General features: G+C 40.2%; 9 protein-coding genes and 1 pseudogene across 9 annotated transcripts; 3 read left to right on the top strand and 7 right to left on the bottom strand.

Moving 5' to 3' along the window:
- Positions 1-11,989: 11,989 nt before the first annotated feature.
- On the bottom strand, positions 11,990-18,881 carry LOC128398832 (vomeronasal type-2 receptor 26-like). Its single transcript, XM_053360089.1, has 6 exons — positions 18,739-18,881; positions 17,901-18,192; positions 16,286-17,152; positions 15,486-15,713; positions 13,722-13,848; positions 11,990-12,882 (listed from the first exon to the last, which is right to left on the bottom strand). The coding sequence occupies exons 1-6, from the start codon at positions 18,879-18,881 to the stop codon at positions 11,990-11,992; spliced, it is 2,550 nt and encodes an 849-aa protein (XP_053216064.1).
- Positions 18,882-24,952: 6,071 nt separating this feature from the next.
- Positions 24,953-30,191, top strand: LOC128398831 (vomeronasal type-2 receptor 26-like). Its single transcript, XM_053360088.1, has 5 exons — positions 24,953-25,096; positions 25,835-26,695; positions 27,245-27,472; positions 28,866-28,992; positions 29,287-30,191. Exons 1-5 carry the CDS (start codon positions 24,953-24,955, stop codon positions 30,189-30,191), a joined length of 2,265 nt encoding a protein of 754 aa, XP_053216063.1.
- Positions 30,192-34,109: 3,918 nt separating this feature from the next.
- LOC128398830 (vomeronasal type-2 receptor 26-like) lies at positions 34,110-36,317 on the bottom strand (annotated as a pseudogene).
- Positions 36,318-57,700: 21,383 nt separating this feature from the next.
- LOC128398829 (vomeronasal type-2 receptor 26-like) lies at positions 57,701-61,819 on the top strand. Its single transcript, XM_053360086.1, has 4 exons — positions 57,701-58,417; positions 58,590-58,817; positions 59,671-59,797; positions 60,918-61,819. Exons 1-4 carry the CDS (start codon positions 57,701-57,703, stop codon positions 61,817-61,819), a joined length of 1,974 nt encoding a protein of 657 aa, XP_053216061.1.
- Positions 61,820-65,280: 3,461 nt separating this feature from the next.
- LOC128398828 (vomeronasal type-2 receptor 26-like) lies at positions 65,281-78,248 on the top strand. Its single transcript, XM_053360085.1, has 6 exons — positions 65,281-65,345; positions 67,939-68,230; positions 69,302-70,153; positions 71,943-72,170; positions 73,045-73,171; positions 77,344-78,248. Exons 1-6 carry the CDS (start codon positions 65,281-65,283, stop codon positions 78,246-78,248), a joined length of 2,469 nt encoding a protein of 822 aa, XP_053216060.1.
- A 2,740-nt stretch (positions 78,249-80,988) lies between these two features.
- LOC128398827 (vomeronasal type-2 receptor 26-like) lies at positions 80,989-88,577 on the bottom strand. The gene is made up of 5 exons (XM_053360084.1): positions 88,498-88,577; positions 87,601-87,892; positions 84,639-84,866; positions 83,426-83,552; positions 80,989-81,887 (listed from the first exon to the last, which is right to left on the bottom strand). Exons 1-5 carry the CDS (start codon positions 88,575-88,577, stop codon positions 80,989-80,991), a joined length of 1,626 nt encoding a protein of 541 aa, XP_053216059.1.
- A 3,106-nt stretch (positions 88,578-91,683) lies between these two features.
- LOC128398826 (vomeronasal type-2 receptor 26-like) lies at positions 91,684-99,368 on the bottom strand. The gene is made up of 5 exons (XM_053360083.1): positions 99,207-99,368; positions 97,105-97,986; positions 96,432-96,659; positions 93,326-93,452; positions 91,684-92,582 (listed from the first exon to the last, which is right to left on the bottom strand). Exons 1-5 carry the CDS (start codon positions 99,366-99,368, stop codon positions 91,684-91,686), a joined length of 2,298 nt encoding a protein of 765 aa, XP_053216058.1.
- Positions 99,369-102,889: 3,521 nt separating this feature from the next.
- Positions 102,890-115,239, bottom strand: LOC128398825 (vomeronasal type-2 receptor 26-like). Its single transcript, XM_053360082.1, has 6 exons — positions 115,097-115,239; positions 112,150-112,441; positions 109,822-110,688; positions 107,249-107,476; positions 105,575-105,701; positions 102,890-103,791 (listed from the first exon to the last, which is right to left on the bottom strand). The coding sequence occupies exons 1-6, from the start codon at positions 115,237-115,239 to the stop codon at positions 102,890-102,892; spliced, it is 2,559 nt and encodes an 852-aa protein (XP_053216057.1).
- A 2,781-nt stretch (positions 115,240-118,020) lies between these two features.
- LOC128398824 (vomeronasal type-2 receptor 26-like) lies at positions 118,021-125,377 on the bottom strand. Its single transcript, XM_053360081.1, has 5 exons — positions 125,141-125,377; positions 122,882-123,751; positions 121,667-121,891; positions 119,582-119,708; positions 118,021-118,922 (listed from the first exon to the last, which is right to left on the bottom strand). The coding sequence occupies exons 1-5, from the start codon at positions 125,375-125,377 to the stop codon at positions 118,021-118,023; spliced, it is 2,361 nt and encodes a 786-aa protein (XP_053216056.1).
- A 3,642-nt stretch (positions 125,378-129,019) lies between these two features.
- LOC128398823 (vomeronasal type-2 receptor 26-like) lies at positions 129,020-141,210 on the bottom strand. Its single transcript, XM_053360080.1, has 5 exons — positions 141,062-141,210; positions 138,440-138,731; positions 131,974-132,201; positions 131,241-131,367; positions 129,020-129,921 (listed from the first exon to the last, which is right to left on the bottom strand). The coding sequence occupies exons 1-5, from the start codon at positions 141,208-141,210 to the stop codon at positions 129,020-129,022; spliced, it is 1,698 nt and encodes a 565-aa protein (XP_053216055.1).
- Between the last annotated feature and the right edge of the window lie 2,969 nt (positions 141,211-144,179).

Here is a 144,179-nt window from a genome sequence, read left to right as displayed (position 1 = left end):
TTTTTGGGGGGGCGGTCTCTTTATTTATTATTCCACCCTTCCTTCAAAAGATCCCATATATATATGCAAAATTTCCAGGAAAACCTGTACATATGGCAAAGGGACTAATTTTTTAAAAAATCTCCCAAAAAAGCTCAGCTACTTAAACAAACACACATCTTAAAAAATGTTGCAACACAATTTTTCAGCCAGATATTTAGAGTTGCACCATCCTTCTTGATATCCCAAATTATGACAAGTTGCCAGCTCACATGACTGGCGGAATGTGCTTAGGATCCAATTTAGCCCTCCCCCCCAATCCTGCCTCCACAACACCCCATTTTTAGGGCTTACACACATTTAAGTTCAAAGAGCTGAATCCCAGTGAGATGGGAGAGGGGATATATATTTGTGTATCTCTGACTGAGCCATGGATGCAGAGTTTCAACAGCGTAGCCTGACTGTACTGGGAACCTACCAGTTCTGCTTGAGATCTTTTGGATTCCTACCCAACTCATGCTGGTGGATCTTGCTATAGGATTTTTCCCTTATAGATGAAAATATACAGATTGAGACAGCAGAAGGGGAAGAGAGATTGAAAGAATCTGTACATGTGAGGGGCTAGGAGAATTTTGTATTTGCAGATATTGAATGAAATGCTGTAAAAAAAAAAAGCTGAAATTGAGTCTTATATAAAAAAATTGCTTACAGTTAATAATTTTAATGTTTTCACTTAATTAGTCGTTCCCTTTTGTTCAAATCAGGCCTCCAAACAATAATGTAACATTTTGGTAAAAAAATGAAAGCCAGTAAACCAGCACCAGAGGCTAAAATGGAGAAGACCTCCACAGCCACCATGTATTTTCCCTTGGTACTCAGGTAGGTTGGAACAAAGGTCAACCAAACACTGCAGAAGACCAACATGCTGAAAGTGATAAACTTGGCTTCATTGAAGCTGTCAGGTAACTTCCTGGCAAGGAAAGCTATGCAGAAGCAGACAATGGAAAGAAACCCCATATAGCCAAGAAGACAGAAAAACATAATCTCAGACCCCTCATTACATCCCAGTATAATTTCTTCAGTCTCTGAGTGCATGTCAGCATCTGGGAATGGCGGAAAGGTTGCCAACCATATGACACCAATTGATGCTTGGATAAGAGAGCATGAAAGGACAATGGATATGGCCAGTGGTTTGCCCACCCACTTCCTCATCATGCTTCCTGGTTTGGTAGCCATGAAAGCCAGAACCACTGTCATGGTTTTGGCCAATATGCAAGAAACAGCAACACAGAAAACTATGCCAAAAGTAATTTGTTGGAGAAGGCATGTTACGTTCAGAGGTGGGCCAATGAAAAGCAAAGCACAAAGGAAGCAGAACAAGAGGGCAATGAGGAGAGTATATGAAAGGCTTCGGTTGTTGGCTTTGACAATGGGAGTGTCATGTTGCTTGATAAATATTCCTAGAACCAAAGCTGTGAAGAACGAAAAGAAAATTGAAAAAATGGCTAAGATGATCCCAAGTGGTTCTTTATAAGACAAGAAGGTTACTGTCTTGCGAACACACAGATCCTGGTCCTTGTTGGGATACTGATCTTCTGCACATTCAGAACAGTCATCCATGTCTGAAAATTGGAAGAGAATAAAGGTTTATTCTCGTTTCTCAAATCTAATTGTATTTGTTTTGTTCTAATACTCCAACAATGTAATAGGCTTGTGACAGTGTTATTTGGCATGAGAGCTTATCATAGAGTATGAATTGGATTTTGTTGATTTTTTTAAAGCCTCAGAGAAACCTTTCTGGAGATTCTGATTAAGCCAATGAAAAACAACATCAGCATCAGCAGCACAACCAGAATTGCCACTACAATATTTCCACCCACCTTTTAATGAAAACTAGTATTTTTACTCCTTCAAGTGGAAACTGAAGTCTGCTGTCAGGGGATGGGAAAGGTGGGGAAAATCTGTGTGCTCTGTCCTCAACTGTCACTTGTCCATGGATCTTTCATATAAGTTCTTCAGGAATGTATGATAACCCTGTACACTGAAGGTCTTACCGTCAAGGCTTGAAATCTTCCCATTTGGACAGGGGATGCAATCATAGCAGCAAAATGGTGCCCCTTCCTTCATTTTCTTGCTATAACCTGGATGGCACTTGTCTGAACATACAGAAATAGGCTGGGCCTTTGCATAAATGAGAGAAAATGACGAAAACCTTGTCATTACATACCAGTGATACAAATAATCGGTAACCCAGAAATTTCAATACAACAAACAAAAATTATTCAGCAAATATATTTGGGCAACTACATAGATATTTTACACAAACTCAATTACCTCTATATCTCTGTATGTATCTCAGGGCTCAGAATTATAGCTTTCTCTTTCCCCTTTTTCTTTTTTTTTACTTCTCCATCTTCTTCCATTAATTTTCAACATAAAATGGTAGAAAGACAGAAAACTGACTACATGACTTGATTTCAGCAAAGCAATGATTTACTGATTTCAGTGGGTCTACTGATTTCGGTGGGTGTATACTGAACATAATTTTTTGTGCATATCAGCCTCTGTTCTATCTTAAACTTTAGAATGTTTTCCTAGTCAATATTTAGGATCTAGCATTGTTTAAAGTTATCATTTTGATATTTGCCCTTTTGTTCAAATATATTTGAACTTTTACTCTACTTTGCAACCATGGACACAGACAGGGGGGCAGGGGGTAGCTGCCCTAAAAATAAAAAAAGATCAATAAAAATACTTAACTAACTGAGGTTCTGCACCCCGCCAACATAAATCCTGGCTACACCATGTTTGCAACCCCTTGCAACTGTACACAAATGGAAAGAATCAGGAACTCAATGTTTTCAAATGACTTCACATTGCCAAAAAGGGCAATATCCATCATTACAGTTTGTTGAGGATTTCTGGGACAGAGGAATAGTAGTTAGGCTGTCTCTCTGTTGGCTTTTGCTGACAGAAGATAATTATGTGGTGATTGATTAGTCAGGCAGATTGTCTGACTATTAGTATGGAGATAAGGGTGATCTAGGAAGTTAACTTCAAAAGCTTTGATTGAGGCCATTTTGAAGTTACCATCAAATTGCTTTGATTGTGTTAGAGCAAGCTGGCAAGCTGAGAAGTTGTTAACATGCCCAAACACTGCACAATCACTTTTATTGGTAAAGAAGACTCTTTTTAAAATACTTCTGGGACAGGGAAAATTGTAACTGTTAAGAGGAGGAAATCCTCTTGTGGAGGAACTCTGCAATCTGGAAATTTGCAATTACCTTCTTCTCTCACTTAAGAAAAAGTGAAAGGAAAACTGATTGTTAAATGTCTAAAGCTGAGTGAAAAGCTTGATTTATGGTTGACCAGAATGATTAAACAGATGAGGTGAATCCCTGTGTGAAAATCTATTTCTTTTTCTGTTTCCTGTACTAAAAAACTAAGAAAATGAAAGTGAAGTGCTATTGCTAGCCATGAAAAATGATTTTTTTTAATGAATTAATACATTGCAGCTATAATTCTGAGATGGAAATTACTTCGTAAACCAAAAAATTTGTAATAAAAATTATTAAAAAGAAATGGAAATGTTAAGGTAAACTGAGTTGCTAATATTAAACAGAACATCAAAAGCATCCAGGGTAGTAAAAATACTTTTGGATCTCCCAGTTACTGCTGGTATTGTTCAACAATTGATGGCTGAACAATTAAAAATGATCAGATCAATGTGGGATCTGCTCCTTTTCTCTGCTGTAACTCTAACTGTACTGTATTTTAAAGTCTTGTTTTCCCTCTGCTGAGCTGAAACCAAATCAGCCAATGATAGCCCTGCTCCTGCATGGAATTTTGATCCTATGTACTGTATGTTTGCTTAATTTAAGATGGCATAATTTGTGGTGGGTTGCCATCCTTAGGAATATTCCCTTACTGTTTGGTCTTAACTGGCAAGATGTCAAAATTACTTGAAACTACCTGCTTGAAACCACTGTGCCATGTGATGTCACCTTCATTAATGGTGAATGCTTTTGCTCTGGCTTGCAACCTCCCAACTTTCACTCTTCGAAAGGACTGATTTAGGAAAGTCACCCAGTTGATAATATCAAATCCAGCTTCCAGTTCTCCATTCTGGTCAAAAGAAATCTCATCACCAGCACTGTTGTTAAATGAGACTCTCTTCACAAAGTGGTGGAGCTAAGATGAGAAAGAAAATATATATTCTTCAAAGATTTCAATGGCCTACATATGAAACTGTCTTCTAATAATATCAGTACTGTCTACTCCACTTGACACAAATTCTACAAGATCTACTGAGCCTAGAAAAGCTCGTGATTCAAAACATCTTTGATTTAAGAACACCATTCTATTAATGCATAGGAGACTTTTGAATAATTGGGAGACCTGTAAGCCAAATAACATATCCAGACTATTTTAAGTTTTGCTTTCCCTAATCAAAGGCCTGTGGTATAAAAAGAAGGCCAAAAGAAGAAATGTGAGGAAATACAGCACAAAAGGATATCTCTCATGTTGTTCTAGAACATTCCACATACATCCCATATAGGCTGCTTTTCAGCAATAGATATTGTTTCACTATGGAAAAAACAATGGTTGGAGCTGCATTTTATCCCATTCCTAACGTTGGACTCTTCACCACTCATCATTCACAATATTACTTTCACAAATTGGTGTTATATTGGACTAACGGCTGTCACTTTATAAAATAATTCATTCCTGATTCCCTGATCAGAAAAGAATGATGTAGATGAAGGAGAAGGGAATGGAGGGTGCATGAGAATTCATTCCCCTTCCTTTGGATTGTTTTAGAAATATCAGAATGAAATATTTGATGGCGCTGGGAGAAAAGAACACTTTTCTGGAGCCAATAGATAACTGGAGGACTACAATGTGTGTAGTGCTCCTAAAACGCAACAGTTTCCATATAAAAAGGTATTAGTGAATATATATCTGCAGTATTTATCATCTCTCTCTCTCTCTCTCTCTCTCTCTCTCTCTCCATTTAACATTTAAATATGGTGATGAGATGAAAGTGGTAAAGAAGATAATTTCATGAAAACGCTGCATATGGAGGAATTGTTAAAAACACACACAAACATGGTGCTAACTCATATTTCCATGCTTGGGCCATTACCTGCCATGGCTGCGGATCCTGAAAATTAATCGTTCTTTCGTGCTTGAATAATTGCATGGCATGCAAGCCATGGGCCACAGCATAGACAGCATTGTAGATATTGTAGCTGTGGCCAACCATCTTCATTTCAAAAAAATCCCCAGAGAGACTGTCCAGCTTCTCATTTCCAGTGCAGGATTTCTCACCCTCTGTGCTAACAAAAATATGTGGTAAAAGACACTTGAATGCCTGTACCCAGAAATCGCTGATAAAACCATCTTCTTCGGTCCCCAGATGGTTTCTGGTCTGTAGGAAATCATGGAATCCTAATACTTCATTGGACTGAATGGTGAAGCCCAAAGCACCTTGGATGACTTGTAAATCCCAGCCCTTTTGATAAGGGTATGAACTGAGTTCCTGCTGGACTGTTAGAATCCACACTTTACATTTGGGCGGCATTATATCATATTCAATTTCTGGAATGTATAACAGCCACCTGAAATTTATTATGTTTTCTGCATAAACAACAACTGCATTGGCATTACTCTCCATGGAAACATTATATATTCTCACCATTGAACCAATAGCTCCATACAGATCATTGACATAAATTACTTCAATTCTTTCTATGAAGGAAAAACAGATTCCCCGTTGGGGAAACATTGCTGTTATTGTCCACACAAATCTATCTCCATTCTCATCATTTGTGGCAATGACCCCAACCCATGTCCATTGGAAGTGCAAAAGCAACAGGAGAATCCCTTTATGCTCATAGGTTTCATTTGGGACCATCTGGTAGAATGAACAAGTTTCAGCTTTATCAAGTGTCAGTGGAACAGAGCCATATGTGAACTGTGGAAAGATATAAGGGGGATAGGATGGAATGGGATACGTTAAGAGAAATAAATAAGCCCGAGTGTGCATTTTGATTCCCTGAAGTAATAACATAATAACAACTAACCATTACTATATTTCAGTATAATTTTAATCCACATTACAATGTGTTTCTATGTTGCACGAATAATAAATATTCATTTTAAATGTCAACACAGTTATAATTATTATTTATAAGTTAATTATTAGTTTTTATAATCTGTAAATATAATTTTATATATGTATACTTAATTTATTATTATTTTATTTATGTTTAAAATGTATTTATATAACATTTATATAGGGGTGTGCACAGTGATGGCCAAATACATTTTGCCACTTAGAAACATAGAATTGTGGAGTTGGAAGGGACAACAAGGGCCATTTGGTCAAACCCCCTTTTACAAGTGGCCTTACTGGATACATCCTTGCAATGCAGGAATCTTTCACCCAACATGGGGCTCAAAACCGCAAGCCAAAATCAAGTGACTTTGTCATTTAGCTTTGCTGTATGTCTTATGTGCAGATCTGAAAGCTTATCTCAAACATGATGTATCCACAGCACAAAGTCATATGTGACTGGCCATGATATATCCTACCTGTGGAACTTTGTACATGCCCAATAGTGTTGCCATGTGGAGGGAGGTTTCAGAATAAAGAGCCCCAATGACAGCCATCAGTTGGTTCTGAACACCACACTTATAGTTTGGGAAAAATCTGTTCTCTGCTGAGAGAAGTTGCAATATGCCAATGTAGGTCCAATGTGCAATGGAATAACATTCATAGATATGGAAGCCCAAGGTAACATTTGGTAAGATATAGTGGTTTTCATTTATCTCCTTCACAGCATACACCAATGCTAGGGTGTGCAGATAGTTCTTAGTCAGTATACTATAATGAGATTTGGACGGAACATAAAAGTAAGACTTTGTTCTTAGTAAAACTTTTACAGTGTTGCTCTTCACCAAAAGCATATACTGCAGCAGATGTAACTCAACTTTTCAGTTAATTATTTCACCCAGCTCACCCAACTTTTCAGTTAATTATTTCAGAGATTATTTTCAGTAGCAAAATATTTGGTTTCCAATATAGTTCACGGCTCAATCTTTTAAAAGCTTGAATTTAAGATAGAAATTGTCCTGTCAGAAAACTGAAATGAAAAATATTTTTTCTTCCTTTAATGGACAATTTTCTATAACTATGGCATAATTGGTATTCACACCACAAAGGCTTAAAAATTAAATGCCAGACACGAGTGTGTGTTTGTGTAGGGGATATCATTTGGGAAGGGAAGCTTTAAGCTCTCCTTTCTCAGTCATGATTTCGGGATATATTCCCACATAATAGCACAGGGCAATTTTTACTAAGGTCACAGCAAAGAAGGAGAGGCTTCAGCCTCCTCTGCCCACACTCTGGGCTCATCCACACATCCTTTTTGGCTGCATTTCTGGGCACAGGACCGGGGTTTCTGGGTCCAGCTCTCAGTTGGTTGGTGTTTTTTTTTTTTAATGTCCTGTTGCTTTCCCCAGTTAAACCCGTGTTTTACCGCTCGATCGCAGCAGATTTTCCATCGATTGCAATTTGTTCTGATTCAACAGTAAGAAACGGGTTTTCCAGGACAAAAACAAAAACACACACTCAGATCTGGACCTGGAAAGTGCAGAGCAAACCTAATCAGGGATGAGCCTTTTGTGGTGCCCATGGCAATCCCACTAATACAAGCTATTTTTTACTGATAGCAGTCCATGCATATACTCTACGCAAAGAAAACAGTTCACATATTATTGTTGCTAATTTCAATGCAGCTGGTCGTTGTGAATATATGACCCGGAAAGCTTTACTTAATAGAAGGGAGGGAGGACAGACAGGAAGGCAGGCTTACAGAGTTTCTTGAATCAATTCATCATGAGGGTCTTTATCAAAGCTATGCAGTTGATCAGGCAGCAAGAACTGATAAATAATTCCACCAATTATGAGATCACCAGACTGTAGATACCTGTGACGAACAGTGATGGGATCACTAATAATGCAATGATTACATTTGTGTGCCATGTGAGCCATCATAATATGCAACAAGACCAGTAATATCGCAAATGCAAATCTTTCCTCAGATCTTCCCTCAAAACACCGAATTCCTTCTTTCCCCATCCTCCTTAGAACGTCTAGGAGTATGCCAGTAGGATTCCACTTTACTGATACTCTACTCTACAGCCAGCAATACAAACCTTAAGGCCTCAGATATTGGAGCCCCAGGCAGAAGCAGTGTAGGGGGTATTTAAACCACTCACTGTGCTCTTGATTTTTTGTTTTGCTAGTGCCTGCACAACTTGGCAGTGTATTCTAAAGGGAGCAAAACTGACCACACTCCAATTAATGATCTAGGGAGGTGGATGAAAATTACCTGTTTTCTGAAAGTGCCTCTGTGGTATTGCTTCAGCAAACATGTTTGTCTCTATGAAACACAATTCTTTAGGGGAATACTTATTTTGAAGTTGCATCTCAAGAAATTTGAGATAGATAAAAATGAAAATTATGCTTCCAATGCAAAAATGCTTGTACCTGGGTGGGTCTTTCTCAGTTTCTCATTTTTCGATTGTTAAACTTAGTTCCTTTAAAAAATATCATGAAAATTCTAGTGTGCCTTTCTCTTTATATGAACATTTTGTACACAGTTTTGCCTAATATACACATTTTTTAATTATTTTTTCTTTCCAAGTAGAATGCACTGTAATTTTACTTTCACTACTACATATATTTTATTCCAATTTACCATAATACAGTATACTGTCTGCCATAGGTCAAAAATAAATAATTAATTTAGTTGTGTTGATCTTTAAGAAAGAAAGCGAAATGATTTTTTGCAGGGCTATTTATTTATTCATTAATCCACCCTTCCTTCAAAGGATACCATATGTGTGTGTGTGTGTGTGTGTGTGTGCGCACGCAAAATGTCTGGAAAAACCTGGGCATATGACAAGGGGGATAATTAAGGGGGGGACCCAATAAAAATCCCCAATAGCCCCTGAACTTTTTCTTTTTTGGGTGGTGGATGTTCACCAAAAAAAGCTCAGCAACTTTGACACACACACACACACACACACACACACACACACATGGTAACCCTACATTCTGTAAAATAAATGCCCAGAACATTACATGATATATTCAATCAATCTTAAGGTTTATTGAAAAAGTTAATCAAGAAACTATCTTTTCAATTCCATACAAAGTGTGGCTTACGACACTTCTAAGTATGCATGTTTGTGTGTAATAGGAAGCTCATTGGCAACACATACAAGAAGACATGAGACAAGAAAGATGGATAACAGGTTATATTTATTAAAATGTAGCAACTAAAGGATCTGCCAATCAAAATAATTCATCCCAAAGGAGGATCTCATGTCCCCCATCTCCTGAGCCAGCTGTCAGAGGCATGCTGTGATCACTAAGCATGTTCGTGAGAGAACTCTTCCCCTTATACTGTGCCTTCTCTCCCTGGCCTTATACCACGTGAGGTGCGATGGTACAAACTCAAGCAGACAACTATCTGGATAAAAATGGCCACAACTTTATTGATTACAGGTATAGGTGGAACTTTGGCTCAGGCATTGCGTGTGTATCCATTTCAGCTTTCTGCTGGAGTGCTGGAACTATTTCAGGGTTGTGCCATGGACTATGGCCTCCCCATGGCATTGATTTACTGAGCTGGCTATCCTAAGCTGGAAACCCGATGGCCCGTCTGTCCTAAACTTAGCTTCTAGATAGGGACTTCCACCAAGGCCCTTCTAATGGGGTATCCTGAATACACCTCTGATACCATGGTGGGTGATGCACCACTTCACCCTGTGTTTGAAGACTTGGGTTCCTCTAATGCTTTCACAGTTTTGCTATGGAGAAGGCAAAACCTCCCGAGCTGCTGATTTGCCTACAGGGAGATGCCTTCCTAGTTCTGAATACAGCAACCATAGCAAGATCAGGAGGTACAAGAAAACCATTGAGTAAGATCTAGGGGGAAAGTAATGTTAAACAGAACCTGAAAAAGAAAATACATTTTAGAAGCATGATAAGTAATTGCCCTGAAGTGTAAACGGAATAATGTAAAGGGGGTGGGGAGGTTTTGCTCTTCAGCTGACTGCGTTGTGGAAGCCTCACACAGCCAGCCTTTTAAACTTCGCTGCAAGGCTGGATGGCGTAGCAGCCCAATGGCCAACCAGCCAGCGAGGCACTGCCGTCCACCTGGAACCTCTGATTGGCCCATTCAAAGTTGCCCTATTTGGAGGGAAAACCACCCCTCAGTACTGCGAGTGGTGGGCGAGCATGCTTTGGCTGCCCGGGACAAAGGCAGAATGTGAGGGGGCTGCATCCATTGATCTCCTTGGAAGTGGTGAGGGGCCACTCTGTGCTCCTTGGATGTATGAAAGACCTACGTTTCCCAGCACAATTCAAAGTGTTGGTGCTGATCTTTAAAGCCCTAAACGGCCTCGGCCCAGTATACCTGAAGGAGCATCTCCACTCCCATCGTTCAGCCTGGACACTGAGGTCCAGCGCCAAAAGCCTTCTGGCGGTTCCCTCACTGTGAGAAGTTAGGTTACAGGGAACCAGGCAGAGGGCCTTCTCGGTAGTGGCTCCCATCCTGTGGAACACCCTCCCAAAAGATGTCAAGGAGATAAACAACTATCTGACTTTTAGAAGACACCTGAAGGCAGCCCTGTTTAGGGAAATTTTTAATGTTTGAAGTTTCATTTTGTTTTTAATATTCTGTTGAAAGCCGCCCAGAGTGGCTGGGGAAACACAGCCAGATGAGCGGGGTAGGAATATTATTATTATTATTATTATTATTATTATTATTATTGGCATTTTGTCTCATTCATGCTCATGCACACTGCACCAAAGCAATGGAGACAGGGCTGACATTGGTCCATTTAAGCCCACCCTAGCTTCCTTTTTGGGGTTTTATGGCACCCACCCTCCAAACCTTTATTAAGTGTAGACATTTGCTGGCTGATTTCTGGGATTCTGAGTAGGAATGCTTTGCCTATCATCATACTAGGATACTACATCTGACCCTTGGCATGGTTGGTTTGTCCATCTTGTCATGTGCCATTAGTATTTCACACCTTGTATCCTTTCTTGACTAAACTGCGGGAGGCAGTGGAAGACAGAGTGCCTGGCGTGCTCTGGTCCATGGGGTCATGAAGAGTCGGACATGACTAAATGACTAAACAACAACAACAATCCTTTCTGCAGATCTCTTGTGTTAAATTAATAAATATGGCCTAGTTCCCTCAACCTTTGTCTCTGGAATACTTATTTTCCTATGTGGTTGCAACTCCCCTGTGTTAGTTATTCAACATCGTAAGATGCCTCAAATTCAGAATCTGCATTTTCTTTTTGCAGAATAAGGAAAAAGAAAGGGGGAGGGAGGCATAAAAAGATGTTTATGTAATGGAATTCTCTACAGTAGGGTTTCCCAAACTTAAGTCTCCAGCTGCTGTTGGACTACAACTCCCATCATCCCTAGCTAACGGGATCAGTGGTCAGGGATGATGAGAATTGTAGTCCAAAAATAGCTGGCAACCCAAGTTTGGGAACCCCTGCTTTATAGCAAATTCTAGATACACATCATATCTAGAAATATTTACCATATTTCCAATATCAAATTTAGCATTTCTTATGATTCTCTTCAAATTTTGATATATCTATACTGTGCTTTAAGTTCAAACATTCAATCAGGACATATTATACGGAATCAGACCATTTGATCCCACCGTGTCTATATTGACTGTCAGAGTCACTCCCAACCCTACCTAGAGAAGCAGGGAATTGAGCTGGGACCTGCAAAGCCATAGTGCTACCACTCAGCTACCCCTTTTCTACCAACATTTCTAACTACAGGTCACCCATCATGAGTCATCACCCTGGCCCTTTATTAATTGTGAGCATAAGCATAATATTTCACATGATTCTTAGGACCAGAAGCTTAACTCCTGCCAGACCAAATTCCTGCATATTTCACCTTATTAACTTGTTCTTGGTGTTCAGGTCTGGTCTCAGGATAATTATATAGCATTTGGGAGCAAAGATACAACCCAGTAACCCAGCACTGGAGGCCAAGATGGAGAAAATCTCTGCTGCCACCATGTATTTTCCCTTTGTGCTCAAGTAAGAGGGAACAAAGGACAACCAAACACTGCAGAAGACCAACATGCTGAAAGTGATGAATTTGGCTTCATTAAAAGTGTCTGGCAATCTCCTGGCCTGGAAAGCCACGGTGAAGCTGATAATGGCTAGAAATCCCAAGTATCCCAGAACACAATAAAACATTGTGTTTGACCCTTCACTGCATCCTACTATGATTTTTTCAGCCAATGAGTTCATGTCTAAATTTGGGAATGGAGGAGCTGTACAAAACCATATACCACAAATAATGACTTGAATAAGAGAGCAACCAATAAGAATCAAATTAGTGAGTCTTTTCCCAACCCACTTTCTCATGTTAGACCCTGGCTTGGTAGCCATGAATGCAATAACCACAGTGATAGTTTTTGCCAATACACAAGAAACAGCTACTGAAAAGATTATGCCAAAAGCAGTTTGCCGTAAACAGCAGGTCACTGACTGGGGCTTGCCAATGAATAGGAAGGAACAAAGGAAACATAGAAATAGAGAGATCAGGAGTGAGAAAGAGAGGCTCTGATTGTTGGCTTTAATGATGGGAGTGTCTTTGTACTTGATGAAAATGCCTAGCACCAAAGCTGTAATTAGTGAAAATGTCAAACTAAAAACAGATAAAGTGATGCCCAATGGTTCTGAGAAAGAGAGGAAATCTATGACCTTAGGAAGGCATCTGTCTCTGTTTTTGTTTGCAAATTTATCTTCTGGGCATTGTACACAATCATCCATGTCTGAAAAATTAGAACAAATCAGGTGTCAGTATCAATTCCTCATTCACTACTGTCAGCAAGCTCCGCTCTGTTCAATATAAACACGGCCCTTCAATTATGAGTATTTAAAAGAAGTTTCTAAAAATGGTATTGTTCTCCTCAAGATAGCTCTATACAGTGGTACCTTGGCTTAAGAACTTATTACGTTCTGGAGGTCCATTCTTAACCTGAACCTGTTCTTAACCTGAGGTACCACTTTAGCTAATGGGGCCTCCCACTGCTGCCATGCGATTTCTGTTCTCATCCTGAAGCAAAGTTCTTAACCTGAGGTAATATTTCTGGGTTAGTGGAGTCTGTAACCTGAAGCGTCTGTAACCTGAGGTACCACTGTATTTATTTCGCACATCTATTATGCAAATTTAATTTAAACAGAACTCAGCAAGCACTCCAATAGGATTTTTAAGAAACCATAGACTGGAAGACTAAGAATAGGTGAAAAAAAATCCTCTCTGTGTCACTTCAGCATAACCTTATCACATAAGTACTATTATGTCCTGTTTTCACATTAATTTGAGAGTACAAAACTAAAATCTGCAGAACAACTCATATGTAGACTGCTTTAAGCATGAAAATAGTTTTTAGTTATTTCATGGTTCTGCTTTAACAATAGACCATATACAACATTTCAAACAGCATCACCTTATAAGGCCTATCAGAGACTAGTAGAAGACTATTCAAGTGGGAAAGCTGAGAAATTACTACTGGTTACTCTTAATGAGTGGAAATGAGAAACAAATTTAGTGTATCGCCAAATGCACTCGGTTTATTAGGCTGTATATTCACAACACTGTATTTCCTACCCTTTTGGTGTGAAATCTTTCCATCTGGACATGGAACACAATCGTAGCAGCAAAATGGCTCACCCTCTTTCTTTTTTCTTCTGTAGCCTGGGTGGCACTTTTCATTACACATGGCAACAGGCAGCATCTATCCATAAACAGAGGAGGAAAATGAATTGCTCTTGTACTTGCTTAATAACAAGAAACAAAGTTTTAAAGAAAGACACCGAGATATCCAAGACTGTAAGTCTTTAAATCAGGTGTGGGGAACCTTTGGCCCTCCATATCTTGCTGGACTGCAACTCTCATCAGCCCTAGCAGGCATGGCCATTGGCCAAAGATAAAAGGAGCTATTGTTCAACATCTGGAGGATTAAAAGTTCCCCACACTTGCATTATACACTTATCTGGGCAAGTGAAGATTTTGGTAATCTTTCGTAATATGGTGTCCTGTGCAAGACCAAAATTTGGTGCCCTCAAATCGATCTACTCATTTATCGATCTTCTAAATTTTGTTCCCCCTTGACTCAGCACCATATGCATGGAACCACCCACACCACCCTAAATCTGGCACTGATCTGAGATTGAGAGTAAAGAAGCAGTGGAGAATGTCTCGCTCATGTGCCTAGTTAGGCCCACCAGCCATCGATTTTTGGCCCATGAGGGAATTTTGGCCAAGCAATACCCACTTGCCTTATATCATCTTTGGCATGTAAAACATGATTCAGCTAAAAAGGTGTTGAAGCACCACACTGACCAGCTGATTGACGGTGCCTGTCAAGTCCTATGCAAAGTGCAATGCACTTTGTCAGATCTTCAGAAGCCCCTTGCAAATGGCTGGTTTTTGCTCTTCAGAAACACTTTTCAAAGCACTACATAAAATAGCTTCTTTGGAAGAAGCTTCTGTAAGATCCCTTTAGGGCAGGCCAAAAAAAAAAAGGTCACCAGACAGGTGACTGTCAAAATTTGCTTGATGGGGTGAGAAAAATTATGATCTCTGCATTGGCCAGAATGATTTCCTTACCTCTGGCTTAAGCAATTAACAAGCAGTGAATATAGTCCAAGATCAGTTCAAAATGATATCATGAGGTGGCTCCAGCCCCGTGTGAAAGCCATATTTTGAACCTATTTGAAGCTTCTGAACGCTCTTCAAGGGCAGCCCTATGATGAATGCATGATACCAATCTAACCTGGAGGCAACTTTCAGGAAACCCTACACTATCTGTCCTAATTTCCTTGTCAGCAGCGGTGTAGTTAGCTGCTTGGGTGCCCGGGGCAGCGCAAATGCCCTACATCCAGGGGCAGGGCAAGCCGGGGCAGAGCATGCTGTGCGGAACCTCCACGGAGTCCACAAGCCCCACATTGCTGTTTTGGGCAGCATGGAGCTTGCAGGTGACCAAGTCTCTGCATCACTCCCCAGGAGAGACGTGTGGCTTGGGTGCTCTGCAGGCCAGGCCCCACGGTCACCCCCCTCAGTGATAACACCTGGGGTGACCCGCACCCACATACCCCCCTTCCTATGCCACTGCTTGTCACAATTAAATAGGAATGCTGCATTAATACAGACACAGTACAAAACTGATCACACTGTCTTTAATCAATCAATTAAATAGGAATGCTGCATTAATACAGACACAGTACAAAACTGATCACACTGTCTTTAATCAATAGCTTTGTGAAATTTTGATATAGCCCCCCTGCATGGCAGTCTGGGAGGGCTTATCAAAGTTCAATATTGAAACACTTCTTGTTAAACATTTTCTCTTATACTATACTTAGAACCTACCTTGTTGAACATGTAGTGCCATGTGATAGCCTCCTCAACAATGACAAACTCTTTATCCATTATAGGTTGTGGTTCCATCCTTCCAATTTTCACTCTTACAAAAGATTGGTTTGGGAAAGTAACCCAGTTTATTATATCATATCCAGCTGCTAATTCACTATTCTCATTAAAGGATACTGTGTCTCCAGCAGTGTTGTTAAATGAGATGCTCCTTAGGAAAGAGTGAAGCTAGAATGAAAAGAGACAAAGAATGCTTATTTCTTCATTTGTTGAATTTGTACCCTGCCCTTCATCATATAGTGATCCTATAATGGGTTATAAGAAAATTAAAACATATAATAATTGCTAAATAATACCAACAAATTTTTAAAGCCTCATACATTAAAATTCATAATACCACAAACAGAGAAGAGAGAAGTTTTTTACTGGTCCCAAAAACTATACAGATTTGGCACCAGTTGTCTTTCAAGGCATGAGAGTGAAGAGATATATTCTGGCAACAGAATGTGTGTGAGAGAGAGACAGAAACAGTGCTTTGATCATTCATTGTAACATTAATGAGTTTCAGATTCTTTAAGAATTGTCTTTTCTAATTGCAGAAGGGAAAAAAGTTACTGTATACTATAAACTTGACTAATCCAATATCACCCCCATTGAAGAGAAATCAATTGCATGGGAGAAATAAATATGTTCAAGGAAAATTAAATTATGTATGTGTACATTTGGTGTCTAGTTAATTGAGTGCAATCAGATACCAAAATAGATTTTACAATATAGGTGCTTTTGATGTGAAACATTACCTGCCAATGTTGTAGATTTGGAAGATTAAATCTGGTTCTGTCCAGCATTGCTCTGTGTTTTGACCTGAACACATACATATTATGTAAACCATGTGCTATGGCATAGATTGCGTTGTAGATGCTATAACTTTGGCCAGTCATACTAATTTCAAAGAGTGTTCCAGAGAGCTGCTCCAACCTCTCTTCACCCGTGCAAATATTAGCATTTTCCTTCCCTGCGTTAGAATCAGGAAATAAGCAATTGAATACCTGTTCCCAGAATATTCTCATAAAACCATCTCCTTTTGGTGAGTTTGGATTTAGGGTCTGAAGGTATTTTCTGAACCCTGGCACTTCATCTGAATGCATTGCAAAAGACAGTGCACCATCAAAGACTCGTATATCTGAAGCTCTGTGCATTGTATCTGATGAAAAATCCCATTGGACTGTAATAATCCATACTTTCCTTATGGAAGTCTCTACAATACCTTTCAGCATTGCGTATAAATATATTGTCCATGTCAAAGATGTTATTGTGGGATTTTCTGCATTTACAATCAATACTGTGATTTTAGAATCGGATAGATAACTGGCCTTATCTAGGATAGATTCAAATGAACTCAACATATCTATAGCATGAGTTATAGCTGGTATTTTGCTATTGAGGGCTATACAGATTCCATTCTTCAAAAGCATTGGCATTAAAGTCTGTACAAATGTGTCTCCATTATCATTCTCCATTGTAAGGATCCCAACCCATTTCCACTCGAAATGAAGAAGAAGACAGACAATCCCTGCGTATTGATATTCTTCATTCGGTACCATCCGGTAAAATGGAGGGAGCTGGCTTTTACTGTCCACCACTGGAGCATTCACACAGTAGGCAATCTAAAGGAAAACAATACATTTGTCATGAAATAATCATACATTGACAAAATGCAATGGGGTTTATGGTGTGCAAGAGAAGGTGTAGTACTTCTGGTTGGGGGGGACATACCTTTCTTCTTCTGGGCTAGTATGTCCACCTTTGGTTCCCACCCTGAACTCAGCTCTCACCTGTGGCTCCTAGAAGCTGTCAGCATGTCACAGTGGCCACACACCAGGAACATCTTTGACTGGCCAGCTAAACTAGGTGAGAGTAGCCAATGGGTCTTTGTTGGGTGTCTGCAAAATGTTCCTTATTCCTCTACTGATCTTAGGAATGAAATGCAATAAATCACCTATTTTACCAGTAGAGAATGGTAAGAAATTGACAATTGCTATTATCTTGAGCATGATACTTTGGCCACCTCATGAGAAGAGAAGACTCCCTGGAAAAGACCCTGATGTTGGGAAAGATTGAGGGCACAAGGAGAAGAGGACGACAGAGGGCGAGATGGTTGGACAGTGTTCATGAGTTTGACCAAGCTGTGGGAGGCAGTGGAATACTGGAGTGCCTGGCGTGCTCTGGTCCATGGGGTCATGAAGAGTTGGACATGACTAAACGACTAAACAACAACAACACTTCTCTCCCTTATTCGCTCTGTCTTTCTTAAAGAAGAGAACAAAGTAAAAGAAAATGGATATAGTAGAACAACGCATAAATAAAAGTTGAAAAGAATCATGTCCGTCCATCCCCCACACACACATATTCTACCTGTGGAATCTTGTAGATGCCTAAGAGTGTAGCCATGTAAAGGGAGATTTCACAATCAAGTCCCCCAATGACAGCTATCAGATTCTTTTGCTTATCACATTTAAAATTTGGAACAATTCTTTTGTAGCTGGAAAGAAGTTTCAATGTGTTCTGATGAGTCATCCTTGCATTTAGATAACTATCATAAATGTGGAAGCCAAGGCTGCCATTTGGTAAGGTCTTGGAGTTCATATTGACCTCATTCACTGCAAATACCAATGACAAAACATGCTGATAGTATTTTGTCCTTGCCCTAAAGGAAAAGTTACATTATGTGTAAGACAGATATTGAGCCCTTCATCAACGATCTGTTTCATAACATCTATTTGACAGCATGCCAGTTGTCAAAGTTGTCATGGCTGCAAATATTATCAGAATTCTTAAGATTGTATTATCTCTACTGACTCATCAAAAATAAGAAACCAATAGAAAACAAGCCTTTATTAGTAGTGTTTGAGTTATACCACTTCCCCACCCCCGGCTTAGTTTATGCTGGGTTGCCTGATCAAGTGTCCATGGATGTCAGGCACTACTCAATTATAAAACACCCAGAAGAAAAGTTGGGCTGTGGGCATATCCAAGAATGGGACCAATCCTATCACTATTGAACACAACTTCTCACTCCCCTTCCCAGCTGGTTCCTTCAGAATTTGCCTTGCAAAAGCAATTGCAATGCTGCTTTCTGATCATGCCAATGCTTGGCTCACACACATTTATCAGTTATGACCTGGTTTAGTGCACGTAGAAGGTAAAACAAAAGACAAAGCAAAGCAAAACAAAACAAAACAAAAAGCCTTACAAAAGTCCATCTACAAACTTGGTTGTTGGATGTTCACTGAATGATATGTCATCAAATATGCAGCCATACAAAGCTGCAATTGCTCCAATGGTAATGTCTCCTGCTTTGTAATACTGGTATGGGAGCTGGAAGGGATTTGCCATGTCACACATAACAGTGGGTGCCTTGCACTCAGTCTGAGGCAGCTGCAGTGACAGGATGAGCAACAGGAAAAGAAACACCCCTGTCATCTTTGCCTATGTCTTGATGCAGAATGTCTTATTATCCAGTTTCAAACTGGTTGAAAAAGTGGCATTAGATCCTTTACATTAAAAAAAGATTTCCCAATGAACAGACTGCAGCAGATAATTCATCATTGTAGCACCAAATGACACTGACATATTATATAACAGCTTTTAGATTGTTATTGACTTTGCCTGATATCTCATTTAAAACATACACAGAGAGACACACTTGGGATTTGGCAATGTGAGTGAGGATGCCTAATAATTTGTCATAATTAAATGTCTGAAAAGCTCTCCCAGGAGTATTGCATTGTGCAAGACACTACAGTAGAAACAAACATGTTTGATAGAACTCAGTATACCGTATTTTTCGCTCCATGAGACACACCTGACCATAAGACACGCCTAGTTTTTAGAGGAGGAAAACAAGAAAAATAATATTCTGAACGAAACTGGATGTATGATTTTTGTGGTTCATGCTGTGGTCACAGACATGTGATTTGATGGTGAGTTTGGGGTAGCCCAATGCAAAAATCCTGAGAATCCATGTAGATCCATGCTTTGTAACCATGTTTTTGCACCCTTGCGGCCCCATGCAACAGTGGGTGCGTGATTTTTTTGGTGCAGGCTGTAGCCATGGACATGCTATGTGATCTGATGGTGAATTTGGGGTGAATTTGGGGTGACCAGATGTAAAAATCCTGAGGATCCATGGACTTTTACCTCCCCCCTCCCAAGCAGACTCTTTTATCACGTCCCTTATCTCTCTCCTGATCCTACCAATCAGCTGCTTCCTTTCAACACGCCCTTCCCTCTTGTTTGCCTTAGTGTCTTTTCCTTAGCTGGAGCAGTTTTTTGCTCCTCCTTTTCTTCTAATTTCGCTCCTCATTGATTTAGTCTTCCTGTCTCCTCTCCTTGCAAGTTTGCTGTCTTTACCTCCTCCCCCCCCCCCAGGCAGCCTCCTTTATCTCTAGCTTCCCTTATCTCCCTCCCCGATCGCTTGCCGATTAGCAGCTTTGTTTCAACACCCACTTCCCTCTTTCAAAAGAAAAAAGAGAAAAAAAGAATCATAGAATAGAATTATAGAGTTGGAAGAGACCACAAGGGCCATCGAGACCAACCCCCTGCCAAGCAGGAAACACCATCAGAGCACTCCTGACATGATCTGCTTTTCGCCCCTGGGCAATTCGGCTCCAGGACCATGCATTCGCTCCATAAGACACACAGACATATCCTCTTACTTTTAGGAAGAAAAAAGTATGTCTTATGGAGCGAAAAATACAGTAGATTACAATCAGTCCTGAGTCACCATTACAGTGGTAAACAGTGAGGCCTAGAATGGTTCCCAAGACCTATGCTCTGGCGAAGTTTCAAGCATCATCTAGATTCTATGCTAATGTATCGTCAAATATGCTCTGCTGTAATATTATGGCAGCATTATCTGAATGCCAGAGAATTAGTAAGGGGATTGTCAAAAATAGTGGAGGTTTTTTGAGGTCATATCATATATTTATAATGCTATGACATCATTACCTGACTGCCAGATAATTAAGCTCTGGAAAAGTAAAAAAAAAATGGTCTTATTTAGGCTCAGGTTGAGAAGTAAGTAGTTATATGTTTGTTGAGATTCACAACAAATTAGTAAGACACACCTGTTATCTTAAAAAGAACTGACTAATTGGTATCAGAACCAATTAGTGTGGTCACAGTGTGACCCAAAGTGACTTACATTGAAAACTATGAAGAACAACTCAGAAAACTAAAAATACAGCTATACAATAAAAAGACAGGACTAAAAGGTGACAGGAACATAGAGGTTTTGAGCAGGGGTTGCTGGAAGGAATAAGGAGGAAGAAGGACTGGGATTCATCTTTGCGAGAAGCTGGCTGCAGAGCTGGCTGGGACAGATGCCTTGGGCTCCAGGGCTGCACTACTGTGGGGTACAAGCCCCTCTTGAAATGACCTTGCTGGACTCCCTCCATGCAGACTAAAGGTGCAAATAGGTGAATAAACCATATTTCTTAAAGCTACAACATTATCTGCCATGCCTCAATTCTCCGAAGGTCACTGACTTTTTTACAATATTCAAATATTTCAGTTCCTATATATACCTTCTTTTTAGGTGCTCCCTGTTGTTCAAGGATGGTCTCAGGATAATAACCTAACATTTAGGGGCAAAAATACAATGTAACACGCCAAAACTAGAAGCCAAGCTGGAGAAAATTTCCACGGCCACCATGAACTTTCCCTTGGTGCTCAGGTAAGAGCGAATAAAAGACAACCATACACTACAGAAGACCAACATGCTGAATGTAATGAAATTTGCTTCATTGAAACTGTCTGACAACTTCCTAGCTAGGAAGGCCACAATGAAACTGAAAATGGCTTGGAATCCCATGTAACCCAGGACACAATAAAAAATAGTGAGAATGTTGCTGTTTGTGTCACCCTTCTTCTCTTTGCCACTTCTGAGTAGAGTGTGGATTGCTACATCCTAGTGTTATTTTGCACTGTGTTCTGCTCAAAACATTGGGGTTTATAAAGCTTTCAGGGGTCTATATCCTTTGTTGCACACTCATATCAGTCATTAGGATTCCTGCAGATGCTAAAACCTTCCTGGGCAAAAGGAGATGGTTTTATCCAAGACTTCTGGGAACAGGCATTCAGCTGTTCATTAGAATTGTCTATGGACTAAGAGAAGAAGCAGAATAAAACTTTCAATGGGGAAGAGAACCTGGAGAGTCTTTCCAGAAGTGTGTTTGAAATGAGCATGACTGGATGCAGCTACAATGTCTGCAATGCAGTCTATGCAGTGGCACATTCTTTGCATGCCATATACAAATTCAGCCATAAAGATAGAAGGTTGATAGAAGGAGAAAAATTATTCCACCGCCCCCTAGAATGTCCAACCATGTTAGATCACTACAACTCATTAAAAAAGAAAGATGAGGTAGTTTTTGATTAAAAATAAATTAATTAAAGGGATTATTAATCTGCACAATATAATCCCTTACACCTCTCCATACTACTACTACCTCCTCTCACTAAGGAGTGCCCTTGAGTATTTCAACCCACATAAGAGGCTCTGCATAAACCAAAACAAAATTTGAAAGTGGGCACCCTCATCTCAATCCTGAGACTGTCCAATCAGCATGGCTGGTTTTGTAGTTTGCTGGCTGGCTGGCAGACAATGATCAGGAATAGCTGTTTCCACTCACTCGCTCCACAGTTCCACAGTTTTGACCCAATAAGATGACAAGCAGGGTTGGTAAAGCTGACAAGGAGTGAAAACAGGTCAGTGTCTCCCCAATATAATTTATCTGCTTTTGTTTTGCTTTGTGTTGTTGTTTTGTTATAGGGCAGATTAGGAGTGATCTAGTTATTGGGTGTGTATGCTTGACTGTCTCCCCATTGTTATGGAAAGATTACTCCCTAGTGATATTTGGACTGACTGTGATTGCTTCTTCTTGCAGGGGCTAGGGTACCATTAAGGTAGTCTGCCCCAGAAGACTTTTGGAATCAGAAGGATTCTAGACTTCACTTGGCAAATTTCTAGTTCTTACGGCTGGTGCTCCCACTGATGTCCTGTATTTGTTATGGGACAGTGGGATGAACTCTTCTGAGCCCTTCTCCAGTATGATGGAGCTTGGAATGGTCCACTGTTTCCCAAGGACCTTGGGTCTATGGAGTGAACTAGACATCAGAGTGCAGGTGACACAAATCCCAAAGCAAACATGACAAAACACAGCTTGAGGCACATAACAGCACCTGGTAGCAGTGATGGCTGTGAAGAGAGTTTACTTTTGTGCCACCATTATGTCCAGAAGATCTGTTCTGAGTGGCAAATGGGCTTCTTATGTCCTGCCCAGATAGAGGAATGTGTGACAAATTTGCTAACCACTTTGATGGCGAAATTGTTCATGTTTTCTCTGAACTTGATACTGCAGTTGAATCAAACCTTGGTAATATCTTAGTTTCATCTGGATCTGTTTGAGTTGCTACAGCCTGGGCAGGAAAACTGCATGGATTTGGCTGACCACATGCCCCCTCAAACTTTCCCATTTGTGCTTGTGCAGTCAAGTCATGAGGCACTGATGGGGTGCATTCTGAGAGTGGCTAATATTTTCTTGTGGGAAGTAATGGTACCTTCTGCCTCAAACGAAGTGAAGGTTTGGCCCTCCTGAAGAAACTTTCTGAGCAATGTTCTCAAGAAAGTAGGGGTTGGGCAACTGAAGGCACTGGCAGAGGAAGGGGGTGCAGTAGGTGCTGTCCGCCCTGGGTATCTTCCATGGGAGGGGTGAGCCCTGCCCGCAGGGCATGGCATGTGCACTGCTCCAGGTGCCAGAACAGCTAGCTCCGCTTCTGACTGAAGGCACACTTACATCATGTGGATTAGGCATGTATCCCACATCAGGCAGCCCACCTTCTACCTGATAGGAATCTGGTAGTTGACCTTGTGTTGGGGAGTTGCCCCCAACATGGATTGGGGGCCACATCCTCACACAGGCCAGCGTTGAGTGAAGTGTATTGGCTCATTGGTCTCCCTGTTGGTGATGGGAGTTGTAGCTCAGCAACATCAGGAAATTGGCCAGCATTGTTTTAACATTCTTTTGAGGCCCACAGCCATGTGCTTAGTTCTGGTCCCTGAATGAGAAAATCATACTTTTGCTGAGCTGTGACAAACATGTTTTCTTCACCAGTTTGAAGCAGAATGCACAACCATAATTATCCAAGGAAGTTTGATGAACAATTATCTTTATTCAAAAAGTCTCTATGGAATTTCACTGGCTCTGAGCAAAACTGTTAGCCAATATTGTAAAGGATGCATAAACCACATCAAATTCAAGACTAGGAATGATGGATAGACAGGTTTGTGCTGATTCACATTTTCCAGTTCAGGCATCAAATCACCTCATTTGTAATCATGACAGTTGAGAAACTAGGACAACTGTGTGTAAAGGGAAAAATCGTATTCTGGATGAGACTGTTGGCGATCTTGGCACTGCTGCTCTTGCTGTTGCCTCACACAATGTGCCATTTTGATGTTTTTAAATGCGTCAACAGTGACCCCTATGCTATTATCCACAAGTATTGTCAGCCAGGTGACATCCTCATTGGTGGCCTCACTTCTGTGATTTTCATCACTTCAGACACAATAGCCTTCACAAACCACCCACACCAGTCAGTGGTTGAGGAGCCTGCGTAAGGAGTCATTTTTATGCTTCAATTCCCAAACAAGCAATATTAATTTATCCAGATAGTCCCATGCGTGCGCTCTCTCTCTCTCTCTCTCTCTCTCTCTCTCTCTCTACTTAAATTTATTTCCTGCCTTCCTTCCATCATAGAATCAAAAGCAACATCATGGTTCCTAAGTGGTCTTTCATCTAGGCACTGATCAGACCCAGACCTGCTTAGCTTTAACAAGCTCCTATGCCTTCATACTGGAACTGGATATTGCATAGTTATGGGATGGAAATAAACTTGCCATTCCTCACCCTGAATACCACCAAGCCCAGTAATGATGTTCTTTTACTGAACATGAAGGAGCAGGGGATGGCCAGTTGCATTGGGTCTTACTGCTTTCCCAGTGCTGTGCCCCTCAGCCTCTCTCTCTCCTTTTGTGACACACTGAGTCACTTTCTTACATCACCTTAATCTTAGTGCCATTGATACACTTACTGTATCAGACCCAGCATTTCCACACCCATGCACAATATGTTTAGCAATTTGAGGTGATGTAAGATTCTGAAGGTTCTCTGTTCTGAGGAGAAAACAAGACAGTAATGATTATTGTATTAACTTCAGAATATCCCTCTGATGCAGTATGTCACTCTCTTTGTAGCTTACTGACTAAAAACTACCAGCACATCCTGGCCTTGGCATTTGCGGTAAAGGAGATAAATGAAAACCCACATATATTGCCCAATACCACATTGGGTTTTCACATCTATGACAGCTATTTCAATGCAAGATGGACCTTCCATGCCACCATGAATCTCATCTATGCACAGGAAAGGTTTAGACCCAACTTCATGTGTAATGCTCAGAGCAATCTGATAGCAGTCATTGGGGGACTGGACTCTCAAACTTCCATGAACTTGGCAGCCCTGTTAAGCATCTACAAAATCCCACAGGTAGGCAGTGTGGCGAGTAGTACGCAGAAATTTAACAAGTCATTAACAATGTGATTGGAAACATTAGAAGTAATCTAGATGTTGTTGGACCATCTTTCATCATCTGCAGCCAGAATGGCCAGTGATCAGGGATGACAGAAGTGATATTCTAACAACATATGTAAGACCACAGTTTAGCCACATCAGATGGAAAGAAGACCCACTGAGTTCAAAGGGACTTACTACCAAGAAACTGGGTGAAAGATTGAAGCCTAAAATGTCTATTGTCTTCCAAGCTAAGTTTTATATCTGTGAAAACTGAGTGGCAGAATTTAGCTACTGTTTGAAAATCAGATTTAAGTGTTGTAAATTGCCCTGTGATATTTGGATGTAGGGTAGTATATATATTTAATAAATAAATCAAACAATATTTGTATGGTTTATTCAAAAAAATGTTTTAATTGTGCCATAGTAAAGAGAAGGGGAGTGCCCTTTTAGATTAGTGTGATCTCCTGAACCAATATAATCATAGCCTTTGTATTTATACCATTTTCAAAACAAGAGGTCTATTTCCTGTTCCTTAATTTCTCATTCATGACCAATATTTACTTGTTGATATTTGGGAACAAGGCTGACTATTGAGCAATAGTATCATCACTCTTCTTCTTCTTCTTCTTCTTCTTCTTCTTCTTCTTCTTCTTCTTCTTCCTCCTCCTCTTCTTCTTTTTCTTCTTCCTCTTGTTCCACACTTCCCTTTAGCTCATCTATGGCTGTGCCCCAACAATGAATGATGAAAGTGAAGCATTTCCCTTTTATAAAATGGTCCCAAATGCATCTCATCAGTACATGGGGATTCTCAAGTTGCTGCTGCATTTCAACTGGACATGGATTGGGGTCCTTGTTTTAGATGATGAAAATGGAGAACGAATTGTTCAGGCTGTGCTTCCAATGTTTTCCCAGAATGGCATTTGTTTTGCTTTTGTAGAAAAGCAAATGAAAATATCTTTCATTGATAGTATGCTGGACATGTTGAAGCAGGGGTTGAAAATATATCAAATGATTATGGAAAGCAAGGCTAATGCATTTGTTTTCTTTGGAGAAACGCAGTCCACAACAGCAATAAGATGGTGGCTGTCTTTACCAAAATTCAATTACACGGAAAATATATCAAAAGGTATTGTCTGGATTATGACAGCCCAAATGGACTTGGGATCATTTTCATATCAAAGGAACTGGGATGTTCAAGCCATCCATGGTTCACTGTCCTTCACTATTCACTCCAGTGAAGTGTCAGGATTCTCCAAATTTCTTCAGAGCGTAAACCCTACAAAGATAAAAGGTGATGGCTTTATAAGAGAATTCTGGAAGCAATCTTTCAACTGTGCATGGTCAAATTCGGTTGCAGACAAAGAGGATGAGAATATTTGTACCGGGGAAGAGAAGCTAGAGAGCCTTCCAGGGGCTTTTTTTGAAAGAAGCATGACTGGCCACAGCTATAGCATTTACAATGGAGTTTATGCTTCAGCTCATGCCTTGCACACTCTGCAATCATCCACATCCAAATTTAAAGCAATGGTGCATGGAAATTATGTTAACCTTCAGAATAAGCAGTCATGGCAGGTAAAGCCCTCAGCAGACTATGCATAATATATATTTGGCTGCAGCAATACTCCACACAGACCTCTCCCTCCTCCATCTGTCCAATTCTCACCAAAAATGTATCCTTCAGAGGAGTTGCTCCAGACCATTGATTTTGTTTCCAATTTCTGAACTCTTTACAAGCAACTAAAACTCTGCAGATTATTCCAACTGTAGTTACACCATTGATTTGTGTAATGACACTTTATAATCAATTTCCTAATGATTCCTAACATTTTGCCTTTTTCACAGCTGCTGTAAACTAATTGTAAACATGCATAAGGATTGTGAAATAACCCTGATGTGCATATGTTTGCAGGTCAAAAAGGACATACCTTATTTACAAGTTTATCTTATTTACAATCTCACAAGTGATTCTTCATTTCTTTTTAAAAAATAACAAACCCATCACACTGATAAATTATATGTATACTAGACTCCCAGTGGTCACTCACTAGGTCTCTATTTGCTTAGCAGTATCAATTGTTTCCATACGTTTCACTGGGTACTTCTGTCTTATTTTCAATTTAGCTTCATCATCTTCTGAGACGTATTTCATTTAACAACAGCTCTGGGGACAAAGTTTCCTTTGACCATAATGGGGAACAAATAGCTGGATTTGATATTATAAACTGGGTCACTTTCCCAAACCAATCCTTCATTCGACTGAAAGTTGGAAAAATGGATCCTTTGGCTCCTGAACACCAAGTATTTACCATTAATGATGATGCTATCATGTGGCACAGCAAATTTAATCAGGTAGGATCCGAATGCAGGCATTTATGGAAGTCTTCAAATTCTAAATAAATGGTGAGGCCAAGGTCTCGGATATTGTTTATGAGATAGTAAAGTATGTGTATGGACTGGACTGTTCTACTGCAGATTGCAGGTGGAACCTCACATGACTGAAGTCTTGACATTGAGAACAAATTAAATCACTGCATGTTGAAAACTAGATGTCAGGAATAAGTGTGATCTGGCCTGAAGTGGTACAGTTCAGAAACTGGTTTGCCACATCATCAGTCTGATCATTGAACAAAGTCAGATTCATATTACTGAACTGCAAAGTCAGTTCATTTAGGCATTATTGAGCCCCTTTTAATTATTGACCTTGTTTGGAAATGGCATACTGCTAATTTATTGCTCTAGAAAGTAGAGGGTCTAAAGGGTCCTGACATATTGCACTTAAGTCTACTTGGAAAATGTAATTGAAAGAACACTTCTGGAAAATGATGAAGTGGTATAAGTAGATAAGGGGGGGGGGGAAATGTTTGAATGTGGTCTTGTAGCTGCATACACTTCCTTAATAGTGCCTATCATACTAGAAGGCAGCAATGCATTTTTGACGATGGTAATCAGTGCTACAAAGAAATGTATTCAGAGTGAGAAGAACAAACCCTGCCCTCTGCCCCAGCATTCTACGTGGTACAAGATTAGTTAGTTCTTACTGAGCTCTAAAGTAGGATTTTTTGCATTCATCCATGATTGGACATTTGGCTCATCCTTTTTCACCTGCTCCTTACTGGTCCATCTGGGTGTGCTCCTCATTCTGGGTGTGGTGGTTGATTAGTTTGTTTGGCATTTTCTTCTGTCAGAATCACCAAGTAATGTGAACAGGGAGGGACTTTAGGACAGCATTCCTTGGTGAGCACTTCCATACATCTTTTGGATTAAGGGCAATAGCCAGCCTACTTCTCATTGCCACTCAGCTTGTAGGACTAGGGTTGGTGGGATCTTCTTTGTACCTGGAGGTTCATCCTTCTGAACACTGACCAGCTTATGGAGAGTGGAGAACATGGATGCTTCCTGCATGAATCATCTTTATCATCCTTGAGCCAAAGTGTTGTTGCCCTAGTAAAGTAACAACATGAGTCTAGCTCAGTAGTCTTCTCAATAGAGGGATGCTGGCTTGAAAGAAAAATAACTTATAGTTGCACCAACTGTAGGTCCCTAACATGCTACATAAATAAAGTTATGACTATATACCCCTTGTATTGCGTCTTCATTCTGGGGTGTAGGGAAGAAGGAACAGACTAAAATGTAATGCGGAACAATATTACATTGTGTTAACAGCCAATGGATCAACCAGTCAGAAAATTGTGATCTGCATATTTCTGAGTATTATACATTCTTCTCTTTCATTTATGCAAAGGCACTGCCCTTTTCTCTGTGTAATGAAAATTGCCACCCCGGTTACAATAAGAGGGGAAAGGAAGGGGAGCCCTTTTGTTGTTATGATTGCATCCCATGTCCAAAAGGAAAAGTTTCAAACCAAACAGGTAAGAGATATGACATTTTGTGATAAGGGTATAAGGAATCAAGTTCTGTATTTCAGCTTTACATGAATTTTCTAGATTTCCGTGAAAACATTTTCTGGAAGATGAAATTTTAAGAAAATATGTGTGCCTGTGGGCAGGATGTAAACATGAACCAGTTAGAAATCTATAGCCATTAAAAGTCTGCTAGACTGTCAACAAAATAACAGCAGCAGCAGCAACAACAACAGTAATGAATAAAGGTATTATTATAATGCATTTGAGAAATCAAAACCACATTTATTTTTTATTTTTCAGATATGGATCATTGTTTTACATGCCCAGAAGTTTATTATCCAAATAAGGACCAGGAGTTTTGCATTCCTAAAGTCATAACATTCTTATCTTATGAAGAACCTCTGGGGCTAAGTTTATCCATTTCTACTCTTTCCTTTTTTATCATCACAGGTTTGGTGCTAGGAACATTTGTGAAATACCAACACACTCCTATAGTCAAAGCAAATAACCAAAATCTCACATACACTCAGCTTGTCTCCCTCTTGCTCTGTTTTCTTTGTGCTTTGCTATTCATTGGCCGACCTGAGAAAGTGAAATGTCTCTTGCAACAAACTGCTTTTGGCATAATCTTCTCCGTGGCAGTTTCTAGCATGTTGGCAAAAACCACTACAGTGATTCTTGCTTTCATGGCCACAAAGCCAGGAAGCAGGATGAGGGTATGGATGGGAAAGAAATTCACCAACTCCATTCTTCTGTTTTGCTCCCTTATTCAAATAGGCATTTGTACTCTTTGGCTAGCAGTATCTCCTCCATTCCCAGATACTGACATGGATTCAATGACTGATGAAATTATATTGGAATGCAATGAGGGGTCAGCTGCCATGTTTTACTGTGTCCTGGGGTACATTGGTTTCCTGGCCATTCTTAGCTTCACTGTGGCTTTCAAAGCCAGGAAATTGCCGGACAGTTTCAATGAAGCCAAATTCATCACTTTCAGCATGTTGGTCTTTTGCTGTATTTGGTTATCTTTTATTCCAGCCTATCTGAGTACTAAGGGAAAATACATGGTAGCAGTGGAAACCTTTTCTATCATAGCCTCCAGTGCTGCGTTACTGGTCTGCATATTTTTCCCTAAATGGTACATTATTCTTTTGAGGCCTGAACTGAACATTAAGGAGCACTTGATGAGCAGAGGGAAAATGTGATATGTTAAGCCTCTAGGTCTTCTGATATTAGCTTTTATCGAGCAGTGAAATCATGCCCTGGGGAGAAGATGTGCTTTTAAAAATCCTCCCAGCATGAGAAACAATTTGGGGCTAACAGACTGAGAACTGCCTTTCCTTCTTTTGGTATCCTTTCAACAACTCTTCTATTAAAATATACTCAACTCTTTTTGTTGTTGTTTTTTAAAGTAGGTTTTCAGCAGCTTACTTGAAAGGCTGCATCAGTGCTGGTTTTCTAGAATAAGACATGCCAGAACTCCCATGAATGTCTCCCATGAATGCAATTGCACCCACCTGAGAGGTGCCAGAACTGAGTTCCGGTCAGTTCCAACTGAAAAAACCCCTGGGCTGCATTATGCTTAATACAGCCAGTAATTGTCTGCAGTCAGGAAAGTATCTCCTGCAAGTTCCAAACATCTCATAAGCCTGCTCCTCAGTAACTCGGAGCAGCATATTCAGTATGGCTGCCCTAAGAGCCAACTCCTAGGAGCTGAGTTGCCTTCAGGTCACAATAATTTTTTTGATGGGCATTGCTATTCAAATGATGTGTGCGCGCTGCATCTTCTGATTGATTATGTGGGCTGGGGGTTACCTGCCCCACCCCTGAATATTTTATTCAAGTTGACACCCCTGGTGGTTGCCCCTGTCCTGTGGAATATCATTCCCATTGAGATGTTACAGGAACCCACTATCCTAAGGTTACCAGACATCCCCGTTTCCCGGGGACAGCCCCCGGATTTACAAATACAAAATCCATTGAAGTTGAAAAGTGTCCTCGGATTCATTGAAAAAAATCTGGTAACCTTACACTATCCATATTTTCTACAAGCAATTAAATGTATGTTTGTCCCAACTGGATTTCCTGGCTGGAAAAAATGGTCTGTGGCAAGATTATCTCTTTTGTATGATATAAGTTTTGTTTTAAATGTATGCTGGGGATTTTGTATGTGTGCATTTTTAACGTGTTTGTTTGTTTGCTCTTTTTATTGTTCATTGCCTTCAAACAATTGAACAGAAAGTGACTATTCATAACAATAATAGGCGATCTTAAAGATATTGTGGTCAGGACCAGAGGGAGAAGGTATCACTGCAAAGAAGGGGAAAATGCAGGTGTCATGTGGGTGGTGCCTGTAATCCTCTGAAAAGATTGTTAAGCATAATTGCTTAGTAACACACTGAAATAGAGAAATGCCTGTATGTATATTGTGTAGGGCTTAACATTAGAACATTCCATTGGAGCATACTAAGCTAGAAGGAAGCTTCCTAAGCTTCTTAGTTGATAATTAACTGTTGATGTTCTCTGCTAGTCCTCATGTGTGTGTTTAACCTTAGATCCCATGAGGATATTCAACTGCAAATTCACCATCTTGAAGATAGTTGCCTATTGGTCTTTTGTTTCCAGGCACAGTAAGAGAAGGATGTGATAAGATGCCCCTCCAGGTGCTACAGAGCCTTAGGCTGGATGCAGGCTAATGTAGGCTATGGGAGAGACAAGAGATTTGATTTTTGCTCTTATAGTAATTATGACTTATATTTAAGAAGAAGAACCTATGTCTGAATATGCATATGCTTTATACAACTTTCTGGATGTATCATTGATATTTTTGTACCTGTTTTGAACAAGTTCTTTGAACAATAATTATGGGTCTGGATGATGTTTTATTCCAAGAGGAGTCGGTTTTTATGCATCAAATTGCTTCATGCTGTGCAATATTAATATATGCAATAAAGATTCCTCTCATCACATGCTGCAATCATCCTCATGAATACTTATCTAGTAAACAATGTGCTAGTTTTATTTATTGAATGAGTATTGTTACTGGCCCTACTGATTTAAATGAGTGAATGCACTGGAATGGTAACCACAATACTGAATTATTGATATATGCCCATTTGACACTGCATGCATGAAATCTCCATATTAAAAGTGCAGTCATTTGCAACTCTACTTACAATAGAAGTAAACATCATTGATTTGTTGCCTCTGGAAATATGTAAAATATATTCCAATTGTGGACTCCTTGTGTTTGTTAATCTGTTTACTGAGATTAACTCAACAATCATAATCCCTTTCAGTTGAAAATTGATGGTGGTTTATCCAATTTTAAAAGGGTAACCCCTCTCTTCCCAAATAAGTAAAAAAAAAAAATCCCAAATGAGTTATAATTTTAATGCAATGGAGATATATGCCAAATGCATGTAATGAACCTATCATAGTTTTGGTTTTGATGGATGAAGCAACGTAACCCCTTTTCTTACTGGCCACTTTTATATCCCAGATGCAAGTATAGACAAGCAGAACAAAGAGACTAAACTCACTACCAGCTCTTTAGACACCCCTCATGTAGATCAGAGGTGCCTAAGAATGGAAGGATAAAACAAACAAATGGACACAGCACCTCCTTTGTGACCTAAATTTATTTATGCTTTTCTCTCACTGTTTTTCTCCTTCTCCCATGAGACAAGAGATGCATGAGCCCACACCACAATTTTTGAATAGTTTGAGACATATACTGTGGGGATAGTCCAATGAACAGTGTTTTATTTATAGACTATTACATTTACAATTTGGAACTGAAAATACAGCAAGAAACACAGTGACATCTGACATCAAACTGATTTAAATAACGCCAAAGGAAACTGTCCTTGCAATGTTGCCAAACAGATGGCAAAGAACAAAGTAAAGAAACCCATCTTTAGTAACTCTGTGACATGAAATCCACAAGAAAACAATGAGCAATAGTAATATAAAGTGGAAGAATAGGGTTTTGAAATCTTAAAAAAATCTGGTTTATCCTGAAAGACTGTGCTGTTAAAACTCTAAGGAATACGTACTTGTCTCGCTTGAGAATTTTCTCAATGTCCACATGGATCTTTGTTTAATTTGGGGATTAATTTTTGATAGGCTTAGATCCAAAGTGTAGTTCTGAGGCAAGTAAAGCAATTAGCATATGAGGGACTGGAAGGAGGTATAGTTGTGAACTTATGTGAATTTGCTTACTGAAAGAGACAAACCAAACAGAAGCAGAAGGCATAGGCAAAAAAGGCTTGAGGGCAATTAGAAGACTGAGACTGGGTGGGTGGGAAGGCTGTGCAGGGTAACTATGGGACATTAAAATAGCTTTGCTGGATCAGGCCAAAGGCTCATCCAAAGTCCAGCATCCAATTCTCAAAGTGGCCAGCTAGACGTCTGTGGGAAACCCTCAAGTAGAACCTGAGCACAATAGCATTCTCCTGCATTTGTTATTCCCAACAACTTGTATCCAGAGGTGTCTTGTCTCTCAGGTGTTATGCATGGGGAAATTTAAATAGACTATCAATAAGGCAAATTGCTCAGGCTGGTGATCAACATAGGAAAAAAGAATCTTGCAGTACATGACAACTTTCCATAGGTTTCGGGTGGAACCTGATTGGCTTCAATCTGTAGAGTCAGCTGAAAGCACTAAGGAGAGCACTGCAGCACCGAGGATGCTATTCCTCTGAGGAACTTTGGCTGACTGGTGAGAGGGAAGCCCAGAGCACTGGTACTGCAACAGGAAATTTGTTTAATGCTAGAGACCCAGTTCAAACTCCCATGCCATCAACTTCAGATTCCGCAGAATTTAATTGCAAGGTTAAAACATTTCAGAATGTGACATGGTTCAGAATATTTTGCTTACTGAAATGGAGTCGAAATGATACCTCACATCCCCGCCTGCCCCCCCAAAAAAGCTGAAAGGGGTGGAAATGAAAGGGAGAAGTGTATCCAGTGACAGTTTTCTTAAAGTGTGACTCAATGCCAGACCACTTTGCTAAAAGGACATAGACGACATCCAAGGCAGAAGTAAATGGGAGACTCTGACAAAGAGAGATGGGGGAGGAATCAGTTGTCAAACACCCTTTGAAACTTCATTATACTGTTCAATATCTTTTCCTTAATAACTGTTCCCTATTGTTTAGCTTAGGCTTCAAGATAATGATGTAACATTTAGGGGAAAATATGCAACCCAGTAATCCAGCACTAGATGCAAAAATGGCGAATATCTCCACAGCTGCCGTGTATTTTCCTTTGGTGCTCAGATATGTTGGGACAAAGGACAACCAAACACTGCAAAAGACCAGCATGCTGAAAGAGATAAACTTGGCTTCATTAAAGCTATCAGGTAACTTCCTGGCAAGGAAAGCCACCGTAAAGCTGACAATAGCCAGGAGGCCCATATATCCCAGAACAGAGTAAAACATAGTCACAGACCCTTCATTACATCCCAGTATAAATTCTTCAGTCACTGAGTGTGCATCAGCATCTGGGAATGGAGGAGAGGTTAAGAGCCACACAATGCAAATGCCTGCTTGGATAACGGAGCAGGAAAGGACAATGAAGCTAGACAGGCTTTTTCCTATCCATTTCCTCATGCTGCTTCCTGGCTTGCTTGCCATGAAAGCCAGGACCACAGTGATGGTTTTGGCCAACACACAAGACAGGGCTACGGAGAAGACCATACCAAAACTAATTTGTCGCAGTAGACACATCACTTTCTGAGGTTTTCCAATAAATAGCAGTGCACAAAGGAAGCAGAGCAGGAGGGAGATGAGGAGAGTGTAGGTGAGGTTCTGGTTGTTGGCTTTGACAATGGGAGTGTCATTGTGTTTTATAAATGTTCCTAGCACCAGAACTGTGACCATGGAAAAGAAAAGTGCTGAGGTAGCTAAACTAATCCCCAAAGGTTCTTCATAGGACAAATAGGTTACCATCTTAGGAATACATGAATTCTTTTCCTTGTTTGGATATTGGTCAACTTGACATTTGGTACAGTCATCCCTGTCTGAAAAGGAAAATAGTCCTATAATAATTTAAAACATTTTATACTTCCTGCATTTCCCCATAAATATGACATGAAGTGCTCATTACAGAGCTCATACCAGGACCACTGATGATGCATCAGGACTTTCTTTTTTAAAATAACAATAATAATAACCTTGATTAGCCTCACTCATATGTGTATTAGAAGTATTTATATGTATATCCCAACTTTCATAATATTTAGGTAAGCTCAAAACCTGCAATGACCAGCTTTCTAAAAAGATTTGCAAGTTCTCTGAAAATAAGGAAGAATATAGAAATGTCTTTTATGGAGAAAGAAAATGTTTGAGGACAGATTCTGTGAAACACTAGCCTAGTGATCCAGGCCACAATTTAAACAAATTCTTTCTGCCGCCCTCTTTGATTTACTATTGCAAGTTGAAAGAACTGCTCCCAAGGAAAATTTTCAGAAAGCTGTAGATTAACTAGAATCTTTTTCCAGATTACAACCTTTGCAGCATATACTCCTGCGTGGTCTGGCATCCATCATGATGTGAACATGGAACTATCATTTATGTTCCTTAGGATCATAAGGTAACACTGCACACTACATATCTTACCATATTGGTTTGAGATCTTCCCTTCTGGACATGCAACACAATCATAGCAGCAAAACTCATTCTCATCCCGTTTTTTCCTGCTGTGACCAGGGTGACAGCTGTCAGTACACAAAGAAAGAGGTAGTGTCTGTTCCATAAATGGGAAGAAGTAGAATATTACCAATTGGAAATCATGTTACCAGTGGTTTTGATATTTGTATCTGATCTGCTTATCTAAATAAATGTGTTGTGGGCACAAAACAATGGTTTTAAAAAGTTCTGAAGAGCACCTGACATTCCATAAACTGCCGGTAGTTTCCTATGTGGGTAAGTAGCATTACAGGACTTCTTTACCAATGTGATACATGTTCACATGCATATGCACACATTTACTCTAAGTAACATTATACCTCCAGAAAACACTCAAAATGGAACAGTCCCTACCTCATTAAAACCTGTGTGCCATGTGATGGCATCATCATGAATTGTGAACCCATTTTCCTGGGGATCTACACTTCCAATTTTCACTCTTTGGAATGTCTGGTTTGGAAAAATGACCCAGTTTATTATATCAAATCCAACAATCAATTCCCCTTTCTGGTTAAAAGCAACCTCATCACCGACACAGTTGTTAAATGAGACAAGTTTCAGAAAGTGGTGGAGCTAAATGGGAAAGAAAATCAAAATTACATGAGGATGTTTATAGATAATGTATAAAATTGTGTTCATACTGACATTGTCCTTTCCACCACAGTAATCTAGCTACTTCCTCAAAGCAAATCTCACAGGGCAAATGCAGAAGTCTTTCCTAGGTCTTCAGTTGAGGAGTTTTAATTGGAAATTCTAAGGATGTAAATTGGGTCTTCTGTATACAATGCAGGTGCTCTATCATTAAAGTACCACTACCATTGTTCAGTCCAGTAACCAAGTTTGGAGGCTATGAATCAATCTTTATGACACATTAGATTGCTGGAGATTATCTGACTTAGGTCTAAGTCAAGTGGTGAAAAAAAATCTGGTATTGCATCGAGAGATCTGTTATTTTGCCATCTTGATGTTCTTAGGCCATTACCTGCCATGGCTGAAGATTCAGTCTCCTTCCATTCATCATTGCTCCTTGCCTAGCCTGGTGTAATTGCATATTATGTAAAGCATGTGTCACGGCATAGACAGCATTGTATATGTTGTAGCTGTGACCAATCATGTTCATTTCAAAAAATGTCCCAGGAAGACTCTCCAGCTTCTCTGCACCAGTACAGAGATCCTTACCTTCCTGGCTAACAAATGGATCTTGAAATTCACACCAAAAAGCCTTTTCCCAGAAGTCCTTGATGAAACCATCTTCCTTTGTCAAGAAATTGTTTCTGGTTTGAAGAAAGTGTTGAAATCCTCTGACTTTATTTGAGTGAATGGTGAAGGACAGAGCTCCATGGATGGTTTGTATATCCCATTGCCTTTCATAATGGTTTGCTGAGAGTTCCATCTGAGCTGTCATAAGCCACACTTTTCCTTTAGGTTTCATAGTCACCGCGCCCAGTTCTGGTAGATACAGCAATGCCCTCAAAAACAAAGTACTTTCATCATACACAATCACTACATTGGCATTACTCTTCATGGAATTATAGTATATTTCCAGTATCTGGTTTCTCGTTTCACCCAAGCTATCGAAAACAAATATCATGATTCTTTCTAGGAAGGCAACACAAATTCCTTTCAGGGGAAATTCTGCAAGTATGGTATGCACGAACGTTTCACCACTGTCATCATCTTTAGCAAGGATCCCAACCCATATCCACTTGAAGTGTAAAAGTAGTTGTATAATTCCCTTATACTGGTAGCTCTCATTTGGAACCATCTGGTAGAAGGTAAAGCCTTTGCCTTTATCGTTCATCATTGGTACAAAACCATATGTGAACTATAGAAAGGATGGGTGTGTCAGGAATACATGCACACATACACACAAGCAAACACATACTGACATTATTATTATCATCGTCATTATTAGTATTAGTATTATTACTACTACTACTTCACCTTTCCCCCCACTAGGACTCAAGAACAGATAAAAACATAGAAAAAATCATTAAAAAACAATTAAGTGTAGTAGAATTAAAACTATATACATATATAAAATCTGTTTCAAGCATACCAATAAATACAATAAAAACAGCACGGCACCAGCCCTTTCATGAAAAGAAGTAAGTTCCCTAAATCCTGTTGCAACAAGAAAGTTTTCATCTGTTGGAGGAAGGAGAACAAAGAGGGAACTAGTCTAGTTTCTCCAGGAAGGAAGTTCCAGAGTCTGGGAGCAACCACTAAGAAGGCCCTTTCCCGCCTCCCCACCAAGAATGCTTATAGTAGGACCAAGAGAAGGGCCTCCCCAGAAGATCTCAAAACCCAGACATATGAGTGAATAAGGGCTTTCAAATAGCCATGTGGGAGAAACCAGAGGCTTTTCTCCTGGGCATGGTAGGCCAATTGGTGTTAAGGAAAGATAGGACGCTTTTTATGTACGCTACAACAGCAGCAAGAGTTCTTCTAGCAAAGTATTGGAAGACACAAGAACTACCCACGCTGGAAGAGTGGCAGACGAAGGTGATTGACTATATGGGATTGGCTGAGATGACGGGCAGAATCCGTGACCAAGGAAAAGAGACGGTGGAAGAAGACTGGAAGAAATTTAAACTTTACCTCAAGAACTGTTGTAAAATTATTGAGTGCTAAAATGTCATGGGTAAGGCAAAGCAGATTTGCAGCGATAAATGATTGGGTAAGAGAAAAAGGATTAAAGAAAGTGAATTATAAGTAATTGAGATTAGGGGTTGCTGAAAAAGTTTAAAACAGGGATGCAGAAAAGGGAGGCATGGGGAAGTCGTCGAAATTGGGTTTAAGAAAAAAAAGGTTATGAAATTATACATGTTTATATGTTTGTTTGTCTTTGTATTGTAAGTTGTAATGTGTTATAATTTATGTTGGAAAATCAATAAAAATTTATTTAAAAAAACAAAAAAACAAAAAGCCATGTGGGGCCGTGGGTGGCACTGTGGGTTAAACCACAGAGCCTAGGGCTTGCCAATCAGAAGGTCAGCGGTTCGAATCCCTGCGATGGGATGAGCTCCCGTTGCTCGGTCCCTGCTCCTGCCAACCTAGCAGTTCGAAAGCATGAAGTGCAAGTAGGGAGCACTTCAAGAGAGCTTGTACTACAAGAGAGCTTGTAGGGCAGCGGCTGAAGAAGGAACAAAAAGGGTTTTCTTGTGTGAGTTTCTTGTGGCTGATTAGCTGCTCTCCCTGTGCAAAGGTCAGAGGGGGCAGGGCTTCTGTTGAGGCAGGGGATTAGCTGTGGGAGGAGCTTATCAGAGCTTGCAGGTCAGCGGCGCGCAGTTTGATCCATCTTTTAGATTTAGGGGAGCTTGTCTCAAACCTTTGTTGGGGGAGACCTAGGTTTTTTTCTTCACATTTTTTATGATGGAGGACCGCTGTAGCCACCCCCAACGACACATTCTCAAGATGGAGGGTGAGGGAACAGCTTCAGTCGCCTGCGGTTCCTGCGCAATGTTTGCCATCTTGCCAAAGGTTGCAGGCAGCTTTACCTGCAGCAATTGCATGTTGATTGCCCTCTTAAAAGACAAAGTCCAGCAACTGGAGGAACGTGTAGCTACGCTCCAAAGAATTAGAGAGCTGGAGCTCTTCTTGGAAGCAACAGAGCACACCGTCTCCACCAAGGAGGAGACAGGGGACTCCCCTGAGAAGGAGGCTAGTTCACCAGCACAGGAGCCAGATATATGGAGAAACATGACTCAAAGAAGTAGGAGGCCCAGGGTTCGCTCTGATTGTTTAGAAATACACAATCGCTTTGAGGTCCTCTCCCCTAGCGTGGAAGACGAAGAACAGACTCCATTTGAGGATCTCTCCCTCATTACAGTTGATCAGGTATATGAAGGCGAGCAGCAAAGTCAGTCCTCAGGAAATGCGCAGGCGACCTTGGAACGGACAGCTCACAGAAGAACCCTGACCAGACCTAAGAGGAGGCGTGTAGTGGTGATAGGGGATTCCCTACTGAGGGGAACAGAAGCAGTGATCTGTGGGCCTGACAAGATGTCTCGGGAAGTGTGCTGTCTCCCCGGGGCTAAGATCCAAGATGTAACTGAACAACTCCAAGGAATCATAAAACCCACTGACAAATACCCCTTCCTCTTGGTTCATGTGGGAACCAATGACACTGCAAGCAATAGCCTCCAGAAGATCAAAAGAGACTACGAGGCTCTGGGCAGGAAATTGAAGCAATTAAATGCACAAATTGTCATCTCATCTGTCCTCCCAGTTGAACGACGTGGCCCAGGGAGAGAGGGAAAAATAGTGGAAGTGAACAGCTGGCTTCGCAAATGGTGTAAACAGGAACGGTTTGGATTCTTAGATCACGGACTGCAGTTTTTTGAAGATGGACTTCTGGCAAGCGATGGGCTGCACCTCACAACGGTTGGAAGGAATGCTTTTGCCAAAAATTTCAGAAACCTCATCAGGAGGGCTTTAAACTGACTAATGTGGGGGAGGGAGACAGTGCTCCTGAAGGTAGGAGTCTATCAATTGATGAAGATGATCATCCAAATGTCATAGACCAAATGGAGCAAACAGCACGCAGACCTAGTGGTGGGAGGAAAAAATCCTTAAATAAGAGACACGGGGGAATGATTAATGGACTTCAATGTCTGTACACTAATGCGCAAAGCATGGGAAATAAACAAGATGAGCTTGAGCTCTTGGTACAGCAAACTAAATATGACATAATAGGCATCACTGAAACCTGGTGGGATAAGTCCCACGATTGGAATGTAATAATGGAGGGATACAATCTATTTCAGAGAAACAGACCAGACAAGAAAGGAGGAGGAGTGGCGTTATATGTCAGGGATGTGTATACCTGTGAAGAGATCCAAGATTTAGAACCTCAAAGCCAAAGTGAGAGCATTTGGGTCAAAATTAAGGGAGAGAAGAATAACAGTGACCTCATTGTGGGAGTTTACTATAGATCCCCAAGCCAAACGGAGGACATAGATGATGCCTTCCTGGAACAGATGGCCAAGCATGCAAAAGGAAGGGAGATAGTAGTAATGGGGGACTTCAATTACCCGGATATTTGTTGGATGTCAAACTCAGCCAAGAGCATAAGGTCAAACAGATTCCTCACTGGCCTTGCAGACAACTTTATTGTCCAGAAAGTGGGAGAAGCAACAAGAGGAACAGCCATTTTAGATCTGGTCCTAACCAATGTTGATGACCCGGTTAGTGGGGTAGAAGTGTAAGGATCATTAGGCGCAAGTGATCATGCTCTTCTGAAGTTTACTATACAGCGGAAAGGAGCAGCCAAGCATACTAGGACTCAATTTCTTGACTTTAAGAAAGCCGACTTCATAAAACTTAGGGACGTGCTGGGTGAGATCCCATGGAGAGTAATACTAAAAGGAAAGGGAGTTCATGATGGCTGGGAGTTTGTTAAGAGGGAGATAGTAAAAGCACAACTTCAGGCAATACCAATGAGACGGAAACATGGAAGGTGCCTAAAGAAGCCAGGGTGGCTATCTAAAGAACTTTTAACTGAGTTAAGATTAAAAAAGGATGTGTACAAAAAATGGAAAAGGGGGGAAACCACCAAAGAGGAATTCAAACAAATAGCCAGCACGTGTAGACACAAAGTCAGAAAAGCTAAAGCACAGAATGAACTCAGGCTTGCTAGAGAGGTTAAAAGCAACAAAAAAGGCTTTTATGGGTATGTTCGTAGCAAAAGGAAGAACAAAGAAACAGTGGGGTCACTCAGAGGAGAAGATGGTGAAATGCAAACAGGGGACACAGAAAGGGCTGAACTCCTCAATGCCTTCTTTGCCTCAGTCTTCTCCGATAAGGAAAACAATGCCCGACCTGAAGAATTTGGAGCAAATGATTCAGCAGAGGAAACACGGCCCAGAATAACTAAGGAGATAGTACAAGAATACTTGGCTAGTTTAGATGTATTCAAGTCTCCAGGGCCAGATGAACTGCATCCAAGAGTATTAAAAGAACTGGCAGATGTGATCTCAGAACCACTGGCAGTCATCTTTGAGAATTCCTGGAGAACAGGCGAAGTCCCGGTAGACTGGAGGAGGGCAAATGTTGTCCCTATTTTCAAAAAGGGGAAAAGAGAGGACCCAAATAATTACCGCCCAGTCAGTCTGACATCAATACCAGGGAAGATTCTGGAGCAGATCATTAAGCAAACAGTCTGTGAGCACCTAGAAAGGAATGCTGTGATCACCAATAGTCAGCATGGATTTCTGAAAAATAAGTCATGTCAGACTAACCTGATCTCGTTTTTTGACAGAATTACAAGCCTGGTAGATGAAGGGAAAGCAGTGGATGTAGCCTACCTTGATTTCAGCAAGGCATTTGACAAGGTGCCCCATGATATTCTTGTAAAGAAACTGGTAAAATGCGGTCTTGACTATGATACCACTCAGTGGATTTGTAACTGGCTGACTGACCGAACCCAAAGGGTGCTCATCAATGGTTCCTCTTCATCCTGGAGAAGAGTGACTAGTGGGGTGCCACAGGGTTCTGTCTTGGGCCCAGTCTTATTCAACATCTTTATCAACGACTTGGATGATGGACTCAAGGGCATCCTGATCAAATTTGCAGATGACACCAAACTGGGAGGGGTGGCTAACACCCCAGAGGGCAGGATCACACTTCAAAACGACCTTGACAGATTGGAGAACTGGGCCAAAACAAACAAGATGAATTTTAACAGGGAGAAATGTAAAGTATTGCACTTGGGCAAAAAAAATGAGAGGCACAAATACAAGATGGGTGACACCTGGCTTGAGAGCAGTACATGTGAAAAGGATCTAGGAGTCTTGGTTGACCACAAACTTGACATGAGCCAACAGTGTGACGCGGCAGCTAAAAAAGCCAATGCAATTCTGGGCTGCATCAATAGGAGTATAGCATCTAGATCAAGGGAAGTAATAGTGCCACTGTATTCTGCTCTGGTCAGACCTCACCTGGAGTACTGTGTCCAGTTCTGGGCACCACAGTTCAAGAAGGACACTGAGAAACTGGAACGTGTCCAGAGGAGGGCAAAATGGTCAAAGGTCTGGAAATGATGCCTTATGAGGAACGGCTAAGGGAGCTGGGCATGTTTAGCCTGGAGAAGAGGAGGTTAAGGGGTGATATGATAGCCATGTTCAAATATATAAAAGGATGTCACATAGAGGAGGGAGAAAGGTTGTTTTCTGCTGCTCCAGAGAAGCGGACATGGAGCAATGGATCCAAACTACAAGAAAGAAGATTCCACCTAAATATTAGGAAGAACTTCCTGACAGTAAGAGCTGTTCGACAGTGGAATTTGCTGCCAAGCAGTGTGGTGGAGTCTCCTTCTTTGGAGGTCTTTAAGCAGAGGCTTGACAACCATATGTCAGGAGTGCTCTGATGGTGTTTCCTGCTTGGCAGGGGGTTGGACTCGATGGCCCTTGTGGTCTCTTCCAACTCTATGATTCTATGATTCTATGATTCTAAGTAGATACATAGGTACTGCTCCGGCGGGAAGGTAAACGGTGTTCCCGTGCACTGCTCTGGTTTGCCAGAAGTGGCTTAGTCATGCTGGCCACATGTACGCCAGCTCGCTTGGCCAATAAAGCAAGATGAGCGCTGCAACCCCAGAGTCATCCGTGACTGGACCTAATGGTCAGGGGTCCCTTTACCTTTACCTAAGCCATGTGGAGCTTTATAGATAACAAGCCCTTTGAATTGTACCTAGAAACAGACCACTAGCCAGTGCAGTTGTTGTAGCAAAGGAGTCATAAATATTACCCTATAACCAGCCCTGGTCAGAAATCTGACTGCAGCTCTTTGACTCATTTGAAGTTTCTGAGCACTTTTCAAAGGGAGACCCACATAGAGCATGTTGCAATAATCCAGACGGGATGCAATTAAGGTGTGTCACTGTCGCCAAATTAGAAATCTCAAGGAACAGGCATTGCTGACACAATAGATTTAACTGTACAAATCCACTCCAGCTGCATCCACATTCAGGGCTGAATCCAGGAGCATATCCAAACTGAGAACCTGTGTCCTGGAAACAGACTGGTAGCCAGTGTAGCTGTTCTGATAAGTGAGTTGTATACTCCCTATAACTGACCCCGGTCAGCAATAATAACAATGTTTTGCCAAGGAAAAAAGAAGCTGCAAAGTCCCGGGGGCATAATACCACCTGTGTAGGTGGCAACCAAGAATGATTAACATTAGTAGAACTAAGTTGCACATTCAATTGTGAAATAATTTTCAAGCGAGATCGGGCGTGTTCAGGGTAGTATGGCCGTAGACTTTCAAATACTCTGGTTTCACCTCAGATCGTATAAATCTTTCGCCTTTTGTGAAATAATTTTCAAACTATTTATCTTTCTTAAAGTTGTTTCCCCCCCTCTTTCTACACTTGTGTCCCATCTCGAACAACAAAAGCAGTGAGACTGATTTCTTAAGAGAGAGATGCTGTACCTGCACACCCTACCTGTGGAACTTTGTAGCTACCCAAGATATTTGCCATCTGAAGGGAAGTTTCTGAGTAAAGATCCCCAATGACTGATATCAAGTTGTTCCGGATGCCATACTCATAGTTGGGAATAACTCTGTTCTGTGTGGAGAAAAGTTCCATTGTGGCATGATATGTCCACCTTGGACCATAGTTATCAAGCAGGTGAAAGCCCAAGGTTACATTTGGCAAGATCTTGTGGTTTTGATTGATCTCTCCCACAGCAAATATCAAGGCCAATATGTTCATGTAGCTCTTAACATGCACCCTGCAAGAAGCATTGCATGCCATATCAGATGGAAATGCTGCACATAACAAATCCTTATGAATAGATTCTTCATCCTCAAGAACATCCATTACAGAAGTCAACATGCACTGCAAAATACAACTAGAATATGCATTTAGATTATGATTGTGTGGTAGTGGATAGCACAGTGGAACAGACATGTTTCTCAGACTTCTTGGAAATGGAGTTGCTTCCCACGAGGTGGTGGTGGGGCAACAATGAGACTGACATGATGCCACAACACCAACTGTTCCAATCCAGTGCTTCTGCCATTGTATTTGCACAATGCCAGCCTTGCCACCCCATCTCTGTCCTCGTAAACAGATGTGTCACAAGTTCAAGTAAGTGCCTCTGCACTACTGCGTTGTGTACCATGCACTGTGATGGGAGTTTAAAAGCATTTTATATTTGCTTTTGAAGTGTTGTTGTTTCAATTTATTACCCACTCTTCACCAAATGTTTCAGGGTAGGTCACAAAAAAATTATAAATATATTATTTTAATTTTTTTATTAAGAACAATATTTCTATTCATCCATATAAAATATCAAAGTGATGCACAATCTTTAAGTTTAAAGCACTATTTTTAAAAATAATAATAATAGATAAAACAGCAGGCATTCCTGAAGAATGTGAAGTGGGAAGGGATGGGTAGGCGTGAGAAAGAAAGAGAGAGAGAGAGGGAGAGTCAACAGCCAATGTTAAGAGTTGCATATGCTGAAAACTGCATAATGAAGGGACCAGGTGGAATTGTATGTTAAGAGAAATCCACAATGTAGAGGCTGCAACAAAGAATGACCTGTTCTGGTTAACCACACTCTGAAACTCTGAGGGTGATATAATTACCAAAAGGATCCACTTTGCTGATCTAAGTGAGTTTGTAGGCAAACAGATCCTGTTTTAGATATTTGGGTCCTAAGTCAATTAGGGCTAATGCTAATGTGAGCACTTTGCATTAGGTCTTGAAACAAAATGACAGCCAATGCTACTGTTTTAAAATACAGGCTTCAAGCAGTCTAAATGGAACCACAACTTAGTGGCTGAATTTTGGGTCATTTTAAGTTTCTGAATCATCTTCAAGGGCAACCCCATATAGAGTGCATTGAAATAATCCAGTCTGGAAGTTACCCAAGCATGGACAACAGCAAGCAAGTCAGCTCTTTTAAAAAGGGGATGCAGATGGTGAACCAAGCAGAGCTGGAAATTGGCACTCTTAGATACTGAACTCGCCAGTCTCCAGTAACAGCATTGGCACTAAGAGTACCCCCAAGCTACAGATCTGCCTCTTCCAAGAGAGTGCAACTAAGTAATAAGAGGTCACCTTCCAACCGCCCAGACTTAAGAAATGCTTGCTTTGTTATTTGGTTGTTTTTTTCCATCTGTCATTTTAAGATTTGGTTGTTTTATTTTACTATAAGTTGAACTGAAGTATTTTAACTAAAGAGCATTAATTTATAAATGAATAAATAGTGGTAGGAAAAGCTTTGTGAAATGTGCTGCATCAGGGAAACTTGCTTCCACAAATAACTCCACCAATTAAGACGAAACACACTAACAAAAACAATGCAAAGCAAAATCACACTAAAGCACTGGCAATTTAACACCCACCCTCCAAAGTGTAGGAGCCTAACCAATGGCTTCAAGTTACAAGAAAGGTGATATTGACTAAATATCAGGAATAACTTTCTGATGATAAGAGCTGTTTGACAGTGGAATGGAGTCCCTTGGAAGGTGGTAGACTCTTAAATCTTGGAGGTTTTATGGCCATCTGTCCCAGTTTAGCCACCTGCATTGCAGGGTGTTATACTAGACGACCTCCAGGGTCCCTTACATCTCTACAACTCTATGATTCTTTATTGCCCATTACTTACACAAGATCAGCCTCTGAAGAATTAAGAGGATCTTTTATGAAGTTTAGTGGTTCAGCAAGTCTGAAGACTAGAGGAGTAATGCCACCAATAATGAAGTCACCTTGTTGAAAATATTTGTGAAGAATAGGGATGGGATCATTAATGTCGCATTTTGCAGCACTACTCTTGCATACGTTATGAGGCAGTAGAAGCAAAATGACTAATAACAGCATCTCAGTGGATGCTTCTTCTCAATGCACTGTATTCCTTGTTTTCGGATTGTCTTTTTAGTATGCTAGAGTACATCAGTCTAATATGAATGGCTGGTTACTATACTATGTCATGACATGGAGCCAGGAGAATAGATCTTGCTGCATGAGAAATCACATGGGATCTTGTCTGTACATTAGAATGTATATTGCAATTAGAATGTTCAAATTATAATTTATTTATGGCATAGATGAAGAAAACATGTTTGTCACCACCAAACATCATTATTATCTAAATTATTAGTGGATTCTTAAATGACCTAGTGGATAATTGAGGCCACCCAAAACTCAAAATAAAAAAGTGAAGCAATACGTATTTGGGGTGTGGATGTAGGGGAAGCTTTTCTTGGGAATGTTTGCTCTTGTCTTTGTTATGCAAAAGCATGGCTTACTTACATAAACCATTGAATAATACTTAATTTCTAGTATTGCTTATGCATATGAAAAATAAATATCTCAAGTCATTTGAATTTTTGCAAAAATAATATATTTTGTTTACATAGTAAGAATTCAAAGTTTTAAGCAAGTGAATTAACAGAGGTGGGGGGGGGACCATTAACAGTTCTGGAAAAACCAGAACATTCCATTTTTGTGTGTGAGAAAGCATGGCAGCCATTTTGGGTACTGCAATCTTACCCTGAAAAAAAGGGCTTTGTGAAAGGGGGCTGCCACCCAAAAAACACATTTTGGGATGCTGTGTGAGATCGTGCCCCCCCCCAAGTCTGTCTTTCAGGGCCGCAATTTTGTGTGGGTCATGTGAGTCAGGTATGACCCTGCCCCTGGAAAACAACACTCCCATTGTCAAAGCCAACAACAGGGACCTCACCTATGTTCTCCTCAGCTCTCTCCTGCTTTGCTTCCTTTGTGCATTGCTGTTCATCGGCCGACCCAAGAAGCTAATGTGTCTCTTCCGTCAGGTTGCATTTGGCATGATATTTTCAGTAGCTGTGTCTTGTGTGCTAGCAAAAACCATTACAGTGGTTCTGGCTTTCATGGCCATGAAACCAGGAAGCAGCATGAGAAGATGGATGGGGGAAAGAGTGACCAACTCCATTGTTCTCACCTGCTCCTTCATTCAAGCAGGCATTTGTACTGTCTGGCTATTGACCTCTCCCCCTTTCACAGATGTTGACATGACAGCAGTGGCTGAAGAAATTGTACTTGAATGTAATGAGAGGTCTGTGATTATGTTTTATTGTGTCTTGGGTTATATGGGCTTCCTGGCTTTTTTGAGCGTCACTGTGGCTTTACAGGCCAGGAAGTTACCGGACAGTTTTAATGAAGCCAAGTCTATCACCTTCAGCATGCTGGTGTTTTGTAGTGTTTGGTTATCCTTCATCCCACCTACCTGAGCACCAAGGGAAAATACATGGTGGCTGTGGAGATATTTCCTATTTTGTCCTCCACTGCTGGGTTGGTAGGCTTCATCTTCTTCCCCAAATGTTACATTATTGTGATAAGGTCAGAACTAAACAAAAGAGAGCATCTTATCAAGAGAAACAATAAGAATATCTCATTCTTAATTGTTTTCTGGTCTTTACTGTTGTGTGCAGAAAGTTGCTTTGTTGACTTCTAGTAAAAATGAAATGTACACACTTTGAAATGTAGCAGGGAGGAAGAAGGTTCCTGTTTAGAAATAATGCAGTTATTTGGGGAAATGGAATATACAGAAATGACAAACACAACAAGAATCAATAAAAATATTTGAGGTGCAGATTAAAATAACACTATTTGAAGGTCAAGATGAAAATGCTAAAACAAAGGACATATATATTTGCAGCATTATTATCTATAGCTTAGACAAAGAGAAAGCTGTCTGGCTTAATTTTAGATTTATGGTGTAGTAATGTATGGAAATTGGCAACAATAGAAAAAACAACTCATTGAAAGGGTCTATGAAATCAACTGCTTTTATGCCATTTGGTGGCCTTTTATTGCATACACAGATGAAGCAGGGCTGGATGACTAGTTTCACCAGTGAATTAAGAAAAATGGATGTCATGATACCAAAGCCAGCCCTATTATACTTTTTTCTGTTCCCATAGTATTATACAGACTATTACGAGAGTGCAATACAGATATTCTGGTCTTGATTAGATGGCATTAGCGTAAGGGGAAATATAAAGATTACAATATCCATTAACCTATACTGCTGACATATTATAAGGGCTGAGGATGATATATCACATGGCATGTTTGTTTTAAATTCTGTATTTGTTTTCTGGCTATATAACAATAAAAAATCCCAAGAAGAGAAAAAAAAGGAAAGGAAAATAAAATAAAATAATAATAATCTGGGCGGCTTCCATAGAAACAAAAAATACACTAAAATATCTCAGATTAAAAACTTCCCTGAACAGGGCTGCCTTAAGATGTCTTCTGAAAGTCAGGTAGTTATTTATCGCTTTGACATCTGATGGGAGGGCGTTCCACAGGGCGGGTGCCACTACCGAGAAGGCCCTCTGCCTGGTCCCCTGTAACTTGGCTTCTCACAGTGAGGGAACCGCCAGAAGGCCCTCGGCATTGGACCTCAGTGTCCTGGTAGAACAATGGGGGTGGAGACACTCCTTCAGATCTACTGGACCGAGGCCGTTTAGGGCTTTAAAGGTCAACACCAGCACTATGAATTGTGCTCGAAAATGTACTGGGAGCCAATGTAGGTCTTTCAAGACCGGTGTTATGTGGTCTCAGCGGCCGCCCCCAGTCACCAGTCTAGCTGCCGCATTCTGGATTAGTTGTAGTTTCTGAGTCACCTTCAAAGGTAGCCCCAAGTAGAGCGCATTGCAGTCGTCCAAGCGGGAGATAACTAGAGCATGCACCACTCTGGCGAGACAGTCCGCGTGCAGGTAGGGACTCAGCCTGCGTACCAGGTGGAGTTGGTAGACAGCTGCCCTGGATACAGAATTGACCTGCGCCTCCATGGACAGCTGTGAGTCCAAAATGACTCCCAGGCTGCGCACCTGGTCCTTCAGGGCCACAGTTACCCTATTCAGGACCAGGGAGTCCTCCACACCAGCCCGCCCCCTGTCCCCCAAAAACAATACTTCTGTCTTGTCAGGATTCAACTTCAATCCATTAGCCGCCATCCATCCTCCAACCGCCTCCAGGCACTTACACAGGACCTTCACTGCCTTCACTGGTTCTGATTTGAAAGAGAGGTAGAGCTGGGTATCATCTGCATATTGATGGACACCCAGTCCAAACCCCCTGATGATCTCTCCCAGCGGCTTCATATAGATGTTAAAAAGCATGAGGGAGAGGACGGAACCCTGAGGCACCCCGCAAGTGAGGGCCCAGGGGTCTGAACACTCATCCCCCACCACCACTTTCTGAACACGGCCCAGAAGGAAGGAGCGAAACCACTGTATAACAGTGCCCCCAGCTCCCAGCCCCTCTAGACGGTCCAGAAGGATGTTATGGTTGATTGTATCAAAGGCCGCTGAGAGATCCAGCAGAACTAGGAAACAACTCTCACCTTTGTCCCTAGCTCGCCGGAGATCATCAACCAGTGCGACCAAGGCAGTTTCAGTCCCATGATGAGGCCTGAATCCCAATTGGAAGGGATCCAAATGGTCCGCATCCTCCAGGCGTGCCTGGAGTTGTTTAGCAACCATGCGCTCAATCACCTTGCCCAAGAATGGAAGATTTGAGACTGAGTGATAGTTGGCCATACTGGCCGGGTCTAAAGATGGTTTTTTAAGAAGCGGTTTAATGACCGCCTCTTTCAGCGGATCTGGGAATGTTCCCTCACAGAGGGAAGCATTCACCACCCCGCAGAGCCCATCACCCAGCCCTTCCCGGCTTGCTTTTATTAGCCAGGATGGGCAAGGATCAAGGAGACAGGTGGTTGGTTTCACACGTCCATCCCCTACCACTCTCTGGAAACCATTTGGATCCATTAAGTGGCGGGGGTGGACCATCCAAATAGGTCCCACCTCCCTGCAGAGGGGAAGGGTCGCGGAGAAGTCCAGTTGCACCAGGAAGTGATCTGACCATGGCACTTCTTTTGTTTCACTTTTACTTAGTGTCAGATCACCCACGTCACTAGAGGTGAACACCAGGTCTAAGGCATGTCCATGACTATGAGTTGGGCCAAACTTATTCAGGGACAGCCCCATGGAGGCCATGCTTTCCACGAAGTCCCGAGCAGCCCCTTGTAAGGTCGTGTCGGCATGGATGTTAAAATCCCCTAGGACAACCAAACTAGGTGTCTCCAGGAGAAAATCCGCCACGACCTGAAGCAGCTCGGACAGGGAATCCTTGGTGCAGCGGGGAGGTCGGTACACCAAAAGGAATCCTGTACTGCCCCTATTGCCCAACTTCCAGAACATGCACTCAGAAAACTGGATCTTCCCAGTAGGACGCCTGGTGCAAGCTATTGACTTCCTAAAAATCACTGCAACCCCCCCCTCCCCGCCCACATGACCTGGGTTGCTGTGCGTAAGAGAAACCTGGTGGGCAAGCAGCGGCAAGGACAGGCCCATCTGCTTCCTCCATCCAGGTCTCTGTCACACATGCCAGGTCAAATCCTCCATCCACAATCAGGTCGTGGACGGCAGTGGTTTTGTTCATCATTGACCTGGCATTACACAGCAACACCTTCAGGTCATGTGGGTTTCCCCTGTTGATTCCAGTATCCATCCAGTCAAGGCCAGACCTGGAGGCAGGGATAGTCTTCAAACAACGACTAAACGTGCCTCCTTGGTAATCACATGGTCTGGTCTTAGCGTAACTCCGCCTCCTGCCCATGATCACCGAGATCAGATGTCCCAGTGCTTCCCCCCCTGTGGAACTTGTCCCAGCCATCGTGTTGGCTGGGGCCGCACTCCCAGGCAGCCCTGATCCCGCCCCTTAAAAACAAAACACAAACTATACAGAACCAATAAAACAACACCAACAACAAAAGGAACAGAACAATTATACTAAAATTAATCCCCAACCAAATATCCATCCCACCCACCCACCCCCAACAAAGGAAAAAAGGGGGGAAAGAAATAAAAATTTAAATTGCCATCGACTGCTTGAGGACATTTTAAAGCACATTAACCACCTGGAACAGGGAAGCAATGGCAGAACACTTCCCACACTTCCCCAAAAGTTTGTTCCAAATAAGGGCCTGGGCCACGCCCCCTGGGCCAGCTGGAAAAGGCCCTGGAAGGGAGCAGGCCCTGCAGTCCTCAACCAGCCAATGGTCCAAGGCCTCACCGCAGCAGCAGGAGTCCCTTTATAGCTGGAAGAGAGGGCCTGGGCCACGCCCCCTGGGCCAGCTGGAAAAGGCCCTGGAAGGGAGCAGGCCCTGCAGTCCTCAACCAGCCAATGGTCCGAGGCCTTACCGCAGCAGGAGTCCCTTTATAGCTGGGAGAGAGGGCCTGGGCCACACCCCCTGGGCCAGCTGGAAAAGGCCCTGGAAGGGAGCAGGCCCTGCAGTCCTCCCCACAGCCGATGGCCCAAGGTCTCACTGCCACAGGAGTCCCTTTATAGCTGGGAGAGAGTGCCTGGGCCACACCCCCTGGGCCAGCTGGAAAAGGCCCTGGAAGGGAGCAGGCCCTGCAGTCCGCCCCACAGCTGATGGCCCAAGGTCTCACTGCCACAGGAGTCGCTTTGTAGCTGGGAGAGTGAGGGCCTGGGCCACACCCCCTGGGCCAGTTGGAAAGGGCCCTGGAAGGGAGCAGGCCCTGCAGTCCGCCCCACAGCCGATGGTCCAAGGCCTCACCGCAGCAGCAGGAGTCCCTTTAGGGCTGGGAGAGAGGGCCTGGGCCATGCCCCCTGGGCCAGCTGGAAAAGGCCCTGGAAGGGAGCAGGCCCTGCAGTCCTCCCCACAGCCGATGGTGTGGAAACAAAAGAATGCATTTGTTTCTTTCAAACCTTCTCCCTCTGGCTAGGAATACAATTCATCATTGCTTGATATTCATCTTAAACACACTCAATCTGGACCTATTCAGTTTATGTGCAAATATGATCAGAGTCTTAACAGCAACTATTCTATGACCTGGTCAAAGTGTGCCTTTAAACAAATCGTTGTGTATCATGACAATGCAAGCTGTACCAGCACATTTTATGGAATCAAAGGGAAATAAATTTTGTTGGAATGAAAGAACCCATCACATCTAGGGATACTTTTGAATTTGTGAGTTTCAAAGCATGACAGCAACCATGCTATGTGTAGCTATTTGAATAACATATTGCTTTTTTTAAAAAAGAAGAAATAGAAGAAAGTTTGTTTAAAGGCAGTTTGCCCATGTTATAAAATTTTAAATAGCTTAGTAGTAGAATTCATGCAGTTTTTTTTTTAAAATATGCAGTTTAATGTGGAAAAAAATGGACTGGGCCTTGCTTTGAAGACCTTTGTGAGTGGCATGGCTCAAACCTAGACTAATCTGTCTGCTTTTGTCTCTGGCTCTATGAACTAGAATTTCCATTGCATAATTTCCCTCTAGATTAAGAATCAAAGATTAGAGTCTCTCCCCCATGTGTCTTTCTATTGGAAATGAAGAGGAAATCTCTTCCATTTAGACACCCTTGGTGGTTTCTTAAAACTCTTTCCCTGAGTCTTCTCAGTGACTCTGCTGCTGTCTACCTCCTCCTTATTCCTAACATTAGTACACTTTCAAAATTGAAATCTGGAATTATTCCTCATCCTCAGTATGAACTTTCCCTCATGCTAAATCACCCATTCCTTCTACATATTACATGTATAATTAAACGTGTCTATATTTGAGCTTTAAATAGCAGGCATGGAATGGGCAATTAGGGTCAGGCCTGTGATGTTCAGCAAAGGAGGAAATGACCCTCTCTTCTGCTACCACAGTCTGGAAGCTTCAAGGATGGACAGGTAAGAACCACATGCCCCAAACTGCATGCTAATTCCTACCACTCTTCAAACAATCATGAACGTTGGCACATACCGGTAACTAAAACTGAGCCATACAATCAGAGCAATCAGCTATCCTGTGATCATGGCTGCATTATTTCTAGTGGCTACAAGGTCAGAGATCGCTCTCATCTCATCAAGGGGAAGTTGGATACTTCCCTTTCCACACAACATGGTTGTGTATTCATGCACAGTGTCACATTAGATACAGATAGATAAGAAAATGAATGATTAAGGAAGCATTCAGTTGTAGATTAACTATTACCCTTCTAAGCATGCCATTTCTCTATAACTTCATAGTGTCATGACAAGGATGTTGTTCTTCAACTGTCATTTCAACAAACTTAGAATACATTATAATTTTCACTACTTCAGTCAACATGTTTCTCTCCATAGTAACTTTTTTAGTTTTGATGCCATTAAAGTTCCAGTTCCTCTGGAGGTTACTAATTACAGATCTTGTACCACTCAATTATATACTTTCTCATCAAGGCCCTGTGGGTTCCAAGAATAATATGCTATGTAATTTGCTTTCTTACCAAGTCATTGTAAGGATTCCAGAAAGCTGCATCATAACAACGCACAATCACATATCAAAAGAACTTTATATATATTCCATGTTTTGTCACTGAGAATTGGAGAGAGTGTTCCATCACTCCAGTAACGGTTTCTTCATTTTGAAGGGAGGAGGTTAGCTTTAAATCTTGCAACACATGGGTCACTGGTATTCAGACAGGTTGCTATAACAAAAAAAAAATAAAATTTATTGCTATGGCTATAGGTGGAAATCTGTGATCTACATCTAGAGAGGAATTACAGTAATTAGGATGGTGTTCTTTGAAGTACTACTCTTGTTGTTGCAGGTACTCCACACTGGGTTCCAGGAGCAGACTGCTAAATGTGTCCTCCGTGACCCCATCTCTACTGATCATAAATATTATAAGACAGGTGAACTCATGATTGGTGGGATTTCTTCTCAGATGATGATATATTTGGATCAATATTCCTTCACTGACTATCCTTCTCCTAACTTTGAAATTCCCTAGTAAGAACCTATTTTGTTTCAGTTGCATATATTATTAACTGTTTAAAGATCTCACTTTAATCCTATGCATAATTACTTGGGAGTAAATTTCACTAAATTCAGTCAGGCTTATTTCCAGGTATGTATGCAAAGACAGTCTTAGTTGATTAAACAAATGATCATTATTCTATAGTAGGCCTCGGTATATCCCTTTCTTTTATCAAATGTTAGTATATCTCAGTGTGCACATCACACAAACATTTCTTCATGACTTTATTAATTCTCTTCGGCTTCCTTTTCTATCTGAACTTTTCTGTTTCCTTTCTCCAAAAAACACACCTTTGTTTCTAGTATGACCACCATTTTTGTTTTCAATATTCCTAAATTATTGTGTCATCATCTTGTGCACTATAACAATATGCGCTTGGCTTATGATTGTATTTCTGTTGTTTAGTTTCCATCGCTGGTGCATTTGCTTTATAAGGAAAGACTCCAGTGTGAAACCCTTTACCATTTTAGTTTGATGTATCACTTAATAATCAAGGGATATAAATATTTCAAGATTTCAAGCACCTTTTTGCATTGCATCCAGATGCCCTCCTCTGTGATGTTATTTTTGTTCACTGGAATGAGACACTGTCACTCACCTTGGTACTATACTTTCAGGAGGCAGGTTTCCATTATACACACCCTTTAGAATGAAATTCTGAGAATCCTTCTCTGCCCTTCCTTAATACATACTTGTCTTTAATAATCAGCATGACCTCTGGTGATTTTGTCAGTTCATACTTCCTTCCTATCAGCTATTATTGTTCTGGTTGTTAATTATGCATCACTTTATAATCTAAGGTTGCAAGGTGACTCACATGGTAAATACAGAAATATTTAAAAGCATATAACAATAATTAATCATAATAAACATCTCCCCAAGTGCACATTTCTAGGCATAAAAGTATCAAAAGTGATCACCAAGCAGTTAAAAAAATCCAATGAGCATGAAGAGAGATATGGAAACATTCAAATACTTCAGTGTATTTTTTAAAAAAAGTTCATACTTGAAGTGGAATAGTAACCAAGCACTAAAGTGCTTAATAAAATGAATTTGATTAAGGATGGCAAAGTGGTATCTTGAAGGAGGACTGTACAGTTTGGTTTGTGATGGAACTTCTTAAAGACAATGTTGGAATTCACAGCAATTCTCAACAGTCACTTAGCAGTCTGTGTGATTGTGAAAGTCTGTACAGCTCTCAGCACTCATTCCTTTTTCTAATAACTTTATAATTTGTTTTACCTTATAAAAAAAAGAAAGGCACTAAGTGACTTACAAACTAATATAAAATATAAAGAAGTTATTTATAACAGTCATCAGTTAATTAACAAAAAACAATATTATTCACACACAAAAACCAAACCAGAAACAGTAAAGCTTGCAAGAGTAATGATTTACAGAGTTGTATGCACTGATTAAGATATTGAAGGTGCAGGAAAGCTAATAAAGATTTTCATCATTTGTTGGATATCCCTGTGAAACATTTTCTAACTTTTGTTGCAGTTTCGTGACAAAGAATTACCAGCATGTCCTGGCTTTGGCATTTGCTATAAATGAGATAAATGAACAGCCCCACATCTTGCCCAATGTCTCCTTGGGATTCCACATCTCTGAGAGCTACTTTAATCCAAGGAGATTCTATCAGATTGCAATGGATTTTTTTTCCACACAGCATAGCTTCATCCCCAATTATAAGTGTGACCTTCAGAACAAACTCATAGCAGTCATTGGGGGACTGGGTTCTGAAACCTCCCGCCATTTGGCTTCCATTTTGAACATCTACAAGCTACCACAGGTAAAATGTGGCCATGGAGTTTCAAAGTAATGTCGCAATTTTCTTTTCTTTTCTTTTTCTTTTTTGCCTTCCTGGCGTGTGGGTTTTTATATGAGTGTATATTCACACAGTCAGCACAGTTCAGCAGGATAAGGACTATATCACAGGATGATGGGCATTTATTCCCTTTATCCATATTTGGAATGGGAGAAAGCATTGGAGCTAATTAAGACAAATTCAACTCAAATCAATTTACTAGCTAGTCCTAAAGCTAGGGAGATGGTGTGCAATTTAACTCTCTTACACCATGGTACAAGGCCCACAAGACATGCAGAATTATGTTGCTAAAAGAGGAAATGGTTATACAGTTTTGCGGAAATTGATGTGGAGGCCCATAATTCTATTCCCACAGCAATATGGTAAGTGAAGCTAATATGGTCCAAGGTGTGGCAGCTCTGAGATAAATGGAGCCCAGGTTGTTAATTCAATCTGAAGGCATACAGGCAGCCAATGCAGTTGGGAACAAATTATACATATATGCTAATGTCAGGAGTCCAGGTTCCCAGCTTGATAACACAGTAAGCGTAGATAATTAAAAGGAGGATTTATTCCAAAAAAATCAACCGATAACTTTGGATGCCTCAAAGTCTCCAGCATCATTACTCAAGATGACCCTTCTGAAGACTGCTTCTGATGTTGACAGAAGAAACCTACGAACCTCGCTTATCTTGTTTTGCTTCTTGTCTAACAGCCCTCCCATTCGCTGATTCCTCTGAGAAATTGGCTCATCTCCAACCTCTTTCTTTTCCGGGAGACTCTCTCTGTCTCTGTTTGTGCCTAATTGATCTTCCGGAGAGCTTTGGCTGTGTTGCAGCCTGCTCTCAGTCGTTCCGTTGGTAACCGGCATTCCAAAGCCCATGGGAGTTGCACTGGGCACTGGCCGCTGTTCAGCCTGCTGCAAATCTAACTCTTTCTGTTCTGAAGCAGGCTGTGAAGTTTCACTAGGAGCTGGCTCATTCCTGACAGTTAATATCTCCCCACATACACTAGAAGCACAGAAGCATTATGCACTACTCAAAGCTTCTAAGTTGTCTTCAGCAGTAGGCCCATATTAAGAACTGTACAATAGTGAAGTCTGAAGTTTATGAATGCATAAATTATTCCTCAACTCTATCCAGGAAGCAGAGCATATTCAATTTCAGTAGAAGCTTCACTGTGAATAAAAATAAACAAAAATCCATAAAATAATTAGGGACATTAATTAGGGATATGTCTATCTGCTTGCCTTTTTAGTTCAGCTATGGTGATTTTGTCCCCATGATGAGGGGTCAAATCCATTCTCTTTCTTTTTACCAAATGGTTCCAAATGATATCCATCAGTACAGAGGGATTGTCCAGCTACTCCTGCATTTTAGATGGACTTGGGTCGGTCTAATGGTCATGGATGATGAAATTGGAGAATTATTTCTGCAGAACTTCCTACCAGTGCTTTCTAAAAATGACATCTGCCCTGCCTTCATAGAGAAAATTGCCATAATATTCTTTTTTGATGACTTGTTTCATTTGCAAGAAAGGTGGAACAAAACATTTCAAAATGTTATGGAGAGTAATGCAAATGCTATTGTTGTCTATGGAGAAACCAGGACCATGTTAAGTCTGAGGGGTTTGCTGCATGAAGGTGAAACTGACTATGAGAAAGCATTTGGTAAAGTGTGGATTATGGCATCACAATTGGATGTTGCTGCAGTGCCCATTCATAAGGATTGGAGTATAGAAGCCTTCCATGGTGCCTTAAGCTTCACAACTCACTCAGAGGAGGTATCGGGTTTCCAAATGTTTCTTCGAAACTTAAGGCCTCATTTAGTCAAGGGGGATGGTTTCATCCAACTATTCTGGGAGCAAGTATTTGGCTGTTCATTTTCAAATTATGATTCTAATGAAGTTGATGCAGAAATCTGCACTGGGGAAGAGAGTCTGGAGAGCCTCCCTGGGCCTTTCTTTGAAATGAGCATGACTGGTCATAGCTACAGTATCTACACTGCTGTTTATGCTCTGGCAAATTCTGTACATGCCATGTACTCATCCAGATCCAAATCCAGAGTACTGGTAGGCAGAAAGAATCTGGAATATAACAATGTGCCAGCATGGCAGGTAATGGACATTGAAAGACTCTGTTGAACTACAATGAATAAAATGAATGCATGATATATTTTTATACCTAAGTGATGTTCCTGACACCCAGAGTCTGAGTAAAACATTGCCTTGCTACTCTTTTAAAATTGTCATTATGGAATTGTTCTCTTTTTTTGATCATTTCTCCTAGCTCCATCCAATTCTGAGGAATATCACATTGAAGAATGGTGTTGGAGAAACAATGGTTTTGAATGAGAATGGAGAATTTACAATGGGGTTTGATATTACAAATGTAATTACCTTCCCAAATAACTCATTTGTTAGAGGGAAAGTTGGAAGGATGAATCCTTGGGCTCTGGAAGGCAAAGATTTCAGTATTGATGTAGCGGCCATTACATGGCCCAGAAGCTTTAATCAGGTAGGATGTTACTATTTCTTTATTTGTCTGTTTGTTTAATTAAATTTGTATCGTGACCTTCTTCCAAAAGGAGGCAGGGCACCAAACAACAAGTGATAAAACAATGCAACATATTCAAAACATTTTAAAAAACAGTTCCGATCTGGATGCAGACTGGGAAAAGATCTCAAGGCTTAAAATGCTTGTCGATATAGATAGATCTTCAGTAACCACAGAAAAGATAATGGAGATGGCACCTGTCTAATATTCAAGGGGAGACCATTGCAAAGGGTGAGTGTCATTGCCACGACCTTGACACAATACCGTGCACTCTGATAGATACCTTGTCAGAAGATCAGTTCTGCACACTGATTTTTAACGGAGCGAGAGTGATCTTTCAGGTGCCATGGTCCCAGGCTATTTAGGATTTTGTATACCAAAACCAGCACCTTGAACTTAGCCTTGAAGCTAAGTGGCGGCCAGTGCAATTCTTTCTGTAGCTGTTTGGTGATTATGTGCTCCAGTGAGCACTTGAACTGCCATATTTTTGCTCCAGCTCCCACATCTGAACCAATACCACTTAATAATTTTTATTAAGCTTCTCAATATTACAATTTAATGTGAAAAAGGAAAACAGATAAAAACAAAACAAACAAACAAAGGGCAGAGAATTTACATATATGCGAGGTAATTGAGCCATATGGAAGACATGTTGGAGGGGAAATAGGAATGAGAGGATTGAAAATATAAAATGTTTTTGAATTCAAAACAGTTGATATGAGAGTGATCTTGTCATGCTCTGGCAGGCAACTGCACATTGGTTCAATCTTAAAATGCATTTTTCAAATACTACTGCTTTATATCTCTTTGACAGGTAATGCCCCTTTCTCTCTGTAATGATAAATGCCATCCTGGTCATCAGAAGAGAAAGAAGGAAGGGTTGCCTTTTTGTTGCTATGATTGTGTTCCATGTCCAAAGGGGAAGGTTTCACCTCAGATCGGTAATCAAGCACTACTAGTGGTGTATAGTTGCTTAATATCTTCCTGTTCACTCAGGAGTTTGCTGGTTACTAATTCCCAAGTTCAAATAAGTGACTGGAGTTTTGCAATGGTTATACATATATGCATGTATCTCTCTCTCTCTCTCTCTCTCTCTCTCTCTCACACACACACACACACACACACACAATATCCAGTTAAGTGTAAAATAATAATTCTTCAAATTTCTTCTTTGTCAAAGTAGTTTGCAATAACTGTCATTAGGGGTCCATTGTCACAACACTTCTCCACCCAGTAGCATTAAATGTGTTGGGTGAGGGGTTATCGGTTTGTTTTTTGCTTTTTGCTTTATTATGTGTTTTCATTCAGTATTTTAATGTTGTGAACTTCCCTGTGGTCTTTAGATGAAGGGCAGTATACAAATTTAATAAATAAATAAATACACATTCCAAAAAGGAATAATTCACAGCCATGTCTGGAGATGACATCGACTGGATGTTGCACTCCACCTCTAAGATATGCCACTTCCTGTGCACACTATATGTGTGACAAGCTGTAGACAAGTATCTGTGGCTGAAGCAGACATTGATTTGTAGTAGGTGGGCTTCTGTGTCCAGCTTCCTTTCATGCCCAACTCTGCTACCTATAAAATCCATCCTGGGAGTGGCATTGATTCCAAGATATGGGTTACCACAATCTATTTGCCTTTAGAGACTGGCATTAACACTGAGAGCTGTATTTTGTTTCTAATGGGAGACCCACACCGTTATCTCCATGTGACCACCATATGGTCTGTAGTAGATGTAGAAGACATATTGGCATTTGCAGATGACTATATGTAAACCCACCTAGCAGTTCAAAAGCACATCAAAGTGCAAGTAGATAAATAGGTACCGCTCCTGCGGGAAGGTAAATGGCGTTTCCGTGTGCTGCGCTGGTGCCGGCTCGCCAGAGCAGCTTCGTCACGCTGGCCACGTGACCCAGAAGTGTCTCCGGACAGCGCTGGCCCCCGGCCTCTTAAGTGAGATGGGCACACAACCCTAGAGTCGGACACGACTGGCCTGTACGGGCAGGGGTACCTTTATATGTAAACCAGCTTTTAAAATATTCTTATTTCCACAGATGCAGGTTCCTGTACTGCCTGTCAAGAAGATCATTATTCAGATAAAGAACAAACTCAGTGCATTCCCAAAGAAGTAACCTTCCTGTCTTATGGGGAACCTTTGGGGATAAGCTTAGTCATTTGTGTGCTTTTATTTTCCACAATCACAGCTCTAGTGCTGGCAACCTTTATAAGGCACCACAACACCCCCATTGTCAAAGCCAACAACCGGAACCTCACCTACACTCTCCTTATCTCCCTGGTGCTTTGCTTCCTTTCTGCATTTCTGTTCATTGGTCGACCTGAGAAGGTGATGTGTCTCCTTCGTCAGGTGGCCTTTGGCATGGTCTTCTCAGCAGCTGTGTCTTCTGTGTTAGCAAAAACTATCACAGTGGTTCTGGCTTTCATGGCCACCAGGCCAGGAAACAGCATGAGAAGATGGGTAGGAAAAAGAGTGGCCAACTCCATTGTTCTTTTCTGTTCCATTGTACAAGCAGGCATTTGTATTGTATGGCTGGCTATGTCTCCCCCTTTCCCTGATGTTGACATGAAGTCAGTGACTGAAGAAATTGTACTGGAATGTAACGAGGGGTCTGTGACTATGTTTTATTGTGTCCTGGGTTATATGAGCTTCCTGGCTTTTGTGAGCTTCACTGTGGCTTTCCAGGCCAGAAAATTACCTGACAGTTTCAATGAAGCGAAGTCTATCACTTTCAGCTTGCTGGTGTTTTGCAGTGTTTGGTTATCCTTTGTTCCAACCTACTTGAGCACGAAGGGGAAATACATGGTAGCTGTGGAGATCTTCTCCATCTTAGCCTCCAGTGTTGGCCTGTTGGGTTGTATCTTTTTCCCCAAATGCTACATTATTATACTGAGACCAGACCTGAACACAAAAGATAAGCTTATTAAAAGAAACAGCTAGAAAAAAACCCCTCTACATTTATTAGGGTTATGGTCTCTTCTAAGCTTTGAGTGCAACTATAATCATGGAGACAAATTGCCTTATAGCCATTTAGGAAGATTTGAAATTCGCACACATTTGCAATGTGGCAGGAAGGAAGGAAGAAATTACTGTTTTGGAAATAAAACACATCTTTCTTTAAAAATGTCTTCCATTTCTGTGTATGAACATATTCTGTAATTACTTGGTCTTTGTTCTAAACTGAACACACCTGATGAGCACTCCCTGAGAAATGTTGTGTTTAAAAAGGAGTCCTTCTTTGAAATCCAGATTCCAATGCATTCCTTGCTATGGTACTAGAAAGCAAATCTTTTTATACAATGCCAGTTTAGGTAGTAGAATACATTGTATGATATAAGAGGTACATAAGGGCAGTCATTTTTTTCTTGCTGTGGTTTTCTTGAAATAGCTGACCCATTGCTTTCACGGGTTCTTGTGAATTCTGTTTCAAAGCCATCAGCCTTCTTGTGTTTTGCAGTATAGACAACTCCCCATTTACACACATCCAATTGATGCACGACTGACATGCACATCGTGCCAAACTCAGAAATGACTTTTTAATTGGCAAAAACAGCCCTAAAAGAGCCCAGAAAGGACAGAACAAAGCACCTAGCAATCCCACAAGCCTATACAATTGTAGTTACACAGAGAAGGCAATAAACCCTCATGGACACCGTAAGAATCAGTCAAATGTAGAATTTACTTAACAGGCTATAAAAGCATCATTAGTAGCAAATATATATAACATTTACCACAGCCACAGTCCAAGCCTCTCCCTCTCCACTGTAAGTTGCAAGCAAGGAGAACAAGTTACACAGAACGGTGTTATAAGTCTTTCCTGTAGAAACTGCACATATCCAAAGAACAGTTCCCATGGACAATGTCCTTATATAGTCAAAACAACCTCAGCTTTCTGCTTCTTCTTGAGTCTTCTTCTCTGTTTCTGGAATGAATGAATCTTTCACACACACAAAGAATCAAACATCCCTTACTTACATTTTCTGTAACACTGTCATCAGGACTGCAGGACTGCCATAGTTATTCCTGGGCTAGATCCCACTGACTCCCACCCCCTAAAAACAAGTAAGAAAAAGTCATGGGGTTGTATGAGTCTCCCAGAGATATCAGTTGTTGACCCCAAGACCTGGATTTCACAAAACTCTGTGAAATAAGCAAGTCCCAGGAAGTTCCAAAGGCAGAAAGCCAAGAACCAGTTGATATCACACCTATTCTCACATTCTGTGAACAGAATGATGATTCATACTGTTGAATTCTTCTGAACAAACATGAACCTGGATCTCATGGCCACATTCCCTAAGTTGAGAGTGGAATGGGCTGAACTCCCACAAATCCAGCAGTCATTCTTAATATACTGGATGTACTATTTTTAGTACCAGCAGAGATGGAGAGGGCTGCCAGCTTATCATGAGAATAATACTAATTATATCACTGAAGAATTAAGCAATATGAGAATATCAACCGTGCCTCTGAAATATAGAAATATAGAAATATAGAAACATAGAAATATAGAAATAAATATAGAAATATAGAAATAAATATAGAAATATAGAAATATAGAAGGAAACAATAAATCTCATGTGTAGGCTGGCTATTTCCATCCCTGTAAAGTATGAAGCAACCCCTCCCCCAATCCCCCACACCCCAACCCCAAATAGAGAAAGGAATCTTCCTCTCCCATCCAAAAGCCCCTCCCCCCATTTTTGGAAGGGGTTGAATGTTTCCTTTCCAGATTGACAATGATTCACTATTACTCCACCGTAGGGCTTTCTTCTATACAGTGGTACCTCTGGTTACGTACTTAATTCATTCCAGAGGTCCATTCTTAACCTGAAACTGTTCTTAACCTGAAGCACCACTTTAGCTTATGGGGCCTCCCACTGCCACCGCCACACGATTTCTGTTCTAATCCTGAAGCAAAGTTCTCAACCTGAGGTACTATTTCTGGCTTAGCGGAGTCTGTAACCTGAAGCGTATGTAACCCGAGGCACCACTGTATTTATTTCTCCCCTCTCATTTAGGAATACAGAAAACTGTGGCCAATCTCTGCAATGTGCCCCATACGCCTGTAAGTATACCAGCAATGATACCAAAAAGGACCCAGTGCCTTAGGAGAAACTAATTTCATGACTTGTAATGAGTCTCAGTAATAATTTACGCCTAGGCTCCTATGGATTCCCTAAACAATATGTCTTGTAATTCTCTTATTTATCAAGTCCTCTTGTAGATTTCCAAAAGTTATATCATCACATAGTTTCCAAATTTCCAGAAGTTGCATCATATGAAATCACGAAACAGGACAAAATGCTGTTTTGAAAACCTCACCTATGCTCTCCTCATCTCCCTCCTGCTCTGCTTTCTTTCTACTTTTATGTTCATTGGGCAACCTGGAAAAATGAAATGCCTCCTCTGTGAAATAGCATTTGGCATGGTCTTCTCAGCAGCTGTGTCTTCTGTGTAAGCAAAAACCATCACAGTGGTTCTGGCTTTCATGGCCACAAAGCCAGGAAGCAGCATGAGAAGATGGGTGGGGAAAAGAGTGGCCAACTCCATTGTTCACTTATTCAAGCAGGCATTTGCACTGTATGGTTGCTCACCTCTCCCCCTTTCCCAGATAGTGATATGAACTCAGTAGCTGAAGAAATTGTACAGTGGTACCTTGGGTTAAGTAATTAATTCGTTGCGGAGGTCCATTCTTAACATGAAACTGTTCTTAACCTGAACAGTTCTTAACCACGGCACCGGAGTCTGATTTCTGATCTTATCCTGAATATTTCCCAATGTCTATTGATTCATGTGGACACTAGGTAACTGTTAGCCTTGACACATGCTGCCAAGTCACAGCCCATCAATATTTTCATTGACACCTTTTTGTGATTTTGCATGGGAATTTTGCAGGAGAGCCAGTGTGGCGCTGTTCTTAAAGTTTCCATATCTGACCTGGAATACCAGGGTTCAACTCCCCATTCATCCATGAAGCTCATAGCTTGACCTTAGCCAGGCATTGTCTCTCAACCTAACCTACCTCACAAGGTTGTTGTGGGGATTGAATGAGGAATAGGGAGAACCATGTACATCACCTTGAGCTCCTTGGAGAAAAAAAGTTGGAAAATAAATGCAATAAATAAAAAGAAATAAGGGGTCTTTTGAGAAATTGAAAGCCCTGCTCTTTCAATATTCTTAACTTTTAAGGATCCATATTCATTGGGCCCACATTCTGAAGTGATTGTCCTGATCCAAATCTCCAGAATTGAAGTGTGACTCAGAACATTTATTAACTTTGTTAATTTGATTCCAAAGATTTTATTGAGGATGTCCTTTGTCCCCCTCCCCACTTTTCCCATTCAAGATTTATGCATGGGTTACACTCCAGGCCTCACCACACGTCAGTGAAATGCACGAAGATGGGGAGCACCCTGGAGAGTCCTAGTAGCTCACGAGGAGACCTTCATCAGAGCCCAAAGAGGATGTACTTGCAAGCTGGGGGGGGGGCAGTGGGACTTTGTTGAGGCTAGTCAACTTCCTTTGCTAACAGCAGATGTGCAGGGCAATATATCAGCCACCACTACTTCCCCATGCATCAGCTGACAAAGCCCTTCTGCACCTCTGGCTCCCAGAGCCCAAAGAGGATGGAGGGGCAGTGGGGCTTTGCTGAGGCTGCTCAGCTGATGTGTGGGGAAGTGGCGGCAGCAGCAGTGACAGCTGATGCACTATCCCACACACATTAGCTGTTAAGTGGGAAGGTGAGCAGCTTCAACAAAGCACCACCCAAGAAAGCCAGGAGGACTCTCCAGGGTGCGCCCCACTTCTAGGTTCCAGTTCCAGGTTTCCGGCACCATGAGTGTACACAGTAACACAAATAAATCATGTGCATATGAGGAGTTGCCTGTATTTCCAGCAGCAGCACTGATGGACATCAAATCACTACCAGATCAACAGGGAAACATTATGCCGAGTCTATTATATACTGCTCAGAGACAGTTGTAATTAAGTGGTATAAAGGTAAAGGTAAAGGTACCCCTGCCCGTACGGGCCAGTCTTGACAGACTCTAGGGTTGTGCGCCCATCTCACTCAAGAGGCCGGGGCCCAGCGCTGTCCGGAGACACTTCCGGGTCACGTGGCCAGCGTGACATTGCTGCTCTGGCGAGCCAGAGCCGCACACGGAAACGCCGTTTACCTTCCCGCTAGTAAGCGGTCCCTATTTATCTACTTGCACCCGGGGGTGCTTTCAAACTGCTAGGTTGGCAGGCGCTGGGACCGAACAACGGGAGTGCACCCCGCCGCGGGGATTCGAACCACCGACCTTTCGATCGGCAAGCCCTAGGCGCTGAGGCTTTTACCCACAGCGCCACCCGCGTCCCATTAAGTGGTATATAAATTGTCAAAGTAATAAATAGCAGCCACTGGAGCACTACCTTTTCTCTGCACCGTCACTTATAAGAATTACAGAGAAACCCAAACCATGTCTATTCAAAAGTTCGTCTTATTCAATTCAGTGGCTCTCAGATAAGTGCAGTTAGGATTGCTGCCTCAAAGAAGTAAGCTGTGCTAAGAAAAACCTTAAAAACTCCCCTCTCCCTGAACATTCATTAGTTAGGGAACTCTTAGAGCATCCAAGGCAGGTTGTCAGCACTATTTTTGAGCTCCTGTGATGGTCTATTTTCAGCTGATCCTTTGAAATTGCCACATGGCATTGTTATGATGTCAGGTGATTGACATATGGGTGGCCCCTGTCAAAGTTGGCCTGCAAGGGTATGGGTATGGGTCCATTCCACTGGCCAGATTCAGTTTCTCACCATTGCAGTAGGATAAGGGGCAAGCCTCTCCTGAACATTTTGTGTAATCTGCTTGCCCAGCCATGTCTAGAAAGTAGCAGAAATTCAGCTACCCTTAGGAACACAGGGAAAATTGTGGTTATTTTGGCCAACATGTTTTCTTTCTCCAGGAAGTATGTTGAACAGAGTGTCACCTGGATCCTTGGGGGAGGCTAATTACAGGTTTTGCCATTCTCAATTGCATACATTGTGATTGTCATTAAGGTCTCTGAGATGTGCCATATTTTTCTCCCTTTGACCAAGCCACCTCCTGGTTTCCAGAATATGAATCATAACAAAACACTAACAAAGGCCAGGGTATGTTTTTAAAAACCATGCTTGGTGTTCAGAACTGGAGCTAAGGACCCAGGCTCCAGCATACTCCAGTTCCATATAGTTTTCTGGTATATGTATGTAGATAGAGGATACAGGTTCCAAATATTGCATCAGCAGAGGCTGCTGCTTTTCAAGCCAGACTACTATATATACCTGTTGTTATGACAGAAGGTGGAAAATCTGGCATCTGCATTGAGAGGGGAATGACTATAATTGGGACAGTGTTACTGGAAATGTTTCTAATGCTGTTGCAGATACCTCACAGTGAGTTCCAGGAGCACGCTGCAAGATGTGTCATCCATGACCCCATCTATACTCCTCATAAGTATTATAAGTCAGGTGACGTCATAATTGGTGGGGCTGTCTCTCAGATGCTACTGTTTTTGGATTCATTTTCCTTCACTGAATACCCTCCTTCTGCTGATACTAGCATTCCCATGTAAGGATCTTTTGTTTTTCTGTTATATGCCAAAGGTTGTCAACTGAGGCTAAATTATCAGCACCCTTAAAGGAATTGGTAGCACATGTGTGAATGTTTATCAATAGACACTGGAGGGGCTGATACTCATAGGGTATTTGAAAAGGTGATATAAATCATTTTTAAAAGGTTTGTGAAACTACAAAGGATTTATTGAATCTCACATATAATCTGACCATTCTAAAATGACTTTTAAATTGAAGTGCTATAATCCCACAATGCCAAATATAGTGCCTTAGGATCAGGATGTAATAATATATACAGACAATGACGTTCTACATATTGCAGTTCTGTGTGGTTCTGCAAATTTGTAATCCTCTCAGTAGTCTATCAACTACGGTAACTCACATGTTATTGATTCAGCAGGACAGCTGCCAAGCAACTTTACTTATTGTTAAATTTTCTGGTGACCTATCATCTAACTTTTTTCCAGTGTTGTGACAAAGAACTACCAGCATGTCCTGGCTTTGGTGTTTGCTGTAAATGAAATTAATGAAAATCCCAAGATTTTGCCTAATGTTTCCTTGGGATTCCACATCCCTGAGAGCTACTTCAGTCAGAAGCGGAGTTATCACATAGCAGTGGAGCTTTTCTCCACACAGTACAAATTTGTTCCCAATTATAGCTGTGATGTCCAGAACAGCCTAATAGGAGTCATAGGAGGACTAGGCGCTGAAACCTCCCACCATTTGGCTGCCATCTTGGACATCTACAAGTTTCCACAGGTATGGTGTGCTCTTGGAACACTGAGTTTTCAGAATTGTGATGCATTATTTGCCTTTTCTTTTCTTGGACTGTGTTGTATGGTTGCTTGTACAGGTGTATATTCTATTGAAATGACTGTGGCACAAACATTGATATCTTAGCCAGTACAGTGGTACCTTGGTTTACGAACTTAATCCATTCCAGAAGTCCGTTCTTAAAGCAAGGTGTGCTTTCCCATAGCAGCGGGGGACTCAATTTACAAATGGAACACACTCAACAGGAAGCAAAGCATGTTCTTATTCCAAGGCAAAGTTCACAAACCAAAACACCTACTTCTGGGTTTGCAGCGTTCTTAATCCAAGTTGTTCATAAACTAAGCTGTTCTTAAACCAAGGTACCACTATATTTAATTTTTATAACACCCTTCATCCAAAGATCACAGGGAAGTTTACAGCAAAAAGAAAAAGGAAAAAAAGAAAGAAAGCACCTATTTCCATGAAAACATTTAAAAGGCCATATATTGTCTAATCAGCCAAATGCCTGGTTATAGAGGAATATTTTCACCTGGCCCCTAAATATGTGTAATGAAAGTGCCTGGGAAGAACATTCCACAAAGGGAAAGCCACTGCAGAAAAGGGCCATTCTTAGATTGCCACCGTCTGGACTTCTCATGGAGGGGGCACAAAGATAATAGGCTCAGGTGATGATCACAGGGTTTGGTTGGTTCATAAGGGAATGTATTGAGGTATTGTGGTCCTGAGCAATTTAAAGTTTTATAAGTCAAAACAAGCACTTTGAATTGGGCCCAGAAACTAATTGGCAGCCAGGCCATGATTAGTGTTATATGCTTGAACCACCTTGCTTCTTTGGAGCAACCTGGCTGCTAAATTCTGCACGTCTCTCTAAATCTGCTACTTAAGGTGTAGAGGAGCATTTTGCATTGAATGAAGATTCTGAGAAGTTTTCACAAGCAACTCACATCTTATATTAATTTTAAACAGAATGTTCAGTATCCATAAAATTGCACTAACACATCTATAGGTTTCCAAATAAATTTGTAACACATCTTCCTGAATTTCCCCCCATTTTAGTTCACCTATGGTGATTTTGTCCCCATGCTGAGGGATCACTCTCATTCACTGTCATTGTATCGAATGGCTCCAAATGAAATCCATCAGTACAAGGGAATTGTCCAGCTACTTCTGCATTTCAAATGGATTTGGGTGGGTCTAATGACCATGGATGAGGAAAACGGAGAATTATTTTTGAGCAACCTACTACCAATACTTTCTCAGAACAGCATCTGTGCTGCCTTCACTGAGAAAATTCCCTCAAAAGGATTTTTTGGTGACATCTTAAATTTCCAAGGAAAGTGGGGGGAAATATTTGTAGATGTTATGAAAAGTAAAGCCAACACCATTATTCTCTATGGAGAAGCTTTGACCATGATAACATTGAGAGGACTGCTGCATGAAGGAGAATCTGAGTATGGGAAATCATTTGGTAAAGTGTGGATTATGGTAGCCCAGATGGACCTTGTAGCCATATCCATGCACAAGGATTGGGATATAGAAGCCTTCCATGGTGCCTTAGCCTTCACAACCCACTCACATGAGGTGCCAGGGTTCCAAAATTTTCTTCAAAAGCTAAATCCTCATTTGATGAAGGGAAATGGTTTTATCCAACCATTCTGGGAGCAAGCATTCGACTGTTCATTTCCAAATTCCCATTTTAATGGAGATGATGTGGACACTTGTACTGGAGAAGAGAGGCTGCAGAATCTTCCTGGGCCTTTCTTTGAAATGAGCATGACTGGCCACAGTTACAGTATCTACAATGCTGTACAGGCTCTGGCAAATTCTGTACATGCCATGTACCCATCCAAATCCAAAGTAACGGTGGAAAGAAGGAAGCTACAACATAATGACATGCAGCCATGGAAGGTAGTAGTTTTCAAACCATTCTGTTCAACTGACTTCAGCACGACTGCACAAGATCTTAATGCAGCCTTCACTAACCCGATTCCCTTCAGATGTTAATACTATAAATAAAATAACAACACAGAAGCCTGTAATGTAAGAATGTAAAAAAAAATTGATCACTTCCATAACGTTGCAGACTCAATTCAAAAAGAAAATAGCAGTGAAATAAGTCATATCCTGTCCTACACCCTATCCTTATGACTGCATCCTATCCCTATGGCTGCATGATGAGAACGAGACTGTTCCTCAAGTGAAATTAATAAGGATTATCTTCCTACTGTTACCCTTCCTGCCTGGGCAAGCAGAAGATATGACTTCCCAACATGCCCTCTAAGAATTTACAGGAAACTCCGTGTGTCTTAGCTCTTTGCTCAGCAAATATGGATTTTTTTCCTTTTGACTGGAGCATTATTTACCCACATAATTCAGGGTGTTGTTTTTTTTTTAAAAAAAGTATGAAAACATAAAAAAATGAATAATTTAAAAGTGCAGAAGTTTCATACCCTCCAACATTTCTCTAATGAAAATAGGGACGTCTAAATAATAATAATAATAATAATAATAATAATAATAATAATAATAATATGCTTCCAACATAATAATACATTTAACATTAAAAAAACTTCCCTACACAGCATTGCCTTCAGATGTCTTCTTAAGTTTGTATAGCTACTTATCTCCTTGGCTTAGGGGTGGCAAAACTCCACGTCATGTGACAAAGCTATTTGAGAGCAAAAGCAGTAAAGGAAGCAGTAAAGGAGTAAATGTTGTGAAATGCTGAAAAGCTGCAGAATCATTTAGCATGCTGAATCACCGTGACTCATCTTGAGGATGACTCATTCTCTGTATAAGTATTGTATCTGCTTGCAGGCAGACTCTGTCAGTGTCTCAGTGTGTGTGTGTCTGTGCTCTGTGAAGCCTGTGCTCAATGCAAACTCTGTGTATGCTCTGAAGCTATTTTAATCTTCTGTTCATTATGCTGTTATTTGCAAACAAGTTTATTTTAACTCAGTAAAGCTTTTATTTTTTTACTGAAGAGGACTCTGTTATTAATTTTACGCTGCGTGTCACTCCATACTCTCCAACATTTCTCCAATGAAATAGGGACATCCTACCATAACCTCCAATATTCCTCCAGTGAAAATGGGGATGTGTTAAGGAAAAGCGGGACATTCCAGGATTAAATCAGCAATTGGAATGTCTTCTATAAATGTGGGACTTTCCCTGGAAAATAGGGACACTTGGAGTGTCTGAAATCTTGGAAAGGCATGGTAGTAGAGATTTTTTTTTCTTCAACAAATGTCAAAAACATAACATTATTAGAGCTTGTTTCTATTCTAAGGGAAGAGAATTATGGAGGGCTTTAGCCACAAATGTAAAAGCATGTGTGTCACAGCATGCTTTAACAAAGGTTATATTTGACAGTATTAATAAATCATCATATACAGTGGTAACGTGGTTTGCAAGCGTTTTGGATTACAACCACGTCAAACCCTGAAGTGTGTGTACCTTTTCTTGGATTACAACCCATTTTTTTTTATTACAACCCCCTTTTCTTTTTGGAGACCCCATTGTGCTCTTTGGGTTACAACCTTTTTTGGTTTACAACCGGATCTGCAGAATGAATTATGGTTGTAAACCAAGGTATCATTGTACAGAGCTAAGTGACTGGAGTAAGATGCAAGCGTAGAGGCAATTTCTCAGATATTGATGCAATTCTAACACTGATTTATTTTTCCATTCCACCTAGCTCCATCCTATTCTGAGGAGAATCTCATTTAATAACAGTGCAGGAGAAACTGTGCATTTGAATGAGAATGGAGAATTAACAATGGGGTTTGATATTACAAATCTGATTACTTTTCCCAATAAGTCATTTGTTAGAATGAAAGTTGGAAGAATGAATCCTTGGGCTCCTCCTGGCAAAGATTTGAGCATTGATGAAGGCGCCATTGTGTGGCCTAGAAGTTTTAACCAGGTGGGACATCACTATAGCCTTTAGCTTTCATAAAATAAAAGGAGGGAGGGAGAGGAGAAACAATCATTTGTAGCTTCCTTAATAAAATATTTTTATAGTCCTTGTCCCAGTATGTTTATATTGATTGATTTACACAGTTCAAAGCATATTTACTTGCACACTGTCCAACTGTTTCCTGCTGAAAATATGAACATTTTTCTGTATAGTTTCTTTAATATATAGAAAATTATCACAGATACGTGTTTTTAACTAATGCTGTTTGAAAATTGCACATATTTTATCAGTAACTTGAGATACAAAAAGTCAAAGACAAAAAAAGTTCTTCCTGATGTTAAGTCAGAATCTCCTTTTTTGTGACTTGAAGCCATTGGTTCGAGTTTTACCCTCCAAAGCAGGAGAAAAAAAGCTTGCCCCATCTTCCACGTGATAGCCCTTAATATATTTGAAGATATCTATCATAACTTCTCTCAGTCTCCTCTTTGCACATATCCAGCTCCTTCAACCAAACTGGCACAGTAATCCAGATGTGATCTGACCAAGGCAGAATAGCTTGTTCAATGGTGTTTGTATTCAATATACTCAAACAAACATCTGCCATTGTTTAAAACCACAAAATTACTCTCAGTTTTCTCCATCCGTACTTTACTTCAACTTTTTATGGAATCTAGTCTGAGTAGATTAATGAAGACAGAGAATGCTAGCAGCACAGAGCCAAAGCCTGGCCATTAAAGATCTCAATTCAAGACAGTTCACCAACTTATGAGCACCTGCACTAATATGACAGAATCTGATGATTATACTGTGCATAATGATGTCATCATACTATTTTTAAAATATATATTCTCAATTCTAATTATTCATATTCCCTGAATAGGTGATGCCCCTTTCACTCTGTAATGATAACTGTCAACCTGGTTACCAAAAGAAGAAAAAGGAGGGGGAGCCATTTTGCTGCTATGATTGTATTCCATGTCCAAAAGGGAAGATTTCTCATAAGAAAGGTAGAATATGCAGTACCTGCTGTAATCTAGAAATCTACCTTCATGAGTGTGGCACAAAGGTCCTGTTAGTTAAAGTGGTTTGTAGTAGGTGATAGTAGTCATTACTGGGAAACAATCCTGATATCAACTAATTCAAAACAGTAGTTATGAGCACTTCTCACCTAGGGACCAAAAGAATGAAAGAAATGCATCTATCATTGAATACAAAATGCTGGGCGCTTTTCTTAAAGGGAAGTACAGTGGTACCTAGGGTTAAGAACTTAATTTGTTCTGGAGGTCAGTTCTTAACCTGAAACTGTTATTAACCTGAGGTACCACTTTAGCTAATGGGGCCTCCTGCTGCCGCTGTGTTGCTGCTGCACAATTTCTGTTCTCATCCTGAAGCAAAGTTCTTAACCCGAGGTACGATTTCTGGGTTAGCGGAGTCTGTAACCTAAAATGTCTGTAACCTGAAGCGTATGTAACCTGAGGTACCACTGTAGTTCTTTGATCTAGGAAGGAAGAATAAGGAATGGAGGCAAGGATATTCTAGTAATAATTTCTATAAATGCACTTCTACATATTGAACCACAAAATTGTAGAATCATAGAACTGAAAAGTTGGAAGGGAACTCAAGGGTCATCTGGTCCAACTCTCTGCATTGCAGGAATATCAACTAGCTCATACATAACAGATGGCCATCCAACCTCTGCTTAAAAACTTCCAAGGAAAGAGACTTTTAGAAGACATCTGAAGGCAGCCCTATTTAGGGAAGCTTTTAATGTTTAATAGACTATTGTGTTTTAATATTCTGTTGGAAGCCGCTTAGAGTGGCTGGGAAACCCAGCCAGATGGGTGGGATATAAATAATAAATTATTATTATTATTATTACCCTCCAAGGGACTCCATTCCACTGTCAAACAACTTTTACTGTTAGAAAGGTCTTCCTGATATTTAGTTGGAATCTCCTTTCTTGTAACTTGAATCCATTGGTTTGAGTCCTACCCTCAGTAGTAGGAGAAAACAAGCTTGCTCCATCTTCCATGTGACAGCCCTTTAGATATTTGAAGAAAACTATCATACGAATCCAAGGCAGACCTTTTAACATCACAGTAATCCAAGTTTATGCACCAACCACTGGTGCTGAAGAAACTGAAATTGACCACTTTTATGAAGACTTACAACACCTTATAGAAATGACACCAAAGAAGGATGTTCTTCTCATTATAGGAGATTGGGATGCTAAAGTAGGGAGTCAAGAGATAAAAGGAACAACTGGCAAGTTTGGCCTTGGAGTTCAAAACGAAGCAGGGCAAGGGCTAATAGAGTTCTGCCAAGAGAACAAGCTCGTCATCACAAACACTCTTTTCCAACAACACAAGAGATGACTCTACACATGGACATCACCAGATGGGCACCATCGAAACCAGATTGATTATATTCTCTGCAGCCAAAGATGGAGAAGCTCTATACAGTCAGCAAAAACAAGACCTGGAGCTGACTGTGGCTCAGATCATCAGCTTCTTATAGCAAAATTCAAGCTTAAACTGAAGAAAGTAGGAAAAACCACTGGGCCAGTAAGATACAATCTAAGTCAAATCCCTTATGAATACACAGTGGAAGTGAGGAACAGGTTTAAGGATTTAGATTTGCTGGACAGAGTGCCTGAAGAACTATGGATGGAGGCTCGTTACATTATACAGGAGGCAGCAACTAAAACCATCCCAATGAAAAGGAAATGCAAGAAAGCAAAGTGGCTGTCCAATGAGGCCTTACAAATAGCGGGGGAGAGAAGGCAAGCAAAATGCGAGGGAGATAGTGAAAGCTACAGGAAATTGAATGCAGATTTCCAAAAAATAGCAAGGAGAGACAAGAATGCCTTCTTAAACGAGCAATGCAAAGAAATAGAGGAAAACAATAGAATGGGGAAAACCAGAGATCTGTTCAAGAAAATTGGAGATATGAAAGGAACATTTCGTACAAAGATTACCATAATAAAAGACAAAAGTGGAAAGGACCTAACAGAAACAGAAGACATCAAGAAGAGGTGGCAAGAATACACAGAGGAATTATACCAGAAAGAAATGGATGTCTCGTACACCTCAGGTAGTGTGGTTGCTAACCTTGAGCCAGACATCCTGGAGAGTGAAGTCAAATGGGCCTTAGAAAGCACTGCAAATAACAAGGCCAGTGGAAGTGATGGCATTCCAGCTGAACTATTTAAAATTTTAAAAGATGATGCTGTTAAGGTGCTACACTCAATATGCCAGCAAGTTTGGAAAACTCAGCAGTGGCCAGAGGATTGGAGAAGATCAGTCTACATCCCAATCCCAAAGAAGGGCAGTGCCAAAGAATGCTCCAACTACCGCATAATTGCACTCATTTCACATGCTAGCAAGGTTATGCTTAAAATTCTACAAGGAAGGCTCAAGCAGTATGTGGACTGAGAACTCCCAGAAGTGCAAGCTGGATTTAGAAGAGGCAGAGGAACCAGAGACCAAATTGCAAACATGCGCTGGATTATGGAGAAAGCTAGAGAGTTCCAGAAAGACATCTACTTCTGCTTCATTGACTATGCAAAAGCCTTTGACTGTGTCAACCACAGCAAACTATGGCAAGTTCTTAAAGAAATGGGAGTGCCTGATCACCTCATCTGTCTCCTGGGAAATCTCTATGTGGGACAAGAAGCTACAGTTAGAACTGGATATGGAACAACTGATTGGTTCAAAATTGGGAAAGGAGTACGACAAGGCTGTATATTGTCTCCCTGCTTATTTAACTTATATGCAGAATACATCATGCGAATGGCTGGGCTGGATGGATCCCAAGCCGGAATTAAGATCGCCGGAAGAAATATCAACAACCTCAGATATGCAGATGACACAACCTTGATGGCAGAAAGTGAGGAGGAATTAAAGAACCTTTTAATGAGGGTGAAAGAGGAGAGCACAAAATATGGTCTGAAGCTCAACATCAAAAAAACGAAGATCATGGCCACTGGTCCCATCACCTCCTGGCAAATAGAAGGGGAAGAAATAGAGGCAGTGAGAGACTTTACTTTCTTGGGCTCCATGATCACTGCAGATGGTGACAGCAGTCACGAAATTAAAAGATGCCTGCTCCTTGGGAGAAAGGCGATGGCAAACCTAGACAACATCTTAAAAAGCAGAGACATCACCTTGCCAACAAAGGTCCGTATAGTTAAAGCCATGGTTTTCCCAGTAGTGATGTATGGAAGTGAGAGCTGGACCATCAAGAAGGCTGATCGCCGAAGAATTGATGCTTTTGAATTATGGTGCTGGAGGAGACTCTTGAGAGTCCCATGGACTGCAAGAAGATCAAACGCATCCATTCTTAAGGAAATCAGCCCTGAGTGCTCACTGGAAGGACAGATCGTGAAGCTGAGGCTCCAGTACTTTGGCCACCTCATGAGAAGAGAAGACTCCCTGGAAAAGACCCTGATGTTGGGAAAGATGGAGGGCACAAGGAGAAGGGGATGACAGAGCATGAGATGGCTGGACAGTGTTCTTGAAGTTACAAACATGAGTCTGACCAAACTGCGGGAGGCAGTGGAAGACAGAAGTGCCTGGCGTGCTCTGGTCCATGGGGTCACGAAGAGTCGGACACGACTAAACGACTAAACAACAACAATCATATGTTCCATCAGTCTCCTGAGGGGATGCTCAACCATTCCTCATCAGGCTTGGTTTCTAGACCCTTAATCATCTTATCTGCCCTCCTCTGCACACTCTCCAGCTTGTCAATATCATTCTTAAATTGTGGTACCCAGAACTGGACACAGTATTCCAGGTATGGTCTGACCAAGGTAGAATACAGTGATGCTATTACTTCCCTTGGGTTGCATGGCAGAGATACCTCATCCTGAAAGCTAGTGCAAATTTCTCTGTTACCTGCTAAATTCAACTTGGTAGAAACATTAGTAAGTAGTCATGGGAAAGCTTGCCTTAGAATACCATTGATACCAAGTGATAGGTTAGTTCTATTATTCACTTACTTTAAAAGTTGTGCATTAACACACAGACCCTTTTGTTTTCTTAAAGGGAAGACAACAGCATAATTTGATTTTTAGAAGGGGAAATTTATTCCTAAACCTGATTATTTGTAGAAATAGAAGGAATGGCTTCAACTGCAAAAAGCAACTTCTAAAAAAGTTTTTCATCTTTTTCCCCAGATGCAGATTTTTGCACAATGTGCCCAAAAGATCATTATCCAAACCAAGTAAAGAATCGCTGCATTCCAAAGCTAATAACCTTCTTGTCTTATAAGGACCCTTTGGGGATGAGTTTAGCTATTTTTGCACTTTTCTTTTCCTTGATCACTGCTCTAGTGCTAGGAGCCTTTATAATGCACCGTGACACTCCTATTGTGAAAGCCAACAACCGGAGCCTCACCTACACCCTCCTCATCTCCCTCCTGCTCTGCTTCCCTTGTGCTTTGCTGTTTATTGGCCATCCTGTGAAGGTGATGTGTCTCTTCCGTCAAGTTGCATTTTCCATGGTCTTCTCAGTGGCTGTCTCTTCCGTGTTAGCAAAAACCATTACAGTGGTTCTGGCTTTCATGGCCACCAAGCCAGGAAGTAGCATGAGGAAATGGGTAGGGAAAAATGTGGCCAACTCCATTGTTCTTCTCTGCTCTCTTGTTCAAGGAATTAATTGTACCGTATGGCTGGCAATTAATCCTCCATTTCCAGATATTGACATGAATTCAGTGACTGAAGAAATTGTACTTGAATGTAATGAGGGGTCTGTGACTATGTTCTACTGTGTCCTGGGTTACATGGGCTTCCTGGCTATTGTGAGCTTCACTGTAGCTTTCCAGGCAAGAAAATTACCTGACAGTTTTAATGAAGCCAAGCTAATCACTTTTAGCATGCTTGTGTTTTGCAGTGTTTGGTTATCCTTTTTTCCCACCTATCTGAGCACCAAAGGAAAATACATGGTAGCCGTGGAGATCTTCTCCATCTTAGCCTCCAGTGCTGGGCTTCTGGGCTGCATCTTCTTCCCTAAATGCTACATTATTGTGCTGAGGCCAGAACTGAACAAAAGAGATCTCCTAATAAAGAGAAATGTTCACTGATGTGTGGGCGCATTATGCAACCCTTACAGTGGACCAAAGTTGCAGAGTAGTCTTCTAGCATGACTTCCATTCTCAGGTTTTTAGATATTTGCAGTTGTATATGAAGAACACGCCCCCTTTTTAAATTAGCTGATATAGATTCTTCTAGTTCCACAGGATCTCATTATTGTTTCTGGAACCATTTGATGACTTATGTTTTCTTCCTTCTTCTGCTCTTGAAGGCAAGGCTTGCAAAGATTTGTGTGCTTGTGTTTGTTTGTTTGTTTGTTTGTGTGTTATTTTATTTTTCTGCTAAAATGTTTGTAGACATCACTGTCTTGAATTTAGGTGAGTTGGACATTTGTTATTCTCACAATATTTAAATACCAATTCCTGGAGAAGACAGCAGTGTGGGCATGGCAGTGTTTGATAAAGGCTCTTCACTTCAAACTGAATACATCAAAGAACAAGCACACAGTTGTTCTTTATTATAAACATCCACAAAAGCCAAGGAAAACAGGATGAGCCAGCAGAAAGAGGAAAGTTTTAAAGTACAACTTCAGCTATGAAGAAAAAAATGTAATAATGTAATAAATGTAATAATAATAAAAAACCACTCTGGAAGGAACTCTGACTCAGACTCACCAGCTTCCACCAATCAAGAGAAGCAGCTAAGAATTGATGATATGCCACTGAGAGGCCTTGGACTAATCTACACTGGTGAGTTATAATGTTATAAACACGTTATAAAAATGTGACACCAGTGGGACAATGTATAGCAGTCAATGGAAAATTTCAGTGACAGCTCTCTCTTGCATTTTTCTTTTTTAGATCACTGTAGATCCAGGCCTGGTGAATTATTTCCCCCTTCTCTCAGAAAATGGACTGGTGTCTTTAGAAACAGCAGGAACCAACAAAAGTCAAATTTCATACCCTCTCTCCCCTCTCTCCCCTCTCCCCCAGAGTTACTGCAGTTATTACCAAAGTTGTAATGGATAGTTTGCGCTTTCACCTTGTGTTTGTATCATGTAAACTGCCTGAAGAACTTGTGATGAACGATGGTATATAAATCAAATAAATAAGTGTATTCGTTTAAAATGCATCCACATATAGTTTGGAGGTATTTATTTTGTTTTGTTTTGTTTTGCAAGAAACTTATGAATCTGGCAGGAAAAAAATACATTGTTTACGCAGTCATGGGCTGGCTAAAAGTTTATAGCAAGTGGTTCCTCAAAGTTAGAAGGGTGACTTTGTTAATACATAATTTTCAGTCAACAAAAGTATTGAGGGATGCACATGGAAGATATACTTTTGTTGAAGGTATTATTAATGGACTACATCTATTTATTCACCAAATAGTAGCCAATAACCCTTCCTGCAAAAAAACTCTGGCCAAACTGAAAATCCTCTTCAAATGATGTAATAATCTGTGGCGACCTTAGTTGGAACATAAAAGTATTAACAGGTAAGGACCTAGCTAATTCCACATGGAAAAAGAAATGTAGAAATGCAAGATAATTTAAGAATGTTAGAGACCAACTGAAACAAATAAGGATGCTACAAAAGTAGGAACTGAGGTATGTTTGCCAGAAGGTGAGTCCAGGAGACATGGCTCATGTAGATAGGTCCCTGGTGTACAGCTCATAATCCAGAGTAGATTTCCTATTAACATCCACCCCACTCTTAAATGCAGTGAAAAGAACACAAACAGGAGAGATCAAAATAACAGATCACGTCCCAGTCTCCACAAAATTTGAATTCATTCCAGCTGAATATGCTACTCCAGTATGGCATTTCACTCCTATTCTCAATAAATCAGTAAGAGAAAGTCTGACTAAAACATTAGTGCATTTTTGTTGTTTTTGTTTTTTTAAGGAAAGAATGAGTTATGGCTCATTGTGGGATGAGGACACTGAAGGCAGTGATGAGAGGGGCATCTATACGGGAACAATCATACTTAAAAGATCACATAGGACACAAAAATCACAACAGCAGCAGGAAGTTCCTCTTAGGGAACAAATACAAAGAGGTATAGGATCAAGATTTTTTTTTTAAAAAAATCGTAGATAAGGCAGAAATAATTGGAGACCGTGATAAAGTCATATTTAAAACAAATAATGTATGAATTTTAATAATAATAATAATAATAATAATAATAATAATAATAATAATAATAATAAATAAATTTTATTTATATCCCGCCCTCCCCAGCCGAAGCCGGGCTCAGGGCGGCTAACAACAATCAAATAATCAAACAATCAAGTAAACCAACATTTGAGGAAAGGGGTCTAAGTTCTTAGACACAAGATTAAGAAATAAAAGAAAAGAGGCAACTATAGCTGCCATTAGACTGAAACTGGAGAAAAGGTCTTTTCTACAAAACAAATTTGTGATATAATATTTTAAATAATTTTTCTCCTCTATACTTCCTCAAAATCCACCACCCTTATAAATGATACAAATAGAGAAGGGGGGTCAAGATCCCTTGGGGCCTGCTGGGCAATCAGAAGAGGGTGGGAACCAGCCATATAAAGGCTATCCCACCCACTCTGATATTTCTACCATGGTTCACATCCCACAAGTCTTTATTTATGGGTGTACAGGAAATTATTATAACTATCAGTACTGAAATGTCTAGTTTAAAAACTGCTTCTCATTTAAACAGTACTACCATTCTTAAGAAGACTCTCCTGACCAATAGATCATATGATTTCAAAAACATCAATAAAAATGCCATACTCTTAGATTTATTTTAATTTTACTAATATCTCTTTATTATCTGCTCCTTCTTGTTCAGTTCTGGCCTCAGGATAATTATGTAGCATTTGGGAGCAAAGATACAACCTAGTAACCCAGCACTGGAGGACAAGATGGAGAAGATCTCCACAGCCACCATGTATTTTCCTTTCGTGCTTAAATAGGAAGGAACAAAAGACATCCAAACACTGCAGAAAACCAACATACTGAAAGTGATGAACTTGGCTTCATTGAAGCTGTCTGGCAACTTCCTGGCCTGAAAAGCCACAGTGAAGCTAACAATGGCCAAGAACCCCAGGTAGCCCAGAACAGAATAAAACATAGTGACAGAACCTTCATTGCATTCCACTACAATTTCTTGAGTAAGGGAGTGCATGTCAAAATGTGCAAATGGGGGAGTAGTGCATAGCCACACAGCACAAATAGTAGCTTGAATAAAGGAGCAGCCAAGAATGATAGAGTTTGTGAATCCTTTCCCCACCCATTTTCTCATGCTGCTCCCTGGCTTGGTGGCAACAAAAGCCAGAATCACAGTTATCGTTTTTGCCAATATGCAGGAAACAGCTACAGAGAAGATGACACCAAAAGCAGTTTGTCTTAAACAGCAGTTCACTGTTTGGGGCAGGCCAATGAATAACAACGAGCAGAGGAAGCAGAGTAATAGTGAGATAAGCAGAGAGTAGGTGAGGTTTCGATTGTTGGCTTTGACAATGGGAGTGTTCTGATGCTTAGCGAAGACTCCAAACACCAAAGCTGTGATCAGAGAAAAAGACAGAGCTAAGAAAGTTAAAAGGATCCCCAAAGTTTCTGTGAATGAGAGGAAGTTGACTCTCTTTGAAAGGCACTGATCTTTGTTCCTGTTTGGATACTGACCTTCTGGGCATTTTGAACACTCATCCATGTCTGGAAATAAAGAAGAAAAAGAAGTTTATGTGTCTATCCCTGCAGCCTGTCATCACTTTTCTTTTTTAAAATATTTTCACTCTCTGTCCAATTAAGTTAATAGATCTGTCTCTAATGCTTTGCGTTCTGTGCATATATTGCTTTAATTTGAAACCACAGCTCTGTTCAGAGGTTTATGCCAATGATTACTGTAACTTTGTGTGGCAGAGGAAGTACGAGGGTGGATATCCCTATCGCCCTCCATGTGTTGAGGGCAACTCCTTGTAGTGGGCACATGCGTAGCCTCCCCATGCATTTAAAACCTTGATTATCCAGAGAGTGGGGGGAGGGTTGCTCAGTCAGTAGAGCCTGAGACTTAATCTCAGTGTTGTGGGTTAAAGCCCCATGTTAGGAAAAATGTTCCTGCATTGCTGGGGTTTGTACTAGATGATCCTTGTGTTCCCTTCCGACTCTGCGATTCTATGATTTGGCATGAACCAAGTCACTTCCAACTCTATGATTCTATTTATCATAAATTGCTTTTTTAAATTTCAAAGCTCTCCCTTTGATTATTGATATAATTTAAATGATACTTTGGTGGAATATGTGGGTTTCAGTCACTGCTAGCCATCTAGTTTTCCCCTCAGATGCCAAGTAGAGCTCAGGTTGATGCTTAATCTCACCATAATAAAACAACTCTCTATGGATTTATAATAATTCTGGACTGTAATATTTGGTCTAGACTTTTTCAACATGTTCAGAGAGTGGAGTGTGTGGCAAAATTAAAGCTGAATATCAGCAGTATTTTTTGGGTGAGTACGAATTTTACCTATTTTCAGGGACTGGGAGTTTCCTCGTACATTAAAGATAGCCCCAATAAAATAGATAATATTTGTCCTCCCGGTGCAAAAATGACATTTGCAGGGTAGCCGATGACCCCATGAAAGTGGGGTTCTGAAATGGTGAGCTGATTTCATACTATATCTCTCTAAATACCGGATTTGTCGAGATACCTTGTTTAGATATCAGAGAGAAGGTTGATTAGCTTGCTGACCTCTGCAGCCTTCCAGCAGGGAATTTTACATTGCAGTGATATTCAAGACATAACAGGGCAAGGCAAAACATACATTATTTGTACAAGATGGATCAGCCTCAGCCAGAAGTTACAAAACAGGGTCATGAAGAGGACCAGGGGCTATGAGCAACTACATCAATTACCAAAAGCAGTTAGATGGTGTTATGATTTACCAGTATGTATCAAGATTATACCAGTATATTTACCAGTATGTATCAGCAATGTTTATGTCGTGTGGAATTTTAGGGACATTTACTGTCATACCTTAATAAATATTTTCTTTGCCAGAATGAATATAACGATTTGTTATTAATTAAATATAAGTATTCAGGGCTATATGTCTGCAGCATGTTAGGGGCATACATCATGGCTGGCTTGTCACTATCCCAGACCTAATTTAGAGAACTCAATTGATAATAAACCAAAACCAATGAAAAGTATTTTAAATTGCTTATATCTTAATGCTGCACATTATATGTCCTACCCTTCTGGTCTGAAATCTTCCCCTCTGGGCATGGGGCACAATCGTAGCAACAAAATTGCTTTCCTTCCTTCTTCTTTTTGCTGTAACCTGGATGACAATTGTCATTACACACAGCAAGAGGCAGCACCTATCCATAAAAAAATGGGGGTGGGTGGATCTGTTTTAAATGGATTTGTACACATAGGGTTGCATCCAGTGCTAGTCAGACTCTAAGTAGACTCATTGAAATTAAGGAACCTAAGTTAGCAATGTACATTAACTTCAGTGGACCTATTCTAAGTAGGGCTAGCACTGAATACAAGCATAATTCGGCAGTTTCGACCTGATCACGTTTGTTTGCATTAGACTGTCAAATTAGACTGAGCATGCTCTTAAGTTTGCCACGCCCATGCATTGTTTGTTTTTGAAATCCAGACTAATACTGTGTACAGTTATGAGCAAAAATATGGTGGGTGGGTGTGGGTGGGTGGGTGTGGGTGGGTGTTGTGGGTGTGTGTGTGTGTGTGTGTGTGAGAGAGAGAGAGAGAGAGAGAGAGAGAGAGAGAGAGAGAGAGTGTTTCATATTGATTTCCTTTTAGCTTTGAATATGAGAACTAATTGAATGTATGTGTATGTACGTATTGCTAATTGAGTGTATGTGTGCTGCTATACCTATCAGGCAGCAGAGGAACCAACCCCCACGGCAGATAGGTAGGAATGGATAAGGCAAGGGAAAGTCTTTCCCACCTGCTTTTTATACAATATTTACAGAGAGAGGCTTGAGAATGCAGCCTCTTGGAATAATGGTGCTGTCCCAAGTGAGTCTCCACCCTAACCCTCCGTCTCTCCTACTTCCTCATGCGTCATCACCATGGGGGCTGAAAAGTGCCCTCTGCCTTTGAGCTCTTTGCTCTCCTACTTTCAAGGCTTACAGAGTTTTGGGAGAGGGGGGATTCTGGAATGCTTTCTAAAGACACTGTGTCTGTCAGCTGCCACCGCCCCCCCGCCGGTGCTTCCTCCTCCTCTTCTTCTTCCTCCTCCTCTCCCATTATTTCCCAGCTTTTCTCCTCATCTGCCTCTGAGCTGTGATCTCCCTCAAACCCCTGTTGTAATTCTGAACTGTTGTCTTCTTCTCTGGAAGGTTTAGGCTGGGGAGGCGGTCTCCACCATTCCTCCTCTGCCCTATCCCTGACAATACATATATACAGTACTATACTATACAGTCAGATCCCACCTGATTGAACGTGCTGTCCCATCTGATGGCCTTTTCATCCAGAATGAACTCTTGCTCTTGTGACAATTGTGGATCCATCCTTCCCACTTTTACTTTTAAGAAGGATTGGTTTGGGGAAATAACCCAGTTTATAATGTCAAAGCCAGCAGTTAATTCACCATTTTTGTTAAATGTGATGGTATCCCCAGCACTGTTGTTAAATGTGATTTTGCTTAGGAAAGAGTGAAGCTACATTGAAAAAGTCAAACACAAATGAGAGAGATATTACCATTAATTAAGCACAGAGTTATGTTTCTTCCTGCAGCAGATCCTCTGTTGTACTTGGTTTTTGTGAGTAGCTGCATCCTTCTGTAAGGATATTTGATTTTTTCAAGTTCTTCACATGCTTCTAATCAAAGGCTTACTACTGTAAATAGGTGTTGAAAATTGGCTAATTTGGGCTGGGAATTGTGTTTCTTTTAACATTGCATTTCACCCAGAAAGGGTAAATCTGGAGCATATATGGATGGGGTGGATACACTCTCTTATTCTGATGACAGTAATGTCATGTAGATTCTGTAATGGAATTATAGCTCCTACAGTGGTGACATTTGTTTGGAAAGTAGCTGAAGTCATGAGTCTATCAACAATGGACTTTGAATATTGGTGGAAAGGAACTGGAATTCTACAAATTAAGCAGATCCACTGTCTACTTCCAACTGGACCATACAAAGAAAAAGTATGGTATGTATATATGATTTATGGATTTACATCATCTCACTGCTCCTCAATTACTGAAGAAGAGAAAGCATCAGAACATGAGAAAAAACAAGTTTTTAAAGAAAGAGATGTGGCATATTTTGCTAAGAGTTCCTTCTCTTACTATACTCAGTTAACCAAAGGGCATCACATATCAACCTGGCCATGACAGAAGAATGACTTCATGTGAAACATTACCTGCCAGGATTGACAATTTGGAAGACTCATTCTACATTTGTCCACCATTGTTCTGTGTTTGGATCTCAGTGAGAACATCTTACGTATAGCATATGCTATGGCATAGACTGCATTGTAGATGCTATAGCTTTTACCAGTCATGTCCATTTCAAAAAAAGTCCCAGGGAGGTTTTCCAGCTTCTCTCCACCAGTACAATGATCAGTATTTTCCTTGTTCTCCTTAGATAATAAGCAGCTGAATGCCCTTTCCCAGAAAATTCTGATGAACCCATCTCCTTTTGCTGTGCTAGGATGTAATGTTTGAATGAATTCTCTAAATCCCAGCACTTCATTTGTGTGAATTGCAAAAGATAATGTGCCATCAAATGTTCTTATATCAAAGTACCTCTGCAATGACTCCAATGAGAAATCCCATTGGGCTGTCATAATCCATACTTTGCCTATTGATGCCTCTGTTATATCTTCCAGTACTGAATAGAAATATGCGAACCACATCAGCCATGTAGTGGTCTGAGGCTCTGCATTTACAACAAATACTTTGACTTTTGAGTTGGTTAGTGAAGTAGCCTTGGACTGGATGGCATATGGTGATTGCATTGCCTCTATATTTTGAGAAATAGTTACTGCCTTTTCTATGTGGGCTGTACAGATTCCATGCCGAGTGAGCATTGGCATCATGGTCTGCAGAAATTTTTCTCCATCATCATCGTCTGATACAATGATCCCAATCCATGTCCATTGGAAACTCAAGAGCAGCTGGACAATCCCTTTGTACTGATATTCTTCATTGGGTACCATTCGATAGAAAGAAGGGAACTGGGTTTTCATGCAAATCACTGGAGCTATTACACAATAGGCAATCTAAGCAAATAAATTTGTTAGAAAATAAAACTTTTCTTAAAATACAATTACTTATTCCAAATGTGTAATAAAAAAAAGCCAAGTAGAAAATCCTGATTTAAAAGTATCCTAGTGTTATTACTTGGGAAAAATGTGAAAGGTTTCATTGAATAATGTTTTTGAATTGGGTTTATTATCTTTCATAACCTAAAGCTTTCCAAACTTTTATGCCAACCTCTTTGCTATCTTTCAAGGTTAAACTGCAACACTTAGGCAGTTACTCTTATCTGGAATTAAATCCCACTGAGCAAAACAGAACTTACTTCTGATATAAAGGAAGATAGAAACCTATGAACACTTTTTACCTCTTCATAGTGAGAGACTATTTCTGCTGCTGCTGTTATTATTATCATTATTGAATTTCGTGAACTAATTCTTTAGTTTTATTTTGGGTATCTGGTTGTGAGATAAATTAATATATATTACTTTAATTTGGGGAGAAATGCTGAATTTATTATTCAACCAAGCAAGATTTCTCTCTGGGTGTCATCTGAAGTAACAACTTTCAATGACTTAACATTTCATTTTTTTGATATCTATATTGCCAGTAATAATGGGAATCAGCACCAGCAGCTACATGATGAGTAAAGTAATTTGATGGACACACTCGGTTATCATGGGAGATGAAGAAACCATGTCACACAGTAAAAAGTCAGTGATTTCTCATAGCATATTGTAAACTTCTCCAATCTGGTGTCCTCTAGATGTCATTGGACTTAAATTCCCAGCAGCATTACCAACAGTTAGTAAAATGTGACATTGCTCCAATCTCTCCAGGACTGCTGGTCTGGAGGAAGCACCCAGCCAGGTGCAATAGCTCATGCTGGCTGGGGATGATGAGAGTTGTAGTCCAACTTCTTGGACAGGAATAAATGAGAATCATTGCTTTGCTGTACCTAAGCAGGGGATCTTCAAAATATGTGTTCTCAGTTACACATCTCTTTCGAAGAGGAGCAAAGAAAAATAAAGGTTTGCATATACGTTTAAAGGTTATTTCAGTAGCCAACCTGATAAGCGGTGATAGAAGTAACAGTCCAACAATATTTGGAAGGCACCACATTGGCTACCCCTTTGTAAAATATTACCCCATTAAAAGCAATAATCAAGAGCCATGCACACATTGTACCTGTGGAATCTTATAAATTCCCAGGATAATAGCCATATGTAGGGAGACTTCAGAATCTATTCCTCCAATTACAGCTATCATATTCTTTTTGTTGTCACATTTGAAGTTGGGGACAGTCCTTTCTGAGGTGGACAGATGTTTCAGGATGTTTTGATGAGTCATCCTTGCATTTGTGTAGCTGTCATAGATTTGAAACCCCAGGCTGACATTTGGTATGATTTTTGCATCCTCATTGATCTCCTTCACTGCAAATACTAAGGACAGGACATGCTGGTAGTTTTTCACTGCTAAACTAAAATAAAAGTTTCATTGTGAATCAAACAGATATTCAACATCACATGAAGCACATATTTGAAAGAATGCCACAGTGTACATTAATGCAGTGTGCGTGTGAGAGAGAGAGAGAGAGAGAGAAAGAGAGAGAGAGAGAGCACGCACACATGCACACATATGCATATTGTGGGGAGGGTATGAAAATATAAAATAGACACATTCTTTTGAAGAGTGTTGATTGAGATTAGAAAGTTTTTTCAGGTGGTGATCAACCATCTTTTATATCATATAATCCAATGAATATTTTAAAAAATATTAATTTACCATAAGGACAAAAATCTTTTATATTCCTCAATGTGCATGCTTTTTTCATGAATTCAATTAAAAGAAGATGTTTCCATTAATGTTTTCTCTTTTTAATTTACCATCTCTCAAGCTGACCAACTGTGTAAGCTTATGCAACACTGTATGTGTTTTATGTATTTTATGTTCATTTATATTTCTATAAAACAAGTCACACAGACTATTTTCTGAACGTGCATATTTTTCTACAAGATATTTTTAATTATGGTGACATGATCTATTGCATCTTTTAAATTTAAATAATAAGAACCATCCCCTTACGTCATTTCATCTACAAATTTAGTTGTTGGGTGTTCACTGAAGGTTATTTCCTCAAACATAAAGCCGAACAGAGTAGCCATCTCTCCAATGATAAAGTCCCCTGCCTGATAATACTTATATTGGAAGTGAAAGAGATCCATCATGGAACACATAAGACTGTGTGCCTTGCATTCAGTTGGAGGCATCAGCATCCACAGAAAGATCAGAAGCAAAAAAAGTAGCATTGCCATCTGTGGGTAAACTTTGACTCAGAATATTCAATCTGTATCTATCATCCTCCATCAGCTCGGTTGCAAGTTTCAGTGGCTCCAGCTTCTCTTGATAAAACAAAACTGCCCACTATCAGGCTGGTATATTTCTGCTTGATCACAATCCATCGTAGTGATATTTTAAATACACATTCTAAATATATTATTCATATATATTAAAAATATAGGGCATTTAATATATATGGGGGAAATTACAGGGAAGAATGAATTCAAGTAATTTTTAAAGATAATTCTAGTGTTTATTGTCATGCCCCTGGGGTATTGTGCTGTGCAGCAGAAGGCCAAAACATGCCTAGAAGTCACATTCTGACATTCTGTTTCATTATGACTGCTGCATTGTGGCTACAGATTCACGTAGTTTGAGATATTATCAATAAATGTAGTTTTTATTGGTTTTCATAAGCTGCAACTTGCAGCTTGTATAGAAGAGTTCTTGTACCTTGATTAGTATAGGGATAACAGAAATATGTGCAGAGCTTATATATTGGAATGGTGCTGAGAGCAGGCTGTGTTACAGGAAATATTTCATTCAAATCAATGTGTGATAGTGTGCAGTTCTTTCCCATTGTGGGTGAGTGGAAGGCTGGTCTTCTGCACATCCAGAAGGAGAAGTGGTGAAGGGCACATATCTCATGCAAGGTGGCCAGTGGGAAATGGGTACAGCTTGACTTTAAAGGCTGGGTATTCGCCTTCCTACAGGAGCTGCAAGGCTGGTTGGCACCTATCCAGTTGCTGCAGCATGGGATTATTTATTTGCCTCCAAAGGGGGGGGGGAGAGTAAGACGTTTGTCCCTATGTTCCAAATCAGCCACACACATTCTTATTTTTGCCCACTCAGCAAAGCAATGCTGGATGAATAGCTACCCCCTATACTAGATGGACTACATGGGTCAGCTACATGAATCTGTGGTTAAATCAGTAGGTCACAACTGGCAGGAACAGTGTGCATTAAAGAGGGAAACAGAAATGATGTTGGTGAACATCTTTCAGTCACTGCTTGGAGAGGAAAGGGGTGGTTCTGTTAACCCCTAAAGGGTTACTGGTGCTGAGGCACATTTGGGAGGGGTAGGTTCAAATGAAGGTGGTGGCTGGGCAGTTTCAGGAGTAAATGGACTATCCTGATCCATTTCAATCTGGCTTTCAGGCCTGGGTTTGGGATTGAAAGAGTCTTGGTTGCACTGAGAAAACTTTACTGGCAGAACAATGAGCAGGGGCTGCTTTTTGGTAATTCTCCTGGACCTCTCAACATCTTTTGATGCCGTTGACCTTGGGATCCTACTAGATTAAATGTGTGGGCTGAGAAGCAAGTTTCTGGTAATCACTACAGGATCATTTCCTCTAGAAAGTGGCATTGGGGGAATATTGTTTGACCCCACGGCAGTGAAAACTTGTCTTTAATTTTTTTTTCTGCCTGGAGTGCACAGGACTCCAATTACGTAGCACCAATATAATGACAATTTAGAGCAGGGATGTCCAACAGGTCGATCGTGATCTACTGGTAGATCCCCAGGAGGTTTTGGTAGATCGCAGTCAATCACTGGGTCCCTTTCCTTAGCATTGGTAAAAGAGAATCTGGCCCTGCCCCCTCGCCCCACCCTCCATTGTTGCACAATCTGCAGAACGAAAGACCGAGTTTACTCAGTGAGGCAGTTTGTTTCTCCAGTGATCTGTGATCTGTTGTTGAGTGGCTGTTCCCCTTGAGCTTAGGCTTGAATTCTCAAAAACTTTCCTCCTCCTAAAAAAAAGCTCAACAACTTTGACCTGAGCCCAAAAAAGGGGGTAAATCACTACCAGTTTTTAATTCTGCGAGTAGTTCGCAGTCTCTTGGGAGTTGGCCACCCCTGATTTAGAGGATGCTGCAATAAAGGGACCATTAGACAGCCCAGTTAATTTGGTCCATAACAGGTTTTGTATAACTTCTATTCACAAATGATTTTATATGTAAATTAATTTTCTATTTATTTCCTTTCTTTCTTCCTTCTAAAGGAAGAAGAGAAGACATTATATTTGTACGCGACAGTAGCTGCAAGGCTATTGATTGCAAAAATTTGGAAAAGTGGTATTATACAGACAAAAATAAAGTGGCTTGCCAAATTATTGGAGTACTACAATATATCCAAAACAATGGGAGAAATTGGAAGGATCACAAAAGAGAAGATAGACAGGGATTGGAAGGTGTTTAAAAGATACTTACAAAACCATATTGAAAAATCAGAACTCCTATTAGAATAAACAAGTTCTGTTTTAAATATTTAAATACTAAATAAGATGGATAACAATGTGTAATAGAAAAAGAAGCATGAAATTAGGTTAAAGGTGTGTGAAAGAAAGTAATACAAGTGGAAAGAAATTGCAATTGAGTAGATTGGAAGTCTAACACAAAGGTGGGGTGAGGGGTGGTGGATGGTGATGGGAAAAGTAATTATCTGTGGGACTGAATGTAGGTATGTTTGTATATATTTAATGATTGTATGAAATGTATGTTTGTATGCTTGTATATTCACAATATGTGTGTATTTTATAATAAAATTTAATTTAAAAAATTAAAAAATTATAATTTTCTATTTATTTCTTAGAAACAGCAAAATAAATTATTTTTTGTAAAAATAACAAAATTACACAGAATTACAGCATGGAGAATCTTACATAAAATTTAACTTTTCTTAATAAACCTTTGACTTTTGTACAGTATCTCACAGCCTATTTTAGGCTGAACTACTTATGGCTGAGTAACACACACACAAACATTTCACCAAAGTTACAACTATTGCACAAATTTCCGGGGGGCGGGGAATCAACCATTATCATGAGCAATACCTAAAGAGCTGTCTCCAATGTGATTTTTCCCTGCTGCCATAATTAAGAGGACTGAGAAGCATCAATTTCACAAGCCCTTACAGAAAAATCTAGATTGTTGCTAATTTCTTTTTATTAGTTGGTCCTTGCGGTTCAGCTCAGGTCTTATAATAATTATGTAGCATTTAGGGGCAAAGATACAACCTAGCAATCCAGCACTGGAGGCTAAGATAGAGAAGATCTCCACAGCCACCATGGATTTTCCTTTGGTGCTCAGGTATGCTGGAACAAAGGACACCCAAACACTGCAAAACATCAACATGCTAAAAGTAATGAACTTGGCTTCATTGAAACTATCTGGCAACTTCCTGGCTAGAAAAGCTACAGTGAAGCTAACAATAGCCAAGAATCCCAGGTAACCCAGGACACAATAAAACATAATGGCTAACCCTTCATTACATTCTACAATGATTTCTCCAGCCAGAGAGTACATGTCAAAATCTGGGAATGGAGGAGCAATACAGAGCCATACAGCACAAATACAGGCTTGAATAATGAAACACCCCAAAATAATAGAATTTCCCAATCCTTTCCCCAACCATTTCCTCTTCTTGGATACTGGCCTAGTAGCCATGAAAGCCAGAACCACTGTGATTGTTTTTGCCAAAATACAAGAAACAGCCACTGAGAAGATCATTCCAAAAGTGGTTTGTCTTAAATAGCAGGTCACTGTGTTAGGATGGCCAATGAATAGCAAGGAGCACAGGAAACAGAGTGATAGAGAAATGAGCTGACAAAAGGTGAGATCCCGATTGTTGGCTTTGATGATGGGAGTATTGCTATGTTTAATGAAAATTCCTAACACAAAAGCTGTTGCTAAAGAAAAAGACAAACGGAAAAAAGCTAAAGTGATGCCCAAAGGTTCTGTGAAAGAGAGGAAGTTCTGTATCTTAGGGAGACATTTATCTCTGTTTTTATTTGGAAATTGACCCACTGGACACTGGAAACAATAGTCCATATCTGAAAAATAGAACAAATGCTGTGTTAGTCGTTAGTCCCTTAGTAATTAATGATGGGCAAGCTGTGCTATTCTCAGTACAAAAATGAACTGTCATTTGTCATTATGAGGCAAGATTAGAAAACAATCTTATTTTCCCACCCGCAACAGTCCTATGTTGATGTTTCAGCATTTTTAAAAATATCTTGACTAATTAAATGCATAGTTTGTTAAACACTCAGACTACAGATGAGCAAATCCGTATTTCCAGAGCGTGTCACTTTTGCATGTTTTGATCCCAGAAGCCTATTCTTCCAAAGAATTCAGTGATTGGGAAGGGATTTAAGGTATCAAACAGTTCCAGAAGTATCTTTGACCCAAGTTGTTAAGGGTCTTTTAAAGTAATACAAGAATCTTGAACATGGACCAGTGGTGTACAGGCAACCATTGCAAGCTTTTGAGCATCCATATTTTGTGATAGCCAGTGCCCTTCAACAGTTGTTATAAACCAGAGGAACCAGGGTGGATATTTAGGTACACTTCCAATGCCTACACCAAACTTGCTTTCATCTGTAATCAATAAAGTTGTGGCCTAAATGGATCCCAATACATATTTCCTCTGTTGGTTGTACTACATTGCATACACCCTGCACAGCCTTCACTGCACCTGGGTCCAAAATCACCACATATGTATCAAATAGGCATTAATAGGATTGTGCTAGCATTGGTGGCATGTCATTCATGATCCTAAACATTTTCCACCTACGCTTCTGGTCTGAAATCTTCCCATCTGGACAAGGAGAACAATCAAAACAACAAAATGGTTTCCCTTCTTTCTTTTTTCTGCTGTAACCTGGATGGCAGTTTTCATTACATCTGGCAAGGGGCAGCACCTATCAAGAAAGAAAGAAAGAAAGAAAGAAAGAAAGAAAGAAAGAAAGAAAGAAAGAAATTTCATATTAAGAATACTGAACCCTATGCTGCTCTTAAAAAGTTGATTCTCTTTTTTTTTTAAAGATATTTGTTGAAATTTTCAAAAAATAAAGGGAAAAAAACAAAAAATAAAAAAGAACAATTAAAAATTCATAAAGTTTACATTTCTTGCTTTCAATAACCAATTTCCTTGACTTCCCCGCACCTCCCCTTCTTGTATTCCAGTTCCAATTTTTAGCTCAGCAAATTCTTGTCCCCACACTTTACCTTATTTTCTCTAATTCATTTTAATTAACCAATTTTAACTTATAAACCTCAATCTTTACACATCAATACTTATTCTTAAAAATCTTTTTCTAGATTCGCCCCATCAATTTAATTAACCAATTTTAACTTAAAAGCCTCCATCTTTATACGTCAATACTTATTCTTAAAAGTCTTTTTCTAAGGTCGGTCCCAATTCCCTTCACCAAAATCCCCATTTTTATGTTAGTGGCTAAACCAAATTAATTAAAACAGAATATAGTTATACACCCTTTGGATTCCCAAAGCCCCACCACCCCCTTTCCCGGTTTCGAACCCCAACATAAAGTCCATCAGTCCATCTGCTGTCAGCCTGGTGACCTCACATCCGAGGCTCTCAACTCTCTCACAATTCCTCTCTGCCAGTTTTTTTGATAGTCCTTTATTTTAAACTCCGAATCTCGAAGGAGCTCTGTCCCGATAAGGTCCATGTTTCTTCCAGCTAGGCCTTCATATTTAAAAATGGAGCCAAGATCTTGTTTCTTACTTCTCTTAAGTCCAAATGTCCCAAAAGCTCCAGTTTCCACTTTAGCCAGGTTTGTATTCCATATGTCTTCAGATCTCCACATAGGGAGATCTCTCCATTTTCCATTCTTCAATTCAAACCAAATTTCCACCATCCTGATCTTGTTTCCCTTTATATCCATCTTAACCGGCCTCTGGCTCTCCTCAACCATCTGTGGCATTATAGCTCCTCCTTCTTTTTCCTTCAAATCATCATATTCCTCTTTCATCACATTCTCAGATTTCTCAAATTTCTTTTCTTGTTCGGCTGCAGAGATTTTTAGGTCAACTGCAAAACTTTCCTGTTCATCTGCAAGAACTTGAGTCAAGTCCCTCCCAGGCTCAGCAACTTTATTTACTGTTCCCTTCAGTATTGTAACGTTTATAGTCAAAACATCAGTCTGTTCCTGCAATTTTCCCAAGAGAGAAAAAGTCTTCTCCAGTTCAGCCAGTATTTTTCCACTTACAGCCATTTTTGTAATGTCCTAAACCCCCTCTAGAGGGATTCTAGTTTCTTAATGTCTTCCAGTTCCAACCCAAAAGTCAAGTTAGCCTTTTCTTCTTTATTTTTAACAATATGTTACCAAATTGTAACGAATATAACCAGCAAAGACAGCAGAAACAAAGTTCTATTTTCCCCCTAACTTTGACAGCTAGTTTGACAGCTGTCAAAGTCTTTATGTCTCTTCCGCAGGCTCTCTCACCGATCGCTCCCGGGTCTTGGGGGAGGGGTGAATTCCGTTCTCAATGTTAGCTCTTATCCTCCAGCACAATCACTTAAATTGCCCCAATGTAGAGTTAATTGCTTTTCTCCACAAAGAAGAAAGGTATTCTCACAACCTTAGTAATAAAATCCTTGCTTTACGATGTTTACAAGGCGGGTAGGCGGACTTCCTCTTTACACCTTACCCGGTCGTGCCTAATTCCCAAAGAAAATTTCCCTTTTAAGTCCAATTTCCGTGTTACTCACGGGTTGTTGCTTTTAATCCAAATGTTCAGAGAAAGAAGTCAGCGCTCTCCGTCCATGGCATGCGGCTTCACTCAGCAGGGGAAGCAGTCGACTCACAGCACCACGCCGCTCTCCGTCCCCCGTTCCAGAGCCTTTAAAAAGGCTCCTTTGCGGGTCGGGGGGGCGCAAATGGTGCCTGCCGAGTCACCAGGTCCACAGGCTTCAGCGCCTGTGGTTTCTGAGGGTCCCCGCGTCGCCGCCGCGGCAGAACCTGACCCCTGCTGAGCTGATTCCCTCCGGAGCTCGGAGGGAATCCGCCATTAGGCGATGGCGCTAACCCGGAAGTCCTTAAAAAGTTGATTCTCAAGGGAACTGTGCTTGCAAAGAGAATCAAATGGATTAGATTTCAAATTCTAAACAGGTGGAAATAACTCAGGAAAATATGAGCAAGGTTTCACGTTTAATAGAGAACAGATTGGTTTTCAAAGGATGACTTGATATAACAACCTTCTGATCATTGCTGGTCCCATATAAGCATAGTGACACAGAAGCTCAGCAGTACCTGGTCTGAATGAACAAAACATACTACATACTACATACAAAGCTACATTTTGGGGTGATTGTATGAACCAAAATAAGTACATTTTGAACTTTTTAGTTTAGAGAAAAAGTGAGTAAAAGGTGAAATAATAGAAATATATTAATTTATGCATTACATGGAGAAAATGGATAGAGAAATGTGCCTCTACCCCCTCCCCCCCAGATAACACTAGAAGTCATGGACATTCAATGAAGCTGAATGTTGGAAGACTCAAGATGGAAAAAAGTTCTTTATGCAGTGCATAAATTAAGTTCTTTTTCAGGACCAACTTGGTTGGCTTTAAAAATGGATTGAACAAATTAATGAAGGATAAGACTATCAGCTGCTGTGCTATGGCAGATATGCTCTGCCTCTACTAGCCAAGCCAAAAATGCTTTTGAATTCCAGTTTCTGGAAGCCGGGGGCAGGGGGTGCTTTTTGCTCAGGTTGTCCTTGCAGGTTCCATCTGACAGGTCACTGTGAGAACCAGATTACATTATCCATTTATATATCTCAGTATTTTTCTTCTTCTTGTTGTTTGTTTCATATAATTCCCGAGAAATGCTGGGTACTTTCTCCTAGTTTTCTCTGTTTTGAACCCACCTGATTAAATGCCATGTGCCATGTGATGGCCTCCTTATTAATTGTGAACACTTGATCCAGCACAGAATGTGGATTCATTCTTCCCATGTTCACTTTTAAGAAAGATTGATTTGGGAAAGTAACCCAGTTTATTATATCAAAGCCAGCCGTTAATTCACCATTCTCATTGAAATACACTGTATCACCAACAGTGTTGTTAAATGAAATTCTCCTTAGGAAATGATGAAGCTAGAGTGAACAGAGACAAAATGAGATTTTATAAGGTGCAAGTCTGATTTTACAAAATGATTAAAGTGTAACCCCTCTCCCCCCAGTCTTTCATTCTAAAACTATATGCTTCAGAAAAGGGATGTGTTGTGTTCACGTATGGAAATGTAATGTATATATAGGATATTATGTGAATCGGTCACAACACTTCAAATCCCTTTGTGATTGATTTATGCTTCATATAAGCCTGAGGTTCCTTCTACCCCCATGAACCTCCACAGCATGCTGGCTGAATGGTGGTCACCAATCAGGATTTTGGATGCTTGGATACATGCCAATGCCAAGCCAAACTGTGCAAACCGTTGCCAATAAAAGTCAGTCCTTTAGCGACTAATATTTGCATAGCTCCTTCCCCCTATCTCTGCTCAGCTGCACATTGTAAGCCACGATTTATGTGAAAAATTACCTGCCAAGGTTGCACATTCAGATGATCCAACCAACTTCTGTCTGGCATTGCTCTGTGTTTTAGCCTAGATGAGTACATCCTATGTAAAGTGTGTGCTATGGCATGGACTGCATTGTAAATGCTATAGCTTTGACCAGTAAAACTCATTTCAAAAAGAGTCCCAGGGAGGCTCTCCAGCTTCTCTTCACCAGTGCAATGATTATTATTGCATTTGTCACTGCATTTGCTGATCTGATTTGAATCAGAGAAAAAGCAGTTAAATGCCTGTTGCCAGAAAATTATAAGAAAACCATCCCCTTTGGGTGACTTAGGACGTAAGAACTGCAGAAATTTTCTGAAGCCCACTACTTCTTTTGAGTGCATGACAAAAGACAAGGCCCCATCAAAGACTTGGATATTAGATGTCCTGTGCAATGTCTCTGAAGAAAAATCCCACTGAGCTGTCATGATCCAGACTTTTCCTATAGATGTCTCTTCGATGCCTTTCACCATTGCAAATAAGAATATTGTCCAAGTCGTACATGTAATGGTCGCGTAGTCTGCATTTACCACCAAAACATTGACTTTGGAGTTGGATAGATAGCTGGCCTTGTGCAAAATAGAGTTAAACGAACTCAGTTTATCTATAGCATGAGATATGGCTGGTGTCTTTTCACTGAGGGCAATGCATATTCCACATTGCAAAAGCATTGGGATCAAGGTCAGCATAAACTTGTCTCCATTATCATCATCCATTGCAATGATCCCAATCCATGTCCATTGAAAATACAAAAGAAGCTGGACAATCCCTTCATACTGATATCGTTCACTGGGAACTGCCCTGTAGAGTGAAGGGAGTTGACTTCTAACATGCATAACTGGAGCAAATGCACAATAGGCAATCTAAGGGGAATAAAAATCAGAAAATCACTAATTCTAATATTTAATATATTGATAAGATAGTATCATCATTAAAATAATGTGAATATATTATTTGCTTAACTGAAAAAGAGGTTATTCTTAGAGAAAAACACTTCCCATGATATTGTCTTCTTTCCTTCACACACAATTTTATTGCCAGTGAACTGCTTTTTCAGCTTGATACTAGGAATATAGATGAATTCTGGTGATTTTGTGGTTAACGTCAAAAACTCTTGAACTCTAGTCCTGTTTTGTTTGTGAGGGTGAAATTTGTAGTCCTTTCCATCTTTTTTCTATGCTAAATTTCATGTTCAGCTATGCCATGGCTTTAGAATTAAGCAGCACTCTCCCATTGTTAACTTTGTGGCAGAAGAAGTAGCCACACCACTAAGGTAACAATATATTATAGTGAAGTTTCTATTGAAGACTTCCTAAAAACTGAAGTTACGGTAGATTAAAAACAAAACAATGTAGACCAGTTATCTAGAGCACGTGCAACCTGCTCCCGAAAAAGTCCAAATTGTTTCTTTTCCACCATTTCAAAGTATAATTCAATGTGCTAGTGCTCATCCTTTGAAGGCAGGCACAGCTTGGAATATGGCTATTTGAGACAACACCTTTCACCCCATTAAACCGTCTATGCACCAAGATTTTCCTCCAAGGTCCTCCTGCTGGTGCCCCCCCCCAGCCATAAGGAGGTGTTTGGCAATAGGGAAAATGGTCATTTTGGTTGTGGTGCCGCCATCTGGAGCTATCTCCCACTGGACATTCACATGTTGCCTATGATTAAAATGTTCTTTAGGCAATGGAACACTGGTAGAGAAACTCTGGCTCTTCTAATGTTGCTGGACTACAAATCTTGAAATTCCTGGACAATGGTCATGCTGCCTGGAGATGATAAGTGTTGTATTTCAGAAACCTTAGAAAGGCTAAACGTTGCCCACTAGTGCAGTAGGTAAAGAACTTGCCAAAACCAAGGTTCCTCAACCCACCCACTTGAATATTTTTTTAAAAGTCTATTTTTTTCACCATCCAAAGATTAATATGCAGATTGTTTCCATTTTTAGATGTGTTGTTGAACTCTGTTTCACAAGCACAAAATGGTGAAAAATTGGAGACAGGGGACCTTTTCTACATTTTGATATTTTCTGGAAGGAAACGTAGTTGTGACTGTTATTTTCTCTCATAATGGCTTATACTACCTGTGGAATCTTGTAGATGCCTAATAGAGTAGCCATGTGAAGGGAGATTTCAGAGTCAAGTCCCCCAATAACAGATATCAGCTTCCGTTGCTTATCACATTTGAAGTTTGGAACAATTGCTTTCTGGCTGGAAAGAAGTTTCAAGGTGTTTTGATGAGTCATCCTTGCATTGAAATAACTCTCATAAATGTGGAAGCCAAGACTTATATTTGGTAAGATATTGGGATTCTTATTCATCTCCTTCACTGCAAACACCAAGGACAGAACATGCTGGTAGCTTTTTGTCCTTGCCCTAAATGAAGAGTAGTGCTAAGTGTGAGACAGATATTGAGCCCTATCTAAGCATCTATTTGATAATTTATTTTTGATAGGATGCTACTGGAGAAATCAAGATGACTGCAGATGTGATTAGGTTTGAACTGCATACCTTTTCTAACTTGTAGAAAAAAAGGAAGAAAATCTATTAAATGAACTCATTAAGTAGCACAAAGCAGGGATGCCACCTTGAATAAAATATTGAAGGGCCCAGGTATGACCTGCCCTGCATAATTGATCACATCACACACACACACACACACACACACACACACACACACACACACACTATATGAATGGCAATGCCCATCAACTTTGCGGGGGACTGGCTCCCTAAAATATTTTATTGGGGAGAGCAAAGGGGCCTAAATGCCAAGGAGTTGGCTCCTATGGCACGAAGTTTCCAGTTTGGGAATAAATTAACATGTTTAAAATGTTCATATCATCACTAGAGGCAAAATTTACCTTCTCTTCAGTCAAAGGTCCCAGGATGGGTAAAGGGGTAGATCTTCAGCATTCACTAAATGTTGTATAATGAAGGTGCAGGATGGGTGCCAATGGGGATAGAGTTCCACAACTTAGGAGCTGATATAGAGACTGCCCACTCTTGGGCTGCTACCCCTGAGCTTTTGTGTGCTGAGGAACTACCCAAAGGACCCACTGTCGATCTTAGCACCCCCCGAGAAGCTCTGTATGGAAGGCGGAATTCTTTGAGGCATTTGTGTTTCTGTGGCATATTTATAATCAATACACACACACACACACACACACACACACACATATATATATTATGCAGCTCTGTAAATATGGAGAGAGGCTCAGAACTTACAGGGTTAAGAGTTCTGAGTGATGACGTCTCACATTTTGAGGCGGGTTTAGAACACTGAAGGGAGGGTTTTTTACTGCGTCTCTCAGTGTGTGCGTGTTTGCTCCGTGGAGAGAGCAGCGATGAGTGAACTGTCGCCGGGAAATTTATAGCTGTTGTGTTTTGCTAAGGAATAAAGACTTTAAAGATAAAGAGACTGCTGCATCCAGCCTGAATTATTGCCCTCACACGAACAACGTTTCCTGCTTCTGTTCCGCTGTGTTTATGCTCTGCTGAGTCAAAGGTCCTTGGGGGAAGACCAGAGCCGCGCAGAAAAGTGTGCCGGACCCCCGGACGCCATTTGGCTCCAAAGTAAATTGTGTATATACCTGATCAGGTGCTGGTTATTTCAAGAACTCTGGAGTGTATATGCATATACACGCTGGTATATGCATACCAGAATTGTTTGTATTTTTAGAAGACAAGGATCAATAGGACTTTACCTCTTAATGAAACTAAGAAGTGAGGTAGAAATAAGAATAAAAATTATAAGGACATCTACTGATATCAGGCAGGTTCCTTCACTAGACTTTTTTTGGTACCTTTGGTACCTTGTAAAAAATCTTTTGTTAAAACAAACCTACCCATATAAGTAAAATGCTGGTGTGTTTTTGAATCTTTTTTTAGTTTAATACTTTAATAAATATTTTAAATATTTATTTATTTATTTACAGATATTTTATTGCTCTTTTTCATGAAACAGTTATTGTAAACTGAGTTTCTTTCTTTTCACAATCAAGCTGTATATAAATTTTATGAAATAAAAAATAAAATAGGATTGAGGAATTATGTCTGACAACATGAGGGTTGTAGCCAACATGTAGAACAAAAACCACATAGATTTTAAAAGCGTGCTAATAAGACTAAATTATTGTACAGCCTTCTTTGGGTCATTGCTTGTATCACCTACATAAGGCAATTCTAAGCTGGGCTGTCACAGTAGAGCTGGGGTAAGGGGTATACCTTACATAAGTCCATCCACAAACTTTGTTGCTGGGTGTTCGCTGAATGAAATTTCATCAAACATGCAGACATATTGAGTAGCAATTGCTCCAATGGTGAGGTCTCCTGTCTGATAATACTGGTACGGGAGCTGGAAGGGATCTGTCAAGGTACACATAACAGTGGGTGTCTCACATTCACTTTGAGGAAGTTGCAGCCACAAAATAAGAAGCAGGAGAAGGAATTCCTCCAGCTTCTTGGACAATGCCCAGTTCCATTTATTATCTACCATCAGCCTTGTTACAACTTGTTTACATCCATGGCTCCAAATCCTTTTGCAATGGGAATTGCACATATCTGTCTTAATGCTTCAGTCCACCCAACATCCCATTACTAAATGGCACAGAGCTATTTTATAATAGATTTCAGACTATGCTATTAATTCTGTTTGTGAACTCTACAGTCCACATGGGATTTGGCAAGATGGATGGTGACATGTGGTAATTTGTGATAATTGAAGTGTTCAGAGCCATCTTCCAAGAGTATTGCATTCTGGAAGATTTTACTTGCATCAGGAAAAAACCTGAAAAAACATGTTTGCTGCCTCTCAGCATGGTTTACAAAGAAATCATGTGTTCCAATTAATGCCCTGATTTACTCTAAATCAACTTGTTAATAAATTATTTTCCATTTTCCTACTGGAGCCTCCATATGATCTCTTTCTCATAGTTAGTTCTGAACAACTTGCCTTTAGCTATCAAAACAGGCTTAGCATGACTTTGACATTTTGTCATATTGATTTAATAACAGGAAGGGAATTCATTCTCTTCTTGGCATTAGAATGTGTCAACAAGTTGAAAAATATTCCAGGCAGAGTATGTAACTTTTTAAAAGACGTTTTTAATTGTTTTTAGAATATCTTTTAGGAAAAAAACAAAAAACCAGAACCCCTATTTTTTATGTTTTAATTTTATTCTATTATTGACACCAGGAAACTCTGTCCACCACAAGCTTCACACAAAGTTGTGGGTGAGCCAGGGTGTCAAAAGTTGAAGAGAACACAATGAACTGGGGAGGGCTACACAGAAACAGATATGTATAATAGAAAGCCTTTGAAAAGTGTCTGGTGGAGGTTTCTTAATTGGCCTGTAATCTTTACATAGCTGGGACATTAAGGTATGTAATTGAATCTATTAAAAAAATGTGAAACCTGTCATTGGGGTCTCTTGTTTCTTGTATGCAACACCATTGTTTTTGCTGCCCATTCAGTTATTACCAAAGAATATAATGGCCTGCTTCACAAAACATCCTATGATGTACAATCTGAACAGAGCATTGAAACCTGACCATCTTAAAAATACAAAGTCTAATTATATATGTGTAATACATGTGTAATATATTTTGGGTGTTCAATATAAACTACATTGAAAGTGCAGAACTGTGTGAAAATAAAATGAGACTTGAAAATGCAAGAGCCAGGAAATATGTTTTAAGGGTTTGTTTAGATTAATGTTCACAACTGAATAACAGTGCAAGAATAACTATCCTAACACTTGAGTTCCTATATATTCCTCTTTATTAGCTGTTCTCTGCTGTTCAAGGAAGGCCTTAGGATAATTATGTAGCATTTGGGGGCAAAGATACAACAAAGTAATCCAGCACTTGAGGCCAGGATGGAGAAGATCTCCACAGCCACTGTGTATTTGCCCTTAGTGCTCAGGTATGCTGGAACAAAGGACAACCAAACACTGCAAAACACCAGCATGCTGAAAGTGATGAACTTGGCTTCATTGAAACTGTCTGGCAACTTCCTGGCTAGGAAAGCCACAGTGAAGCTGATACTGGCAAGAAATCCAAGGTATCCCAGAACACAATAAAACATTGTGATGGATCCCTCATTGCATTCCACTATGATTTCTTCAGCTATAGAGTCCATGTCAAAATCTGGAAATGGAGGAGTGGTACTGAGCCATACAGCACAAATAATGGTTTGGATAAAGGAGCAGCTGAGAAGAACAGTATTGGCCAAACCTTTCCCCACCCATTTCCTCATTCTAGATCCCGGTTTGGTGGCCATGAAAGCCACAACCACAGTTATCGTTTTTGCCAATATGCTAGAAACAGCCACTGAGAAAATGATGGCAAAAGAAATTTGTCTTAAGTAGCACGTTACTGCATTGGGCTGACCAATGAACAGCAAGGCACAAAGGAAGCAGAGCAAAAGGGAGACTAGCTGACAATATGTAAGTTCCCGATTGTTGGCTTTGACGATGGGAGTATTCTTGTGCTTGATGAAAATTCCTAGTACCAAAGCTGTGATGAAAGAAGAAGACAAGCTGAAAAAAACTGAACAGATTCCTAAAGCTTCTGTGAAAGAGAGGAAGTTTGGTCGCTTGCAGAGGCATTGATCTCTGTTTCTGTTTGGAAATTGATCTTTTGGGCACTGGAAACAGTTATCCATGTCTGAAAAACAGAGGGGGGGGGGAATCCCTCAATAATTAGTAATCAGAAAGATTGCATTCCCATCCCAAAAGTTATTTACATACTCCCTCTCTCTCTCTATATATATATACAGTGGTACCTCTGGTTACGTACTTAATTCGTTCCGGAGGTCCATTCTTAACCTGAAATTGTTCTTAACCTGAAGCACCACTTTAGCTAATGGGGCCGCCCACTACTGCCACGCCACCACCGCACGATTTCTGTTCTCATCCTGAAGCAAAGTTCTTAACCCGAGGTAATATTTCTGGGTTAGCGGAGTTTGTAACCTGAAGCGTATGTAACCTGAAGCGTATGTAACCCGAGGTACCACTCTGTGTGTGTGTGTGTGTGTGTGTGTGTGTGTGTATTCTTCCTGAGTCCATGACACCAATTTCATCTCAGAAATACTATAGCAAACTCTAATGCAAAAATGTCAACTGAGAGTGATTGTGTAGATGGCAAACCTATTGCAAGGTCAGGCAGGATGTATCCAGCTTAGGATACAGTGGATCTCTGGCTGTTTCCCTTTATTGCTCCCTTTATTGTATCTAGCATCCCTTTGGGGGACAGAACCTGAGCCTTATGGTGAAGGGAGTTGTACAGCCCCTAAGCATATGTAGGCAATTCACATCTTACACTTAGTATACTAATGTGATTGCAGCTTTGCGTGGTTGGGGAATAATAAATAAATGGAGAGTGGAGACAAGTCACTCTCCCTTTATGTATTTTCTCCACCCCACTCACCCACAGCTGCAATCATAAGCTTATTTGACTTTGAGAAGGCAAGGTGGGGGCTTTGGCAACATACCAGAGCCCTTGCGCTGTGTTCCCAAAACTGGGTAAATGAGGCACTGGACTTTGAGAAGGAGGCATAAAGGCTCTAGAAGTGTAATAGAGTCCTTGTGCCTCCTCTTTGAAGCCTGGTACCTCACTTACCAGTCTAGAGGAAGTCAGGGGTGAGGTCTCTATGATGCTGCTGGAGCCCTCATGCCACCTTCCCATAGACAGGTAAACAGCACTCCACCTTGCAGGGCATTCTTGGCTTTATTTATTTTTTTGTTTATGTGTGGACCACCACAACTGAACCCTCATGTAAGGGGCAATACATATGTATAACAAAAAACTCTACATCTTTTTCTCAAACACAAGCAGACAACATGATCCACTAGTGGTCTGCTCAGTCTATTCTTAGGGCCACTTCAACATATATATATATATATATATATATATATATATATATATATATATATAAAGACCCTTCTAACGTTCATGGTGTTCGCTGCTAACGTTGTAAATACCATTGTTCTTGAGCTGCACATGATACATCAGAAATGCATGTGTCAAAAAAGCTTGTTTGGGATATTTATTATCATTCCTCAGACTTATAATATTTATAAACTTGATGGAATGAAAAAAAAGCAAAATTGATCAATTACCACTACGATGGTTCCAATATTAATCAAATTCAAATCCTTTATTGCTTAGCTGGTGGAGGCATAATCACATTGTACAACAATACAGTAAAAATGGAAATAAATCACTATATATTTGATGTATGAGGCTTATTTTGAACATATAGGGTTTTTTGCTAATATACAGGGGTAAGAAGTTTGGTTGTTTATTCGATACATTTGTACTGTGTATAACAAATTATCAATTTGTGTTCTAACTGGATCATCACCATTCTTTTGGGAAAGATGAACCGGAGGTAGAAGAAAAATGAAGAAAAATTTATGCTCATGAAATTGAACATATTGTTTCCTACCCTTTTGGTCCGAAATCTTCCCATCTGGACATGGTACACAATCATAGCAACAGAATGGCTTCCCCTCTTTCTTTTTTCTGCTGTATCCAGGAAGGCAATTATCATTACACTTAGCAGTTGGCAGGATCTATCCACAAAAAGAGGAGAATAATTGCTCTGGTATCTAATCAATAAATTAATACTATGGTGTTTTAAATTAATACTATGGTGTTGCTTATCATGGGCCAAGAGGTTTCTAAGGCTGCAGTTCTATTTACAAATTCCTGAGACAGCTTGAACTAAATGGGACTTATATCTGAGTAGACATAGCTAAGTTTGCATTGCAAAAAAATCAGCTACTTTAAAGGAGTCAACCATTTTAAAGGAATGCTTTAAACAGAACATAATGGCTTTGAAAATAGTTATGATCTTATGATCGTTGTTAGTGCTCTTGACTGAGTTGCTCAGAAGCTGGGTGATTCTGAGCCTAGATTAACTAAGCAAACCACACTTGACTGTCACATTTGGAGTAGATGTCATAGTCATGAATCTCAGTAAGTAAATTCCAAGAAGTTTTAACCAGAGATGTTATCCTATAATGAAGGAACGTGAACCTAGTTCACTGAATTGTGAGCAATACTTTTGGCATAACATTTTGATACCTTTAAAATAAATTCACTACAAGGAGGTTGTTGACTTCATACTCAGTAACAATGGGACTGACATTCTGAAGAAGCTTATCACATGCTGTATCACTATTAATAAGCTTCAGCATCCAAACAGTCCAATGAAAATACTCTACTGGTACAATTCTAAGGATCATTGAGTAGTGGCTCCTTTTGGAGCAAGTCATCCAAGAAATGACAGTAGATATGTACAATCCCTCTCATTCAATTATTCCTTAATGAAGCACTATTAACTTGAAAAATACTGGAAATGATACTACAGTGGTACCTCGGGTTAAGTACTTAATTCATTCTGGAGGTCTGTTCTTAACCTGAAGCACCACTTTAGCTAATGGGGCCTCGTGCTGCCACCGCGCCGCTGCTGCACGATTTCTGTTCTCATCCTGAAGCAAAGTTCTTAACCCGAGGTACTAGTTCTGGGTTAGCGGAGTCTGTAACCTGAAGTGTATGTAACCTGAAGCGTATGTAACCTGAGGTACCACTGTACTTGTATCAATATAATTGCCTCCTTTTCCTCTTGACCCAAACTGTTTCCCACTGAAATTGCTGCTAAAACATAGAGGAAAAGCAGTTGTTAGCAAGTAGTTTCAGTGCAAACAGCGTTGTGCACTTGACTAAGGCATGATACCACTGCCCATCAGCCAACAGACAGTGTGGCTTGCTCAAGAAAAGGAACAGCTGGTAGCTGACTTTACAATCTTAACTGTTCCTTTGTAGCCACATCAGTCCCTGACCTGACATCACATCTGACATAATGTAGAATAGGTGTGGCATCATTAGTGAGGAATTTTGCTTCATGAGCAAAATTAGGTCTGCAAGCTAGAAGTTTTCTGATCCTGTAAATAGTGATAAAATAACAATAATATTAATTTCAATTAATAATATTTCCTTTATAAATCATTATTCAGGTTGTCTCATAGGCATAATCAAGTATCTTTTTGTGAGAGAATTGGATACCAAAGACTATGCCCAACTAATATTTTCTCTTGTACCTTTATTTTTATCCTACCTGATTAAATGTGTTGTGCCATATGACAGCCCCTTCATTAATGGTGAATGTTTGACCCTGTGTTGTGTATGGATCCATCTCTCCCACTTTCACTCGTGAAAAAGATTGGTTTGGGAAGGTAACCCAATTTATAATATCAAATCCCGCTGCCAATTCACCATTCTCATTTAAAGAAACAGTGTCTCCAGCACCATTGTTGAATGAGGTACTCCTTAGGAGAGAATGAAGCTAGAATGAAAAGTGGCAAAGGCAAAAACAAAACATCAAATTTGCAGATGACACCAAAGTGGGAGGGATAGCTAATGCTGCAGAAGGCAGGATCATGATTCAAAATGATTTTAACAGATTGGAGAACTGAGCCCAAACTAACAAAATGGATTTCTACAGAAGGGGATGCTCTGCCTACCATGCCCACCTTTCAGGAGGCAGAAACACATTCCACATCACCTAGGTCCAAAGGAGGTGTGAACAGATGGAGAAGATCCTGTCTTCTCTGCAAAGTGATAGATTGCTTAATAAGGAACAAAAAAATCCTACTTTGTCCTAAAGTGACCACCCTAGCCACACTACAGGGAAGGTCAGTATGTGGAATGGCAAAAAGAAGAATGAGAGCAGGAGCATTCTGGGCCTAAATGCACTCAGTTGCCCCACCCTCCGTGTTGTCATGCACAGGACACTGCATGTGGACGGCAATTTGTTCTTAAGGCAGATGGCTGTTGGGGCTTCAACCCCAGGCTGCAAAGCATGCCATGCAAAGCAAGATCAGAAGTGGAGTGGGAACTGGCTTAATAAAAGACCACCACTTTATTAACTGGTTTTTTAAATAGAGTTTTACTCTGGGAACAGCTCCAAGGAAAGGGAAAGTTGCCATAGTGTGTGCCTTTTAAAAAAAAAAAAACCTGTTACAAAACAAGTATTTTTGTATTAAGAAAATGGAAAGATCACAGATACTCAACCCAAAATTATTAGGAATGTTCAGTGCCCTAACCAATGGCCCACTGATTTCAGTTCTTCTTTCTCCACTCCCACTTCCTATAATGTCCATGAAAAAGCTATTAAACATTATTTAATAGCTGGGAGAGATCATCAGGGGGTTTGGGCTGGGTGTTCATCAGTATGCGGATGATACCCAGCTCTACCTCTCTTTCAAATCAGAACCAGTGAAGGCGGTGAAGGTCCTGTGTGAGTGTCTGGAGGCGGTTGGAGGTTGGATGGTGGCTAACAGACTGAGGTTGAATCCTGACAAGACAGAAGTACTGTTCTTGGGGGACAGGAGGCAGGCAGGTGTGGAGGATTCCCTGGTCCTGAATGGGGTAACTGTGCCCCTGAAGGACCAGGTGCGCAGCCTGGGAGTCATTTTGGACTCGCAGCTGTCCATGGAGGCACAGGTCAAATCTGTGTCCAGGGCAGCTGTTTACCAGCTCCATCTGGTACGCAGGCTGAGACCCTATCTGCCTGCGGACTGTCTCGCCAGAGTGGTGCATGCTCTGGTTATCTCCCGCTTGGACTACTGCAATGCGCTCTACGTGGGGCTACCTTTGAAGGTGAGCCGGAAACTACAACTAATCCAGAATGCGGCAGCTAGACTAGTGACTGGGAGTGGCGGCCGAGACCACATAACACCGGTCTTAAAAGACCTACATTGGCTCCCAGTACGTTTCCGAGCACAATTCAAAGTATTGGTGCTGACCTTTAAAGCCCTAAACGGCCTCGGTCCTGTATACCTGAAGGAGCGTCTCCACCCCCATCGTTCTACCCGGACACTGAGGTCCAGCTCTGAGGGCCTTCTGGCGGTTCCCTCACTGCGAGAAGCCAAGTTACAGGGAACAAGGCAGAGGGCCTTCTCGGTAGTGGCGCCCTCCCTGTGGAACACCCTCCCACCAGATGTCAAAGAGAACAACAACTACCAGACTTTTAGAAGACATCTGTTCAGGGAAGTTTTAAATGTTTGATGTATTAGAGTATTTTAATATTTTTCTTTGGAAGCCGCCCAGAGTGGCTGGGGAAGCCCAGCCAGATGAGCGGGGTACAAATAATAATAATAAATAATAATAATAATAATAATAATAATAATAATAATAATTCTACCACTTCATTTCAGAAATATTTACTTTGAGAATAGCTCATTCACTTATAAAATCTATCCCATCCAGCATATATCAGATGGCAAACATTACCCTCCTTATTCATACACTTAAAATGTAACTTTACAGAGATGTGTCCCTAGAAGACGCTTTCGGTGTCGACATGGCACTATGATACAAGCTCTTTTTCTTATTCCCTCTTAACACATATTTCTTCATTCATCAACCTATAGTGACATAGAATTCCTGAATCTTCATTGATTAGCATCAATAACTTTTAAGGGGAGTGGGAAATGAATTGACCTTCAACAGATTGATGACTTCTGCTGTGCTTTCAGGTGGCAGGTAAGGAAAGAGGTCTGGGAACAGGAGTGACCAGTGTATTCACGGAATAAGGAATATAGTGCATGGATCTGAATTTCCTGAATTGTGTGTCATCACACAACAAACTACATATTACAGGAGAGCTAGTTTTCATATGAAAATTACCTGCCAAGGTTGCACTTCTGGAAGATCCAATCTACTTCTGTCCAACATTGCTCTGTGTTTTTGCCTGGATGAGTACATTTTCTGTAAACTATGTGCTATGGCATGAACTGCATTGTAGATGCTATAGCTTTGGCCAGTCATACTTATTTCAAAGAGAGTCCCCGGGAGACTGTTCAGCTTCTCTTCACCAGTGCAAGTAACTGATCTCATCTCTTCCTCCTTAGAATCAGGAAATGAGCAGTTGAATGCTTGCTGCCAGAAGATCCTCAAAAAATCATTGTCTTTGGACGTCTTAGCATGTAAGACCTGAAGGAATTTTCTGAAACCCAAGTCTTCATTTGAGTGTATTGCAAGAGATAATGAACCATGAAACACCTGTATGTCAAAAGCCCTGTGCATCACGTCAGCTGAGAAATCCCACTGGGCTGTTGTTATCCACACTTTACTGATGGATGTCACTTTTATATCTTTCAGCATTGCATATATAAGCATTACCCATGTCAAATATGTCATGACACCAGTTTCTGCATTTACTATCAATACATTGACTTCAGAATTGGATAGATAACTGGCCTTGTCCAGGATAGAGTCAAATGAACTCAACGTCTCTACAGCATGAGTTGTGGCTGGTATTTTTTCATTGAGGGCTGTGCAGATTCCATGCTTCAAAAGCATTGGCATTAAAGTCTGCACAAATTTCTCTCCATTATCATTCTCCATTGAGAGGATCCCAACCCACGTCCATTGGAAATGAAGAAGAAGCTTGACAATCCCTTCATACTGATACTCTTCATTGGGCACCATCCGGTAGAATGGAGGGAGCTGGCTTTTATCATCCATCTCTGGAGCATTCACACAGTAGGCAATCTAAGCCAAATAAAAATTATACATTCATCAAAAAATAATCATACAATGACATTATGCAATTAGATTAATAATGTAATAGCACCATATTTTCCCCTTCCTTGTTGCCAGGCTTCCTGCTCTCATTTTTGTATACACATCTTTTAATTCATGAATTCATTCTGTAGTTTAATTGTAGAGCACTAGATTAATTCAGTTCATTTTATGCTAAATGTCATACTTTCAGAAATTCATACTCTATCTTTTTGTTTGTGGCATGCAGGTGAAATGTCAATTAGTTTGTGTCAGGCTGCTGCCAGCAACTCCCACGGCTGGTTGCCAGGAACGTACAAAGACAAGGAAATGTTTCTTACCGTCCACTTTTGATTCAATATTTACAGAGAGAGGCCATAGCACCCAGCCTAATAATAATAATAATAATAATAATAATAATAATAATAATAATAATTTATACCCTGCCCATCTGGCTGGGATTCCCCAGTCACTCTGGGGGGCTTCCAACAAAAGATTAAAAATATGTTAAAATATGGATAATGGCATTGTCCCGAGTGAATCTCCACCCCCCGCCTCTTCCATGTCCTCATTCGTCAGTCACATAATCTCCTCTACAGGTGCTGATACAGTAAGTGCCCCCTGCCTTTGAGCTCTTTGCTCTCCTACTTTCAAGGATTGCTGGGTCCTGGGAGAGGGGGGTTCTGGAATGCTTTCTAAAGACACTGTGTCTGTCTGCTGTCACCCCTCCGGTGCTCCTCTCCTTCCTCCGCTCCCATTATTTCCCAACTTTCCCCCTCATCTGCCTCTGGGCTGTGACCTCGCTCAAACCCCTGTTGTAATTCTAAACTGTCTTCCTCCTCACTGGAAGGGTCAAATTGCCAAGTCCCTGACAGTTTGCAGGTTTTCTATGTATCAACAATTGTGACTCTCTGCCATAGGAAGTAAGCACTTCATACACCTTCCCACATTGTCTTAGTTCCTAACACTACTTAGCAGTAAAAGCAGCAGTTATGCTACTAAGCTTGGCAAAAATTGAATATATGAACACATATGCTGCATATATGGAATAGCATGATAATAAATTGTCACAAGGACAGTTCAAAGTGCTGGTGCTTACCATTAGAGCCCTACATGGTTTGGATTAAGGATACTTGAGGGAGCATCTTCTAGCCCAGAGATAGGGAGTCTATGATCCTCCAGAATTGTTGCAATATAACTATCATATCCCTATCTATTGGCAAAGCTCATTGGAGCTGATGGGAACTGAAGACCATCAACAAGGGTGGGTGGCACACCTTGCCCAATCAACCACTCAATACAATAAGATCTTCTTCAGTGACCCTGCAACAAGTCCACAAACCATCTGAAATGAAGCTATTTGTGAAGGTCCAAATAGTTCACTATCATATTTTATTGGATAAACATAATACAATCTATGGAAAACTTATAATGTCAGGTGATTTGTTCTACCTGTGGAATCTTGTAGATGCCTAAAAGAGTAGTCATGTAAAAGGAAATTTCAAAGCTAAGTCCTCCGATGACAGCTATCATATTCTTTTGCTTAAAACATTTGAAGTTGGGAACAATTGTTTTCTGGCTGGAAAGAAGTTTCAAAGTATTCTGATGGATCATTCTTGCATTTAGATAACTGTCATAAATGTGAAAGCCAAGGCTGACATTTAGTAAGGTCTCCAGGTTTTTATTTATCTCATTCACTGCAAAAACCAGAGACAGGATATGCTGGTAGTTCTTAGACTTTGTCCTAAAGAAAAGAATTGTATCATGTGTGTTATTATTAATAATAAAGGATCAATCATCCTTTTCAGAACAAGGATGAGTCATTTATTTATTCAGTCTGCCCATTGTGTTTTGGGCAAAAATGCATTTGACAAGGCCTTATCCAAAATAAATAAATAAATAAATAAAAAACAATATTTAAACAATGGTCTAGCCCTATATATGGAAATCTAAAAGCTGAAAATCTAAAAGCTGCGGAACTCCCTCCCCACAGAGGTGTGTCTGGCACCTTCATTACACAGTTTCTGGTGAATGCCAAAATACACCTCTTTACCCTGGCTTTTGACACCTGAGATGTATATTTTTAGGACCCAACTTATTTTTGCTCCTGTATATTGTTTTATACTGTTTTTAATGTTGTGTTTTACTATTGTAAGTCACCCTGGGAGCTTTGGGTGAAGGGTGGGTAAATGATGATGATGATGTTAGCTGGTGTCAGTGCCAGATTTACATATAAGCCGAACAAGCTATAGCTTAGGGCCCCACTCTCTTGCCCCCCCTATACTTCTTCTTAATTGTATTTCACTATTAATATACTTCTTAATTGTATTTCAGTTCAACAATTACTTTGATAAAATACATATTTTGTTATGTGCAAATGGCTTTAAATACATATTAGATCCATAAATTACCATATAGCATATATTCAACACAAAAAAACAGCGGCAGTTGGTTGTTGACAAAGGACAGCTGGACATATAAAGGGCCCCATTACCTTCAGTAGTTTAGGGCCTCATCAAACCCAAATCCAGCCCTGGCTGGTATAAGTAAATTATCATCATCGACCTTTATTACGGTCCAGAGACCCAACAAATCATTACAAAGCAATACACAATTCATACAGCCAACCTCCAGGTTAAACAAGCAGTTTGTTTAGAATATAGGTATAAGTAAATTAAGCAAAGTTACACCAGTTTCAAACCCTGTGTAGCAGTGGGGCTGTTCCTGGTAGAAGGAAAACAAGCTTTTAAAATATTGTTTCATACAGGATTTGCTGGTCACATAACTTAGCTGAAAGGGTTTAGAATCCAGGCTAAGTCCACCCCCTCCCTGGTCTTGCCATGGTATACTCCCGGGGTGCCCCTTTTCTAGGACTTACACTGCCAGCTGTGCCTGTGTTTAATGCCATGTAAAATCAGAAATCTCATTTTCATGATTTTGGGCTGGCTCATGAGCTGATTCCTAGCTCACGAATATTAAGTCCCCAACAACCCCAGCTCAGCCAAAGATATGTCAGTGTAACTGGCTTATTCCATGTCAGGCAGGGCTTAGCTGACTGAACCAAGGTCATTGCAAGTATCCAAAAGAAGTGTTTTGCAAATATGGAATAGGTAGGATTGTGGGGAGTGTAGAGGCTAGATCCTAGGTCCTTTCTGATTGATCACATAACCTGGAAACCCAGCATAGAAACCTCTTTTAAAGGCTTGTTTTTGCACCACTAGTTTTAAGCACAGAACTTTATTCTGGCTTAATTTACATTGGTGTACTTTATGCCAGCTTCTTGTGCAGAGGATTGGTTCCATAATGGAACAACTGCAGATAAAGCATGGAATACCCTATCCCTAAATCCCATTTGAGAATCTTTTGTCACATATTGATAGAAAAGATGTTAGTACAAAATATGTATCTCCCAGATAAAAAGAGCAGAAACACAACCATCAAATAAGAAGAAATAGAAATGGTGTATAATGCAATTCAGTTTAACAATGTCACAGGCAGAAGGTTGCTTGGTATTTAAAAATATTCCAGCTATGCTAGAGTGCATTAATTTAAAGGGAAAAAATAAGGAAATATTTCAATGGTATTTTACTCAACATAAACTGAGCAAAAGATGCAGTCAAAATATGTACTGTTGGAGATGTAAAAGAACTACTACAGACTTTATACATGTTAAAACAATACATTTGGAGGCCACAATTCTGCATGATTATGTATTACCATGTACCCAAAAACAGTCCTCCTTTGCATGCAATCTGAAGTAATAAATGCTGATCTACAACTAGCAATAAACATTTTGACAAGGGTCAAACTATGTATAGCCCAGCAATGGAGAATTCCCCCATAACTGTAGAATGGCTGAAGAAAACTTGAGATAATATTATGGTGATAAAGCTGACATACAATATAAATACTATAAAATATAATCTTCAAAACAGGTTTATGGAGAGATGAGCCTTTCCCATTCAATTTTGGAATAAAAATGTCAGATGAAATAACCCCTTATAACTGATTTAAATTAATCCATCTATATGTAATGATACCTTCCTTTCTTTTGTCTCACCCTTCTAAAAACTTCTTCTATTATACCCTGCTTTTTAATTTCATATCAATGTATTGTAATACTTATTAGAAGAAATAGGAAGGGATTGTGAAGGCCATTAAATAATATGAGGTGAATGAGGAAAATGTGGAATATAGAGTGGTCATGAAGAATAAGAAAGCAACGTAAGCACAAAAAAAAAAAATCACAGAAATGTCAAACACATCATGTAAAGGAAAAACCATACACAATTTTAATAAACCTGCTATTAAACCTAAATACAAAAAAACTCCTGTTCTCTGATCATGTTGCTGCTTGTATAACATATGTGATTCTATTCAGCCTTACATAATTCCTTACATAAGTTCATCTGTCATCTTTGTTGTTGGCTGGTTGTTGAATGGTATTTCATCAAAGATGAAGGTGTTTAGTGAGGCAATCATGTCAATGTTTATATCCCCTTTCTTATAATACTGGTGTGGGACCAGGAATGGATCAATCATGGTACACATAGGAGCTGGCGCCTTGCAGTCAAGTTGAGGGAGACCCAAAATGAGAAGCAGAAAAGCAAATACCCCTATCATCTTGGGTGAATTCATCAAAAAGAATGCCCGGAAATGATCTATTATCGGCTACCAGACTGGATACATCACTGAAGATCAGGCGGGCAGCTGCAGCTCTGCCTGTTCACCAACCAACACACCAGCACTTAATAGGACTGGATATTTTTTATCAACTTTCAGACTGTGTTATTGATTCTGCTTGTGAGCTCCAGAAATCCATAGGAGGCTTGAGCAGATGGATTATGTCCCTGAGTAATTTGTGATAATTAAAGGTTCCAGACTAATCTCCCAAGAGTATTGCATTGTACAATACACGACTTGCATCAGAAGAAGAGAAGAAAATATGTTTGATATATAGTGGTACCTTGGGTTACAGATGCTTCGGGTTACAGACTCCGCTAACCCAGAAATAGTACCTCAGGTTAAGAACTTTGCTTCAGGATGAGAACAGAAATCGTGCAGCAGCGGTGCAGCAGCAGTGGGAGGCCCCATTAGCTAAAGTGGTGCTTCAGGTTAAGAACAGTTTCAGGTTAAGAATGGACCTCCAGAACGAATTAAGTTATTAACCCGAGGTACCACTGTATCTCAGCAATCCTTACAAAGCAATCCTGCCAGGCTACTACTATTATTACAGTCATACCTTGGAAGCTGAATGGAATCCATTCCTGAAGTCCGTTCAACGCACGGCTTCTGCAGGAGCTTCCTGCAGACAACTGGAAGTCACAGAAGCCCCATCAGACGTTTGGCTTCCAAAAGAACGTTCACAAACTGAAACACTTGTTGATAGATCTCAACCAAAACTCTCTTCTACCGGCTGCTAAGTCTGTGTAGTCCAGGATGACGACTCAGGAACATAACGTGCTGAACAGTAACTTGATTTGTATTTGCTTTCATTATATACAGAGTATAGCACAGCTTTGTGCAAGTTATTATATACACAGACTCAATTCAAACTTAACACACCAACCTCTGAACTCTAACACCAAACTACTGTGTCATGCTGCTTATAAGGGAAAACTTTTAGCCAATCATCACCTATTGCTAGGCTTCCCTATCTCCAAGCAGACTTTCGCATGTACTCTTGTTTAATTTGGCTTCTTGCCAACTCACTAATTGTCCACTTCAAAGCTGCAGTTTCTCACAAACCTCAACAACACTCACTTCCAGATTTGTGGCATTCGGGAACCAAAACGTTTTACTGCTAAGGTGTTCATCAACCAAGGTACGACTGTATTATTATTTCATTAAATTTTTATATCACTATTCATTTGAGGATCACAGGGAGGCTTCCAATATAGCATATTACAATAAAGTGTATTACAGTGTGATTGTGGATGGAATATATGTTTTAAATACCTGAAGGAGGAAGAGGAGAAACTCATATCCACAACAAGTTCACCAGTAGCTGTGTTTATCTGATACCTCTTAGTTAAACATTGACCAGAGGAAGCGGACATGGAAGAACAAGACTACTCCTCCCACTGAGTCCACCCAAACAGTACAACTGCTAAGGTTAGATTCAGTGCCTAAATTGCCAGCCTGACAACAGTGCCTAAATTGCCTAAATTGCCAGCCTGACAACAGGACAGAGAGTCAGTAACTCCATTAACACACAACTTTACTATTACTTGGTTTCTTCTGGCGGAAGACAGATGGATGGGAAATCTTGACTATAGCAATGTTTTGTATTATCTGTTTATTGAAAAATACATATAAGTAACAGAGAAAAAGTAATGCAGAGTTCCAAAATTAAATAATAACAGCAAACCAGTGTGCCAAATTACTATTTTGCTTGAATATTGAAATACCTCAAGAATGACAAAGAATGAGAAGGTGGAGAGCTATAGGAAGACCCCTAGACCACCCATGTTTGTCTGTTCAAGTATTCTGACAAAGTGATGTTTCAGACATTGGTGAACCATGCCTCACACATTAAAGCATCAGGAGACTTCCAATGATGGGCAAGAACTGGCAGCCACTAGCAACATTAAGACTAGGTTTTTATGTGTGATGGATGGGATGGCATTGTTCTCTAAGGAGGGAAGAGGCAAAGATGGATCAGCAAGCAAGTTTTTGTACTGAGTTTGGCCGTGTGGTGCAGATTGCTGACTCACCAGTATGAGGGATGAGGGGGACTGACAGCTCAAATGGATTATAGAGAAACATGTGGAACAAGAAAGAGTGTGTCTTTGAGATTTTATGATAATGTTTACACATTTTGCTTGGCATTTCAGTTGGGAGGCCTCATTCTTGTTTGCCATAAGGGGTCAACCTCCACTAAAAGTACCATGGAAAGACCTATAAGGCATTCATTACAGTGGTGCCTTGAAAGACGAAATTAATTCATTCCGCGAGTTTTGTCGTCTTGCGGTTTTTTTTGTCTTGCGAAGCACGGTTTTGGAAAAGTTTTGGAAAAGCTTCAAAAATCACTAAAGTCTTTAAAAACCTCAAAAAAGGCTACCACACAGCGTTCTATGAGTTGCTCCTCAAAGTCAAGTTGCAACTGTATTAACGGTGTTAAGAAAAAGGAAACAAACTTGCAAGACGCTTCCGTCTTGCGAAGCAAGCCCATAGGGAAAATCGTCTTGCAAAGCAGCTCAAAAAACAAAAACCCCTTTCATCTAGCGAGTTTTTTGTCTTGTGAGGCATTCGTCTTGCGAGGTACCACTGTACACAAATATAAGACACACTTACTTACTACTTGCAATTGAAGGAATACATTTACATATTCCTCCTTATTAGCTGCTCTTTGGTATTCAGGGAAGGCCTCAGAATAATTATGTAACATTTAGGAACAAAAATACAGCCTACTAACCCAGCACTGGAGACCCAGATGGAGAAGATCTCCACAGCCACCATGTATTTCCCTTTGGTGCTCAGATAAGAGGGAACAAAGGACAACCAAACACTGCAAAATACCAGCATGCTGAAAGTGATGAACTTGGCTTCATTGAAACTGTCTGGCAACTTTCTGGCTAGGAAAGCCACAGTGAGGCTGACAAAAGCCAGCAATCCCAAGTATCCCAGAACAAAATAAAACATTGTGATTGACCCTTCATTACATTCTATTATGATTTCTTCAACCAAAGAGTTCATGTTGAAATTTGGGAATGGGGGTGCAGTAGATAGCCATATACTACAAATAGTGACTTGTATGAGAGAACAGCCAAGAATAATAGAAATAGCCAATTTTCTCCCCACCCATTTCCTCATTGTGGATCCTGGCTTGGTTGCCATGAAAGCCAGAACCACAGTGATTGTTTTTGCCAGCAAACAAGAAACAGCTACTGAAAATATGATGCCAAAAGCAGTTTGCCGTAAATAGCAGGTCACCCACTGAGGCTGGCCGATGAATAGCAAAGCACAAAGATTGCAGAGGAACAGGGAGATGAGGAGAAAGAATGATAGAGCTCGATTGTTGGCTTTGACAATGGGAGTGTTCTTGTACTTGATGAAAATTCCTAGTACCAAAGCTGTGGTGAAAGAAGCAGCCAATATAAAAAAAACTAAAGTGGTGCCCAAAGGTTCTGAGAAAGAGAGGAAGTTCATGGACTTAGGGAGGCATTGGTCTCTGTTCTTGTTTGGAAATTCATCTTCTGGGCATTGGAAACAGTCATCTATATCTGAAAAACAGAACAAATTATGTGTCTGTTCCTGTCTGTGCAATTATATTTTTCCAGATCTGCAGCTTCTATATGAAAATGTATACAGAAATATCTTATTCTCCTGAAGGCATCTATAGGGATGATTAATAATCCCCCCCTAAGTGTTTAAAACCAATTTACTTCTAAGTATATATCAGTAAGGGCTCCAATAGGGTTTGCAGATGTCAAATCCTACTACAAGGGATTAAGCAGGGAAGTGAATTTCTCTTACTTCCCAAACAAAACCACTCAATAACTGTTACTCTGCAATTTGACCGGCTTAATCTACTCCTGCAGGTTGATGCCCCTGCAAATTCCAATCATTTTGGCCAGAAAGGGAGAGAGTTATAGTCATTTGTAAAATTCACATTATAACGCAGGGGGGGGGGGGACAGAAGTTGGCTAGCAGTTAAGTTAGATCCCAAAGCTAAGTGTGCACAGAAAATACCTTGAAATGTAAAGAGCAAAACAAACATTCATGTATCTGAAAAATGATTTGGAATATTTACCAATAATAGAATGTATCTTTCCCCCCTGATATTTATTGGATGGAAATGGGGGAGGAATTTGAGAGACTATCAACAACACAAGGTTGGTCTTAATATTGCATAGTATGTTCACCATTTTGTTTCTCTTACCCATTTGGTCTGAAATCTTTCCATCTGGACATGGAACACAATCATAGCAACAAAATGGCTTCCCCTCTTTCTTTTTTCTGCTATAGCCTGGGGGGCAATTTTCATTACACTTGGCAAGGGGTAGCACCTAGCCATAAAAAGAAAAGGGAAAATTAATTTCTGATATATTTGGTTAATAGCAAGAAAAAAACAGTCCTGTGGAAAGAGCACATTTTGAAGCAATTAAAGCTTCTCACTTCTCTTCAAGGACAGCCACATGAATAATGTGTTATATCAATATAACCTGGCAGCAGCCTTCAGAAAACCTTATATAATGCAACCTAATTTCCTTGTCATTGTTACGGCCACAGAGAACAAAACTTGTAACTCTGATGCTTGATGCTTATATGAAACTTTCAGACAACCCAGAACACTGCTGACATGAATCACACTTCAGGGTGGAAAAGCTTCCTATGTAATTTTGATTTATTTATTTCATAAAATCTATATACCACTTGATTGTAAAACAAAACAAAACAAAACAAAACACCACACACCTCAAAGCGGTTTACAGAAAGATTAGACAATAAAATTGAGGAAAAAATTACAACCATAATTAAAGATAAAGGTACCCCTGATCGTTAGGTCCAGTTGCAGATGACTCTGAGATTGTGGTGCTCATCTCGCTCAATAGGCCGAGGGAGCCGGCGTTTGTCCGCAGACAGCTTCCAGGTCATGTGGTCAGCATGACTAAGTCGCTTCTGGTGAACCAGAGCAGCACATGCTAATGCTGTTTACCTTCCCGCCGGAATGGTACCTATTTATCTACTTGCACTTTTTGGCATGCTTTCAAACGGCTAGGTTGGCAGAAGCTGGGACTGAACAACGGGAGCTCACCCCATCACAGGGATTTGAACTGCTGACCTTCCGATCGGCAAGCCCTAGGCGCTGTGGCTTAGACCACAGAGCCACCCGCGTCCTTACAACCATAATTAAAGACATACAAAAGTTAAAATACTAAAACAGATTAAAATTACCTCAATTTATCAGCATCTAGGTAGGCTTGCTTAACAGGAAGGTTTTTAGCAGACACCAACAGGAGTACAGTGAATATACCTGCTTGATCTCAATAGGCAGAGAGTTCCAAAGTGTACTGCTGCCACACTAAATGATCAAGGAATGGGTATTATGTGGCACATGTAGCAGTGCCAATTCTGCCAATCAAATAAGCTGAGTGGGCACATATGGAGTAAGGTGATCTTATAGGTAAACTGGTTCCAAGTTGGTAAGAGCTTTATATACTAACAGTGGACTAATCCACACTGGTCAGTATAAAATGTTACAAATGCATGTAAAATCGTCAATGTAAAATTGCATTGAGAGCTATATAACATTTCTTTTATAGCAGTTTTACAGTCAGTATAGATCCAGCCAGTAACACCCTAGATTTGGCCTGGCACAAAATAGGCAACCAGTGCAGATCTCTGAGCGCATGTGTGACATGCTGACAATCCTTCCCTCCTGTCAGCAATCATGCTGGAGTATTCTCCACTAACTGCAGCTTCCAGATCAAGTGCGAGGGAAGCCCCTCATAGAGTTCATTTCAGTAACCGGTTTTGAAGTAACCAATGCATGAGCTATGGTGGCAAGGCTTTTCCGATCCAGGATTGGCTGTAGCTCTTGAACCAGCTGCAGCTGGTAAAAGGGATTTCTAGCCACTGAGGCCTCCTGAGCCTCCTGTGACAGAACTGGATCCAGAAGCACCAGTAAAGAGTGAACTTTCTCTTTCAGGGGCAGTGTAACCCCTTTGAGGGTAGGCAGCTGACCAATTTCTCAGACACGGGAGCTCTTCACCCACAACACCTCTATCTTGTCAACATTCATGCTCAGCTTGTTTGTCACCATCCATTTCACCACTGCATCCAGGCAATGGTTCAGGGACTGCACAGCCTCTCCTGATTCAGATGTTATGGGGAAACAGAGCTGCGTGTCATCACTATACTGATGGCATCTCGCCCTGAAACTCCAATGACTGCCCGCAATAGTTTCATGTGGATATTAAATGGCACTGTAATATTTCCTCTTGCACCGATACATGGGCCTCACCTGATTAAACATGTAATGCCATGTGATAACCTCATTAATAGTGAACTCTTGATCCAGAGTAGCCCATGGATCCATCCTTCCCACCTTCAGTTTTGAAAAAGATTGGTTTGGGAAAGTAACCCAATTTATTATATCAAATCCAGATGCTAATTCACCATTTTCATTAAAAGACACCGTCTCTCCACCAGTATTGTTAAATGAGATACTCCTTAGGAAATGGTGAAGCTAGAATGAAAAGAGACATTTTATATGATTATTTGAATTTTCATCCCATCCTTCCTCAGATCATGATCCCAGACCAGCTTACAATAAAAATTAAAACAGATAATGATAATCACTAAATAATAATAAAGCTTCCACTTAGCCTTAAACAGTAGAATTCATAGTGTACCAAAGGTCAGGGTGAAAATCCATGTTTTTAAATGGTACCTAAAATGAAACCAGGTTGGCATCAGTCGTATTTGAGGGCATGGAAAGATGCTCAAGAACTGTGGTGACATTTAAAGAAGATAAATAAATAAGTTAAGTTAATTTGGATATGCAGAAGATATTAAAAATAAATTTAAGGAACCGCAGAAAGAGGGGGAAGGAAGTCAAGTTTTAAAATGTCAGAATGATAGTACATCTGAAATATGAGTTGCACCCAAACTAAGGCTGCAACACTGTAACCTCTTACCTGAATGTAAATCCCATTTTTTAGATTCCCTATTATACCGCTTGGGCAACACAAAACATTTTGGGCCTGCTATATATCCCTTCTCCAGCAAACAATAAATGATAGGTGAGTGAAGCATCCTTTCACTGTCATGGAAATCAGTGCCTCTTCCTCCCTGGAGGCCAGGGCAAAATCACACACACTGGAAGGTGGGCAGGTACAAGAGGTACTACCCTTGACCTGGAAAGCATATGGATGAGTGACTCGTTTGATATGTAGTCACATGTATAATGTTCATAGAAAGAGAGTGGAAGAAGCCAGAATGTGGGGAAACAAGTCCAGAGATAGCACATGGAATATCTTGACTTCACACACACACACACACACACACACTGTACCTCCACATGAGAAAAGACATACAGGAATAGTGGGAGTGGAGAATCAACATATTCAAGGAAAAGAAATGAAGTGTGTGGTGTGTAGGTTTACTCTGTAAACCGAGTGCCACCACACACTGGAAAAGCTATTGCAAAAGAACTGTTTTTCATGTAAAACATTACCTGCCAATATTGCAGGTTTGTAAGATCCAATTTAGCTCCATCTGGCATTGCTTTGCAGTGTTTTGACCTGGATGAAACCATTTTCTGTAAACTATGTGCTATTGCATGGACAGCATTGTAAATGCTGTAACTCTGACCTATCATGCTCATTTCAAAGAGAGTCCCTGGGAGGTTATCCAACTTCTCTTCACCAGAGCAAACATTAGCACTTTCCTTGGCTGTTTTAGAATCAGGAAAGAAGCAGTTGAATGCCTGTTCCCAGAATATATGGAGAAAAATATCTTCTTTAGCTGAATTAGGATGTAGGGTCTGAAGGAATTCTCTAAACTCTGGCACTTCATTTGTGTGTATTGCAAAGGACAAGGCACCATCAAAGACTTGTATTTTAGAAGTCCTGCGCATTGTCTCTAATGTGAATTCCCACTGAGCTGTAAAGATCCATACTTTAAATATTGATGTCTCTGTAATACCTTTCAACATTGCATATAAATAAATCGTCCAGTTCAAAGATGGTACAGTGGGATTTTCTGCATTCACAACCAATACCTGAACTTCAGAGTTGGATAGATAACTTGCCATGTTCAGGATGATGTCAAATGAGCTCAACGTATCTATAGCATTAGATATAGCTGGTATTTTTCCATTGAGGGCTATACAGATTCCATGCTTCAAAAGCAATGGCATCAAAGTCTGCACAAATTTGTCACCATTATCATTCTCCATTGTAAGGATCCCAACCCATGTCCACTGGAAATGCCCAAGAAGCTTGACAATCCCTGTGTACTGATATTCTTCATTGGGAACTATCCGGTACAATGAAGGCAGTTCACTTTTAGCATCTACCACTGGAGCAATTACACAATAGGCAATCTAAGGAGAAGAAAATGAAATTCAGTTAAAGAAGTAGTTAATTCAATTGAAATATGTCTGCACTAATAATATAAATATGCAAAGATTTATTGTAATTATCTGCTAAGATAAAAAAGGAATGCTAACTAAATCTAAAAATGCTGATGCATTTTTAAAATGGTAGATATTCAAAATAGTTTAATAACTACAAGCTTTGTTTCTCATAGTATTAACATCTGTAGTTCTTTTCTTTGCCCAAACTGGGCATGTGGCGATCAGTTGGCAGCAGTGTGAACAGCTCAGAATTCCAATGTGCCCTGGCTTGCTCAACCTCTCACCCTCCTCACATCATGCTGTTTTGTGGCTTTCCATAGACTACCAGCAATGGCATTTCTGCAGACCTGCTCTTTCAGCAGGTTGTTATAGTTGTTGTGTTGTTATAGTTGTTTAAAATTGTGCACGTCAGAAGTGTTGTTTATAATATAAAAGGATGTCACATAGAGGAGGGAGAAAGGTTGTTTTCTGCTGCTCCAGAGAAGCGGACACGGAGCAATGGATCCAAACTACAAGAAAGAAGATTCCACCTAAACATTAGGAAGAACTTCCTGACAGTAAGAGCTGTTCGACAGTGGAATTTGCTGCCAAAGAGTGTGGTGGAGTCTCCTTCTTTGGAGGTCTTTAAGCAGAGGCTTGACAACCATATGTCAGGAGTGCTCTGATGGTGTTTCCTGCTTGGCAGGGGGTTGGACTCGATGGCCCTTGTGGTCTCTTCCAACTCTATGATTCTATGATTCTATGATTCTATGTTCTTAGGTGTGTTGCTAATCTTGGAAATAAAATCACAATAAACTGCCTGCCTTACAAGCACATAGTGACAAGAACTGGACAATTTGAATTTTCCTGACCCTGGATTTCTTTCTTTCTTTGGTAACATAAATAAGAGTTTGGATTTGGATTTGATATCCCACTTTATCACTACCCTAAGGAGTCTCAAAGCGGCTGACATTCCCCTTTCCCTTCCTCCCCCACAACAAACACTCTGTGAGGTGAGTGAGGCTGAGAGACTTCAGAGAAGTGTGACTAGCCCAAGGTCAGCCAGCAGCTGCATGTGGAGGAGAGGGAAGGGGAACCCGGTTCACCAGATTATGAGTCCACTGCTCTTAACCACTACACCACACTGGCTCTCATTGCCCACAAGGCACACAATGTAGCAAGCAACAAAGCAATAAAACAATACAATTGAATGTAACACAAAACATAAAAGAACAATTGAAAACATAGAAAAACATTTAAAAACTTACCGATACATCTCTTGCTAGCTCACAAAAACCTTTCAAAAATAAATAAAAGAGAAATAATTCTAAATGATATAAATGATTAAAAGTTTCATTGCCTGCCAGCTCACTCTACCTGTGGTATTTTGTAGATGCTTAAGAGAGTGGCCATGTAAAGAGAGATTTCAGAGTCAGGGCCTCCAACGACAGCTATCAGATTATTTTGTTTATCACATTTGAAGTTGGGAACAGTCTTTTCAGAGGCAGACAGAAGTTTCAGGGTGTTCTGATGAGTCATTCTTGCATTTAGCAAGCTGTCATAAATTTTGACTCCGAGGCTGACATTCGGTAAGAGTCTGGGGTTGTCATTCATCTCATTCACTGCAAATACCAAGGACAGAACATGCTGGTAGTACTTTGGACTTGCCCTAAGGAAAGAATTACTTTAAAAATAAGACAGATATCCAGCTCTTCATCAACCACCTGTTTCATAATAATTATTTGACAGGATGCCACTTTATACATGTCCATCACTGAAGTCGTTATTAGGATTATATGATTTGGACTGTGCCTCAGAAAGAATAATGAACTGGGATACATAAATCCCACTGAAATCAACAGGAAAAGCAATTCATGATTTAGTCATATCCCATTGTTTTCAAAGAGAACTTGGGAATGCTAGCTTAATCTGGTTACAAGCATATCCCTATCAAATGCATCTATTTAATTTCATCTGACTGAATAGCATAATCATTCCACTGTGACCAGAAGGCCAAATAGAGGGACAGAAATACAAGCTGGTGTTGAACTAGGACCACATTTTTAAGTGTTAAGACATATAAAAACACATTCAGAGGGAAATACTATCAGTACAGTATTTCCACCCATGAAGCCTCTTCCCTCTGATCACTTGGGTGAGAAAGAACAACTCAGCCTGCTTTCAAAACTGACCTTCAGTGAAATGCAAGCATCAGTTATTTAGCTGAGCCCAGCAGAGGAAACAGTGGGCACTTCAATGCTCATATTTTGTCTAGTTTGACACATGGAGAAATTTAGAACAGCAGTTATCCAGTTGCAGATCTTTATTTATTTGTTAAATAAAGTTGCAGTTTATTAAACTGTTATTTTGCATCCCCATTATGGAGTATGGGGAACAATATCTGGCCTACTTTTCTTCTTGGGCTTTCTTTTTAGTTGTTGCCGCAATATAAAGAATGCAGAACTGTCGTTTTTAAACAAAGTTTTAAAACGAATTACATAGCCACAATGCAAATAAAGGCAACCTCATCTCAATCATATTATTGCATATTATTTATAATTGCATATTATTCATATTAAATTTATATTTACATATTATTTCATATTAAATCATATTGCTTAAGGAAACTCTCAACCTCCACAGTTGAAATGATTGGTTTGAAAAAGTGTTTTATCTTGGCCAAATTGACTCATCCTGAACCATAGACTCATATCAGCACATATAAAAATCTAGTGGCCCAGTCACTGTTCTTGTTATATGCATTTATGAATGTTTCAAAAAGGGAAATGTGGAATAAAAAATGAACATGAGGAATAAAAATGGGGAAAGCAAAACACAATGGATATATCTTCAGGTAGAAGAAAAACCAGAATTATTTTTTTTAAGCCTACAAATAAGTCTAAACACACGTTCGGAAAAGGTAATCTGATATCTACAGTATTTTCTGAACATGCCAATGTTCATAGGACTTATGTGCACCAATTATGACCAGGACTCAAGCATGCATAGGATAAAAATTATTTCTTACAAAAGTCCATCTACCGCCTTCGTTGTCGGTATTTTATTTTTAAAAATAAAATTATTTTGTGGTTCAAGCAGCTCGATATGTGTTCCACAGTCCACACATCATTGTGACTCGGAGGAGCATCACATCATACTAAATCTCTGTCAAGGCATTCTTGGATGTGTCATTGGCCAGAAAGCGTTCCCAATTTCTTACCAGTTTCACTTCCTGACAAATGTTATGAAGGTTAATTGTCTCCTCTTCATGGAACACAGAGATTGCTTCCTTCATTGAGTGTTCTCCGATGACTGACTGAAAATACTGGAGATGGCTTTGTGCCTGAACACCACATTTTCTACCCACACCCTAAACAGAGTACTAACAGAATATCAAAATACCTTAGAAATTATTTAAATTTCCAGATGAATTAAAAAAACTAGGAAGGTAATTTCAATCAGTTAGTTTAAAGATAAGGTAGAATCTAGGACTTGACAGCATTGTACAGCCAGCATAACTTGGCTTGCATTTACCATAATTTTGCTGGCATAATGGAAGAATGCTTGGCTGCAAGAGGGATGTTTACTGCTGAGGAAATTAGGCTTGCTGGAATTCACTATAACATATGTGATACACTTGATCTGTTAGGTCAATATTTTAGTTATTCCAAAGCATTTTTAAACTGCTTAGCATTTTCTAAAATCCCTAATTGTTGTACAATCTTTTTTACAAACACCACCACCGACAACAACAATAATTTACAGATCAAAAGTACAATATGATTGAAAGATACAGTTTAAAGACAATAAAACAGTATACAAAAGAGTTCAAAAATTTAGGGAATATGATCCCAGGAATAATTTTTAAAAAGCACTGTTCATTGCAAGAAACTTTACTGCAACTTGGCACTGTAAAGTGTGGAAGCTGAATATATGGGTCTTGGATTTGCAAAGAACTGGGCCTGTAATAGGCCAGAGCTTGCTTCTATCTTAAGGCATGTTTCTCATAGATGTAAAAAGAAAGTTAGCATGAAGGTGTCAGAGAAGGTAAAAGAACAAAGAAAGTACAGAATGTTGGCGGTTTTGATTTCAGCAATGCTGTTTTTCTTGTGTTTTCCCTCTGAAGTTAGCTTTTGGTGGTTTCTTATTAAGCTGGTTGTGAAAAAGCTATCACCCCTTTAAGTAGCTGTTAGCTCCGTATGTAGGCAGAACATCCCATTGATGAGCTTATAAGAGATTTTGGCTGATGGGGTGTGGGTCTTCTGCAATGCAATCGCCATGTCTAAATAAACATAGCCTTGGATAGACCTTTACTCTAACCAGACGATGAAGGAGTATGTGCATCTGAAAATCTACATCAATAAGTTTATACTAAAGGGAACCTGACCCTCACATAAAAATATATCATACCCTTTAATTTAAGGGGGAAAGGAACGATATGGTGGCAATAAAATTAAACCACAGGGGAAAAGGTAGAATTGTGTGTGGAAAATGATGGTGGTGGTGAGGATAACAATAACGATAATTTAATTCAGAATTTTTATTGCAATTTGAGATTATATAACAGAAAATTCATGGTAGATCTGGGGAATTTGTTATTTATGATAATAACTATGTGAAAATTTGAATTTCTCCTTGGAAATATTATCATACACGAAGGAACATAAAACGTAAGCATGCCTGTAAATCAACTTTTCCCCCATATTTCTTCTAAACACAAATACAACTTAGCATCACTGTTAATGCCCCCAACAACACTTTTTATTTTATGTTTTATGTTTATGAAACTAGCACTTCAATATACCTAGTACTGGATTTCTTCAAATTGGAGGAAATGGCTCATTGCTGTATTATTTTAATATATTGGCCAGTAAATTTTTCATGACCATAAATAATTGATATTGCTCTTATTGGCCTTTTTAATGCTTCATCACTTTTCCACCTCCCGCTGTATAGCCTAGAGGAGAACTTCGTTAAAAATGCTAACTTAGGATTTTGCACAAATTACAGACAATAGTTTGCAACAGACAATGGCTAGAGAATTGAGTCAGATTCATAGCCACTATTTTAAACTGTAATCCACAGTTTGTACACAACAAGATGTTTAAATCTGTTACATTTTTATGCTGATATTTCTTACAAAAGCACTTAATGAAGAAGACTTGAAAAGTTGAAGAAGTCAGTACATATATTTGCTTTGAATAAATGGCTCAATTTAATATCTTTGTATACATAATTATCCAAACAATTAATTCCCTAGATATTCCTCCTTATTAGCTGGTCCTTTGTGTTCAAGGAAGGCCTCAAGATAATTATGTAGCATTTAGGGGCAAAGATGCAACCTAGTAACCCAGCACTAGAGGACAAAATGGAGAAGATCTCCACAGCCACCATGTATTTTCCTTTTGTGCTTAAATAAGAAGGAACAAAAGACAACCAAACACTGCAAAAGACCAACATGCTGAAAGTGATGAACTTGGCTTCATTGAAACTATCTGGCAACTTTCTGGCCTGAAAAGCCACAATGAAGCTGACAGAGGCCAGAAATCCTAAGTACCCCAGAACACAATAAAACAGAGTCACAGACCCTTCATTGCATTCCAGTATGATTTCTTCAGTCAGAGAATGCATATCAAAATGTGGAAATGGAGGAGCAGTACATAACCAAACAGCACATATAATGGCTTGAATAGTGGAGCAGCCAAGAAGAACAGAACTGGCCAATCTTTTCCCCACCCATTTTCTCATCCTGGATCCTGGCTTGGTGGCCATGAAAGCCAAAACCACAGTAATGGTTTTTGCTAAAATGCAGGAGACAGCCACTGAGAATATGATACCAAACGCTGTTTGTCTTAAATAGCAGGTCACTATGTTAGGTCGGCCAATGAATAGCAAGGAGCACAGGAAGCAAAGCAGTAGAGAGATGAGAAGAGAGTAGGTGAGTTCCCGATTGTTGGCTTTGACGATTGGGGTGTCCTTGTTCTTAATGAAAATCCCCAGCACTGCAGCTGTGATTAGAGAAGAAAACAGAATAAAGAAGGCCAAAATAGTCCCCAAGAGCTCCGTGAAAGAGAGAAAGTTAAGGGTCTTCGGAAGGCAGTTATCTTTGTTCTTGTTTGAGAATTGACCTTCTGGGCATTGGAAACAGTTGTCCATATCTGAAAATGGGACAAAGTTTGTATCAATCGCTCAATAATCAAAGATGACAAACTCAGCATAGAACTCTCTGATTAAATAAGAGTAAATGGGAATACTTTCTGAAAGTTTCTTCCCCTACACTGGTGCCATTGCTCTTTTGGTCTCAGAACATCCAGCTGGGATTAAGCAAGCTAGATCATTTCAGCATTCATCTTACACACACACACACACACACACACACACACACACACACACACTATCAGAGTAGACATTTCTTGTTGTATTTTCACTTATATAAAAATATTTTGATATTTCTTAGGTAAAACAATAACAAAACTCTGCAACCATACATGTGGGAGGTGTATACATTGAGAAATCAATGTATAACTACACTGGTGGTGTGAATCACTATGGATGAAGCACAAATCTCTGTCTTCCAGAGATTTCAACTACACCCATGATATGAATGTTCTGTATCAAGATGTACATCAAAAACACACACATCATTCGACTTGAAATAAGAGATGGAAATCCCTTCTAGAAAAGCATGGCAATGGTGATGAAATCTTGTTGTTGTTGTTTAGTCGTTTAGTCGTGTCCGACTCTTCGTGACCCCATGGACCAGAGCACGCCAGGCACCTCTGTCCTCCACTACCTCCCGCAGTTTGGTCAAACTCATGCTGGTAACCTCGAAAACACTATCCAACCATCTCGTCCTCTGTCACCCCCTTCTCCTTGTGCCCTCCATCTTTCCCAGCATCAGTGTCTTCTCCAGGGAGTCTTCTCTTCTCATGAGGTGGCCAAAGTACTGGAGCCTCAGCTTCACAATCTGACACACACAGACACACAGACACAGACACACACACACACACACTATCAGAGTAGACAGTTCTTGTTGTATTTTCACGTATATAAAAATATTTTGATATTTCTTAGGCAAAACAATAACAAGACTCTGCAACCATACATGTGGGAGGTGTAGAAATCAATGTATAATTACACTGATGGTGTGAATCACTATGGTTGAAGCACAAATCTCTGTCTTCCAGAGATTTCTACCAAACCCATGATATGAATGTTCTGTATGAAGATGTACATCAAAAAGACATGCATCATTCGACTTGAAATAAGAGATGGAAATCCCTTCTAGAAAAGCATGGCAATGGGGATGAAATTTTGCAGTATAGCAAGCACATCCTCTTGACTTGGTATGAAATGTTATGGGTCTATGTCATAACTAGACAATTGTCATCCCTGTTCTGTTTTAGGGAACTAGATTGACAGCAGAAAAAGGGGATTCAATGGTGCAATCCATCATTTAGGTAACTATGTCTTCTACCATTCTGCTCTGAAATCTTTCCATCCGGACACGGAGTGCAATCATAGCAACAAAATGGCTCCCCCTCCTTCTTTTTTCTGCTGTAGCCTGGATGACAGTGATCATTACATCTGGCAAGCGGCAGCACCTATCCATTAAAAATGAAGAGAAATAACTTGATGTACCTTTACAAAAAGGAAAACACACACACACACTCAATGCTGCTGTTGAGAACATTGGGTCCCATGGCAAATAAGATTTATGTGATTAAAAAGCATCAAATCCCACAAGAATTTTGTACATTAATGTTAGATAGATAGAAAAGGAAAATGGGGGAAATTGATTTTGCATGTGTGTCTTTCAGACAGATTGATTCAGGCTCATCATCAGCTCTTGAAGTTGCTGATTTCTTCACAAGCTGTTTCTTTTACCTTTCAGTAAGATTAGAAATGAGAATGCAGGACCAGTGAAAAGAACAGAGCATAGATACAGGACACTAGAAACAATCACTCTGCTCTATGATTTAGTCTCCCATATATGTTACTGAGAATAATAATATAACAGAGTGGGAAGATTTATCAAGGCTCTTTGTTGGAACTCTTCTCATTTAGCACTTTCTCTTACATTTGCCATGTACATATGAATAAGTAGACAGATAGATTGACTCTCCTACTGAATGGAATGACCTGGCTTGGTTCTTTATTGTGCCTCTTACTAATTTAAGTTTTATCTTATTTCTATATTTGGATTCCACCTGGTTAAATATTCTGTGCCATGTGATAGCCTCTTCATTCACTGTGAATTTCTGATCCGGTAAAGCCTGTGGATCCATCCCTCCTACTTTCACTCGTAAAAATGATTTGTTTGGGAAAAGTACCCAGTTTACAATATCAAATCCAGATATTAGTTCACCATTCTCATCAAATGACACTCTGTCACCAGCACTGTTGTTAAAGGAGATACTTCTCAAGAAAGAGTGAAGCTGGAATGAAAAAAAGTGTAAGTCAAAAATTTTAAAAAGAGGGACTTCTGGCGAGGCAAGATAGTGAGTGCCATAGCCGCACTGAACTCCTAGGAACCACCAGAACCAACCAAGCTGCTTCTCTGGTCCCCACCATCACCATCACAGCAATCAAAATGGAGCCCAGGGAGCTCAAAATGACAAGTGAAGAGACAGCACAAAGCCTCACACCCCCACACCCCACCAATTTCGATCCCCCTGGACTGAGAGCACCCCAATGAAGTTCCTGGTCTGGAGGCCTCCAAAGCTAGATGAATAACATAGTGAAGTTGCCTCCCCCAGTCGCACACCAACATACCACTGCCTCCGCCTAGTGAGAATGGGAGGAGGAGACCGGGAAAGTCAGGGAGGCTGCGAGGGAATGTGTGGGCTAGACCAGGCATGACGCCAAGCCGATATCCCTGGCACCTGGCGCAAAAGAGCAGACTGGGGCCCATTGAGGAACCACACTCTGGGGACCACCCTGGGAAAAGACAAATGTGGCACAGCCCCCCCCCCCGCGCGCCAGCGGAGAAGTGCAGACAGGCACACACAAAAACTTATTTTATTTTAATTTTAAACTTTCAGTTCATTTATTATCAATATTTTCAAAACCCTTTGAAGAACTGTAATGGCAGTGCCCCTGTAGGAGGCTTGAACCATTGGAGGCCATTTCCTGGAACTGCCGTCTCAGCCCTGATTTTGGGACCCAACACCAAGCCCCGGGGGCTCCACAGCAGAATTAAACCTGCCGCTTTTTCTTGTTCCCTCCCCCCCTTCCTTGCTTTCTTTTTTCTTTTTTAGTCATATACACAAGCCCCGTTTTATTTAATTAATACCATTATCACTCTTTTTTCATCCATATTTTAATGACTTCTTATTCATTTCTAACTCCAGTTGGGTGGGGTATGAATTAATTATTATTATTATTATTATTATTATTATTATTATTATTATTATTACCCATTTATTCTTTTAAAAAAGTTTTTTGGGGAAAAATCTCATTAAAGAATTTATATGAATACAACACAATAAAAAAACAAAGTGAATGGCATGGGCTATGAAATTAACCCCACCCAATGGACTAGAATGTGGTCTAAACCTGCCTTTAAATCCATATCAGTGAAAATAAAAGAACTCACTATAAAACTCACTTACAAATGGTACCTAGCACCACAGAAACTGGTGCTGATACTCCCAGGAACCTCACCAAAATGCTGAAGAGGCTGCACTTCCACAGGCATAAACCTCCACATGTGGTGGGAATGCTCCCAAACCCAACTCTTCTGGACAACAGTCATACAAGAAATAAGCAAAATGACTAAACAGCTACTAGGGGGTCACCCCAGAATGGGCCCTACTGAACATCTTCCAAGATAACAATGCCACCAGTGCACCAATAGGAACAATGGGAACCATGGGGAGGTCTTATTGGGGTGGTATTTTTATTTTTATTATATATATTGTGGTGTTTATGTTGATCATTTCTGTGAGGCACCCTGAGACCTCCAGGTATAGGGCAGTATATTATTATTATTATTATTATTATTATTATTATTATTAATAATAATAATAAATGGGGGGACTGCATTCTTAAAAATCCAATACAATTTTGTGGAAGAATGAGAGTGCCAGAGTTTCTAAAACGAAAATGAATACAATGAAGTCAACTGCCTAACTTCTCATATGTATAGTTGTATGCATTGCACTTTCATTTGCTTTTGGTTTTCCTCTTCTCCCTGTATTTTCATTTCATTTTTGAATTTCTATATTCTTATTTGCTGCACTCATCATTTTTACTGCATTTTTATGTGCTTATATCAATAAATTTTCATAAAATAATAAAAAGTCATAATTTCCTTTTCATAAATGTAATAAGACTTTTCAATCCTCTCTCTAACCAGAGATTTTTCAGTCCATCTGTTGCCATTGTCCTGCCTTCCTTGCCTTCTGATGTGAATGGAGAGGAAATAGTGAGATAACTGCTTCTTTTTGCAAAATTATTCAATTTGTGCATATAATTGGCACTTGTAGAATTAATCACATCCAGCATATTTAAGCAGTAAAATATTATACTTAGCGACACTAAATCATTATATGTAAAATCATAAAAATAACAAAAAAGAAAGATACTTGGGTAGGACTATTATAAAAAGAAAAACCAATGCTCCAAATCCATAGTAGGCCATAGCTTTATTAAGCGATCATGTTTTGCAACATTTTAGTTGGCCTAATGAATATGTTGCCTAATATGGATTATATAATATAATAATTATGTGTCTCTATAATAGGGTAGGAAAGTTTGTTTGTTCCAAATAAATAAACCAGCAGTTTTTTCCTGTTCTCTTTTAACTCTGGAATTCTATCCACCTTTTGTATTATTAATAAAAAATTACAAGGAGAAAAGAAGTCACATGAGTGGGCAAAATATTCAAGGAACAAGGACATTGTTAGCAGATATGTGCATACAGCTTTTAAAGAAATTAACTTTGGATGAGAAACACTACCTGCCAAGGTTGTACTTTTGCTGGACTCACTCTACCTCTGTTTGGCATGGATCTGTGTTTACGCCTGGCTGAGTACATCTTATGTAAACTATGTCCTATGGCATGAACTGCATTGTAGATGGTGTAGCTTTGGCCAGTCATACTCATCTCAAAGAGTGTCCCAGGGAGGCTCTCCAAATTCTCTTCACCACTACAGGCATTATTATTATTTTCCATGCCATCCATAGAATCAGAATAGAAGCAGTTGAATGCATTTTCCCAGAAGAGCAAAATAAACCCATCTTCATTTTTTGATTTAGGACGAACAGTCTGCAGGAATTTTCTGAACCCCCTCACTTCATTTAAGTGTATTGCAAAAGTGAAGGCACCATCAAAGACTTGCATATCCATATCCATCTGTGTTGTGTCTGCTGAGAAATCCCATTGGGCTGTCATGATCCATACTTTTCCTACAGCTAATGGTAGGATATCCTCCAGCGCTGCATATGCATATATTTTAATTAACAAAAAAGAGATAGTAATAGTTTCTGCATTTACAACCAACACTTGAACACTGGCATTCGATAGATAAATAGCTTCGTCCAAGATGGAATCAAAGGAAGTAAGTGTATCTGCTGCTTGAGAGGTGGCTGGAATTTTCCCCTTGAGGGCTATACAGATTCCATTTTTCAAAAGCATTGGAATCAAGGTCTGGAAAAACTTGTCTCCATTATCATCATCCATTGTGAGGATCCCAACCCACGTCCATTGAAAATGCAGAAGAAGCTGAGCTATCCCTTCATACTGATATTCTTCATTGGGCACCATCCGGTAGAATGAAGGGAGATGGATTTTAACATCAGTCACTGGAGCAATTACACAATAGGCAATCTAAGTAAAAAAAATAAATGTAAATTTCAGTAAAATGTCAGGAAAGCCTTTTTTTCAGGAGATCATTGGGTGAGTGGGGGGGGGGGGTGATATAAGATACTCCTGAAAAGTCATAATGGAGAAAACAAATGTCTTCAGACTATATAGCAGGGACTTGCCACTGACCATCATTCGATACAATACAATAATCTTTATTGACATTGTCCCATACAGAAGAACAAAATTGAAAAAATCTACACCAGACATTCAAAAACCAACAAGCCTGCTATCCCAGCTATCCCAGCCTGGTTAGCCCCCTAAAAACTCTGATACCTCATAATTAAATACAATGTACTCCCATAGAGACTACCTTACACTCCGTTTAAATCCAAAATCGCATTTGAATAGAAACTGTTTCTCAGGTGGCTAATCCTAGTCTTTATAACCCTGTACCTTCCTCCAGAAGGCAAAAGCTGAAAGAGTTCATTTCCAGGGTGCGCACTATCCTGCACTATCTCTGCAGCTTTCTTCTGACACCTGGAAGCATAGATTTGATCCAGGGTAGGGAGAGTGCACCCAATTATTCTCTCCACAGTCTTTACAACCCTTACAAAGTGGCCAAATTGTTTCCACTTTCTACTTTTTGTTGTTGTTGTTAACTTTAAAAAAGTTCAAGCTTTGTAACTCAGCTTTCCCCTGCCCACATATCCTGGAATGACTTGAGAGAAACATCACCTCATATTATGTTGCACTCCTGTCAAGGCATTCTTGGAAGTGTTGCTGTCCAGCAATGGTGTACAGCTTCCCACCAAATGCTCTAAACCTAAAGGTCCCCTCTTCAGAGAACATGAAGGATGCTCTTTCCTTTCAGTGTTCTCCAATGACTGAATGCTTTTGTGGGAATCTAGGGAATGAAAGTGGGCTAAGGGGTAGAGGGGGTAGATTAAACTTTTGAGTGAGGAGGGAACCATTTGTCTAGTGTGTTATGCCTGTTCCCATTTACATGTTCTAATTGTGCATTTCCACATTGCATAGGAATGTTGTATGCACTTTATAAACAATCCCTGCCCAAACAAACCCTGGTTGGCTACACTTTGGCACCTTTTTTTTATTATTTATTTCACAAAAAATCTCAAATGACCATTTACAAGCCTACTTTAAAATATGTAAAAGTTAAAATACTAGAAGACATTAAAATTTCCTCAACTTTCTAAGCCTCTAGGTAGGCTTGCCTAAACAAGAATGTTTTTGCTGTTGTTGTTTAGTCGTTTAGTCATGTCTGACTCTTTGAGACCCCATGGACCAGAGCACACCAGGCACTCCTGTTTTCCACTGCCTGCCACAGTTTTAACAGGTGCCAAAAAGAATAGACAGGGTGTCCCTATGTGTAGGTGTTGTCATACTAAATAGTTAAGTTCTTACAAATGCATCATGGGTATTATGTGGCAATTGTAGTAGTGTTAATTCTGTCGTTCGAAGCAGTCGAGTAGGCATACGTGGAGTAAGGCATTTATGGGTTTTTTCATGACCAAGTTGTAATTTACTGCTTGTACCATTTGTGTTTCGAGGCCCCAAGACCCATCCCCAAAATAAATACACACGGACACTTATATTAGTTTAAGTTTTTGGGCAAAATTTTGGCCACAACTTTATTGAAATACAATCATGTGAGCGGTATTGGCTCAGGCATTGACTCCCCACTATAACTGACTCCACCTCTCAGGGTGATCATCCAATGGGGTAAACCAAACAAAGGAGCTATGTCGATGAAGACCAACCTAAGCTCACCCCGGGGTTCCTGTGGTCCTGGCATGGCCCTAGCCCCTCAAGCGGACTTTGGACGAGATCCAGGATGCCCAGATTCCTTTAACGGAATACCCAGTTCCTGGAGGGGCAGGTGATGGCCGCACCTCCCCTCCCCACCACAATCCAACTGAGCCAATGCCTAACCACCACCTTACAAGTTGTGATGATTTGCCAAGGGGTAGGCGAAAACCAAATGGCTAAAGCCAATCTGCCAAATGGAAAAATTCCTACCCAACCCCTGTTCCAAAACAGGCGACCCAAACCAAAACAAGGCCAAGCGACTCTACCTAAACTAGGGAGGGTGGGCAGGTGTTCAACAGTGCGAAGCAAGTGCCCCTCCTTGTGTCACGCTGCCGTTTTTAAAGTCCCTGGGATCACACCACTCACTGGCTATTGGCTAAAATTGCCTGGTGTGATCCCAGGGGAATGGCCAGGACTTCTTGCTCCTCCCCCCCATTTTAACCCTATCAGGTGAGCTCTTGGGTCCTGCGCGCAAGCAGGACCCTCTATTATGAGGATCCCATTTCTTTGGTTGCTAGTATTTTATTGTATATTTTATTTAAATGAACAAGGAAGACTTCATTAATTAGATCATTTAGTCAGTTGCTAGGTTTCTTATTCCATCTTTGACTACCCATTCTATGCCAGAGACACTGAAATGAGGTGTCACAATTGCCAGTGGGAGATGCTCTGGCCCAGCTGCAAGACATACCCTTGAGTGGTGGCAATTCCATTTGTAGCTGTTTTGGGGAGGGAGGGTTACCACTTGTGCCTTCCCGTAAAGAATGGGATTAATTGTTCACTTTTCCTCCAGCATGACTAGGGGACCATTTACACAGTTGTGTTAAATACACATTCATTGTTTGCAGACTGACACTTTCTTTCCAAAAAGAACAAAAGAAAAACTGAAAAGGCCAACAGTAGAAAGGTAAATATTATCTAATAATAATAATAATAATAATAATAATAATAATAATAATAATAGGTGTTATTTATATCCCACCCATCTGGCTGGGTTTCCATGTGGGAAAGCTGCATAGACAATCCAAATATTTTACCTGTGGAATCTTGTAGATGCCTAAAAGAGTAGCCATGTAAAGGGAGATTTCAGAGTCGAGTCCTCCAATGACGGCCATCAGATTCTTCTGCTTATTGCATTTGAAGTTGGGGACTACGGTTTTATGACTGGAAACAAGTTTCAGGGTGTTCTGATGAGTCATCCTTGCATTTGTATAACTGTCATAAATGTGGAAGCCGAGGCTGACATTTGGTAGAAGTTCAGGGTTCTCGTTTATCTCCTTGACAGCAAATGCCAAGGACAAGATACGCTGGTAGCTCTTTGTCCTTGAACTGAAGAAAGAGTTAATTAAGGCAGATATATAGCTCTTCATCAACCATCAGTTGTTAGATTACTTCTAATTGGAAGGAATATTAGGAAAGAATCTTGCCTGCTTTGTAAGTTAGGATTTAATAACAAATTTACTAACAGCAGCTAGCACGGTAGTTGGAAAACTACCAGATGTTGGAAAACTTTGCAATTAATAAAGATTGATCACTGGTATAATATCTATGGCTCCATTTCCCCTTTTTATTAATTGAAATATACTCGGAGTTGAGAGTGGATTTCATGCTCTTTATTGAGCTCATAGTGGTGAGGAGGAATGGAAGTTCCCCCACAATATCTGCTTTATATACATTGTTTACACAATGGGCTGCACGTGATTGGCTAAATCCGGGATTCTCCTGTAGGCCAATCAGGTTGTGGATTCACTTCCACCTGGAGCTGGATTGGGTGGCTCCTGCGGACCAATCATACTGCTGCATTGTTCTAGGACCAATCAGACTGCTGCATTCTGAATCCTATTGTTCTAGGACCAATCAGACTGCTGCATTTTGGATCCTATTGTTCTAGGATCATTCAGACTGCTGCATTTTGGATCCTATTCAACTCAGTACATAGCATTAATAAATGTTTATTACTATGCATACTATTTTTCTAACAACTCCCCCCCCCAATGTTTTAATAACCTTCTTGTCAGGTAACACATCATGCATTTTTGCTTCTTTTATGTATTATACTTCAGTTGTATTTGTTATGTTGCACTGGTTTTAAATGAGATCTTGTGCACAACATAGATAGATAGATAGATGATAGATAGATAGATAGATGATAGATAGATAGATGATAGATAGATAGATGATAGATATAGATATAGATATAGATATAGATATAGATATAGATATAGATATAGATATAGATATAGATAGATAGAGATAGAGATATATAGATTTGTAATGATTTGTTGGGTCTCTGGACCGTAATAAAGATTGATTGATTGATTGATACACACACACACACACACACACACACACACACTTTATATGACTTTGCAGCATTGGAGGAATAATAAATAAATAAATAAATAAATATCATGACTTAAGATGCACAATAGTAGTGCTTAAACATTTATTGCTCTGAACCATAGATCTTAAGATTCCAAAGGGAAAGCATTAATAAATCCAAAATCATATTAGTTGTATATAAACTGTAGAATATGCCAATATGCACGCAAGAATGTACAAAATATTGTATTCTCAGTCAGTTTTGATTAGAAACTACAATGCTCTTATACATTTTCTAAAGATTCAACTCAACTGCCCCCAAACACACACACACACACACACACATGCCATTGTTCAGCCCCTATGGAAGATATGTAATGCCACATAGGAAACCTGGCTTCGCATGAAACCAGAGTGGGGTAGGGAAACAAAGCTGAAGGCAGGTTGCACAACAGCAGTGGCCCTGGCAAGGCAGCAAGAAGGGAGCAACACTGCAAGGGAGGAAAGCAGTGGTTTAAACGCTGGTAGAAGTTTCAATAAAGCAGGGTTGGGAGGAACTGCGAGGGAAAATTGCCAAAGATATAGCTTTGAGTACTATGGAATATATGGGAGGTCCACATTAGTTATCTCTCACACACAAAGCTGCTGAGGAATGAAAGACAGAGAAGTCTGAGTGCAATGAGAAGGGAAAACAGAATAACTATCTAGTGATTTTAAAAGAAAGCAAAGGTTTCAGTAGACTGAACAGGGTTCAACATGGGGCGGGCAGCAGTTTAAAACAATATATGAGTGCAGTGAAAAGGCAGCTTGGCAAAGTTCTGTTGCATTAGCTTTTCAATCTTAGCTTCTGTGTTCTACTCATATCTGCTATTTCTCCTGGCTAAAAGTGGTTGGTTTGATTTATTTATTTGTTTAAAATCCCTCGGTGCCCCCCTCCCACATTTTGTTTTAAAACTACCACTTTTTTTCTCAGCCTCACTTCACCTCCATTTCCTCAAACTTCTTTAGCTGAAAAAAGCAGCTTCTCCTCCCCTCACACACAAACCTGGTTTTGAAGACGAAGGTGAGAATCAGTGCAAAGTAGGGCTACATTACAGAAGATAGAAGTGGCTTCAGAAATGCAACTGGAAAGAGGAAATGAGAAGGGGAAACCCTGTGTGTTAATATGGAGGAGATAGCCGGGGTTTGTTGAGTAGATCAAGCATGTGCGAAGCCTTTCTTCTTGATATATGTGTACAACATACCCAGAATTCATTAAGGACATTTTTAAACCACATTTTTCAAGGAGTAATAGTTATGATCTGGCCTGAAGTACGCAGAGAAAACATACTCCTTACATAAGTTTTAGTTCTTCCAGAAACGCGTTTGTGGGATGTACCCTGAATGATAGTTCATCAGATAAGTAGCCATATTGAGTAACCATAAATCCAATCGTTAGGTCCCCTGACTGATAATATTGGTGTGGGAACTGGGGGGAATCAACCATGGTATGCATAACAGCATGTGACTCACAGTCAGTCTGAGGGAGTCGCGGAAACAAGAGAAGCAGAGGCAAAAGAAACAACCCCGTCATCTTGAGCCACATATTCATGCAGAATGCCCAGCATCAATCCAAAATAAAGGTCCAGCCTGTTCAGTGGCTCTGGACCCTTTCTGATGAAGGCAATCTCACACAGATCAGTCTGACAGCTGTCACCCTGCCTCTACGCCACCCAACATCCCAGCACTGAGTATTCAATATCTACTTTCAGAGTTTGTTAATTATTGTGATTGTGATCAGAGAAAATCCATCCACATGGGATTTGGCAATATGCATGAGGACAACTAATAATTTGTGATAATCAAAGTTTTCAAAGATGTCTCCTCAGTGTATTGCATTGTACAAAACATTACTTGTGGCGGAACAATAGAATATTCTTATTTTTAATCTAACTTAATAGATAAGCCTCTCTGATTGTTATGACAGCTGGATAGTTTTAGGATACTGACCATAACTTATGTTTTACTGGAGTTTCTGGATTACTCTGCATATTAGGGCAATATTCCGCTCTATTTCAAGGACTGTTAGGGCAGTTTTATGCTAGCATAACCCAACTTTGAGGTCATTTGAGTGGATGAATTATTAGCTAAAGAGCAAAGAACATAAAAACAGCCTGCTGGACAGCAGGCACATGTAATCAACAGCACATGTAATCCAGCATCCTGTTCTGACAGTAGCCAACCACATGCCTGGAAGAAACAAGCAAGTAGGATTCAATTGGAAGTCCACTCTCCCGTTCTGTAGCTTCCAGCAACAGATATTTAGAATCATTACTCACTCTGCCCATGAATGCAGAGCATAGCCATTTTGATTGTCCAATTCTCTTTTAAAGGCATCCAAATTTGTGTTCATTGCTGCCTCCTAAGGTTTTATGTTCCTAAGTTCTAGATCGTTAATCTAGAGTTAGATAATTTATGTAAAAAAGCACAGATCCCAATACTCATCCTTGGGGGACACCATTTTTTTACTTCTGTCTATTTGGTGAACTCTCAATTTATTCCTACTATTTGCTTGCTGTAACTTAAGCAATTTGTAATCCACAAGAGGACCATTCTTCTTATTCCTTGAAGTGTCCTTGACTTCTTTACACAGCAGTTAATTCAGAGAACTGCCCATATTCATAAGATAATATAAAATTAGCCTGCTGGGTCAGGCCAATGGGCCTTCTAGTCCAGCATCCTGTTCCCACAGTGGCCTACCAGATGCCTGAAGGAAACACACAAGTGGGACTCAAGCACAAGAGCAGGCCCCAGCCCAGCCCACACCCTGCATGGTTTCAAGCAACAGAAGGCAGTGATAGCCAGTAACTTGAATGGCTCTAAAAGTGGATTAAACAACTTCATGGAGAATTAGGTGATCAAAATGGCCACTCGTCATGTCTATACACAGCCTCCAAGGTTGGAGGCAGTAAGGCTTCTCCAAACCATTTGCTGAAAAATGCAGGATGGATGAAAGCTCTGGATAAGAGGAGACTGAGAGGAGATATGATAGCCATCCTTCAAAATCTAAAGAGCTGTCACACAGAAGATGGAACAAGCTTGTTTTCTCCTACTCTGGAGGGTAGGACAAAAATCAATGGCTTCAAGTTAAAAGAAAGGAGATTGCAACTAAGCATTACGAAGAACTTTCTGATCGTAAGAGATGTTTGACAGTGGGACAGACTGTGGTAACTGTGAATGTGCTGCTCAAGAAAGCCACATTGAACCCAAATTTCTGTAAAATCTATCAGCCAGTCACCAATACACTATTCCTAGTTGTGATGCATCCCAATGCCCCCTAAGCTTGGTGCCCGGTGTGGTGGATCCAGTAGTACTAACCTAAATCCACCTCTGAAGTCACACTCCAATAGCAATGGATCTCTTTGAACAGCAAAATCAGAGATACAGCTGAAATTACTATTAAAGAACATTTTTAAATCAATCAATATAAAGAAATAAATGTCATTTAAAATGTGGCCCATATAATTGAATGGATATGAGCATTATGCAGTATGTTTCTTTGGTTGAGAAAAATAATGGGGAGAAATCTTGGGTGTTGTGTGGAATAAAATAGGGATAGAAAGAAATGAACTCGAAGGGAAGATACAAAAAATAATAATACAGCTGGATTGGAAAGTATGGAAAGACTGAGAGGAGGGAGAAAAATGTAAGTGATAAATTACCTGAAATAATAGGATAGCTCAGTCAGGTAGAGCATGAGACTCTTTATCTCAGGGTCATGGGTTTGAGCCTCATGTTGGGCAAAAGATTCCTACATTGCAGGGGTTCCACGTGGTCCCTTCCAGCTCTAAAATACTATGATTCTATGATGTGACAAAGTGACATGTGGAATATAGAATCAGCATGATGAGGAGAAACGAAAAACAACAACATGCCAAACCAAGTCAAACCAAAATAACAAGCAAATATAAAGTGTAATACATAGAAGTAAGACTATATACATCTAGGGAGTCCTAGGCTCATTGCCTGTAACTGATTACCACTTCTTCAATACAAAAAAAATTTTTTCCTTCCAGTAGCACCTTAAAGACCAACTAAGTTAGTTCTTGGTATGAGCTTTCGTGTGCATGCACACTTCTTCAGATACACTTGAAACAGAAGTTGCCAGATCCCTCTATATAGTGAGAAGGTGGGGGGGTATTACTCAGAAGGGTGGTGGGAATGGGTGATTGGCAGATAGATAACTGGCAGATTTCAGAAATAGCCTGGAAAGAGAAGCTGCTGAATTGCAACTCATTACCAAACTTAAAACCATGGAGAGACCTGGTCTGAACAAAGACATTGGATTCTTATCTCATTATACATGACAAAGCCATTTTTCACCTTCTCACCCCTTGCTTTTTCCTGTAAGACCTATTGCAGTCGTTAAGAGTCGTCAACAGGCTCATCACAGCTATCTGCCAATCACCCATTCTC

Source organism: Podarcis raffonei, chromosome 13, assembly GCF_027172205.1.
Source record: "Podarcis raffonei isolate rPodRaf1 chromosome 13, rPodRaf1.pri, whole genome shotgun sequence".
Classification (NCBI taxonomy): Eukaryota; Metazoa; Chordata; class Lepidosauria; order Squamata; family Lacertidae; genus Podarcis; species Podarcis raffonei.
This window is presented reverse-complemented; position numbering and strand designations above follow the sequence as displayed.

Excerpts from the sequence above, each read along its gene's own strand:
- LOC128398832 (XM_053360089.1), bottom strand. The coding sequence starts at position 18,881 with ATGGCAAATCCCTTCCAGCTCCCATACCAGTATTACAAAGCAGGAGAC. Across the intron at positions 18,193-18,738 it reads AAGTTTGTAGATGGACTTTT|GGCAAGGACAAAATACTATC; the intron begins GTAAGGCTTTTT and ends CTTTTCCTTTAG. Across the intron at positions 17,153-17,900 it reads GCATCTACAAGATTCCACAG|ATTGCCTACTGTGTGAATGC; the intron begins GTAGAATATGTG and ends GTTTTCCTTTAG.
- LOC128398831 (XM_053360088.1), top strand. The coding sequence starts at position 24,953 with ATGAATCTCATCTATGCACAGGAAAGGTTTAGACCCAACTTCATGTGT. Across the intron at positions 26,696-27,244 it reads AGAATAAGCAGTCATGGCAG|CTTCATCATCTTCTGAGACG; the intron begins GTAAAGCCCTCA and ends TTTTCAATTTAG. Across the intron at positions 28,993-29,286 it reads AAAAGTTTCAAACCAAACAG|ATATGGATCATTGTTTTACA; the intron begins GTAAGAGATATG and ends TTTATTTTTCAG.
- LOC128398829 (XM_053360086.1), top strand. The coding sequence starts at position 57,701 with ATGGTCATGGATGATGAAATTGGAGAATTATTTCTGCAGAACTTCCTA. Across the intron at positions 58,418-58,589 it reads ACAATGTGCCAGCATGGCAG|CTCCATCCAATTCTGAGGAA; the intron begins GTAATGGACATT and ends CATTTCTCCTAG. Across the intron at positions 59,798-60,917 it reads GAAGGTTTCACCTCAGATCG|ATGCAGGTTCCTGTACTGCC; the intron begins GTAATCAAGCAC and ends TTATTTCCACAG.
- LOC128398828 (XM_053360085.1), top strand. The coding sequence starts at position 65,281 with ATGGGGAGCACCCTGGAGAGTCCTAGTAGCTCACGAGGAGACCTTCAT. Across the intron at positions 65,346-67,938 it reads CATCAGAGCCCAAAGAGGAT|TGTTGTGACAAAGAACTACC; the intron begins GTACTTGCAAGC and ends ACTTTTTTCCAG. Across the intron at positions 70,154-71,942 it reads ATGACATGCAGCCATGGAAG|CTCCATCCTATTCTGAGGAG; the intron begins GTAGTAGTTTTC and ends CATTCCACCTAG.
- LOC128398827 (XM_053360084.1), bottom strand. The coding sequence starts at position 88,577 with ATGGCTACTCTGTTCGGCTTTATGTTTGAGGAAATAACCTTCAGTGAA. Across the intron at positions 84,867-87,600 it reads GAATTTATAAGATTCCACAG|CTTCACTCTTTCCTAAGCAA; the intron begins GTACAATGTGTG and ends TTTTCAATGTAG. Across the intron at positions 81,888-83,425 it reads GAAGATTTCAGACCAGAAGG|ACATGGATGAGTGTTCAAAA; the intron begins GTAGGACATATA and ends CTTTATTTCCAG.
- LOC128398826 (XM_053360083.1), bottom strand. The coding sequence starts at position 99,368 with ATGACTCATCAAAACACCTTGAAACTTCTTTCCAGCCAGAAAGCAATT. Across the intron at positions 96,660-97,104 it reads TGAATGTGCAACCTTGGCAG|CTTCATCATTTCCTAAGGAG; the intron begins GTAATTTTTCAC and ends TGTTCACTCTAG. Across the intron at positions 92,583-93,325 it reads GAAGATTTCAGACCAGAAGC|ATATGGACTATTGTTTCCAG; the intron begins GTAGGTGGAAAA and ends TCTATTTTTCAG.
- LOC128398825 (XM_053360082.1), bottom strand. The coding sequence starts at position 115,239 with ATGATTGATCCATTCCTGGTCCCACACCAGTATTATAAGAAAGGGGAT. Across the intron at positions 112,442-115,096 it reads AAGATGACAGATGAACTTAT|GACAAAGTCTAAGAACTACC; the intron begins GTAAGGAATTAT and ends TCTTTTCTTTAG. Across the intron at positions 103,792-105,574 it reads GAAGATTTCGGACCAAAAGG|ACATGGATAACTGTTTCCAG; the intron begins GTAGGAAACAAT and ends TCTGTTTTTCAG.
- LOC128398824 (XM_053360081.1), bottom strand. The coding sequence starts at position 125,377 with ATGAATGACAACCCCAGACTCTTACCGAATGTCAGCCTCGGAGTCAAA. Across the intron at positions 123,752-125,140 it reads GCATCTACAAAATACCACAG|ATTGCCTATTGTGTAATTGC; the intron begins GTAGAGTGAGCT and ends TCTTCTCCTTAG. Across the intron at positions 121,892-122,881 it reads CAAACCTGCAATATTGGCAG|CTTCACCATTTCCTAAGGAG; the intron begins GTAATGTTTTAC and ends TTTTCATTCTAG.
- LOC128398823 (XM_053360080.1), bottom strand. The coding sequence starts at position 141,210 with ATGGTTGATTCCCCCCAGTTCCCACACCAATATTATCAGTCAGGGGAC. Across the intron at positions 138,732-141,061 it reads CTGGAAGAACTAAAACTTAT|TTCAAGGACAAAGAGCTACC; the intron begins GTAAGGAGTATG and ends CTCTTTCTTCAG. Across the intron at positions 131,368-131,973 it reads GGCACAGAATATTTAACCAG|GTGCTGCCGCTTGCCAGATG; the intron begins GTGGAATCCAAA and ends TTTAATGGATAG.